The sequence below is a fragment of the Oreochromis niloticus genome, linkage group LG10 (assembly GCF_001858045.2).
Source record: "Oreochromis niloticus isolate F11D_XX linkage group LG10, O_niloticus_UMD_NMBU, whole genome shotgun sequence".
Lineage (NCBI taxonomy): Eukaryota > Metazoa > Chordata > Actinopteri > Cichliformes > Cichlidae > Oreochromis > Oreochromis niloticus.
This window is the reverse complement of record NC_031975.2, coordinates 31,225,283-31,363,512: the sequence shown is the minus strand read 5'-3', so window position 1 is coordinate 31,363,512 and position 138,230 is coordinate 31,225,283. Positions and strand designations below refer to the sequence as shown.

General features: G+C 43.1%; 15 protein-coding genes across 24 annotated transcripts in view; 12 read left to right on the top strand and 3 right to left on the bottom strand.

Annotated features, from left to right (window-relative positions):
* Positions 1–6,673, top strand: part of slc13a5a (solute carrier family 13 member 5a) — a 17,024-nt gene extending 10,351 nt beyond the window's left edge. For all 3 annotated transcript variants that reach the window (XM_025910779.1, XM_005462520.3, XM_013265676.3), the window contains 5 exons: positions 3,523–3,626; positions 3,709–3,830; positions 4,547–4,708; positions 4,994–5,131; positions 5,228–6,673. In XM_025910779.1, coding sequence (XP_025766564.1) covers positions 3,523–3,626; positions 3,709–3,830; positions 4,547–4,708; positions 4,994–5,131; positions 5,228–5,356 — 655 coding nt within the window. In that variant the 3' untranslated portion in view covers positions 5,357–6,673. The remainder of the gene's footprint in view (positions 1–3,522; positions 3,627–3,708; positions 3,831–4,546; positions 4,709–4,993; positions 5,132–5,227) is intronic.
* A 1,609-nt stretch (positions 6,674–8,282) lies between these two features.
* On the top strand, positions 8,283–10,314 carry med31 (mediator complex subunit 31). Its single transcript, XM_003457663.5, has 4 exons — positions 8,283–8,473; positions 9,265–9,339; positions 9,422–9,518; positions 9,633–10,314. The coding sequence occupies exons 1-4, from the start codon at positions 8,464–8,466 to the stop codon at positions 9,847–9,849; spliced, it is 399 nt and encodes a 132-aa protein (XP_003457711.3). The 5' UTR covers positions 8,283–8,463; the 3' UTR covers positions 9,850–10,314.
* A 2,134-nt stretch (positions 10,315–12,448) lies between these two features.
* Positions 12,449–21,305, top strand: LOC100697834 (flavin-containing monooxygenase FMO GS-OX4). 3 transcript variants are annotated; one of them, XM_005462522.3, is made up of 9 exons: positions 12,449–12,745; positions 13,473–13,703; positions 13,989–14,127; positions 16,798–16,943; positions 17,625–17,677; positions 18,417–18,541; positions 18,980–19,087; positions 19,236–19,445; positions 19,593–21,305. In XM_005462522.3, exons 2-9 carry the CDS (start codon positions 13,501–13,503, stop codon positions 19,902–19,904), a joined length of 1,296 nt encoding a protein of 431 aa, XP_005462579.1. In that variant the 5' UTR covers positions 12,449–12,745; positions 13,473–13,500; the 3' UTR covers positions 19,905–21,305. The 3 variants fall into 3 exon arrangements, with proteins under 3 accessions (XP_005462579.1, XP_013121131.1, XP_005462578.1); XM_005462521.4 differs by having other exon boundaries at positions 12,450–12,650; XM_013265677.3 differs by lacking the exon at positions 13,473–13,703 and having other exon boundaries at positions 12,449–12,650.
* A 6,147-nt stretch (positions 21,306–27,452) lies between these two features.
* On the bottom strand, positions 27,453–37,906 carry LOC100698100 (P2Y purinoceptor 3). Of its 2 annotated transcripts, XM_019364046.2 has the most exons (3): positions 37,712–37,906; positions 31,510–32,123; positions 27,453–30,158 (listed from the first exon to the last, which is right to left on the bottom strand). In XM_019364046.2, the coding sequence occupies exons 2-3, from the start codon at positions 31,950–31,952 to the stop codon at positions 29,249–29,251; spliced, it is 1,353 nt and encodes a 450-aa protein (XP_019219591.1). In that variant the 5' UTR covers positions 31,953–32,123; positions 37,712–37,906; the 3' UTR covers positions 27,453–29,248. The 2 variants fall into 2 exon arrangements, with proteins under 2 accessions (XP_019219591.1, XP_003457736.1); XM_003457688.5 differs by lacking the exon at positions 37,712–37,906 and having other exon boundaries at positions 31,510–35,934.
* A 2,785-nt stretch (positions 37,907–40,691) lies between these two features.
* On the bottom strand, positions 40,692–50,368 carry im:7136398 (schwannomin-interacting protein 1). 2 transcript variants are annotated; one of them, XM_005462523.4, is made up of 7 exons: positions 49,931–50,368; positions 48,295–48,493; positions 46,280–46,392; positions 45,284–45,365; positions 44,329–44,439; positions 44,111–44,228; positions 40,692–43,446 (listed from the first exon to the last, which is right to left on the bottom strand). In XM_005462523.4, exons 2-7 carry the CDS (start codon positions 48,487–48,489, stop codon positions 43,352–43,354), a joined length of 714 nt encoding a protein of 237 aa, XP_005462580.1. In that variant the 5' UTR covers positions 48,490–48,493; positions 49,931–50,368; the 3' UTR covers positions 40,692–43,351. The 2 variants fall into 2 exon arrangements, with proteins under 2 accessions (XP_005462580.1, XP_005462581.1); XM_005462524.4 differs by lacking the exon at positions 49,931–50,368 and adding an exon at positions 49,794–49,924.
* Positions 50,369–52,295: 1,927 nt separating this feature from the next.
* Positions 52,296–64,888, top strand: LOC102075861 (protein FAM122A). Of its 2 annotated transcripts, XR_003221807.1 has the most exons (10): positions 52,296–53,166; positions 53,874–53,958; positions 59,000–59,056; positions 59,195–59,241; positions 59,313–59,370; positions 59,617–59,681; positions 59,760–59,815; positions 59,899–59,983; positions 60,058–60,298; positions 60,396–64,888. XR_003221807.1 is itself a non-coding variant. In XM_005462525.4 (9 exons), exons 1-9 carry the CDS (start codon positions 53,078–53,080, stop codon positions 60,179–60,181), a joined length of 666 nt encoding a protein of 221 aa, XP_005462582.1. In that variant the 5' UTR covers positions 52,296–53,077; the 3' UTR covers positions 60,182–64,888. The 2 variants fall into 2 exon arrangements, 1 of the variants encoding a protein (XP_005462582.1); XM_005462525.4 differs by having other exon boundaries at positions 60,058–64,888.
* A 334-nt stretch (positions 64,889–65,222) lies between these two features.
* On the bottom strand, positions 65,223–68,649 carry LOC100691492 (chromatin complexes subunit BAP18). Its single transcript, XM_003457664.5, has 6 exons — positions 68,328–68,649; positions 67,552–67,646; positions 67,173–67,274; positions 66,542–66,771; positions 66,177–66,281; positions 65,223–66,095 (listed from the first exon to the last, which is right to left on the bottom strand). The coding sequence occupies exons 1-6, from the start codon at positions 68,346–68,348 to the stop codon at positions 66,031–66,033; spliced, it is 618 nt and encodes a 205-aa protein (XP_003457712.1). The 5' UTR covers positions 68,349–68,649; the 3' UTR covers positions 65,223–66,030.
* A 49-nt stretch (positions 68,650–68,698) lies between these two features.
* rnasekb (ribonuclease, RNase K b) lies at positions 68,699–70,730 on the top strand. Its single transcript, XM_003457666.5, has 3 exons — positions 68,699–68,917; positions 69,887–69,969; positions 70,105–70,730. The coding sequence occupies exons 1-3, from the start codon at positions 68,840–68,842 to the stop codon at positions 70,247–70,249; spliced, it is 306 nt and encodes a 101-aa protein (XP_003457714.1). The 5' UTR covers positions 68,699–68,839; the 3' UTR covers positions 70,250–70,730.
* Positions 70,731–71,574: 844 nt separating this feature from the next.
* LOC100698367 (uncharacterized) lies at positions 71,575–81,837 on the top strand. 2 transcript variants are annotated; one of them, XM_013265672.3, is made up of 9 exons: positions 71,575–71,692; positions 73,925–74,219; positions 77,953–78,012; positions 78,078–78,140; positions 79,336–79,364; positions 79,622–79,642; positions 79,739–80,179; positions 80,529–80,759; positions 81,228–81,837. In XM_013265672.3, the coding sequence occupies exons 2-9, from the start codon at positions 73,925–73,927 to the stop codon at positions 81,480–81,482; spliced, it is 1,395 nt and encodes a 464-aa protein (XP_013121126.1). In that variant the 5' UTR covers positions 71,575–71,692; the 3' UTR covers positions 81,483–81,837. The 2 variants fall into 2 exon arrangements, with proteins under 2 accessions (XP_013121126.1, XP_003457737.1); XM_003457689.5 differs by lacking the exon at positions 78,078–78,140.
* Positions 81,838–83,983: 2,146 nt separating this feature from the next.
* On the top strand, positions 83,984–87,297 carry LOC112848060 (apoptosis-associated speck-like protein containing a CARD). Its single transcript, XM_025910991.1, has 4 exons — positions 83,984–84,492; positions 84,697–84,796; positions 85,269–85,316; positions 85,970–87,297. The coding sequence occupies exons 2-4, from the start codon at positions 84,751–84,753 to the stop codon at positions 86,239–86,241; spliced, it is 366 nt and encodes a 121-aa protein (XP_025766776.1). The 5' UTR covers positions 83,984–84,492; positions 84,697–84,750; the 3' UTR covers positions 86,242–87,297.
* A 141-nt stretch (positions 87,298–87,438) lies between these two features.
* Positions 87,439–90,671, top strand: LOC106096818 (apoptosis-associated speck-like protein containing a CARD). Its single transcript, XM_019364185.2, has 4 exons — positions 87,439–87,750; positions 88,619–88,916; positions 89,802–89,849; positions 90,278–90,671. The coding sequence occupies exons 2-4, from the start codon at positions 88,619–88,621 to the stop codon at positions 90,532–90,534; spliced, it is 603 nt and encodes a 200-aa protein (XP_019219730.1). The 5' UTR covers positions 87,439–87,750; the 3' UTR covers positions 90,535–90,671.
* Positions 90,672–97,004: 6,333 nt separating this feature from the next.
* Positions 97,005–106,002, top strand: LOC102076307 (uncharacterized). Its single transcript, XM_019364182.2, has 10 exons — positions 97,005–97,099; positions 97,968–98,265; positions 98,663–98,722; positions 100,170–100,246; positions 100,585–100,659; positions 101,178–101,472; positions 102,076–102,101; positions 102,203–102,373; positions 103,438–103,530; positions 103,886–106,002. Exons 2-10 carry the CDS (start codon positions 97,968–97,970, stop codon positions 104,240–104,242), a joined length of 1,452 nt encoding a protein of 483 aa, XP_019219727.1. The 5' UTR covers positions 97,005–97,099; the 3' UTR covers positions 104,243–106,002.
* A 225-nt stretch (positions 106,003–106,227) lies between these two features.
* LOC109203945 (zinc finger BED domain-containing protein 4-like) lies at positions 106,228–109,338 on the top strand. The gene is made up of 5 exons (XM_019364164.2): positions 106,228–106,771; positions 106,903–107,032; positions 107,365–107,912; positions 108,010–108,154; positions 108,234–109,338. The coding sequence occupies exons 3-5, from the start codon at positions 107,579–107,581 to the stop codon at positions 108,496–108,498; spliced, it is 744 nt and encodes a 247-aa protein (XP_019219709.1). The 5' UTR covers positions 106,228–106,771; positions 106,903–107,032; positions 107,365–107,578; the 3' UTR covers positions 108,499–109,338.
* A 15,703-nt stretch (positions 109,339–125,041) lies between these two features.
* On the top strand, positions 125,042–127,244 carry LOC109203946 (zinc finger BED domain-containing protein 1-like). The gene is made up of 4 exons (XM_019364165.2): positions 125,042–126,144; positions 126,251–126,394; positions 126,489–126,557; positions 126,653–127,244. Exons 2-4 carry the CDS (start codon positions 126,287–126,289, stop codon positions 127,058–127,060), a joined length of 585 nt encoding a protein of 194 aa, XP_019219710.1. The 5' UTR covers positions 125,042–126,144; positions 126,251–126,286; the 3' UTR covers positions 127,061–127,244.
* A 3,877-nt stretch (positions 127,245–131,121) lies between these two features.
* LOC109194556 (uncharacterized) overlaps positions 131,122–138,230 on the top strand; it is a 26,470-nt gene continuing 19,361 nt past the window's right edge. For both annotated transcript variants that reach the window (XM_019363467.2, XM_025911085.1), the window contains exon 1: positions 131,122–131,273. The gene's annotated coding sequence lies outside the window, so the exon portion shown is untranslated. The remainder of the gene's footprint in view (positions 131,274–138,230) is intronic.

Here is a 138,230-nt window from a genome sequence, read left to right as displayed (position 1 = left end):
ACTCACTGGTTTCCAGATTAGGTTAACTATGTATTTAATCCATTAGATGATATTAACAGTTAGAAGATTTGCCATGTAGTTTGTAAATGTGACCCAGTCACGTGCTTTGCTTGCACAAACTCAGCTTCTCCAGGATCGAGGCTCGTCTGCAGGCAGATGTTTCACAGCTGGACTGATTTTCTTCAACTTCAAACGTAACAATGTCTGAACTGTTCAGGTTTCGGTTCTTTGCCCCTGCAGCTGTGACTCTCTGACACCTGCACAGTGGTTTTAGCGACTTCGTGGGGCGATCGTGGCTCAAGAGTTGGGAGTTCGTCTTGTAATCGGAAGGTTACCGGTTCGAGCCCCGGCTTGGACAGTCTCGGTCATTGTGTCCTTGGGCAAGACACTTCACCCGTTGCCTACTGGTGGTGGTCAGAGGGCCTGGTGGCGCCAGTGTCCGGCAGCCTCGCCTCTGTCAGTGCGCCCCAGGGCGGCTGTGGCTACAATGTAGCTTGCCATCACCAGTGTGTGAATGGGTGGATGACTGGATGTGTAAAGTGCTTTGGGGTCCTTAGGGACTAGTAAAAGCGCTATACAAATACAGGCCATTTACTTCCGGGTTATGCTTGCTGCAAGATCCTTTTGTACCACAGACTGTATGTAAAAGATGGACTTAACGTCTCTGTCCTGCTCGGCAGCAGGAAATGTGTGAGCCGGTCGTGTTGTTGCACTTTGCTGAGTTTCTGGATTTGAGTCATTCATGAGCAAACTTTCAAAACAAATTCACAGAAACAAAGACTCGATTTCAGACACAGAAGCAGCCTGAGCGTTGTCACATTTGTTTGCTTCACTTCTGCACTAACTGAAATCATATATGTCTGAGTGTATGTGAGTGAGTCACAAACAGGAGCTCATAAATAAAGGCAAACGCTGCCTAAAGAAGCTGAGGCTGTCTGCCTGACTCCTGCTCATAGAGGAAGATTTTAATCTGTAAAATGATGTTTTGTAACTCTGAGACGTTAAAGTTGACTTTAAACCGCCACCAACAGCTAAATACACATGCGTATTTAACCGTGTGGGAAATTGGCAACACATGACATGACCTCCAGTCCCGGCCCCGCCCCCTCACCTATCACCTGCTTACCTTCCCGTTCATTCATAAACTCCCGGCAGGGTCACATGACCAGCGGGAGTAGCGCAGACGTCACGCATCGACCTGTTTGTTTCTGCGCTCGTACCTGTCATGTTGTTGTTAAGGCCGAGACTGGAAATAAAAAAATACTCAGTTTCTGAGAAAAAGAAGAAAAATGTGAATTTTATCACGTAAACAGAAACATTTACAACATCAAATTCAAAAACAGAAGCACTGAAAAGTTCATTCATCTTTCTTTTAATCAGTTTGACCAAGATCTAGGACAGTTTTTGTTTTTTGAACATTTTAATCTTTAAGATAAGATAAGATGACCTTTATTAGTCCCACAGGTGGGAAATTTGTTTTGTTACAGCAAAGTGCAAAGTTATGTAGCAGAAATTAGAAAACACTGGGAAGCAATAAAATAAAATAAAATACCATATACAATAGAATAAAATGGAAATACAAATACGATATACAACTGAATTCACATTTTAGTCTCATCAGAGCGTTTTTCTCTTTGGAGAATGAATGTGGAGAGAAAGTCTCGAAGAAGCTTCCAGAAACAGTAAAAACTGCATCAAATATTCAGTGAACTCGTGTTTTTCTGTGAACAGTATGTTGCCTCAGGTTCAGAGCTTCATCATAAAACACGTTAAAATGAACAAAAACAGCTGATGTCAGATGTTTGCCCTCAGTGGACCGATTCTTTAAGGCTTTGTTGGAAAGCTTTTTCAGACTTTATCAGACCAATAACACGATTGTTCTCAGAGAAGTCACAGTTCTGGATGTTACTGAGCATCAGTTTGCAGGTTGTTGATGAAGCTAAGGAGCATTAGCCTTCAACCTTTCATCAAAGATGAAAAATATCAATATGCTCCAAAAAAACCTGGAAGTCAGCAGGTCTGTGTCCACCAATGAAGGCTGCAGGAAAAGCTCATTATTATTTTTATTATTGTCATTTTTTCTTAGAAATTAGGATTTTTTTAACTCCCTCTTCCTTCTTAAGTGAAAATCCTTCAGCTGTCATTGACTCTGTTCACTTCCCGTCACACGGTCTAATATCGACCGCTGAGTTCGTGAGAAGGAATTTCACCACAGCCGGAGGTTTGGTATTTGCACACACTCAGTGACCATTCAACCACTGGGTTTATGTTTCTACATCCACCTCCTGTGAGCTTTGTACTTTTTGACCTTTTAGGCCTTTCAGTTATTTGAAATATTGATTTGGAGACAGGAAGCAGGCCGTGCCCTGTGCCTGGTAACAGCGTCTCTGTGTGGAAGCAGTCAGAGCAGAACAGCAAAGAGCTGCAGGCAGACTGTGAAAGATTGTCTGTGGGTATCTGTAGACTGAAATCTGAAACAGCTGCTTTAAATGGGCTCTCGGTGGAGAATCTCTGTTTTTACTGAAGGAAAATTCCTTTTTTGCTGCACAGTCGTTGATGATGTAGTTCACCTTAGATATTTTCCAGATGTGTTTAACTCTGGCCAGCTAGTAGGAAGTGATGCATCAATCTGAATGAAATCCTTTTCGGCTGCTTTGAACAGTAATTGCTGCTCGTGGCATCGACAAGGTTGCAGAAAATTCATTTGAGGTGAATGTTGCTGTCAGGGCGTGACATCAGCTGAGATCTGAGGGCGATTGCACGTCAACTGTAAGCCTGTGTAATCAGGAAACATTTCATAATCGTCTGTTTGCACAAACTAAAGGTCCAAGGTAACCAAAACTAGACCCCCCCCCCCCCCCCCCTTCAACACCAGGTCAGGTGAAACAGAAACAGAACTGAATTTAAAGTATTGTTTATAAGTTATTAAATGAGCTGGACCCTGAACACACAGCTGGGATGTTTAATGAATACAACCCTGGTGAATCTTTACGGAGTGAAACTAAACAGAGGGATCAGGCATTCACCTGCTACGCTGTCACATCTTCTCCGACCTCGGCAGATTTGAAAAAGAAGCTGAACAGTGTTGATCTTTCAAAGCCCCGTGACTGACTGTAATGTTTGGAAGGTGCTAGAAAAATGAACTTTCCTTTCCTTTAAGTCTTTAAAGTTTGATGTTGCAGATTCAGGAGGAACCTGCAGCTTCAGTCACAGGAAGCAGCAGGTTCCCCGGAGGCTCCGAGTTTTGTTATTCCTGTTACAGAGAACCTTATCTGCACTTTGACCGTGACACTGGGTAATGAGTCAGTGAATAAGCATAACCATTTTGCAAAAGCTGCCATGGTGATTGCCAGATAACTATACAGCCATCAGAATTCCAGATGGTTGAGACAACATAACTCATTAATACTGTAATCTTCCTGAACCACCTGTGGTCTTTGGAAGTGACAGTATTTAGTTCATTGTTTGATGCTGAGTGGATGACAGTAGATCTAGCACTGAGCTCTCTCTGTGTGTCTGCAGGTTCGTCACAGATGCAACCGTTGCCTTGTTTGTTGCTGTTTTGTTGTTCGTTCTTCCCTCCGAGCCGCCGCGATACCTCTGCTTCTGGAGGCGCTCTGACACAGGTACCACAAAAACACAACATGTGGATGAGACACAAAGGCAATTTCTATTTGTGATTCAAATGGTTTTGTTTGATCCAATCAGAGTCTCGGGTCTCTCAAGGCCCCGCCCCTTCTCTGCTCACCTGGCAGGTGACTCAGAAGAAGATGCCCTGGAATATCGTCCTGCTGCTGGGAGGCGGCTTTGCTTTGGCCAAAGGCAGTGAGGTAAAACCTTTGATTTTATTTATAAAAAGTAGATCTGTCAGCGTTAATCTCGTTAAAATGATGTTAACGCCATAACCGCATTAACGCGCCAAATCTCTGTTAGCAAGTTAACGCGGATCGCCCCGTGCAAAGGCTGCACGGCGTCAACACGTCATTGTGGCTAGCTCGTTAACACCTTAACAACGTACAGCCCCTCGCACGGGCGATCCGCGTTAACTCGCTAACAGAGATTTGGCGCGTTAATGCGGTTATGGCGTTAACATCATTTTAACGAGATTAACGCTGACAGCACTAATAAAAAGAATAAATGAGGACCAAGATGACAAATCACTAGATACCAAGTCCACCACGAGGTTTCTTTTATTACGTCAGCCTTGATTTTTAGTTACAGTTCAAAGACATTTACAGGTTAGATCTGTGGCGGCCTTCTGTTAAATTCTTTTATGCAACCTTAGTTTTGATATTTGTAGAAGGAATAAACTAAAAATACACTTTGATAGCCAAGAGAATAACACAACTAAGACTTTGTGAGTAAATGAAAACGAAACGACTCTTCTGCTCTGTATGGGCACAGTGCAGATGGTTTAATGAGATTAAGTAAATCTTATATAATATGGAAAAGTAAAGACACCAGATCGAGTTTTCATTAATAGTAAAGAGAAACCTTTGCTTTCAGACTCAGACTGAAGTCCTGCTTTTTCTTGTCGGTTTTTCAGGAGTCTGGTTTGTCACGTTGGCTCGGTGATCAGATGACGCCGCTCCACTCAGTCCCTCCGTGGGCCATCGCCATCATCCTCTGCCTGCTCGTTGCCACCTTCACTGAATGTGCAAGCAACGTTGCAACAGCAACTCTCTTCCTGCCCATCCTGGCTTCCATGGTACCAAAAACACAGGCAACACAGACTGTATTTGTACATATGCATAGTGTGATGTAACAGTTCATTATCATCAGCATACAGTAGAAGTACAAGCTGCTGCACTTCCTACAGATGTTTCATATCATAAGGTGACAGAGAACAGAAGGAGCTTCACCCTTTGAGCCACTGACAGACGTTTATTATGATACATCTGAACAGGAAGTGTTGAAATGTAACAGGAAAAAAAGCCATTGAAGCCAGTTTATCGGTAAAGTTGATGACTCTGTTGTCCTTTTCCTGACCCAGTCCCAGTCCATCAGCTTGAACCCTCTGTACGTGATGATCCCCTGCACCCTCAGCGCCTCCTTCGCCTTCATGCTGCCGGTGGCCACCCCACCTAATGCCATTGTGTTTTCCTCCGGTTTCCTCAAAGTGTCCGACATGGTGAGTTCTTCATTTCTTCCAGTTGGAAAGAAATAATCATTCTGATTCATTCTGTCATCATAGCCTCCTCTTCCTCTGCCACTGTGCCCCCTACAGGCTAAAACAGGTGTGGTGATGAACATCATCGGCATCGGCTGCATCAGTCTGGCCATCAACAGCTGGGGTCGGGTCCTGTTTTCTCTGGACACTTTCCCCTCATGGGCCAACGTCACTGCACCCGTATAGGAGCAACATCCTCCCACATCTTTATTTATGCACATAAAAACTTTTTCAGGTTTGATCTTTCAGCTCCAGCATCTGGGCATTTCCCTGCAAGGAGTTTGTTTTTTATATTCGTGCTGCAGCACTTTCTGAGCCACCAGAAACATCATCTTGATTTTGTTGTTTGTGTCATTGTGCATGTGCACGTTCTAGTAAACTGTCTACAGAGTAGCATTAATGGCAATTAATGGACTCCCACATACAAGGAATATAGTCTACGTTACCTTTGGTGGATTGAAAAACTAGATCTACCTTTATATGTTTGTACATGATGGTGTTAAATAAATACACACAAACTGAGGTTACAGTTTAACATAGAGTGCAGGTTTTAGTATTTGTTCATAGTGTCTTTAAAGCAATCTTAGTGCCAAACAACAACAGCTTCATGCACAATTCCAAGTCCACAAGTTTTAAATGGATTCTTAAAATGAGCTGGACTGTGGACTCTAACTACAAACATTCAAATTCTTGTTGCCCCTTTAATTATAAAAAAAAGAACTATTGAATGACATTGATGAACATTTAACAGCTGAAAGAAACCTGAAATTAAAAAAAACATCACAGGCTTTTAATTTGAAACATCTTCAGAAAGCTGTACTGTCAGGAGTGTAATATTATTTTTTTAAAGGCATCAAAAAAGATGAAGAAGCTGAGAAGGATGAAGGATGAAAGCACATTGTGAGTAAACCATGGAAACACGGAGAAAGTTTAACAGAGGGTGAAAACAGGACCTAAACAAGATGATTATAAAACACTTAATAAAGTGTTGTCTGTAATAACAATGTCATATAAAATTGTTCTTTTTGTTTGAAGTAAAATAAGAAAAACTGCTGCTCCTGATATTTATCTGCTCATCATAAATGTGTGAAACTGCTTGTTAGCAGGTGTGCCACAGGGCTCTGTTTCAGTTTATGTTAATGAGATTGTTTCTTCTGCAGAGGATACTGTATTATAATTTTCTTCCTGATTGCTGTGAAGTTTTTTTCTTTGTGATTATTTCGCTGTTCTGTGTTTTTTATTTGGAGGACTGACTCTAGAAGAGCTGCAGCAAAACTTTACTGACTGGGAAAATTCCCAATGAAGAAACCACTATTTTCCCTGTGAACTGGAATTATTTTAGCGTAATTAGTAAATATGCTTCACATTTTATATGGTTTATATTTAAACATAATAACACAGTTTTTATGCGAGCTGATGAGTGTGTTCTGTACATATGTGATGTTTTGTACCATCTTGTTAACAGTTTTATTTCATATTAATAAAGATCGATCTTTAAATGCACTTTTTGTAAATTCTGCTGGGTTTTTTTAAACGAACATCTTCCAAAGTGAACTAAAGTTTGAACAGAAACAAACAGAAGCTTGGATTTTATGTCAAAAACATCTAAGTTTTATATTGAAGTGATATCAGCTGAAGTTCAGCTGATGCCAGGCTGCACTTTCATGCCGTTTGTACCAAAAAATGGTGCAGTGCATCGATGTGGCTGAAGAGCAGGACACTGACATTGAGGATAAGACTAAAAAGAAGAATTTTAAATTAAAACAACACACATCCAGGTGAAACTCTGCCCCCCAGTGGTCAAACTTTTAGCTGCAACTTTTATCTGGGGGAGGAAAAATGTGATTTGGACAAAATGATTTACTTAGATAATTAAATGATTCTTTTGCCACTTCAAATGTCCACTAAACATTAAATTAGCAGTGTCCAATATTAGTGGGCATGCTTTTCACTCTGCACTTGCTTTGAAAGCAGTGACAGGGTCTAGTCTAGGACGTCACTCTTGTTGTCACTCTTGTTGTCACTCTTGTTGTCACTCTTATTGGTTTTGGCAGAACCTCTCAGCTCAGCTATGTTGGCTGCAGAGATTGAGTGACTGCCAGGTGCAGCTCTCTACATAGATGCTTTATCAGGTTCATGTCCAGTCTCTGGCTGGGCCAGTCCAAGCCTTCCTGTGTTCATGATGATGTGCTTTGGGGTATTGTCCTACTGAATGATCCTGCTCTGCGTTTGTTTTTCGCTCTATGTTAAAATACAACATCCCCACATCCCTGCAGTCGGTGCCTGTATTCTTCCACTCATATCACTGTGTGTTGTGTCACAATATTTGAACTTTGGTTTCATCAGACTGGAAGATTTTGGTGCTGACGGTCTGATAAGCATTCGGGTAACTTTCTGCAAACTTCCAGCAGACTTTTATATATCTTTGAGCACCAAACCTGGAGATTCTGCAGGGGTGAAAAGCATTCGGGTAACTTTCTGCAAACTTCCAGCAGACTTTTATATATCTTTGAGCACCAAACCTGGAGATTCTGCAGGGGTGAAAATTAGACTCTGCGTGTGACGGTTTACACAAGGACAACATCCAACATATTTTAGAGGGTAAACAGGAGAGAACCTTTACACTGACAAAGACATATACAGCCAATATGTGTTCAAACTGAAGAAAGCTGTGCTTTGTTTTTTATACTAATACAAAATCTAAAAAGAAAGGTTCTTAGTTTTGTGTATAAGTAGCAAAATGTTTTGAAGGATTGTATAGAACAGAGGTCACCTGTGACCTGAAATAGTACATGATCACAGTCACAGTATTAGCACATTAGTTGGTTTTCTCATCATCTGACTGCACCCTGATCAGTATAGTAAGTACATCTTCAGTGCTTTTCTGTGCATGAAAAAATTGTTACTATTATTATTATTATTATTATTATTATTATTATTATTATTATTATTATTAGTTATCCTGTGAATATTGCGCTCACATAAATTATTATTATTATTACATAAGTGTAATCAAGTTATTTGTGGTAGTTTGAAGGAGCTTTTTTCTTGTCGTCTGTTGCCTCCCTCTGGCGGCCAAACAACGAACAGCAGGCGGCGTAAAGCGACGTAGATGTCGCGAAGACGGCGGAAGTTTTACGTCATTTAGTCTGCACACGTTTGATAGCAGCGATTAAACCTGAAAAGAGCAAAACCCGGCTTTCTTTTCTTATTTTTGCCTTTTAAACATTTTTAGACAGTTTATCTGACATTTAAGTCCTTCATCTACTTACTGGTGCCTTCAGGCTGTAGCCATGGAAACAGGTTTGTAGCAGATTGTTTGATCAATGCTAATCTGCTAGGCTAATATTTCCTGCAAGACAAAACACCAATAAATCCGTAAGTTTTACTTTGTTGGCTTTAAAAGCCTGTCTGTGAGCAGCTGATGGTATTTAGATGTGCTCTATCTTGTTTTTCTACTTTGACAACGAGGCTTTTCCCAAACCGACAAAGCGGCGTTAAATTGTCACTTTTTTAATGGAGTCTGGCGGCGCTGGGATTACTGGTTTTATTTAAGGGAGTTAAAGGGAGCAAAGGTTTGGTTGTTTTTAAATGTGGTTCAATGTGTTGTTAAATACGTTGGTATACTCATGATTAGCTTTAAGTCAGGCTGCAAAGTGTCGGTCTTTTCTGTCCTGTTCACTACGTCGCAAGAAATTATTCAGATTAAGAACAAACTTGATTTATCAGCTTAAGTGAGTGTGTTTGAAGATAACCGGGAATGGACTCTGAAGACTGTACTCTGAGACTCGCGCTTTAATTCGGCTCTCAATAATTCACCGTTACATTAAATTTAATTTCCAAACTGCCTGTTTAAAGTTTTCAGGGTGGATTAAAACAATGTGTCTTTAAATTGCTATTTTTTCTAATGGAGTCTGGTATAAAAACATGCTTTCTCATGGCTGTGTTATGTTGGCGTGTGTGTAGTGTGAATTGAATCCTTTGGGACATTATTACTGTAATTAAACACGTGTGCTCCTGATGATCTCAAGATAATCGGTGTTGTTGGGTTTGAATGTCGTGTTACTGATTAACTCGTGTGCTTCCCGGTGCAGAGGAGCAGGCCAGGAACCGTTTCCAGTTGGAGCTTGAGTTCGTCCAGTGTTTGGCGAATCCCAACTACCTGAACTGTGAGTGATGCTGTGATCAGAAACTCTCGCAGCTTCACGTTTGCCAGAGTTTGACGGAGATTTTGTGTGTTTGTGTTTCCAGTTCTGGCTCAGAGAGGCATCCTGAGGGACAGATCCTTCATCAACTACCTGAAGTACCTGCTGTACTGGAAGGAGCCCGAGTACGCCAAGTTCCTCAAGTACGGCGACATGTTTGATTCTTGGTTTAGACAATTTTCTGTGTGAGAGTAAAGTTGTGATGTTTGTCAACCTTCTGTCAGCTGACCTCTGCTCTGTGACTCCGCCCACTGCAGGTACCCCCACTGCCTGCACATGCTGGAGCTGCTGCAGTACGAGCACTTCAGGAAGGAGCTGGTGAACGCTCAGTGCGCCAAGTTCATTGACGAACAGCAGCTGCTGCACTGGCAGCACTACTCACGCAAACGCATGCGGCTGCAGCAGGCACTCGCCGAGCAGACGCAAGCGCAGCCGCAGACGGCCCCGCCGCACGGCAACGCCGCCGCAAAGTGACGACGGAGTTGGAGCGCTGCTGGGATGCCAAGGTTATTTCTCCATTCACATGAACATTAAAGACTGCAGGGGAGGAACTGAGGTGGGAGCTGATCAGCTGATGGGAAGCATCAGCTTTGACCTTCCTGTTGCAATTTTCAAGTTAAAATTTCTCCTGGATTTATGGATGTGGCTATTTCCTGGAACTTGTCAGTCCAATGGTCTCAGCAGGAAGAGACCGAAACAGATAAGACAGCAGAGGTTATAATTTAAAGTGCTGCTGCTCAGTCAGGTCCTACCAGCTGCAGAGTGAGCTCCTGCCTGATGGGGCATGTTTTTACCTGCGGCGATCACCTGAGTGTCCAGTTGAGGGAGAGGGGTGTGGTTGGACCTTTTTTTCATCCTTTGTTCTAATAAAATGTTTGAAATGTGAAGAGTTTGTTTCTGTTTGCGTGTTGATGAAACCAATAAAGTTATGCAGGCTTCCTTTGTGTTAGTCAGCTCAATAACAACAATGACCTCCTACATCCTTTTCCTAACCTCTTTTCCTTGACCTGAAATATCCTGATGTGAAGGAAAGGTGGGAGGAGACTCTTAGAGGAGGTGGTCTGATGCAGGTCACATGAAGAAGATCTCGCTTCATCACAAAGAGAATTCTATCACGGCCAGTAAAATAAAATAAATCGGATTTTCTTTGCTTTTCTTTTTTCTGTCAGAGCAAAGGTTCACTCCATCATCACTTCTACAGCAGAGCATTAAACAGTGATTCAGTGAGGGTGGCTCATGATGTACATTTTAAAAGGAAACGCAATCCTTCTATTTTTAGATCCAATTTAAAAATTGAACTATTAAAAACAGATCCTGTGGAAAAGAGCAGAGCAACAAGACAAAGCAAAGCATCCCCAGGCTGCAGAGCCTTGAGCACAAGCGACAGACAACGACACAACAGACAAAGAGAGAGAGCCCTCCTGGACCCTCTGTTTATTGGGTGTGTTGTTACCTGCTGCTCTCAGCACACCTGTAAAAGTTTAAGAGCTCTGTTTATGACAGATGAAGGACCGAGGATTAAACGTGCAGCGAGCAGTGCAAACACCATTCACAGAGGTCAGCTGACTGATAAAGCAAACAAACAAATTTTATTATGAAATTCACTTAAAAAGAAAGCCGGACATATAGTTTTAGTCATTTTTGTTAAATACTGACACGCCAAGCAGCCGTAATAGAAAAGCTAAAACCTAAACTAATATCAAACCCAGTTTCCAAATACACATCTGAGTTAAGTAAATCCACTCAGGAAACTAAATGAAGCTAAAATGTATTGAAAATAAAATAAAGTGTTATTTTTTCCGTTTTCTCACGCAAAACGTCATTAACTGGTCACTCTTGGCCTCCCTCCTCTCACATGTGCCTGGATAAAGGATTTCCTCACAAACCGGCCCCAGACTGTAAGACTCCGCCCTCATCTCTCCTCCACTCGCACACTGAGCACCGGCTCCCACAGGGCTGTGTGCTGAGCCCCCTCCTGTATTCTCTCTACACCCACGACTGCAGCTCAACCCACAACAACAATCTCATCATCAAGTTTGCTGATGACATCACAGTAGTCGGACTCATCTCAAAGGGAGACGAGGCAGAGTACAGAGAGGAAGTCCTGAAGCAGCCTGGTGTTCAGAAAACAACCTGGCACTGAACACCAAGAAAACCAAAGAGCTCATTGTTGACTTCAGGAGACACAACACCGACTTGGCCCCCCTCTACATCAACGGGGAGTGTGTGGAGAGGGTCCACACCTTCCAGTTCCTTGGTGTCCTCATCTCTGCTGACATCTCCTGGACAGAAAACATCTCAGCGGTCGTCAAGAAGGCCCAACAGCGGCTGCACTTCCTGAGAGTCCTCAGGAAGTATAAGCTGAACTCCAACCTGCTGCTGACCTTCTACCGCTCGTCCATTGAGAGCCTGCTAACCTACTGCATCACGGTATGGTACGGCAGCTGCACCAAGGCGGATAGAGTGAGGCTTCAGAGTGTGGTCAAGACAGCACAAAAGATCATCGGCTGCCCTCTCCCCTCCCTGGTGGACATTTATTCCTCCCGCTGCCTCAGCAGAGCAGCAAACATTATCAAGGACAGCTCCCACCCTGGCTTCAACATGTTCAGCCTGCTTCCCTCAGGGAAGCGCTACAGGTGCATCAGCACAAAAACCCACAGACTCAAAAACAGTTTCTTCCCTAAAGCCATAACCACCCTGAACTCACACATGCACCGATACCCCCCCCACACACACACACACACACACACACAATTTGTTATTTTTTTCTTCCCATTTCCTCTATGAACCACCACTGTGCAATAACCCAACTGTATATACACGACGCTATTTATTACATATTACTTTTTTAAAACCGGCTTGTATATTTATACATTTTATATATATTTCTCTCTCTCTCTGTTAATACTGTCCATATGTATATAGCGCTGCAGACCTGCCCCCCTCCCCCCCCAGCATGTTTGCACTGAGTAGGAGATGCTCAGTGTCTCATTGTACAACTGTATAGTGACAATAAAGGCATTCTATTCTAGTCTATTCTCTATCTGCTTTTATTGTGAAGGATTCCGGAAGTTACTTTGCTGATGTTAGCGGAAGACCCGGGGCAGTTTTCTCCGTAACACCAGGGCCGTTGCGCGGTAACGGAGCGGTGTTGTGTCGTGAGTCGTGCCTCGGTGCCTGGATGGACGCCCAGCGGTTCAGTTAGCTAACGTTTAAGCGATGCTTTCGCTGATTTCCGCGGACACCGGGACGGGAAACGGCTGAGCGGGACGACGGTAACTCCTCGTTTCTTCATCGTCACTGATCAGTCGGAGTGTTTTGTTTAAAAGTGCCGACTTTAATGTAGAAACGGAGCGATCTACACTGACAGGTAGATTTAAAAAGTTTGTGGCCGCCTGGTGTGGGCATGCGCAGTTTGCAATATTGGGTTGAATAAGTGTGATTTATGAAACTCTGGCTGAGTTAGCTTGTTAGCATTCTGGTAAGAGAGTTGTTCATTTTTGCTCATCTGTGAAGTGTGGAGTGGATCTAATGGCTCAGACTGTAAACTGCCAGCCTGCAGGTCCAAGTCCAGGCTGGGTTAAACTATAAACTGAGTTAGAGTCACAACTTCACCTGTGACCTCACATACCTTTTATTCTTGGAATTCGACAGGGTTCAAAATAATCAGATTATACAGGGCTTCAGATTCACTAGTTTTAACTCCTGCCCCTTTGAGCCAGTTTTCTTCTGATTGGCTGCCCCTCACAAGCATTTAAACAGCAGGTGAGTGGGGCTATTTCACATTAATCAGTTATCACCTAGTCATCCGTCTGTGTAACCTTCTGTGACCTCATAGAACCATAGAAGAGGCAGCCCGAGTCTGTGTGTCAGGCTCACAGGGATCACCTGTGTACACACCGATCTCGGTGCTGTGGCTGTGTTTGATGTGAGCACGTAGCACTGGAACATAGATTTACAACAGGAAATGAGGTGGAGCAGATCAGCACGTACTGTATTCATTAAGCATGTTAATATTTAACCGCACGTTCATTATTAGCTGTTTACTCGCTGTGATAACCAGACCTCATCTCACGCGTGTCTGTCTCTGTGCTCAGTTCGGGTGGAGTCACCAGCACAGACCTGATGTTGCAGCGGGTGGCGGTGGTCGGTGCCGGAGCGGCCGGACTCTGCACGGCCAGGCACATCCTGTCCCGTCCGGGCCACTTTGCTCCTCCAGTGGTGTTCGAGCTCTCTGAAAACGTAGGCGGCACCTGGTGTTATGACGAACGTGTTGGAAAGCTTGATAACGGGCTGCCAGTGCACAGCAGCATGTACAGAGACCTCAGGTAGGCTCACCTGTCTGCACGCCATCGATGAGTTCGCTGCGAGGGCCTGCTCCACGTTTCACTAAAGTAGCTTTGCATAATTTATTTTGTAAAGTCATCCTTAATGCTTCAAACCTGACTCAACTAAAGCCTAAAGCCACAGTTATTTGATTCGGGTCATTTCCTGTGTCTTTGGGGTCATTCTCTCTGCAGTCTCCTACACTGACATGAACACGAGAGAAAGGCTGACCTGCAGTGAAGTTTCCTCTCTGTCCTCACAGTTAATGTTTTCTGATATTCCAACAGGACCAACCTGCCCAAGGAGGTGATGATGTTCCCAGACTTCCCCTTTGACCCCCAGCTGAGCAGCTTCCTGCCCCATCAGGAGGTCCAGAGGTACCTGGAGAGGTACTGCCAGAGCCACGGCATCGAGCCTCACATCCGGGTGAGTCGTCCTGGATTCTTCTGAGTCAGATTTAACATGCTGGCTCTCATAACTCAGTCTGTGATGTCATGTAGGGAATAGTTTTCCCGCAGGGTTCAGGTGGCCGGTTTGTGATACATGTAGACTTTACGATTTAGTTAAAATCTTTATTGATCGCAGCATTTTTTTATTTGATGCCCTTCGAGTGCAGAAAGGAAAATATCGACTCATTAATGTTTTATTCCTTTCTTTGTATTATTGTAGAGTCTTTAAGCACCTGCCTCCAGGTGCTTAATGAAGCACCTGGAGGCAGCTGTTGTTGTGATTTGGCGCTGTATAAATAAAAATTGATTGAATTGAAAAATGAATAATGTCTGCATGTGTAAAAAGTAAGAGTGTGGAGTTCGTGGGAAAGATCACAGTGGCGACCATTGCGATAAGTCTGAGCCCCAGATGTTGACGAACCAGCAACAGTCTGAAACAAGGTTCCAACCAGCTCGACTGCTTCTTGTATTTAACCAAGAAGGTCTTTGAGGGTAAAATCTGCTTCAACAGAGACCTGATCAGGAATAACAGATCAGGAATAAAAAATTCAGGAATCACAGATCAGGAATAAAAAGTTCAGGAATCACAGATCAGGAATAAAAAGTTCAGGAATCACAGATCAGGAATAAAAAGTTCAGGAATCACAGATCAGAAATCAGACATCAGGAATCACAGATTGGGAATAAAAAGTTCAGGAATCATCGATCAGGAATAAAAAGTTCAGGAATCACAGATCAGGAATAAAAAATTCAGGAATCACAGATCAGGAATAAAATGTTCAGGAATCACAGATCAGGAATCAAACATCAGGAATCACAGATCGGGAATAAAAAATTCAGAAATCACAGATCAGGAATAAAAAGTTCAGGAATCACAGATCAGGAATCAAACATCAGGAATCACAGATCGAGAATAAAAAATTCAGGAATCATCGATCGGGAATCAGACATCATGAATAAAAAGTTCAGGAATCACAGATCGGGAATAAAAAGTTCAGGAATCACAGATCAGGAATCACAGAGTGGGAATAAAAAATTCAGGAATCACAGATCAGGAATAAAAAGTTCAGGAATCACAGATCAGGAATCAGACATCAGGAATCACAGATTGGGAATAAAAAATTCAGGAATCATCGATCGGGAATCAGACATGAGGAATAAGAAGTTCAGGAATCACAGATCTGAAATCAGACATCAGGAATCACAGATTGGGAATAAAAAGTTCAGAAATCACAGATCAGGAATAAAAAGTTCAGGAATCACAGATCAGAAATCAGACATCAGGAATCACAGATTGGGAATAAAAAGTTCAGGAATCATCGATCAGGAATAAAAAGTTCAGGAATCACAGATCAGGAATCAGACATCAGGAATCACAGATCGGGAATAAAAAATTCAGGAATCATCGATCGGGAATCAGACATGAGGAATAAGAAGTTCAGGAATCACAGATCTGAAATAAAAAGTTCAGGAATCACAGATCAGGAATCAGACATCAGGAATAAGAAGTTCAGGAATCACAGATCTGGAATAAAAAGTTCAGGAATCACAGATCAGAATCAGACAAGGAATCACAAATCGGGAATCAGACATCAGGAATAAAAAGTTCAGGAATCACAGATTGGGAATCACGATCAGGAATAAGAAGATTGGGAATCATGGATCAGGAATCACAGATCGGGAATCACAGATGCACTCTGCAGTAGAAGAACTCAGGTTTAAAGTTTCCCAGCTGGATAAAAGAAGCTTTGTTCGTTTGAAGGTTCTTTTTTAACTCCTGGTACCAGAAACACGACCAACAATCCTAACAGCTGTTCATAGGCAATAAAGATAATCAAGGCGATTACCCAGCATGCTTTGGACATGAAAATGTACCAGCAGTGTTGCTTCCTCAGGCTTAATGAAACCTGTTCATAAAGGACACAGTGACGGTCATAAAGCATGGTGTGACACACCGATGTCATGTAAACAATGTTGCCATAATCACAACACAGATTAGATGAGCGTTTCTGAACTGCTAAATTACTCCGGGCCGGATTTCCAAAGAAACTCAAAAAAAAGTTTTCATTTCCTTTTTCTTTATTCATCGTCTCATCTCATTTATCTTGGGAGCAGCAGGCACATGCTGCATTAAATAAACCATAAAACCCAAATAAAGATACAGCAGTTATACAAACACTATGTCACAGCACTAAAAACAAACCCAGACAAAAGGAGTTTCCATCCATCCAATAATAATCCTGACCTGGTTAATGTTACATGGCTGGGTCAGTTTTTCAGAATCAGAAGTGTGATTGTGGTTTGTTGTCCCAAATTTTTTAGTTCTTGTTTATAAAGATGTGACAGTGATCTGATTGGCTGTGACAGGGTGTTAAACATAAGAAAACATCGCTCCATCCAGGAACAGCCTGATGCTTCGTCACTAATATGTCGAAACTGCTCTCTAGTATAAAGCCAATACCTGAGTACCTGCCGCAGGTATGGACACCAGGATGATCAGAGATTTGGAGGCGATTTCAGCTCCGTCAATAAAAAGCTGCTCGGGTTGAATTTTCTAATAGATCTGATTTGTCTCAAACATGATACATTACAAAAGTAAACCTCCCGCGGCGCCACCTTCACTCCTCACTGCAACTCTTTTTGTCAGTTCAACACTGTCGTGGAAAGAGTGAAGCCCGTTGTCGTGATGGCAGAGGGCGAGGTGGAGGAGAGGACGACGTGGGAAGTGACGTCATCTGATTCTTCAGGTCATCAGAAAACGGAGACGTTCGACTCCGTCTTCATCTGCTCGGGGTGAGATCACACACTGCGTTCTGTCTAATGACCAGCAGGGGGCGATGACAAATAAATCTAATAGTGCAGAAATCTATGAATCTGAATCTGTGACCAACACTTTGCCGATGAGTTGATGGTCTCAGACGTAGTTTAAAGTTTCATTAAATCAAATGTGATTTTGATTTTGTAAAATATGGTTCCAGTAGAGTCACAAACGAGGTTAAACGACAGCATTCTCTTTGGCTAATGATCTGTAACACCTGGTCAATGTGTGGCTGCGATTCAACATATTTGCATTCACTAATTATTCCAGAGAGCAACTTTAATACAATGTCTTTGGGTTTTTAAAAAGTCTTTAAATGTTGAGATTTACAAATAAAAGTGTGAGTCTTGTGAAGTCTAAGCTGTTGTGTTTTGGAGAAAGAACAGGATTTTATTGAAAGCAGAAAGTTACAAAATGTGGATTAAAGCTCTTAATTTGAAGGTGAGCATTTTGTTTTGAAATGATTCTGTGGGCTGTATAAAAAAACAAACTCTGGCTGCATGTTTATGTTAAAGAGTGAGGCTGATCTGGTCTCTCAGCTTTACTTCAGAATAAAAGTCTCTGCCCCCTGCTGCCACTTGAGGGCACCAAAGCTCTGAGTTCACCGGCTTCAGCGGCTCTTATTATTTTGACTGTTATTTTTGTCTGTTTTACAGGCACTACTCAGACCCTCACTTCCCACACATACCAGGCATCGAGAACTTTAAAGGTAAAACAAACATTTATGCCTTCATAAAAAAAAACAAAAAAAACAAACAAAGCTTTTACAACAAGCAAGAAATTTTAATGAAAAGTTCCTGATATGTTAGAAATTTATTTTTCTGAGGAGATTGAATGAAAGCAGTGGACTACTGATATCTTCATCAGGTTTATTCTTGTGTTTAAGCCTCAGTAACATCTGTGAACACTCAGTCGTAATTAGCATTAATCTTTTAAAGTGTCAGTTTACTAAATCGAGGTTCGCTGGCGCTAGATTGGATCAGCGGAAGGACTGTGCCGCTTTTCCCTGACCATCAGAAAGTTGCAGAGCTCAGTCCTCTCCTTTCCGTCTGCTGCACACTGAAAGTGTGGACAGTTGTGTGAGTTCACAGCAGGTCGTGATACTTCAAACTGAGCCGCATTGGTGTGAAATTTGGGAATGTTTGTGCGGCTGGTTAGACACACCAGCATTGTTTGTTCTCATTTTGTGCTGAATCCTCACAAAGCGTACCTTGGGGTGTGTTCAGACACCTCTGGGAAGCCTTCGTGTTTCAGTCAGTTGGTAAAATCAGAGGTTTAAGAGGCTTCTGGACACCAAAGAAGTTTGAATGAAAGCTCAATGGGCAGCTCAGCCGAGTCCGGAACCTTTATCCGCCACGTCTCCTTTACAACAGTGGAACAACTGACACAGCTGCACAGTGCATCCCTCCCAATGATCCATTCTAGAACCAGTGTGCCTCTGTGTGCAGGGAAAGTGCTCCACAGTCACTCGTATCGATTCGCGGAGCCGTTCACGGGTCAGTCGGTGGTCGTTCTGGGAGCCAAAGCATCAGGTCTGGATATTTCCCTCGAGCTGGCCAATGTGGGTGCCCAGGTAACAACTAACATCTGCATGCAGATGTATTATTTTTATTATTATGATATTTATTTTATTTTATTTTATTTATTTATTTCTTGCATATTTCAGTTTACATACCAAAAAGCCTGAGTTAAAGAGGAGCTTTTAAACATGCAGAGACAAGCTGGGCACCGGTACCGAAGGTGACCCTCTGATAGGAGGAAGGTGCCAGGTGATAGACAGAGGCTGCATGTTCCCACATTTGTATTAACTTTTTGGCAAAGCCATGGGGAGCCTTTGGTTAGAGACCCGGGCCTGGAGGAAGAGGAGCGAGAGCAGAGACCCATAATTCTGTATTTAAATAAAGAAGTTAACAGCAGGTTACGCTGCATAACGCTGCAGCGAGTGCAGAAAGCGTGTGATGGAGCTTTAGACTCGCAGTAATTTGGGTGTTTTTCTTTCTTCTTCTCTCAGGTGACTCTGAGTCACCGCCGTCCTCGTCTCACATTCCCTCTGCCTGCTGGGATTCAACAGTCCAGCTCAGTAGAGGCCGTCGAGGACGACGGCAGAATTCGCTTCCAGGTGACTGGCCTCAACTGTATTAATCCTCCACTACAGGAAGTCCACCTGATATATTTAAATAAAGTTCGAGCAGACACTCCCTGTGATTGGTTATAAATAAAATTGGATTGGATTGGTTGGTGGTATGTGACGCTGTGATCGGTTCCAGGATGGCTCGGTGACGGAGGCGGACGTGCTGATGTTCTGCACCGGCTATAACTTCAGGTTTAAGTTCTTGGACGCAGCCCAGCTGGGTCTGGACATCCAGGACCAGATGATGTCACCCCTGTACCGCTTCATGGTGCCACCCGCCTTCCCCTCGCTCTTTTTCATCGGCATCTGCAAGATCATCTGCCCCTTCCCCAACTTCAACTGCCAGGTGAGTGGGAGTGTACCCTCATACCCACTATTCTCCACTGCAGCAGTTCCAGTGCAGACTTTCTAAGAAACAGAGCGGACTTACTCGGGTTTGAATGCCGTTTGTTAAGTAGCTTCGGTTGCTAATTTCCTTTTTCTATCGCTGCAGGTCCAGTTCGCCCTGGCCGTGTTGGAGGGCTCGGTCACGTTACCCTCTCGAGTTCAGATGGAGGATGAGGTCCGGCGGGAGCTGCAGGAGAAGCTGGAGCGGGGAGTCCAGCATCGCCACCTGCTGATCTTGGACCAGGATCAGTGGGAGTACTGCAACACACTGGCTCGCTCTGCCGGCTTCCCGCTGCTGCCTCCAGTTGTACGCAGCCTGTACGAGGAGGTGTGGCGACAGCGACAGATTCACCCCAAAAACTACCGGAAGCTCAACTACAGGCTGATCAGCGACTTGCAGTGGGAGCTGATCAATTAATTGGTGAATGGCAGGTGTGCTAAGGAAGCTGAGCCTCTAGCGCCACCTCAGGCTGTACCTGAGAGGCCTGCTCCCTCTGCCCCTCTTCACATTTACTACACTTGCTTAGATTGAGGACTTCCACCCTCATCCATAATTATGCTTTAATAAACTGTTTAGCCAATGAAAATCTTTTATATTTAAACTCCCACTGCAGCTAATAAAGGCTAAAAGACATCAAACCAAAATACATAGAAACTTGACTTAAGCAAAGCACCAGCAAGTTTATAGGATGCACAAATCTCGGATGAGCCCCCAATTTAGCTCAGAACACAAAGAGTCGTCTCAAAAAACACTTTAAAAAATTCAATTCAATTCAATTTTATTTATATAGCACCAAATCACAACAAAAGTTGCTTCAAGGCGCTTTATATTGTACAGTAGATAGCACAATACTCGAATGCTTCAACTTTTGTGCTTACTGTGTGATTAATGTTCTCCCCTGCTAAAGCTGCTGTTAAAAACACACCTCAGAATTTTATTGTTTTAAAAATCCAAACTATTTAACACATAACTGGACTTGTGAAGGCTGCTTTTACTCCCTGTGAGTCAGTGATGTAAACTGGTTGGACTCCAGAGCTGTCACTAATATATCTGACTGGCGTTTATAACAATGGCACTTTGCTTTTAGTTTTAATTACTATTATAGAGGACAGTTAATCCTCACAGTTATCCTGTGAAGAAACAGACACAGAAAGGAAAGTGCTAATTATCTGCAGGTTATAGAGACCTCCAGCACTGAGCTGACACTGATGCTGGTACAGAGATGAGACTCCACACCAGATGAGATCACATCCAGAGTCTGTGCAACGAGGCAAAGTGTTGTTAGATTTCAACTTTGGTAAAAACATCACACTTCACACTGGAGTTGTCCCAATGACACCGACAGGCAGAAAGTGAAGGCACCGCAGTAGGTTTTACCTGACAGACTGAAGGTGTGATTAAAGCGCAGACTTTGAGCTTGAAGCGTTTGAACAGAGGGAGTGCAGCAGGATCGCAGGCCCCGTTTCCTCTTAGGAGCAGTCAGGAGTCGATTCAGCTCATTTTAAATGAACTAATCAATCTGATTCTCAGGCCTTCAGAACTCCTCTCACAGCAGGAATCTAAATGTGTTTGCCCACAGCTGGCAGCAGACAGAGTAGTGAGCTCTACACAGTGACATTATCACTAACTGCACTTTATATGCTGAGATTTTGTTGTGATGGAGGTGTTTTGAAGCGAATGCTGGACGATCGCTGTGCTTTTAATGAGCTGATCACTGCAGCTATGTCCTATGGATCAGGCTGACAGGAACTCTCAAAGTGTACTCAGATTACTGTGAAATCATGGTTCCAGCTCCACAGAGGACCAAGCCTTTTAGATTTGAATCACCTTCTAGCACCACCCTCTGGCTGTGATTAGCAGAGCTGCCTCTAATAAACATTGTACACTCAAATCTACCTCAGTCATTACAATAAACCTTCTTTATTTCAAGGATAAAGACATGCTGTGTCAGAGATTAATAATAACTAATGATTAAATGCAGAGAGGTCTATTATGGTAAATGGACTTGTTCTTATGTAGCGCTTTTCTACTCTTCTGAGCACTCAAAGCGCTTTACACCAGGACATTTTTCTAAGTAACATTCACACACTCATACTCCGATGGATGCATCGGAGAGCAATTTTGGGGTTAGTATCTTGCCCAAGAATATTTGGCATGCAGACTAGGGGAAGCCAGGAATCGAACCACCAACTTTCCGATCAGCAGATGACCTGCTCTACCGCCTGAGCTACTATTAACACATAGTGAGTGAAGAAGAAACACCCAGTGCATCATGGGAATCCCCGGCAGCCTACGTCTATTGCAGCATAACTAAGGGAGGATTCAGGGTCACCTGGTCCAGCCCTAACTATATGCTTTAGCAAAAAGGAAAGTTTGAAGCCTAATCTTGAAAGTAGAGATAGTGTCTGTCTCCCGAATCCAAACTGGAAGCTGGTTCCACAGAAGAGGGGCCTGAAAACTGAAGGCTCTGCCTCCCATTCTACTTTTAAATACTCTAGGAACAACAAGTAGGCCTGCAGTGTGAGAGCGAAGTGCTCTAATAGGGTGATATGGTACTACAAGGTCATTAAGGGGGCCTGGACAAGCACAGAGATGAGTCCACTGTCAGAGGCCATAAGAGGATCATTTGTAACCTTCACTAAAACTGTTTCTGTGCTTTGATAAGCTTTAAGTTTTTCTTTGGTAATTTAGTTAAATGAGTTCCTTAATTTTCTGATTTTTGTTGAAGACCTTGGATGTAGTGAGAGAAGTTATGGGGGCACCGCCTCCATAATAAAATACCTTAATGTTGCATCAGCTCTCGTCTTTAGAGGAAAACTCACCATTTTGTCGTCCATCTCGTCATTTTACTTGTTTGCTTTGTTTTTTTGGTTAGTAAGTAATAAGTGTTCACTGTGTAAAACCTGACCTGTAGTTTATCTTGGTGGGATTGAAATCCGTGTTTGTTTTGTGTTAGCTCACCACACATGCCGTAGTCGTGTTGCAGTTTTGTTTCCTTTCTAATCTTAAGGTTTCTTTCTCTCATGTTTATACAGCACAGCTCCTGTAAATAAAGTTAATGAGTCCACACAGACTGTTTTGTGTGTCTCCGAAATAACTGTCTGCAGTTGGTGTAATATTAATTCTGTCAGATTTCCACTACACAGATATGCCCTACGTGCAACTCAGGAAAGCTCGTCCTGCCAGCATATGCCGAAAAAAGAATGTAATTGTTAGCTCTGAGCAAGCCTGGACAATAAGATGTCATTTCTGGTAAAGACGGCCCATCATATTAGTTAAAAATACACACATATCTATCTATCTATCTATCTATCTACATATATACATATATATGTATATGTGTGTGTGTGTGAGTGTGTGTGTGAGTGTGTGTTGGAACACACTAATCATGGCAGCACAGGAACAAGCTCTAAGACCATAGAGGCTGAGGTCTACCACACCAGGCAAGACCCCAGCTGCAGGCTTCACATAACAGCAGGATGCAAGATGCTAGCAGGCAGGGCACACATGGAACGCCAAGTTGCTGACAGAAACATCTGTGCAGAGTATGGCCTGGAAGTCCCAAGGTCAAAATGGGAGACGCCCCCTATGGTGGTGGAGAATGACCGAGCTAAGATCCTGTGGGACTAGACAGAAGAAGACGGCCGTAGTGATAGACATAGCGGTACCATCCTTAAATTCTTACATAAAAGATAGCTCCCACTTCTTTCTTTTCCTCAAAGATCTCCCACCAGTTGATACAGATATAATATTGTGCACCCTGTATACCAATATTAATCAGGAACAAGGCCTAGAGACCCTGGAACATTTCCTTGATACCAGGTCTACGAAATTACCATCTAGTTCCTTTCTAACTAAGCTGGCTGCTTTTGTCCTACAGAGGATTTATTTCTTTTTCAACAACACACCATACCTTCAGATCTCTGGCACTGCAATGTGAACCAAAATGGCCCCCAGTTTTGCCTGCTTTTTTGTTGGTCGCCTGGAAGAACAAATTTTATATAATCACCAAAACAGCCCTTACTTTCCATTCATTATGTCTTGGAAACGGTATATAGATTATATGTTTTTACTCTGGAAAGGACCAGTCTCTATATTACTAGAGTTTGTAGAATTCCTGAATGGACATTTTGCAGGCTTTTGTTTTACCCTAAATTAAAGCAATGAAGAAATTCACTTTCTGGACATAAAAGTAACCACAAAAGCCAGATCTCTGTCCACCTCTTTGTATTCGAAACCCATTGATCGAAATACATTACTTCATGCTGCAAGTTTCCATCCGAACCGCCTCAAAAAAGCCTCCCCTGTAAGCCAATTGATCAGACTCAAACATATCTGTGAAATTCCAGAGAAATACAATGAGAGCAAAGAAGAGATGCTGAACAAATTTAAAGAAAGGGATTACAAAGAGTTAAGATCTGCAGAACAGAAGGGGAATTCAGTAAGGAGGGAAACTAGAAACTAAGAAATCTCCAAAACTTAAACCTAACCCATGTCTTTTGTACAACCTTCACACCAAAAACCAGGAACATTAAAGAAATCATTTTAAAACACTGGTATATCCTTCAAAATGACCCAAACTTATTGGGGACCTTCAAAGAACCCCCAATGATAACCTATAGGAGAGAAAAACTGTTAGAGATCGGCTTGTTAGAGCTTCCCAGGACCCTAATATGCCAGATAAAACCCTGGTAATTCATAACCTACAAGGTAATTTTAAATGTGGGTCATCCATAAATGCGTTTTCATTTGAAAACGCATCATTTTCTCTCTGTTTTGGCCTCCCATCCACACTGAGACGGCGTTTCTCTCAAGGAAAACGCATACATTTGAAAACGGTACTTTTGCGTCGCAATGTGGACAGCGAAAATGGAGACTTTTTGAAAATGATGACAGATTTTGACACATGGAGTCAGTCGGAGGGCATTATACAGCAGTTGTTTTGTTTGCTCTCAGTTTTGACAGCCCTATTAAAAATAATATCAGTTTCTACATGCTCCAGATAGCTTTTCTTCAAATTCTTTAATTCTCACTCGCTTTTGCAACTTTGTGCTTTTGTGTTACTCACAGCAACAACTCCACCTCATTGTTAGTCCATTTAAAAAAACTTGGTGTTTTTCCTCGACATTTTGCCGCAACGTTTCAAAGAGCCGGAAAGTAAATAAACGGCAGTGTGATGGCTGCATTTACAGCCACGCAGTGGTAATATCCACCATATTAGTGTACAGGCTTATAAATAACATTGCATCCACAGTTGTCTTTCTTTAAATATAGGAATTAATTTACAGGATAATAAATAACTGGTTTTGGTTTAGAATTAATTCACATACTTCACATACATGACACTGTAGTCTAAAATAAGTGTGCACATTTTAGTTTACACTGTTATGTATGATTAATCTTTGTTTTCTGAGTTACCTTAGTTGCAGCTGCTCCAGTCCCTTAATTGAGGAGCCAAGAGGTGGAAAAGAGGCGGAGCGAGCCTTGATGGAAGCTGCAAATTGGTTCATTCCATAACTCGGGACCATGGGGGGGAATTGGAGTTCATTATGTTAGTTTCAGTTAGGTTTTGTGTGTTTTACCCCTTTTTGTGTTTTTGTGGTCTGATCAGCCACTATTTAAGTTTCCCCTTTGTCTCGTTTAGTTAGGTCAGTTTGTTTGAGTTATCAGTATGGTTTGTTAACTTTCAGTAGAGTTCTGTTATTTTGACCTCTTTTATGGGCCCAAGATTTTGATTCTTTTTGCATGATTTAACCAATTATGTTTTTGGGTTAAATAAAGAATCCTTTTTTTTTGGACTTTAACCTGTGCCTAAGTTTTCTTCGCTGCTCGGGCCATCACAGGCAGACAGCAATGAGGTAGATTGAATCGTCTTGCGTTTCACGCATGCGCAGTACTGGAACGTAAGCGTTTTCGGCTGTTTGGATGCACAACTCTAGTTTTTGTTTTTGTTTTGTTTTGATGTTTGTTTGTTTGTTTGTTTGTGTTTTGTTTTTGTTTTTTTGCTTTGTGTTATTCTTTGCTTCGAGCCCTGTGTACAGGAGCTGCATGCTAAAAGATCTTTTGTTCAAAGGGTTGGTGTAATAAGCATATGCTTCAGCCAATACCTATTGATTAGCCTTCTCTCGTGTTTCTTGTTTTGTGGTAATCTTTATTCTGTATTCACTGAGATATTTAAATGCTAATCAATAAATCAAAAATATCAAAATAAATCAAACTCTGTGAAAACGACTGAAAACAATGGTGTGTATGCGGAGCGTTTTCAGGCGAAAACGCCATTTTCAAATCTATCCGGGCTAGTGTGGATGTAGCCTCAGAGAGGTTGTTTTCCTTAGCAATGGGCCATCACTCTCCAGCTTCTGCCCCAATTCAAGGATCTGTCCTCGGCCCTGTTCTTTGTACATGCTGCCATTGGGATTAATATTTAAAAAATATAACATTTCGTTTCACTGCTACGCCGATGACATATAAATTTATTTCCCTTTGGCATCAGATGTTTCTACTTCTCTGCCACCCCTATTTAACTGTCTAAATGAGGTCAAAACTTGGCTGTCACATAACTCTCTCACACTGAACGAGGATAAGACAGAAGTTATAGTTTTTGATAGTCACACCCGCTGGAACAACTGATGCCCTAGAGCCCCTTGCTAGCCATCTCTCACTCACTGTTAGAAACCTTGGTGTTTTCCTGGACAGCTCATTCAACCTCGAGAAACAGATCTCCTCTGTGGTAAAAAACAGTTTCTACCAGCTGCATCAGATATCCGAAGCAAAGCCGTACCTCCCTTTGAAGGACCTTGAAAAGCTCATTCACGCTCTTATCACTTTCAAATTAGATTACTTTAATTCCCTCTACTCGGGCCTCCCACCTTCCTCTATTCACCTGCTCCAGTTGCGCATTTCTTAACTGATACTAGAAATGATGCCCACATCACACCAGTTTTAGCCAACCTACATTGGCTCCCTGTTGAATATCGTATCAATTTCAAAATTCTCTTGCTTACCTTTAAAATCTTAAACAATTTGGCTCCCAACTATCTATGCGAACTCCTCCATTTGTATATCCCTAATAAGGCACTTAGATCTTCCAATCAAATGCTCCTGACGCAACCGAGGTCTCGGCTGAAGTCCAGAGGTGATCGGGCCTTTGCTATCGTAGCACCCAGACTCTGGAATAACCTCCCTCCTTATATTCGTTCCTCCGAGTCCATCCAGTCTTTTAAATTGCGACTCAAAACGTATTATTTTAGTCTGGCTTTTGATTCAAACTAGTTTGTTATTTTGTGGCTAGTTATGTTGGTTTTTTTACCCATATTGTTCATATTGTTTCCTGCCCTCCTTTTAACTGTTTCTTTTTTATTCTGGCTTATGCTATTGCTCTGACCGACTGTGAAGCACTTTGGTCAACTTTGTTGTATTATTATGTGCTATAGAAATACATTCTGATTCGATTTGATTTCTTCTGATTTCGGTGATGTAAGGAGGTGTTTGCAGCACTTTTGGAACATGAGTTAAAGATGAACACAGAGAGGGAAACACACTGCCTGGTGTCTGCTACATTCAATCCAGTCTCTGAACTCTGAATAAACCTTTGTTTTTCTGATGGTTGTTTGAGGTTAACATTTGTTTAACAGCAAAAACATAATTGTTTGATTATGATCACATGTTTTGCAGACATGTGTTCCTGTGCACCGACACCATTCTGTCACCAGTTTAGGATTTTTTTATAGCGATGAGTATCCTGTCAGACTCAGCTGGCCTTTGTATGAAATGTGACGTTTCACCCAGAATCTAAAACTGACTGTAATTAATAACAGTGATGACATAAATGCTGCTTAGTATTAGTTATTCTATGATGGTCAGCAGAGTCAGAGGCTGGGCGGATGTGTCTCTAAAACAGCTGATTATCATTTCAGAGGCTGGACAGATCCTCACGTTAACCATGAACAAGGCTGCACAGAGAGCTGAGTTCAATAATACACTTTAATCCAGACAAAGTCCCACAAAAACATCAAAGAAATGAGGTGTGATATCACAGAGTGACCCAGGCTCTGCAACAACATGACAGGAAGCTGCAGCGCGTGCCCCTGAAGGAGTTCCATCCAAACAGCAGGGCCGACACGGCTGCAGTCAGCAGGTACAAAGGTCCACGAGGAACAGCTGAATGACCTCACAGCGGAAAATCATAACGGTCACTTTAAAATTTTAATAACTCGTCAGCGCTGAAAACGCAGTGTATTTATAAACAGGAAGTACTTCAGTGGGTTTGACTAAAGGGGACACAGAGCAGTTTCTACTCTTTTTTTAATAAACATAACATCATAGAAGAAACAACTGATTGGTCAGGACTCCCGTGTCCTTATGATCTGTACCCTTATTGTTTAAAATTCAACATACTTCACAGAAATTTAACATGCAGCTTTAATCAGATTTGACCTTCGGTGGATTCATGCACAAATATTTTTCTTCTCGTCCTTTTTTCTGAGAGATTTGCTTCTACAAATGTTCAGATTTCCCAAAGCACAACAATGAAAAAATTTCACTGTACAGAAGGTAAAGGTAGAGACAGCATCTCCTGTCAGCTGTGATCATCCTGCTGTAGTTTGAAAGAATAGAAGAAAACATTTATTTCATAAAGAAGTACATAAAAAAGGATTCATATTTATTTTCAACATTGTAAACCCATCCATCCAGCAGCATCGCTGTGGTGCACAACCCTGTTCCAGCTGTCAAGGGTGAGGTACACCTGGACAGGTGTAGCACAATGAGACAGCCAGGCATTCTGAACATGCATGTGTTTGGACTGTGGGAGGAAGGCGGAAGGAGAAAGGCGCGAGCCGCCCTCCCTTCAAGCTTTGACAATACAGCTGTGAGTTGATGGAATTCTTGATTTATTCGGTTAAAAGTAAAAAATCGTCCCTCCTTCCTATGTAAAGTGAAATGTTTGTGCTTTGTGAAAGCCACTACAGGGCTCGAGACCGGTTCCCAAAGTCAAAGAAATAAATAGAATAAATAAAAACAGATTTGTGCAGGTAGCTAATCATTTTAAAATCATCCAGCCCGAGAGCATCAACGGGCAAATCAACACGGAAAAGCTTTTACTTTAAGTATATAGCGCTCATCTTAATGCACTTAAGGTACATAGCCTACTATTTTAAAGAGAGAACCTCAACAATCAGATGATCCCATAGAAGCAGCACTTGGCAATAGTGGGGAGGAAAAGACCTCCAGCGGAACCAAGCTCACTTTGCTGCAGCCATTGTCTGCAACTGGTCATGAAATCAACAATTCAGGAGCTCAAATCACAAAATTAAGAAAAAATATATCAGAATTTCTGTTAGAATATTGTGACTTAACAATTTGACAGCTTTGTTTATAATTCAGTTACAGATTATTTGAAATAAACACCATCTCCTCCATCAGTTTGTTGGTCCTTTTTCATTTTAAAAACAATTCCAGTATTCAGACTGACTGCTGCATATATACTGCAAATCCAATCAAACTCTGCCCAAGAAAGAAGTTCCTGTTTCTTTTTAGCAGTTATTGTTTTTTTTAAAAGTTCTATGCTTGAACAAGTTGGAAATGTTTCTCAAGAAATTACCAATGCCATTAATGAGACTTACAGTTGCACTGCAGAAGCAGTCAGTAAATGTGTGGTGCAATGAGGAGTCTGTAGACATCCTCAAATAAAAAACAGCAATCCCACATTTCCAGCCCTTGTCATTCATGTGGCCTTTGACCCACTGAGGATCTATAGCATCCTAGAAGATGACTCTGGAGGACTTGGACTCGTTCTCTATGTGCACTTCCCTTTCAACCCTCTCGGCCACCTCGTTATCGTCTTCTCCCACTCCATCTCTTTTGAGGATCTTCAGCGGCCACCAGAGGGAGCCATTACGGCGGTCTCGATGGATGGTGCGTTCTGCTGGCCAGCAGCTGGGGCCACTTTTATCGCCCGTGAGGAAGTAGAGCAGAGCATTGAGCCATGCGTTGCAGGAGGCCAGAGGTCTGGTGACCTTGTAGCAGATGGAGACGGTCTTCATGGCATTGCAGCCGCCAAGCTGTCCCCGCCGTAGGAGCAAGAAGAGCGTACGAGTCACATGAAAGGGTAGGAAGCAGAGCGCAAACAGCAGTGTGATGGTGACGATGGTTTTAATGGATTTCCGCCGGCGGCGGATGTAGTGTGAGTACTGTGAGCCAGAAATAGAGACGGAGGTTCTCTCGCGCCCTCGAACTCCTTCCACAGACCCATCACCCACCGGTCCATCCTCGCCACCCTCTATTGAACTGGGAGGAGAGCGCAGGGTCTGAAATATTGTCCGGACCACATGGGAGTAGCACCAGGCGATGATGACGAAGGGCACAAAGAAGCCTAAAAGGTGGAGAACAATGCCATATGGGACGTAGTCTGCAAACTCCTTATCTATGGCATCATCCCAGCAGTTTATGTACCCATCGCCAACCTGGTCTCCAGTCCTGTTACCATCATCGCTCCCTTCTCCAGGCTCTACAGCCTCACCAGCTCTACGCCTAACGTATCCGGTCTGGGCGAACCTGAAGATGGGGCAGGTGAGAATGAAGACCACCACCCAAACTAATGCACAGATCCCCTTCACCACCCGCTTACTTTCCAGTGTGATGGTCCTCATCGGATGACAGATCCCCAGATACCTGTGGAGAGACGACAAGTGGTCAGTTCAGTCCATCAGTTTAACCTCTACACATCCAGCATGTTTCACTGAGGTTCATATAAACTGTTATGGAGTTTCCAGCCAGAAATAACAGGAAACTCAGAAAGTCAAAAATCCATAGAAGAGTTGACCTGAAAGGTAACAGCTTCTCATTTCAGTTCAGCACATGATTACTAAAATACAAGATAACCTTGTAGTGTTTTTATGCAAATCCGACTACAACTTATCAGGTGATCCAGCTAACAAACTAACAGATAAACCATACCTACCTTGGAGGTAGTGAGCTAATGAGCAAATGAGAACTAGCCTTTATTTAGTATTGACTGATGACCATAATGGCAGGTTCAGATTATCAGGGGTCAAATTATCAGCTAAAGCTTACCCATTCAAACCTGTTGAACAATTATATGGCTCTTTAACAGAATGGCTTTTGGGTAGGTCAGCAGTTTACTTTGATCACAAGCTTTGAGGTCAAACCCATCAGCTCACCTGTTGCAAACATTTGACCAACTTCCGACGGGCTCAAAGATCAGAAGAATCTGATAGCTTGCTAATTTCCTGTTAGCCAGTCAAAGTTCAAATAGCAAAGATAAGAAATCCATCAAAAATTAACATTACCAGGAAATAATATGAGTAATTATTTGTTTGTAGTGTCGGTGATGTTCCTGAAAGTGTGCTTCTGGTTATGAGCTGGAGACAAAGAGGGGAGGAGTTGGATAGCTGAGTTACTAAACCAGTCTCATAACAGAGACTGTAAAGTTGAACAATTACAAAACCATTTGATAAACAACAAAAAGCAAAAAGATGCCATCAAGCCGACTTTGACTTGAGCTTTAATGGCACCAACTGAAAATCTGTCACAACCAATTCTTGCTAAACTCTAAGAGCTGGTCGTGACAGGAAACTTAAATTAAACTCAATTCAATTCAATTCAGTTTTATTTATATAGCGCCAAATCACAACAACAGTCGCCTCAAGGCGCTTTATATTGTACAGTAGATTCTACAATAATAGATACAGAGAAAAACCCAACAATCATATGACCCCCTATGAGCAAGCACTTTGGCGACAGTGGGAAGGAAAAACTCCCTTTTAACAGGAAGAAACCTCCGGCAGAACCAGGCTCAGGGAGGGGCGGGGCCATCTGCTGCGACCAGTTGGGGTGAGAGAAGGAAGACTCACAAACTCTTACATTAAATCCAAATATTCACAAAACTTTCATTTATTTGTATTTATAGTGCAGGTTAAAGTTGGTTAAAGTTTAGACAACATTTATGCAGAAGATAAACTTTACATTTTCATTTTGCTGCTGTGTTTCTAGGCTGTCCTACCTGTGCACAGAGATGCAGGTGAGGAAGAAGATAGAGCAGTAGAGATTGAAGTAGAACAGGAAGCGTACGAGGCGGCACATGAAGTCCCCAAACACCCAGCAGTCCCTCAGCACATAGCTCGCCACCAGAAAGGGCAGAGACAGGCCGTACATCAAGTCAGTGGTGGCCAAGTTCACCATGTATATCAGTGAAGTGTTCCAACGTCGTCCATGATGCCAGCAGGAGCGCAGGAGCACCACCGAGTTCAGGGTAAGGCTGAAAAGGAAGGTCAGCGAGTAGCAGACGGGTAGGAAGACATATTTGTAGGATTCATCGATGCTGCATGACGGTAGAGGTAGTGAAGAGGTGTGCGAGGCGCCTGATGTGTTGAGATGGTTGCTCGCCACAGCTTCCGCCAGCAAGCTGATGTCTGGGGTGATGCTGGAGGTTTGGCTCAACCCCATGATGAACCGTTGAAGGCTATTTGTGGCAGAAGAGGATCAGTTCAGGTTTGTCTGGCATCATCTCAGCTCCTTCCAGTCTACTCCTTAACTATAGTCTTCTTCGGGATCTATCTATCTATCTATCTATCTATCTATCCTCGGTCTTGGCTCATTGTTGACTGATCCATGTCTCTGTGAGAAGAGAGGGAGAGAGAGCAAAAAAAACAGAGCCTTATTGCCTCATTATCCTCAGGAAAGCTTGTTCAGAATGTACCACCAACGTTATGCTGATGAAGACTCTGTCTCGCTCAATTAGCCCCTCAATCATTAATGAAACTTTCCAGAGACCATTCGTACAGCAGGCTGGTGGTCTGTTCTAGATGTTGGGGTCGGGTTCTTTTAAAGCCTGTATCACAATAACTGAAGAAGTGTGGGTCAAGATCCCCCGTGCAAAGCCGTTCAAACGGCTGAGTCATGTATATTTATGATCGAAGTCAGTATACAGTAGGGTAGAAACTCCACTCTGAGCTCTACTTTGAATTTATATACAGCACATTATAGTGGGTACGTGTAAAAACACAAAGTCTCTGGGAAGAAACAGCTGAAGTACAGGGTGTTATTTTTAGAGTATGTTCCATGTTTATTAGTTGAGCTATTAATGGTTCCACGTGCAGATTGTTCTTTAACCTCTGAACAGCGATCAGAGTGTCAGTACACATCTTAGGGTTAGGTTTTTTTGTTCTGGAATTTTTAACAGTTTAAAATGGTCAAATATAAATCTTATAAGAGAAGAACTGTGAGGCCAAAATAGAAGTAAGGGACTTGATTACAAGCTTTAGTGTGTTGCACCAGCACAAACTTGGTTTTGGTGAGATTGATAAAATTATGTGTTAGAGGTGGGAACTCTGGGATTTTTGCAACTGACTCTTTAAATATGTATTTCTGGGAGTTCCTTTGTCAAGGTCAAAACTATAGAGAGAAGAATATTTCAATCAAGCACACAGTTGGATTTAACTTTCGCGACACCTGTTTTATTGCTAATTGCAGCGATATTCAACACTGGAAAGAAGCTTGATGTGATGGCAGTTATTGCTGTGTGGAGGCATTGCAGAGATTAAAGACTCCGTGTTAGAAAAGTGAGACATTTCTCCATTGAAGTCAATTTAATTGGAAAGCCAGACAACAATGTGATAAAAATGTAAACCATCCCATTCTGAATTTTCTCAGTGAGTCACACAACACCAGCAACAAAACTTCTTCCAGTTCTTCACTTTTTGGTGTCAGTTCTTTCCAAAATACTGTGGCAGGAATTTCAAGGCCTTTATTTTAATTTGCCTGGTCCCAGGTCCTGATGTGACTGACGAGAAGAGCAAGCATTTTAAAAAACTGGGGATGGAAAGTAGTTGGCCTTTAGGTAAGACCAGAGCACAGCATTTCATGTTTTGATTGTTGAGCCACCGATTTTTGCTAAACCAGATGCCACTGCTGCCAGCTCTGTGAACCGGAGGTAACTCCTGTTACCTGTTCAGATCTCAACTGTTTTGGTACTTCACCCACAGGACATCCAACCGTCTCCTCTGCTGATGCCTTGTACACAGTTTTTGGTCTTGTGAGTTGCCTTAATCATTCCACCTGTCTTAATTTCTTCAGTGGAGCTGCATTCACCCTTTCTAAAAACGATTCCCAAATAGTTCCCTGACAGCCAGACTGAATGCTCAGATTTTTCGGTCAACTAGGACCTCCAGTTCAGGTGCAGAACTCCAGGTCCTCTCCTTATTTTCACCATTGTGGTCAACATGAGAGCATCTGTGACCTTTGCTTATGTACTTTTCTGATTCCTTTTAACAAGCCAAATTGTGCAGGTTTTGGCAGATTGGGCACGTCATGCTGAAATTAACTTTAACTGTGTTTAGAAAAAGCAACTTTCGTAAATCATCTGTAAAACCAGGTGCTCCTATTTTTGCCTCACTTAGTAAATCTGGCCCTTGATTCCAAACAGGGGCTATCAGATGGGTTATCATGAAATTTTAAAGAGCATTCATGTTCCCCAGAAAAAAAAAAGATTTTGGTGATCAGTCTGCTTGTAAAAAGAAGTCTGAGTGTATAATGCAAATATTTTTACTGTATTGATCTGGTATTTATTTTACTACAGCAGCTAATATGATTATAAGGAGAAGGAGAAGCAAATGAGCCCACTGTACACCACTCTGATGAATTTATGGTCTCAGTTACCTTTAGATCTTTACCATTGTCCCATTAGAGTCACAGAAGCCAGGGCATGTTTCGGGCTGTGATTGTGATTGAAGTTATTGTTGCATGAAGTTCTACTCTCATCATTTAATTATGGATCATCCACAGAGGAAGCGATTTGATTTCCTGATGGGTGGGCACACCGTCACACTGGACATTCATAGGACATGCTCTGGTTGCCTCGGTAATCCTCTAATATTTGTACTACTCTGTGTAATGACTTATGCGACTCTGGAGAAATTTCTGTGTGCAAGGCACTTCAAGGGCATAATCCTAATTATGGTGGCCACAGTAGGGCAAACTGTTCATCTGTAGTATGTGCCGTTTACCTCACCTCTCAGTATATGGCCACATCTAGCCTGGAACAGGCTGTAAAAGTTGTGAAAGCAGTCTGAAAAGAGCCGAAAAGACAGTAAAGCTCACTTCTGTACAAGGACAGTAATACTGAGGTGAATTGTAGATAATATCCTTTACTTTTTTTATCAGTGTGCTGCTGTTAGCCTCTGTTAGATTCCACTGGCCTTTGTTAGCTGCTGTTAGCCTCTGTTAGTTGCAGTTAATCTCTGTTATCTGCTATAACTGACTCTCTGTTAGCTGCTCTTAGCCAGCATCAGTAAAAATAATAATGAACCATGAACTTTGCAGCTGGTCTTCAGCCACATTCTCCCTGTCTCCGCCCCACCCTTCCACTCATTTGAATACATTGGAGTACAGCTCTTTGGATCTACTCCCACTATTACATGTACCAAATAAGGAGCTTGTTAAGTTTGGGGTTTCTACAATACATAAAATTTTCTACTCATTCTAAAGGTCATATCTGGCGTTACCCCCACATCACAGTAAAGCCAGTCTGTTTCCCAAATCTGATCATAGGTTTATTTCTTTTACTGTAACTACAACAGCTTCCAAAACGTGTACCCTCTGTCACCCTCGTGACATCACATTTAGGAAAATTAGTAATATTAACCCTGCTGATCTTTCATCTGCCATTTACAACCTTCCATTTATTCACAGCTCCTCATCCCCTGATGAACTTGTTTCTTACTATAATGTCAACCTCCATACCCTTCTTAACATATTTGCTCCACTTAAACACCGAACTGTCTCATTTTCCTGTTCAGCACCATGGTTACTCTTATCCTGCGCCATCTCAAAGCTAAAGGACGCCAACTGGAACGTCTGTTCAAGAAAACCGGACTTACCATACACAAAGAAATGTATAACAACCATATCTTGTTGTATTGGACTGCATTGCTTCAGCCAAGTCTGCATACTATTCTGGTTTAATCAGTCCCAGTGAGAGTAACTCCAGGTCTCTCTTTTCATTGTTTAGTAAATTACAAAACCTCTGGACTCATTCCCCTCTCATATGGACTCTGCTGACTTCTGCAACTCTCTTATATCTTTTTTTCACTCATTAAAATCTCTGATATTCACCAACAACTTAACTCTGCAGTAGCCTTTCTGTTTTCCTCACTGTCTTCCTGTCAGTTATTTTCAAGTTTTACTCTTCGCTCCATAGCTGATGTATCAAATCTTATTCAAAAATCAAAATCATCCACTTGTCAGCTTGACCCTCTTCCCACTGTTTTAGTTAAAGCCTGTCTTACCTCATTGGCTCCTCTCATAACTAGTATTACCCACTCTTCCCTTAACGCTTGAATTGTTCCTTCATCTTTGAAAACTGCTTCTCTCATTCCAATTCTCAAAAAGCCTGGTGCAGACCCCAATAATTCTGATAATCTTCGCCCAATATCAAACCTCCCCTTTATTTCAAATATCCTTGAGAAAGTTGTTGCCTCCCAAACAGGCAGGAAAAGGACCCAATATGCAGGTTCACGGAGGCGGAACTTAAACTTAAAAACCACAGCTTTCTTGCTGGCAAAAGACTAAACAAAACCTAAACAGGGACAACTAGAAACAGAGCATGAAAAGAGAACACACAGGCCAGAATGAGGGACGACGCGACAATGAACGGGAACACACGCAGACACTAAATACAGGTGGGAACAGGGCAGAGAGCAAACACCTGGGAAACATGGCTGACACAAAGACGAGATTGGGAGGAAGCAAAACAGAATAAGCTGACCTTCAAAGTAAAACAGGAAACAGACTGGGCACAGAACTAAACCTAAGAACTATAATACATAAACAGAACTCAGAACACTACAAGTCATATACGAAGACGAAATCATAGAATAACAACAATAATACACAAAACAGTGGGTCACCGACCCAGGACTGTCACACCTGTAGCTTAACAAAATCTCACAGTTTCTTCATTAATATTGAAAATTCCCCCATCCGTCCTTCCCCGCAGGTAGTTTGGGTGTCATACATGACACTATGCTCTCATTTCAGTCTCACATTAATTACATGACCCAGTCTGCATACTTTCACTTGCGTAACATTAGCCGACTTCGTCCCTTCCTTACTCCCCATGCTGCTGCCATCCTTGTCCATAGTCTTATTACTTTCCAGATCGATTATTGCAGCTCCATCTTATTTGGTCTCCCCAATAAGTCCCTCCATAAACTTCAACTTCTTCAGAATTCTGCAGCTCGGCTCATAACTCGTACTCCCTTAAGAGACCATATTACCCCAATTCTTCAGCAGCTTCACTGGTTGCCCATAGAAGCCAGGATAAACTTTAAAATCTTAGTTCTCACGTTTAAGTGTATTCATAACCTTGGCCCTCCTTATCTCTGTGATCTGCTTCATATCACCACAGTTTCCTGCTCTCTCAGATCTTCATCTTGTTGTTCCTTCTGCTCGTCTTACCACTGTGGGGCACAGAGTTTTCAGTCGCTCTGCTCCTCGGCTCTGGAACTCTGAACTTCCTTCAGCCTTAAGAAATATAGATTCCCTTCCCTTATTTAAATCACAGCTCCAAACCTACTTGTTTAAACTGGCTTACTCGCTTTAATACAGATTTTACTTGCTGTCAAATCGTGTTTATTTTTTTTTATTTGTTGTTTTTTTGGATTTTAATCTATTTACTGTTTTATTGATATCTTTTTCTCTTTGTAAGGTGACCTTGGGTTTTAGAAAGGCGCCCTCAAATAAAATGTATCATTATTATTATTATTATTATGACATATATTAAAGCATGACCGAGTAGAACAGTGATGTCCATCTTGGCTGTATTCAAGATAGCAGGTCAACATGGCAGCTTCCAAAGTGACGCCTGCTTTTATGTATTTTTAATGGTTTAAAGTTCATGTGAATGCAGTTAAACACTAATCTACATATATTTATCAGTATAACAGTCATTTTTATATTAAATAAACAACACAAAAATTTTGATTGACTGAGTGTAAGCTCTAACACGCAAAGAAGAATAAACTGAAATGTGAACATGATCCAGAACCCAAAGTGAAAAACTGTTCTGGGGTCATATTTACGTGGATTAGAGCGATCCATGTTCCCCTTAAGACGTATTTTCATATTTCAGCATGATGATGCTAAACTGCATGTTGCATTTATTCCAACAGCTTCGTAAGAGAAGTCCGGTTGCTGAACTGGCCTACCTGCAGTCCAGACCTTTGACCAGCTGAGAACATCTGGAGCATCATGAAACCAAAACCAAGACAAAGCAGAGCCAGGACTGCTGAGCAGCTAGAATCCTCCATCAGACCGGAGCAGGACAACGATCCTCTGTGAGTCCAGCAGCTGCTGTCCTCGGCTCTCAGACGTTTACAGACTGATGCACAGTGGAAACATCAGTCTGTCCCAACTTTTTACAGATGTGTTGCTGCCATCACATTTTTCATGAAATAGTCTCAAACTTTTTATATGTTTTCTTTGTTCTGTTGTGTTTACGAGCTTTGCAAATCATTGCATTTGTCTGTTATTTACAAAAAGCCCTCACTGCTTTATTGGAGTTATATTGTTTTTCTTCTTCTTTATAATTAAAAGAAGGAAATGTAAGTTTCTATTTCTTTATCTTGCTCTCTAAACAAGATAATAGCAACAACAGAAGGAGAAAAAATGTAATTATAACTGAATGAAGGGTCTTCATAATTTATCACTTTCATTATGATCAGTTATAGCAATCATTCATTACTCAGTGAGCAAACACAGCATCACATCTGTAGGAGAACAGAGGACAGAAGATTAAATCCAGTCTGTATGTTTGTGGACTCACCTGTGATGGTATTAACTGATAGAAGCTGACAGCAGCTGTCACCTGGTGCCTGATTTTCATGAAGACATTTCTCCCGCAAAGTGTTGCGGACAAACTCGTCCACGCAAATTTAAGGCAGTGTTCGGTCAGATGAGTTTGAAGGATGTGAAGCGAGTCTGGCCTGAAATTGATTCTGTTTCATCTTCAGAGCATCAGCAGATCAGCGTTCCCACCTTCAGCCCCTCCTTGTCCCAGTCGTCCTCCGGGCCTCCACGTCCGGCTTGGGGTTCTGAAGTCTCCGTTTCGGGCCCAAAGGGTCTCTCGGGGCTTCTCCCCTGACCTTCAGCTTCTCTGTAAATAATTGATCAGCGTTCATTCAGCCACAACTGCAGGAATGAAACCCAATACAGGGACTGCAGCGGGCGAGGAGGAAGAGGGGGAGGAGGTGCTCACAGCGCTGATGATTTTACACGAGCAGCCGAGGTTTGAATAATTCAGAGTAGACATAAAACATTTTAATGGCTCAGGTTTAAATGTTGATGTCACCCAATATTTGTTGAATTTATTAGGATGTTTTAATGTCTTTACTTTTTATTGCTGATTGAATGAAGTATTTGGATGCTGGATATACAAATCAGCTCGACGCCAACTCTCCTGTAATCATGATGAACTGTCCTCCACCCGACCCGAGATAAAAACAGTCACACATTTCAACCAATGAGCTCCTCGCTTCTACAAGCAGCCTGAAAGTCAAAGGTTTATGTTCATAAATCCTCAGAGTCTACACGTTCAAAGGAATTCAAATAATTTGATCAAAGTGGGCTTTAAAAAGCTTTTCGTGTTGAAGCAGATGGGATCACTCACCTTCTCCTCTGGATGAGCTCCTGAAGCTTTCAGCTCCTCGCTCTGCCTCCAGTTATCTGAGGCTTTAATTAGAGAGAAAAGTATTAGCCCCTCCTCCTCCTCCTCCTCCTCCAACCCGTCTGCTCTCTTCCCTCCATCATCGCCACCATCAGCTCTGATTCATACAGTAAATACTAAATAAACAGAGCTGAGCGGCAGACCAAACACTTTCAGTGGTGTTGAGTGTGATCAAACACGGCAGCGGGATCAGTGTTCACACAGCCGAGGTCGCCTCATTCCTGTTAAACACGGCCAAAGTTTCTAACACTGAGCTCAGTGTATGACAGTTTATCACAGTTTTTTCTTCTCCCAGATCTCTGTGATGTCATAGCGAGGTAATACTACTACTGTAGTCATCTCGGGGGGTTTAAAGCCACACATGACCATATTTGGACAACAGGGTGGAACTAACCTTCTGTTATGTCACAGAGCGGATATCCTTATATGATCCATTAACTTTGCAGAAAACATGGACAACGTGACGTCGCGTCTGCTAACAGGTAGCAAAACAGACAAACTGATAGAAGGCTGAGCTTCATTCAGGGAATAAATGTCTGCTAAGAAAACAAGCAGTCCTGAGCTCCTGTAGAAACGTTACAGCGGGGCTGCGTGAAAAGTGCTGGGAGTTGTGTGGAGTGGGTGTGTGGGCTGGAGCTTGAAACAGCAGCTCCACATCAACTAACTGATGCACTGATCCTGGATCTGACGATCTGTCGGCTCCCATAACCACCAAGTTCTTGCTTCATTTTTTTACAGTGCGAAGAAATGGAACCAGATCCTCCAGCTTTTATACCTCGCTCGTCTCAAACCTTGTGCTTACGGGTGACAGCCAATCAGGAAAAAGCTGGTGTAAAGGCAGGATAAACATGGACAAGGTAAATAAAGATTATAACCACCTGTGAATCCCAGAACAAAAACAATAATAATACTAATTTTTCTTCTCTTTTTTTTTAACATTACCTGATCCAACCTAACTATAAACTCTATGAATAATAGGAACCAAAAACCAAGATGTTTAGGGCTAAAAACAATAGCCTCAAGTTAAAAATTCAAATTTCTCCTGCAGGTGTTTATGTGTCTAAAGCAGGGGTGTCCAACTCCAGGCCTCGAGGGCCGGTGTCCTGCAGGTTTTAGATGTGTCCTTGATCCAACACAGCTGATTTAAATGGCTAAATCACCTCCTCAGCATGTCTTTAAGTTCCCCAGAGGCTGGCAATGAACTCATCATGTGATTCAGGTGTGTTGACCCAGGGTGAGATCTAAAACCTGCAGGACACCGGCCCTCGAGTTCCCCACTCCTGCTCTAAGACATTAAAAATAATAAAAGAAGTGATTTTGTGTCTTTGCAGATAAACCTGGGTATCATCTGCATAGAAATGCACATATATCAACAACTACAGCAATTCCAACGCACAGCAATATGACATCATCAAGTTTTGTTTTTAAAAATACATTTCAGAATTAATGTTTACATATACAAATATATTTGTAGTTAATTTTATTTACAGTTTCAAATACTTCTCCAAATATTCTTAAAGTCACAGTGAAATGATAAACAGCCTTGTATCAGTGTCATAACCCTCCATAACCTCAAAACAGCACATTTCAGTGTGACTTTAAAGACGTTAAAGTAAACTAAAAGCACATTTCCCTTTACAGTACATCGCTTTCATTGTAAATGACATTCAGCTTCTTATCACAGGCACGAAAGCACAATGCTAAATATCCTCGACTAGTGTATAAATGACTGGTGGGGTCATGAAAACAGATTCAGGGAGTTATTTAAAGCACATAATGTTCACATGATGGATGAGATGCAAAACATTTAGTTTTAAGAAGAAAAATGAAAGTAAGGCATTAATCATGGCACATAGTTGGTGACATTCAGTGGATTCTTCCCTTACATTTAAAGTAAACAACGATAGCGCGATCACAGACGGTACCTGAAGAGTTTAGCATCAGTTAAAGAGGAATTTCACCACTGTGACAGAAACGTAACTTTGTTAGGCTGAAGTTGTTTCAGTTATTTATTTTTTGCTATAATGTGATGATGACACATCAAGTTTGGGTGAAATTCCCCTTTAATTAAAAAAACAACAACTAAGTATAATGTCCAAAAATCAAGATATCATTTGAGCTCTTTAACTCCACATTTGAGCTTTGTATCTGTGTACTGTTCCGCTTTTATAGTAACAGGTAAAAGTAGTTCAGTAATTAACACAATAAAACTAAAATTAGATTAGTTAGATCTGCAACAGTTCAATCCCTTTCGTTGATTACGTTAAATTAGTCTCGCCACAACTCAGAGAACACAGAGTTGGAGAAAATATGTGAAAACAGGATTTTTTAGATGAACTTTGATCCCCAAACTCCCAAATCTGAACGTAATGTTAGGAGTCAGAAAGTTTGACTTCGATGAGGATGATTAAACAGATGACGAGCAGTCACTGAGCTTTCAGCGCGGTGTGAAGTAACACCGTTTTGTCAAAAAGCATCTTCTAAATTAACTGAGTAACATTCGTTGTTTAAGGTCCAAAGTTGGACAGGCATAGAGACCGGTTGGCAACCACCTACCAACCAGCAGGCGCTGTGGAAAAATGTGTTTTAACCAACTGAGAGGTTGCTGGAGGTTGGTAATGAGCTCCGAGGCACAGGCAGACACCGACAAGCCTCTTTGTGGTTGGTTTGGCAGGCTGTCGCTCCCAGCTGGGATGTGACTGCTCTTCCTGCCAACACTCGACCAACAAGCGGTAAAGCAAACGGGAAAGTGCAACACAAACCTGAAACCTTCAGAGTAAAAGTTGCACCTTTTGAAATGTGATGTTTTCAGTAGTAAGGTACAACTTTTACTCTGAAGGAGTTTCCTGTTTGCCTTTCCCGACCACTCTGCTCAGTGTGAATGTTTGCAGACAAGTTGTTGTCTTCAACGCAACCGTGGCAACCAAATCAGTCACAGGGAGGTTTCTGGGTGGAGCCCTCCCTTTGCAACCCATTTTCACCCAGTGATAACCAGCAACCACTCACCACTTGGTGGGAATATACATGTATTGATAGCAACTGCAGGTTTCCAGGGGGTTGCTCACCACAAACATTTGACTCGCGGGTTTATCGAAGTCATTGTTTTTGGTCTGGTGACCATGATTATGTCTCCCAAATTTCATCCTGTAGCTTTAAGACCTGTCTCTCAAAGCAAAAACATGTTTACGGGCTGTTTGACAAAGACAACAGATCCTCTGAGGAACATAAAGTCTCCACAAAAATCATCTTGTAGGACAGAGTGAGGATAATAACACAGCTATGCTGCTACCACGCTGGCTTAAAATGAGCATTTAGAGGAGCACAGTTATCAAAAAAGATTTGAAAAGACCTCCAGCTTTCTCCAAACATCACAGCAAAATATACTAAACTCTCCCAAACTGACTGCCTAGTTTGTAAGTTCGCAGTACGTCACTTTCATTTTCAGGGACCGAGCCTGTAAATCTGTAGTGCAGATGGAAGACCGCTGTCATGCAGTTTTGGAGCAGAACGATTTAGTGAAGCTGGAAACATGCTGAGAAAATGCTGCATGAACATGTCACCTGCTGAAAAACATGAAGAAGATTATCTGAGGTTTCTGTAAAAGGGACACAATAGGTGACCAATCAGAAGAGAGTGTGCTTATAGAGAGGCGGGCGTTAAAGGAATAGCCTCAAACAATGATTGTTTGAGGCTGAGGATAAACTTGGGGCGTCACATACGGAGCTGCTGTGAGATGAATGAGCTGCTCTAACAACAGAAACGTAAGACGTCCGATTGTGAGGAGTCAGAACAACGACAGAGACTTATGCTTTAAAATGTCACAAGCCAGCAGCTGATTGGACGTGAATGAATCTGGCTTCCCCCCAAAAAATCCCCCGACATCTGAGCTCTGTATAAACGTTATTCCTTTCTGTAAATACCGACGTGTGTCCTCCAGTATCATGTCCCTGTCGTTTCTCTGGATGCTGCTGATTGGTCACTTTAGATGAAGCAGCAGGTTGTGGCTGACATGGTAAACGGCTCCGGGGCTGACACGCCTGAGCAGCCAGCCTGGTCCCAGAGAGGCTGAAAGAAGGAGCACCGGGCAGAGACTGTGCGATGCGTCCGCCGTGCCATTCTGGCGTTAGGTGAGGTCCTGGACGTCCAGCAGCATGGCGTCCTGCTTCGTCCTCAGCTGGTCTCGTACCAGGAGGTGGGCCACCAGCTCGGAGCTCAGAGCTGGAAAACAAAAAAAGCAGAGTGAAGGCTAACGCGAGGCTTTTGTCCCCAGAACAAAGTGGAAGAGATTTCTGAGCCCACATCAATTCAAGCTGGTGAAAAATTATTACCTCATCCTGTCGGTCAGGTAGAGGCCACAACAAGGTGAGGCTGAGATCAATCAGGTCTGATTGTTAAAACCAGACAACTGTGATCAAACGCTCCATTTTTCACAGCACAGCTCTGATTTTTTTTCTTGTGTCATAAATGAAATGCACCTGTTTCCTTCACTGCAGCACAAAACAGCCTTCGGTCGGCTCTACAGGAAGTAAAGTCTCAGAACTGTGGAAAGATTACTGACAGCTGCGAGTAGCTTCACATCTTTTCAATTCAAAGTTTTTACGTCTTCACTGACAGACTAAAAGATTTATTACGAGGCCAATGAGGAATGGCATTACTTAGAAAACCAGCCTGGCTTTTCCATTAGAATCCTGCAAATACTTAATAAATAGATAATAAACACAAATATATCAATTTGTTTCTTTATTTTCAAGAACAAATTTGTTGGCTGTAAACCGGGACAGAGACAAAGTTAGTGACCAGTGAAATAAAGATCGACTCTAAATGAAACTGAGATGTGAGGCTGTGAGCAGCACCGTCGTGTTTCCGTTAAAGCTCTGCGTACCGTGAACGTCTCGTTCCAGCGACGCCCTCAAGCTGCCGAGCTGCTGCAGCGAGCGCTCCTGCAGCTCCCAGCGCTCCAGATGTTTCCGCTGGGCCACACAGCTGCTGCCGGCCAGCCGCTGCAGCGCGCACACACACACACACACACACACACACACACACACAGATGAGCTTCAGGTCATCGATCAGCAGGTCAGTCTCAGGTTCATTCTTTCTCACCTCCTCCTTCTGTTCGGCCAGCAGCTTGTCTCTCAGCGTCCTCAGAGCCGTGGCCACTTCCTGTTTCAGCCCGGCTGCATGGCAACCATTGTGCCCTGTTCCCTTTGTGATCTGACAGGGTCAGAGGTCAGAGGTCAGACTGTGGGCAGCACATGTTTGTGACTGTGTTTTAACCTGAGCACCAGGCAGTGGTGAGATAAGGCAACCCTGGGATCAGAAACAGCAACAAGACTCGCTGGGGAAACACTGCCCCCTGCTGGTGACAGCTGTAGTTACGTTCTGCAGCAGGTAATCACAAAAAGTAGCTTTAATGATAGTTAAGAGTTACACTCCTCGTGCAGCTGTGTGTTCAGACATTTATGGAGTGAGAACATGAGTTAGTGCCTGATACTGACTCAGCGCCAAAGGAAAAGATTCCCCCATGGAGCCCAGAGAACTAGTCGTTTAACCCTTGGTGACTTCCAATCAGTGTTTCAGCTTCCTGTTTTAAATTTGGTCTCTCCGTACGATGGACTCTGAAAACTCTAAAGGCCGACCCCATTTTTCTGTGTAATCGAGCTGTTTTTTATTTTTATTGTTGCCTGGCGATGAACTGATGTTCTCGTGCTCTGGCCGGACTCTCCTGCAGATCTCTGGCAGTAACACTCGCTCAGCTGCTGTTCTCAAATGTTTAGAAATGTCTAAATATCCTTTGAGAAAAGCTGCGTCCACACCCAGAGAGCTTTGCTGCCACTCTGCTAGAGGTTCTGTCAAACCTGAGTCACAGATCCCAAAAGCTTATAATGTTCAGCGATTACAAACAGCAACACTGGAAGGTTTCACAAACAGACAAACTCTCCTTTCACTACATGAATCTTCTGAAGCTTAGATTCTGAATCATTTTGTTGCATTTACTGTAAAATGTGTTCCTGATTTTTGTCCTGAAACTCGCTGCAGTGGGCAGAGCAGGAAGCACCTTTTTATTGGCCCCCTCCTCCTCCTCTTCACTGTCGCTGTTGTTGATGAAGCACAGCTGCAGGTTTCTGTGGTTGTGAAATCTGTAAACAGATAAAAACATGCAGTGAGTTTATCTCAGCTGTGTATTTCTCCCATGTCTGCAGGTATTCACTGCACTCGTGCTTTATTTTCCTCACAAATGAGAGGGGAAGAAACGGTCATCGGCTAGCTGTAACTCATGGCCGAGTCCACAGACGGTAACGGCACGGCCACGCTAGAATAAAAGCAGGACGGCAACCTCCCCGTGACTACAGAAACTCGGTGGTTGCCAGGTGACCGAACTTAATTTTTTCACATCCAGGAACCAACTGCAAGTAGTTGTAGTGACTGAGTGGACGAATGGATTGATAAATGTGTAAATAACTTCAGACTGCCAACATGTTGCAGTCAGTCTGTAACAACTGTTATTACAGCATAGCACCACTGGGGGGTGTCGTTCCACTATCATGGTAGGAGGAGAGACCCCTAGAGTCAGTACTGCCCGTAGCCATTACAGACGAGCTAGCTGCTATCTTCTTACCTCTTTGTGAGGAAGACCTTACCCTTGCAACGGGCTGACGCCAGCATCTGCCTCACCCCAATCATTTATGCCACGCCAAACGGTTCTCCTGGTGTGACGGTAACTTTAGATGGAATTTACCGTGATTTGAAAACGTTCCGCTGAGTCATCAGATCATCAGAATTTGGAAGAATTATCCGACCGTATTCATCAATTTGATGCTGAAAACAAAAACATCCCTGCAAGAATCTAATTTCCTGCAAAGACGATGAAAACGCATCTGGAGGCATCACAGCGGGACCTCGCTAACCAGCAGGTGTCGCTCCCTTCATCCTACATGATGGAGCACCGGTGTAGGAGCGAGCTGGCCCGCCTGCGTCACCGACACTTTGACAGATTCAAACCAACAAACACAAACTCAACAAAAAGCAGAGATTATCCACGACGCTTCATTACCGTGACGTGACAACTGCCACTCGACACCTCCTGAAGTCTTCCTCCTTCTCTTCCTCCCAGACGTTGCTCCACACTACATGTGGACTCCCCTCCGTCCTCAGCCCCGCCCCTCTCTGCAGGAAGACAGCATTACCTGAGGATAATTCTCCACCGATCACCTGACGACTAACCGTCAACATCCAGGACTGAAAAATGAAGCACCAAAAGGCGCAGTTCCCCCGATGACCACTAGATGCTCTAAAGGTGCATCCAGGACTTGGACTGGAAGGTTTAGTCTCATTGCTTGCTGTGTTTGGTTGCCTTAGTTGCAGTATTTTGGTTTAGTTACAGAAGTTGACGTTTAGTCGCAGGCATTGCTGTGTTTGCACTGGTTTTGTTGGTTCAGTTGCACAAAAACTTAGCCTAGTATTGTTGCTGTAGTTGCAGCAGTTGGTTTAGTTGCTGAAGCTGAGACTATTGTGTTGCTGGTTGCAGGGGTTGGTTTATTGGAAGACGTTGGTGTGTTTAACTGCAGATGTTGCTGTAGTGTCAGTGGTTGCCATATTTGGAAATTTCCTTGTCTAGTTGTTGTCTTGCTGGATAAGTTGTACAACCAACCGTGCTCAGTCAGAGTTAGTTTAGTTGCATAAGTTGCTAAAGCTGCTGCTGTAATTGCAGATGTTGCCATATTAAGCTGATGGAGCTGTTGTAGTTGCAGCAGTTGTAGGTATTTTGTGAAGGGCTGCCATGTTTAATTGCAAGGTTACAGTATTTTTTTAAGTTGCTGCTGTTTGTTTTTCTTAGTTGCACAAATAGATGTTGCCTTGTCTAGTTGCTGGTGTTGGTTTAGTGCAGTGATGTTTTTTCGGTTTTACTGGTTGGTGTTGTTAATGGCTGTGACTGGTTTCAGTTGCAGACATTGCCATGCATAGTTGCAGGTGTTAGATTGGATTCGCTGCACAAGCAACACTACTTAGTTAATGCTGTTGCTGTAGTTGCAGGAGACTGAGTTACAGTAACTAATACTGTTAGTGAACTAACATTGGCCTTTCAAAACTTAGGAATAAATGAGTGATGCCACAGTGGTCGTGTCCATCTTTTATATACAGTATATATATGCTGACAACAAGCCACTCAGACTGGTTTAAGATGTTTCTGTGCAGCAAAGCGAGGGTGAAAGAAAAAAGTCCTCCAGCAGCAGCAGATTCTCACCAATCAGAGTAAATGTACTAAGAACTACAGTGTGATGAGTATCAGCACAAAGAGCAGCACAGATGAGAGGCTGTCGCCCAGAGCAAGCAGGAAACTGATGTTGGGAAGTTTTGAGTGATCATCCTGTCACCACAGAACGTATAAACATGCAGCTGTGACACCGGGTCGTTAAACCAAATCCTTCTCCTTGTTTTAGCTCGGTGTGGATTACAGCAGCGGCTCTTCAGACACAACAAACACGATCTCATCCTGTTCAGGATCGAATTAAAAACGAGGGCGGCTCACAGCAGGAAACAGAGGAAATGGCAAAGAATATCAGGAACAAGCTCCTCAGAGACCTGAAGTAAAGAGCAGAGGGGGCCAAACATGCTGCATACTACATTTCCCACAATGCAGCTGAACAGCAGAAAACTCCGCTGGTTTAATTCTGCACATATTCCTGCAGATGTTTTTCTAACATTAGAATCTGCTCCCAGGCTCTAACGCTTAGTTCCAGGTTACAGCCTGAAACTATGGAAACCACAGCTGGCTACAGATTGTGTGTGCTGCCCAACCAGTTGCCCAGTGGCTGCTGAAGGTTGCTGGCTGTTGCTAGGTGGTTTTTGGTGCAGCCAAAAACCACCGCCTTGTGATAGCTTTAAAATTGGGGCTGACTAACTGCTTGAGCCTCTAGTGGACATTAGATGAACTGCAGGGTTTGATGCTTCATTTTTCCGCAGTTGCTTTTTTCCTTCTTTGTCCAGCGAAGTGCATCATGGGAAATGTAGTCTTTCCCACTGACTGAGAAACAGAGCCTCAAACCCTGAACATTATCCATAGCTGACCTTTGACCTTTCCCTCCGCTCCTGCTCCTGTTTCTCCAGCTCAGCTATCCGCTTGCTCAGCTCCTCCCAGTGCATGATGGGAAGGTCCTGGTGGTCCACAGAGGATGCCTCCACGGGGTGATTCTGATGAAGCTCCTTCTCCTCCCCCTCCTCTTCCTCCTCCTTCTCCTCAGACGTCTCTTTCTCTCCCTCCATCCTCCTTGAATGAAAGAGAGGAAGATCAACAAAAAGTAAACAATAACATGTGTAAACACAAAAAACAACAAACAGCTTTGTTTTCTTTTAAAAACTCTGAAGACTGAAGTGGAAACTTCAGCCGACCGAACGTCTCAGGCTACGTCCACACTAATGCATTTACGTTTGAAAACGCATTGTTTTCTCTCCGTTTTCGCCTCCCGTTCACACTGAGACGGTGTTTTCCTCAAGGAAAAACGCAGCGTTTTGGAAACGCTCTCGAAAATGCATACATACATACGTTTCAATGTGGACGCACAACACTGTGAAAACGACTGAAAACGCTAGTGTGGACGCAGAGCGCTTTCAGACGAAAACGTCGTTTTCAAATCTATCCGGACTAGTGTGGACGTAGCCTGAGACAATTCATCCACAACACTCATTAACATGTTACAGACCGTTTTTTCTACTCCTGGATCTGTAAGACGTCACACAGAGGAAAAACCTTATATGGTCATCTCAGGCACCGAAGCAGCACCCATCTGCACTCATCTAGCATTCTGTTTATCAGTAGCAGCCATTAAGATGTAAGTGCCATAAAGAGGGAGGGGCTAAAATGCCATGCCACAGTGCATGTTTTTGTATCTATTTGATATTTAGTAATTAGTAGCAGTATTATTAGTAGTATTGGGCCAATATTGCCAATACCAGTACTAATAATATGGCAACCTCTCAGTGTGTCATGACTTATTTGCTAATACTGAACATATTTTAATGATCACTAAATAACAGTGAATTTAACAAAAACATCTTTCAGCGTCTCCTGTAGTTTGAAACTGGTTTTTTAAGCCTGGAATTTAAATGGTCCTGTCTCTGAAGCCCTTTGGCTCAGCTTCTGCTGCTTAAAGGTTTCACATGCTGTTAATACAATATACAGTCAAAACACAAAGGTTAAGATATTTATCGATACAGCATTAGTATCGATGCTATTCTGTACATTTCTATGAAACTGCTTGTTTCAGGCAGATGATGAACTGAAGGCCCAGTTTAAGATAAAGAGGGCTTATTTTGAACTGTAACTCATGTAAAGCTACTGTAGAAGCCCAGGATAAACACCTGGAGCTGGAACTGAGCAGTAGTGTGAGCTAAGGTTATTAATATCATTAATAACCCAGCATTGATCATGTAAAGCTGCACATATGCCAAATAAAATCAATAGAGATCAATAATTAAGGAACAGTTTCAATAATCTGGTAACGTTTAAATAATACGGGAGATGTATTGGTTGTAAATGATCTATCCATGTGGTTGTAGACAGAGCTGACCGATAAGAGTTGCTGACTGCTGCTCTCTGAGCCCTCCCGGCGGCTGTGGCTCCGCAGTGTCCCGCTGCTGTCGCCCTGCTCTGGCCGCATGTTGTTTACCAGCGGCGGGGACACCTCGGAGGGTTTTGCCCACCTACCAGTCACATCCAGGCGGCTCCGGTTCGCTCCGACATGTCGCCGTCCGCCTGCGGTCCCCCCGGCTGCTCCGTGTGCGCTTCCCGCGAAGCTTCGCAGTTTTTCGGGAAACTCGAGAGAAGCAGCTCAAAGTTTCCTGAAACTATTTTAACTCCGTCTGAGGAAGGAGCACCTCCTCCTCTTCCTCCACCTCCCCTTCCGCTCTCCCAGATTTAACCTCTCGTCTTCGCGGAGGGCTGATCGTTAAAGTGACCGACGGCACGAGCGGTAACAGGACGGTACTCAGAGTACTTCTCACTGCCGTTTCTCCGGTGTAAGGGTCCGTGAGCCCCGAGTGTGGACTGTAAGGTGCAGTCAGGAGCGCGGTGTGGGTGCTTTAGTTGCAGGAGTTGCCCCATCTTGTTGCAGCTGCGGTTTAATTGCGGGTGTACACTGTTGTGTCAATGGTTGCTTTGTGAATTTAAGGTTGCAGCTACTGTTACTATGGTTACTTAGTTGCTGCAATTACAGTAAATTTGTTTTGCTTGATTGCTTTAGTTGCTTTTAGTTTTGGAATATTTGCCATCTTAATTTTACTAGTTGGTGAAGTTGCTGTGATTTGGTCAAGTTGCATATGCAGGCATTCTCGCTGTAGTTGCTGAGGCTGGCTACAGGTGTTGCTGTAGTCGTGTATGTTGTCCTTAGATATTTGGTTTCGGAGCAGAAGTCGCCACACGTGGTTGGCCAACTGAGGATGTTGCCGTAGTTTCAGTGGTTGCCTCGATGTGAACCTGAAGGTTTGAGATGTTGAAGTGATCTTTGTTGTTGGATGTGGATCAGAGATGAACGGAGATTAGCTGAAACACATTCTGGGTGCTTTTTCAGTAAAATATTTTAATCTTTTATTAACTTCATGTCTGTGTTGGACTCTGGTCCAGGTTCAGGTCTGGCTGATTCTCTCCTCGTGGGAAACATCTGCACAGTGGCAGTGAAGGGGTTAAGGTTGCCGGTGTCCAGTTTCACCATATTTTGGAGATGACAACTCAGCGCAGATGAAGAATTCACAACAACAGAAGAAACCACAACATTCCTGCCATCGAACCTCCGTCCTGACGCTCCGTGTTACTGAGCTCAGCCATGAGAACTTCCTGTCTGAGCTGATGATCATTTAAACATAAAATACAAAACACTCAGTTTTTATGACTTTAACTGAACCTCTCTGAGTGTAACCATCTGAAGACGCCACCCTGGACATAAATGACGTATGATGACCAAAGACCAGATTATAGATATAATGGTATAAAATGAAGAAATGAATGTCCCTCATTTCTTCTTCATCCATCTGTTAAAGTAAACTCAGGAAAAAAGGAACTAATGATAATAAGAAAAGATAAAAGTGCTTCCTTTAAACAGTTACACCGTTTTTTAAATTAATTTTAAACTTTTTTAAGAGACAAAATTTTAAAAAATTTTTAAGCAAATAAACTTAGCTTAGTTTGGTTTACCTTCATTATATCCTGTTATATCAAAAAGGGATGTAAAGTGTGGTTCTCTGGCTGCACCACGGCACACGCGGCGCTTCAGAGGGTCATTAACATGGCCCAAACAATCATTGGACATCCTCTTCCCTCCCTGAAGGACCTGTGCAGCACTCGCTCTTTCAGTGTACTCAGAGACCAGTTTACCATCAAAAATCTTTATTTTCTGCCGATTGCTTAGCTGTGTCTTCAAATAAAACTTCTGTAACTTTGCTCTGCTTTACTTCAGCAGCATCAGGTAATGTTTAGATGTTGATTCATGGTTTTCTTCTGTGTTTTATCCTCAGTTACTTTGACACAAAGACATGCTGCTTTGATGCTCACACCTCTGACGTCTCACAAGTGTCAGCTTTGTGTTTATACATAGATATAAAAATATGGACTGTACTGATAAATGATCAGGATTATAATATTTTTCACTGTCTGAGTCTGAATTGAATCAGTTATAGAAATTGCTACCCAGCCCTAGCAATAGCCCTAATCAGTGCTAACAGCTGGCCTGATTGGCTACCTCCCTGGACCTTTGGGGGGCAATAATGTGCAATAAACATCCATTCTTGAATTTATTAAGTCATACCTTTTTGCACTTTTTATCCACTTTAAAGTTTACTGTGTTGTGTTTAGTGCTGACATGACAATTTTCTAATATCATTGTACTCTTTTACTAATTATGACTGCAATAACAATAATATCACATGTTGTTCTGTAGATTAGAATTATTAAAAATGATAATAATAATAAAAAATCGGTGTGAGCTGGATTAACCAGTTGGACAATAAAAAAATGACAAATTCTTCACTAAATTAAAGGTATTTATATTTTTTTAAAGTGTATTAAATATTGATGGATCTTGTGTTAACGTGTGGAAATGCTTGTCATGTAGGATCATCTATTGAGTTTTGGAGGAAGAAACAGAGGACAGAACATTTTTTTTAATGTTTGCATGGCAGGCTGCAGTTCCCACTGTAGCCGGCCGGCGGCGCTGTTTCCACAGTTGGTGAACTAGCTGTATTTGGTTGAAGGACTATGTTGTAAAAATCTTTCAAACTGTTAATTTTCGGACTTTTCGCGGCTCCTCCGCAGGAGTGCTCGGTGGGTTCGGGGCCTGCGTGACCGCCTCTTCCCGGGGACAGGCGGACCTTCCCGCCTCGGACCGTGTGGCGCGGGTGCTTAGTGGTTTTCTGATCTCTGGAGGTTTTTGCTGTTAGCTCCGCAGCTAATCCTAAAAGTCGCGTCAGCTGCGCGGATTAAAAGTTTCCCCGCAGAGCCGAGCCCAGGAGGAGGCTCTGCTGGGCACATTTAGGGAACTTTATCGCGGCTGTTTCTGCGTGTTTTTCGTGGTTTTACGCAGTCGTAAAAAATTACGTTAGCGGCACAGCAAGTGAAGCCAGCTGTGGGTCATAAATGTCGCCGTAGCCCGCAGTCACGCGCGGATAATAAGATTTTCGTGAGGAGATGCGGTAAAGAGAGGAGAGCTTCGCTGTACCGCCCGCTGACTCGGCGGCTCTGGGCTTGCTGCTAGCGAGGCCTGCGGGTCGGGCTTCCACCGGGCTCAAGTAGAGCCCGTAACCGCCGTCGAGAGGTTGAAGGCCGGCAGACGGCGCAGCCGCAGTTGGGCCTGTGGACCACAGTATGGAACGGATGGAAGTGGACCAGTGCGCAGGCGCAGGAGGCGGGGCACTTCGCAGGTCGAACAGCGCCCCCATGATCACGAGTGTCAGGTCAGTGGTAGTACACCACACATTGAACTCCGACCAAAAGACCTTAAATTTTAATGTATTGATCACAGAAAGCTCGCAGGTATCAGTTTAGTAGTTAAAGTAAGTCATCTTAATACAACAGTTCTGGGTCTTTTATTCGGCTTCATGCTTGGTGTGATGTAGTAAAATTAAATGTTTATTCTACTTACCTTGTTATCACTTAGAGTTCTACATGATAATTATAGAAATATATATATAAAAAAAGGTAAATATAGTGGCTGCTACTGTTTTTATGTTTGGTAATCTTCTGCTGTCATTAATAATATCTTAGCTTTAAAGTAGCAGCCACTATAGTCTATAATTAGTTTAAACTACAGTTTATTTACACATGACATAATTTGCAAATCTAAAAAATGTAAATATGAGAAATTAAAAAGTTCTGCAGTTGCTTGGATAAAAAAAAACACTCGTGGCATCCTTTTTGATTTTTGTACCTTGAAAACCATTAAAAGGATTTTAAAGTAACATGTACCATGAGGGCAAAAAGAATCAGTTTGAACTCTGAACATATGAGAATAAAATGTTAACATAATTGTTCAGATGTTTAAGATACTGATGCCAATAAATAGAGTTATTTATATATTTAAATATCCAAACCTCGGCTCTGTGACAAATACACGAGAGGTTATTGAGTATCTTATTGATCACGTTATTGGTCTCTCTCTCAGTGACGGGATGACGGTCTTCAGTCCCATGTCTTCAGCTCGGTACAGACGCAGCAGCATCTCCATCAACCCCAGCTGTCCCTCGCAGGTCAGTAGCGCTAATACGGCTCTGCAGAAACTTTATTTATCGGAAGATGTTCATAATCGGCTTCTTCCAGCTCTGTGTCAGAGCTGAGTCTGCTGGACGAACTTGTTGGACTAACCTGTGAATTCTGGATCCTGTCTTATTTACTTCATGGTAAATTTAGCAGCCACCTCCTCTCTTCACCCTGAAGTCGGCCCGTTACCTCGGTAGGATGAGGAGTGGGTTCAGACAGTCACTGTGGTGTGTTATTAAACAGCAGGTGGTGAGGTCACATCGTTTTTTAAATGTTTTTCACCAGAGACCACACGCTGAGGAAAAACAGTCAGCTGAGTCGGGGAGTGAACAGTGAGATAAAACAGTGTTTAAACACACCTGATCCTCTGATCTGAAGAGTCAGGTGTTTCCTTTGAGCTGTAGAGGTCGACCGAAACTGAAACCAGAAGAGACGGAGAGCTGCACAGGAACCAGATGTGACAGGTGCACCAGCTTTCAGAAATACCATCTGATCTGGATATTAAAGTTTTTATCAAGGGCTTAAATTGGAAGGTCTCATTAACCAGGGCTCTAGACTAACTTTTTGCCATGGGCGCACCGGTACACCTAACTTTAAAAATTTAGGCGTACCGGCACAAAAGTTAGGCGCACTCAAATTTTTCAACCGCATCGCTTAACACCGCAGTTTTACATGTGCACTTTCTTTGGGGGGAAGTCCATACAGACAATATTCATTTCTAAATTATTAACTAACAAACTTGTGCTTAAATTGCTTTGTCAATATTGTAGAAAATGTTAAACTTAATCATCATCTCGGCTCCTCTGACGACCTGTTTGCTGCTGCCTGCTGCTGAAAGGCAGTGGGGAGAGGGGACACTTGGGCAGTGCATTTATTGCAGCATATAATGTGTTTTCTGGATACTTTGCTGTTTTTTCAGCATTCAAAGATTGATGGCACCGTGTCAGAGCTGGCTATGAATTTCAGATGGATCAGGCCTTAACTTAACACAAAAGTTATCAATAGTTCTTTTCATCTTTTCTTATTACCCACAGCTACATCCACTCTGTCAGGCCTAGGCTGCTCACTAGGGCTGGGTATCATCACTGATTTCTATAATCCATTCGATTCCGGTTCTCAAAGTCCTGATTTGATTCAATTTAGCCTCAGACAGTCAGAAATATTATAATTCTGGTCATTTATCAGCACTGATACATGTGAGACTTCATCAGAATTGTGAACATCACAGCAGATGCCTTTGTGTCAAAGTAACTGAGAATAAAACACAGAAAAACATGAAGGAGATTTTCCTGGTCTGGCGTTTTATAGCAGATAACCTTAAAAATATTCTGCAATTTTGCATAATTTTAAGAAGTTTAAGTTTCTTCAGTATTGAACAGCAGAAATTAGGCTTTCTTGTCCGAGGTCATTTAAGTGAGAAAAAGAAAAGAAAAAGACAGCGGCCGACAGCGCTGTAAACAACTGTAGACTGGTGGGTAATAAGCCAATGAATAAGAAAACAGAGATTTGAGACGGGAAACTGTTCTTGAAGTACAGAGAGAGAGAGAGAGAGAGAGAGGGAGCTGTGCATGAAGTGTGATTTTTATCCTGGTGGAAGCAAAACAGCAAAAGTCAGAGGGAATTCATGACGATATTGATCAAATGTGAAGCGTAGTTTGCTGCTTCTTTTGCTGCTGGCTCGGCGAATTTTGGTTGGAGAGACAAAACCTGCAGCTCAGAATCAGCGCAAAAAAGACGGAAACACAGCGCGGACCCGACGCATCAGAATCGCTGAGCTCCGACAGCGTGTCTGTGTTCGGGCCGTGGGGTGAGAAAGACGAGAAAGACAAAGCTGATTCTGATGCGTCGGGTCCGCTCTGTGTTTACGTCTTTGTGTGGAATCCGTTAATGAATCGATATCGCTTTATTCAAGCTACTCACCTTTTCTCTTCCACCTGCACTTTCAACTGGACCACGGCCAATCAGAGAGGTCCCGCCCCTGACTATCTCTGATTGGTTTAGTCCACGATAGGGGCATAATGTGTGTCTGTTGTTGACCACACGGAGAGTTGCAGAGATTTTTTTATTTTTTTTTATTTTGTTACCCTTAAATATTTGGTCGCACCGGTGCGACCAAATATTTTTTTTTAGTCGCACCACTGAAAAATTTGGTCGCATTCTAGAGCCCTGTTAACCCATCACAGCTCCCCTAACTGCACCTCATGCCGATGTTTATGACTGCTCGAACGCTTGCAGAAGGAAACGAGGAGCCAACTGCACTCATATTTTACAGTTCAACATACTTTTAACTCAAAATGTTCAAGTACTGAGGAGAAATTATAAGTTAAGCACCACATTTGACTTTTTAATCTGCCGTTGAAACACAGAGCAGAGGCTCACACTAGTCTCTAATCTGATGATCATCATAGACGCTGGGCCAAACACCGCATCTTCCTCCGACTTCTCTGTAACTTTGTTTTTGTACTTTTGTCTTCACCATAAAGATCAGCAGCAAATATCCAGTCACGACTTCCTGTTTGGATCCTCGAAGAACACAGCAGGACTACAAACAGAGATTAAAGTCAGACTAAACTGTGATGAGCACTTTAGCTGCATCTGTTCTGAAGTTAACCCTTTAAAGCCAGTCGGAGCAGGCACGCTCCATTTTGCGTAACTATTTTTAAATCCTGGTAGCACTGCAACCACGTAAGCTAGTGCAATAATGTTTTTTTGCATATGAAACCGGAGAAGTTGTACTTACATCTAGGGCTGCCACAAACGATTATTTTGATAGTCGACTAGTCACCGATTATTTTTGCGATTAGTCGACTAATCAGATCATGCATCCATTGGACGTAAAACGTACAGCTTATTTCACCAGCATGCATCTGCTCTTTTATAACTATCATTAGCTTACAGCTTTAAGTGTTTAAGGTATGTGCTAACTAAAATTAAAGACAAGATGATACGTTTATTAAATTTTAATGACATTTGCAGTTTGTTTGGTGGAGTTTAATAAACTCAGTCGTCTGCTCCTTGCTATCTAAAATATAACAGGACACCGGAGTATATTCTTGAGCATCTCACATTTCTGATAATCAGTTGTCTGCTTGACGTTTATTCAGCTGTGTAAAACTATAACTTTAATCTCAGCCAAACCGATTTACTCAGGAACAAATAAAATACTAAAAAAAGCCAAACAATAACATTTTTAAGTTATCTAAGTGACTTATATATCATGTTTAACCTGAGTAACGAATGACAGCGGTGGGTTTGAAAGTGATTTGCCGGGAGTCTCTAGCGAACTTTGAACCCCAGCTAGCTATCGAGCTGGTGGGTAACAGACGTCTCAGAAAATGTCTTGATAAACTGAGCAGATATTTGAGGTTTACACAGCTACATTCTCGCCTGAAAATATGTTAAACGTTTATTTTGTGACCCAGAAAGAATAATAAGAGTGATATTAAAACTAACTAGCTGCCGCCATTGTTGGAAACTGAGCAGGGCCGCGCTATGAATTCTGGGACACAGCTTCTTCTTCTTCGGGGTTTAATGGCAGCTGGCATCCTTGTACATGCAGTGCTGCCATCTTCTGTTTCAGTCCGTCATTACACTCTTAAATCCTACTACTTATTCCTGCGTCTTTTGGGATCTTACAAAGCTTCAAACGACGCGTCGACTATTAAATTAGTCGTTGACTATTTTAATAGTCGACGTAATCGTGACTAGTCGACTAATCGTGGCAGCCCTACTTACATCTTATGCCATCAGCTTGTCCTAGGTCACGGTTTCCTTCCACATATAGCTTTGCAAAAACTGCATAAAAAGCGCTTGCAGCAACAAAAACATAATATTCCAGAAACACGCTTTGCCGATCAGATCAGCTGTTCATAACACTTCCTGCGTCCATCGGCGTGAACTATCGCATGCCCGCCATGACCTGCCCGAAACCGGAAGTGACGTCATTTTGCGGAAATGTAGTTTTTTACCATCGTGGCCTTATGAGCCTATACTTGTGTTTTTAAAAGTTATGTTTAACTTAATGACTTTCTGTGTCGTTTCTGGGATGCTTAGGACTCATATTGCACTGCTGGAAATAGTTTATTTTGATGCATATGCTGCTTTTTTTTTCAAAATTGCATTATAATATTTATTTTTGGTTTTCCTGCAGTATATGAAAATTGGTGTATTTCAAAAATAGAACTATGAAGACACTTAAAATAAATTTCCTGTGGTGGGAAACTATTTTGTGCAACTTTTTTGTATTTACAGTTTTGAGGGATAAGCCTCTTAAATTTCTCTAACTAGAAATATATGTTAAAAAAACAAAAACGATTTTCAATTTTTTTGTAGTTTATTGCACTTTTTTGCAATTTATGTAATTACTATGCACTTAATGCTTACATATTATTAAAATCTGGGCTATAATGGTTGTATTGATGTATAGCAACTTGAAATGCTCCCAAAAATGGCACTACAGCATGTAAAAATATAATATAAGGTCTGGCGGACTTGGTTCTATGGTAGGTCTTAAAGGGTTAAAGGATAAACTGTGGGGATCACACAGAGTTGGAAAAATCTAGAGACAGTTTTCAGATCAAATAATAAAAGCTTTTATTCATGTCACACCTTTTTAACTTAAGTTCAGACAGAATGCTGGACAGCAGGGCCAGAAATACACCAGGATAAAATTAAAGAACACAAACCGTCAACAGTTGCAAAATAGAATAAAAAGATTAGACAATCAATTACAAAACAATCAGTGATGACAGAATCAAATCAAATGACAGTGTCTGAGCTTTTCAGTCAGGCTTTGGGCGGGTCGACCCAAAGCCTGATGGAAAAGCACAGTTACAGCCTTCAAACACAAGATGGCAGCACAGCTTACAAACTCACAGCTCGTGAGCTCTGACCTGCACAGCGGGTGTCTTCAGTCTGGAAGTTTGTCCTTTAAATGATGCTCTCTTCATTTCAGCTTCACATAAACCTTTCACTCCACTTTTGGATTTTTATCTCTTTGAGCTCCTGTTTTACACATTTTTCCTCTTTCAGCTCGTCCCTCTGTCTCCTTTCTCTCTGACCGGAGACAGACTCGACCACAAGAGGCAGGTGAGGACAGACTTCCTGCTTGGTTTCCCGCCAGCACGCCACTTTCTTTCTGTATTTGCTCAGCATCGTCTACAACGTGTTTAAGCTATTTTTAAATCGAAGAGCAGTGCTTCAGTGTCTGTGTTTGCTTCACCTCAGGAGGAGAACACGGAGATGACGCTCAGAGGGACTCTGCAGAGACTCAGGTAATCCAGAAGCTCTCCTTCTATCTTTGAGGTTTAAACAAGCAGTTAGTAACCCTCTGTCTATCTTCCAGTCCTTCCAGTCTGGTCCCAGTTCCTCCAGTCAGCCAGTGGCACAACCACACATCAGTGGTGAGCGTCTCCACATCAGTTTTCATGCTGCCTCACTCTTATTTTGATGGTTTACAGCAGCACTTCCTGTCAGGATGCTTTATTCTTTTCTAACCTGCTGAGCTTCATAGGTATTGTAGTTTTTAGACCAATAAGAAAGAGCTTTAGTTTTGAATTTAGTTTGAATATTCTGACTTGGGGTCCTGAAACTAAACCCGATCAGATAGTGAATGAAGGTCATTTCAACTGGAGCTTTTTCTTCTTCAGTGGTTTCCGTCACACGACAGCGGCGTCACGCCCAACTCCTCCCCGAGTCCTACCAGGAGGTTCAGGTTTGTCTAATGCCTAAGCCTGATTTATTGTGTATTCATTGCGCCGCTGTGCTGACGATTGTGTCGATTGCCCCGCAGACCTGCGGTCAGCACCACAGTGAGGTGGCCGGCGTTGACTCCGCTGAAGAGGAAAGGTAACCAGCATTTTACTGTTGATCATTCTTATTCTGCAGTCTTGAAATAAAAGTGTGTAAATCTGTGAAAACTCATCTCTCAGGGGGGGTGGAGTCAGATGGACCCCCAAAGAAGCTCTTTGTTGCTGGAGTAACAGACCCCACCCACCGCAGCAGCTACACAGTTAGGTGAGGATCACCTGAGAGATGCGTTGTGTTCAAAACCTAAAACCTGAAAACTGATCTTCCTCCTCTCTTCTCAGCGTCTCTCAGTCAGCGGCAGACTCTCCTCCTGTGGGAGGGTCCATTCCTCAGTCCCACCCTCTGTCTCTCTCGCCCCCACCCTCCTTCACCCCCTTCACCTCCCACCAGCACCCCGGACACTAAAGACCACCTCACCTCCAGTCCCGACCCCGTCACAGTGGGTGCAGACCGACCGTCAGCTGGAGGAACTTCAACCTTCATCACATCATAAATCTGTTCCAGTCATCCGCCAGTGTCCCTGTAAGCCCCGCCTCTGTAGATTTCCAGCTGTCCCCATTGGCTGATTGAAGATTTATCTCCACAATCATGTCACTTTGTGGCTCCACCCCTTATGCAGGCCACAACCACTGCCATCAAACAGTGCAGAGAGGACTCGACATCAGTGTCATCGTGACATCATGAAGTAAACCCGGGAAAACTTGTAAAAGGACTGAAGACACGCTGGTTGTGTAATCAGGCTGAACAGGCACAGCTTGGAGTGAAGGGGATTGTGGGTAATCCTTACGTGAACATCGAGCAGAAATTAGGACTGAAGAGGAAAGCAGAGGATGTCCCGTTCTTTGGCTTCCTTTCTTTAAAAACACGTTGAAGAGTTCTCGGCTCGTGGAAGGGTGAAACATCGGGGCTCCTGTCCAAACGGACCAATCAGCTGATGCTGCTCATGAAGTTCCTGTTTCTCTCCGGTTATTGTTATTATTGGGATAGTTCAAACGAGGTCCTGAGTTGTATTCAGGACTTAAACACAGACCGCTGTCCAGACGGTCTTTGGAGGCACTTCAGGAACATTTGAATTCCTCTTCAATGGACGGGATCGGAATCAAACTCAGAAACTTCTGCAGAACTTTTGTTTCCTGAAGTTGCTTTTGTAAAATCTCAGAAATCTTTCTGTAAGGAAGACATAGAAATTATGAGGTTTATTTAGACACGAGGAAGTCCTGAGTGTTCATGATCATCTGGACTCACAGCACTTCATCAAATCAAGGCTATCATTCCCAATCCCAAAACCACATGAAGGCGGGCTGAAGCTCTGCCTCTGAACAAAACTTCAGCCTTCGAAGACTTTTTGTGTTTTAATGAAAACTTCCAGTTATGGATGAGACTGGATCCTTCTGGGTTTTCCAGAAGAATCCCGACAGCCCGGTCAGATCTCACTTGGAGGTTTTGTCACCGGATACGAGGCTGGTTTTTTTAAGCCAGTCTCCAGTAAGAGCACAGAGGTGGTTTCTTGTTAATAGTGTATCTATATGTGAATACTTGGAGCAGCTGGTGTGCGCTGACCTTCCTTCGGCCTGCAGGGTTTGATTGTACATATTAAATCGGCAGAAAGAAGCCGTGCTCTTCCTCCTCTGAGGTACATTTAGGATTGAACTCGTTGAACCCACTTCAGTCATTTTACCTGAGTCTGCTCTGATTTATCAGCCACACCTGGCCTACAGAGAGTTTAGAGTATTGAGTGCTTCCTGAGGCTGTTTGACTGGGGAAGGTAGACTGTACATGGTAAAGGCCCCCATAAAGTGAGGGGCCGGTCAGTTCTTCAGTGTTAGCAGCATTCAGTTACATGAAAGGATTATTTTATGGAGAAAGCTCACTGAGACCAAAGCAAAGAACAGTTACCAACATCAGTTAACTTGATGTGGTTTTGGATGTATTTGCCGTGTGGTGTTACCATGAAGTATTATCCTCGTGGAGCAGCCATCGTAACGCCGGCCTGTGGTGTGAACAGTTTTATTTGACGTCTTTGGAGCCTCGAAGGGAACGAGACTACAAAACACTCTGAGACTGACCGGAAACCGTCTCACCAGCAACAGTTCAGCGCGCGATTGGTCGCTCTGCACAGATTATTTGGCACAGGGGGTAGAGCGGGACAGCTCGCCCATCATTGGATTGATCCCTGAATACTAAAGTTCATGTGTTGGAAGTACCCTCGGACACGAGCCTGAACCCTGAGTTACCCCTGATATGATTAATAAAAGCAGTGTGTGTGAGGCTTGTAGTAACAAAGTGCTTTCTGCACTTTCTGAGTAGAAACGCGTTACAATCACCAGTCCATGCACCATGTACCATAAAGAACCCCAGCCGCATCGGTCACTTCGCTCGCCAGCGGTGACGTCATCACGCAGCCACATCTGTTATGCTCACCTTTATGGAGCTTTTGTGATAACAGCAAAACGCGCAACGAAAATCAACATGTACGGCTGTCCGAAATGACACCAAAGCACGGCATGTGCCTGCAGAAGTGCAGCGTAGCGCCTGTTGAACGGTACCGTGCAACAAAGTTGACGTCACGACCGCTGTTTCTGCCGGTCGTGCATCTCTCGAATTTTCCACACTGGTGCGCTGTGGCACCGCCATGTTGTAGACCTGCGTTTACAATCATGTCGGTTTTTACCGCTATTTTAAAGCCGCGTGAGTGCAGAAGCTCAGAGTCACCGATGGTACAGAACGAGAAAAGACGAGACTTTGTTGAACAAACTTAAAAAAAAACAAAAAACGTTGCCTTTGCGTCAGGTTTGGACTGTTTCTCCTCCACCAAGCCTGACGTGGAGGTTTTGTCTCAGCGGCGCCCCCTGTCCTTCAGGGAAATACTGCAGCTGCTGCCTGCACTGTAACAGCAAGGTTAAGTGGGCGTGTCTGCGTGATGGCGCTACCTGCGGCATGTAAAGCGACCAAAGTGAAGGGTACACTGGAGCCTTTTGACAGACCACCCATCTGAAAACAAGCCACTGCACCAGCCTGAAGGCTCGCCCTGCTGAAGGACCCGTCGAGGCTCCATAAGGTTCAAAGTTCACGCCACATGTCAGTGAGCAGGTTTGTACTGTAAGAATGTCCAGTCTGGAAGCACCAGTTCACCAGTCTGGATATAATGATGTGAGCACAAAGCTGAGGTCAGGTCATGGGTCAGAGGTCGGTATGTGGACGAGCTGCAGTTCTGCTTCCAGCGTTTGCACAGTGTTGTACAGTTTCCTACGATCACTCATCGTGCCTGAACATGTCTTCATTTGGGAGGAGTGGCAGTCGGGTCAAAGGTCAGGCCTGAGGTTTCAGTGAGACGTGTTTGTAAATAGTCTCTATAAGCTCTTTGATGAAGTGTCTTTATTCCCAGTTAAAGAGAACAACCCGCTGAGCGTCAGTCGCCGCTGGCGACGCAGACACAAAAGCTTTGTAGTTTTTTTTTTAGAGGCAGATTTTTTTTTGCCGTCACCACTTTGCACAGTTTGACCATTTTGATGACATAACCTCGTGGAAGGAATGCTGTCCAGTTCTGCTGCTTTTTCTGTTCTTGCTTTATTGTCACGACTCTGAGTCTGTCCTGTTCCAGACAAACGCGCTCTCACACGGCGGCTCAGGGTTCGTGAGCAGGCCCACACCAAAGTCTTCACCTGCTAAAATGTCTAAAAGGAAAAAAAAAACTATTATTTTAATTTTTAAAAAAGTTAAACGTGTCAAACAAGATTTAAATCAGACATTTAATAATTCTTCTGCAGCGTTTTTCATGCAGTGTGTCTGAATCAGGACTCATTTCCAGTTTGAAGCGTCTGAAGCAGGACAGACTTTCCTCAGAGGTCACGACACGCTGCACAATTCTAGTCGCTGTACAGACAGACCGTAGCTTTAAGACAACTTCCTGTGTATGTGTGAGAAAGATAACCTTTGCACAAACGCCACCCCATGCTGTCGGTAGCTCTGGAGAGGTGTTATGTAGCGGGACAGAAATGTGATGGACTCTGGTTTAAACGTCTTTGGTGTTTCATCGCCGAGACTCTCGTCCTGCAGGTGTCTGAAGTCCAATATCATGTTTTTATTTTTATATGTGATGCACATGTCCAGTGTGATTGGAGGTTTTTGTGTTTGAGATGAAGATTTTATCCGTTACATCCTGACACAGACAGATGTTTATGCAGAGGCGAGGTTGTGAGCGCTGTTCTCAGAGAGGTATTTGCTGAAGGTTTTTCAGTATTAAAGGAGTATTTCACTCTGGCAGAGCGCCGAGAGTCAAACGTCAGAAATGACCCTTGGGGGCCCCGTAGTTCCCCCGCCTCCATCACACTGTAGAGTTTCAGTTTGGCAGCAGCTCAAAGGTCAAGTTCACTCAGGCTTCATCTGAGTCTCCATCAGTGGATGGAGTCCTCTGAGTTCCAACAAACAAAACATCCTGTGTGGGAAATAATGTTTTGGCTCAGCCTGACATCACAGCGCCACCTTGTGGTCATCCAAAGTAAAGACGAGGGAGCACAGGACGGGAACTGGGTTTTCAGACTGCAGAGGCATCGCCTGTGATCATGTGACCAAGACTTCCCCTGTCAGTCACATGGTAACAGCTGGCTGATACCCATGTTTCAGTAAATAGGCTCCGCCTCCATGAACATCACAAGCTGTTTGAAAGCTCAGAGCTGGACCTTCAGCTGGTTTTATTGTTTTTACTCACACGCTCATCAGCAACATGAAATATTTAACTTTTTAATGAAGATAAAAGCCCGTTTTTATTTTTCTGAGATTACGAAAGTCGACGAAGGACCAGAGTGAGATACGACTTTAACAAAAGGGCTGCTAAGAGTTTTATTGTTGAGGACAAAGGGAACTAAAAGCACATTAGTCACACGTTCACATGTAAATACTTGGACTTCTCTACATGAGACGGATGAGACGATGTATTTTTATGCAACTGAAACATTAAAGTCTATATTCTAGTGTTCATTCCCTCGAGACGATCTCACGGCTGTACGAGAAAAAGAACGACTTTAGTGGAAACCGTTCATGTACACACTATAAATATATATAAATATTATATTGTATATGAAAAATACCAATAAAAGAACGTCTGTACCTTCACATCGGCGAGTTTGTTCTCATCATTATTACGAGACTCTGGTGTCAACATGGCAGCGTCACAGAGGGATGATCGCTCAGAGAACCTCTGCTCTGTTCGAGCGACACACAAAATGAATCTTTAAAAACAGATTTACTAAATTTATCAGCTTCGATTTCTTCTTCCAGTTCAGACACACTTTACTTAATATCAGGCTGTCTGAAAATCAAGTTATAAACATTTAATCTTCAGCCTGTCCCAAACAGTCCTGATCAGGTTAATAAGAAACAAACTCTTCAGATTTGTGTCTTTTGTTTTCCGAAGTTTGCCCCAAAGCAAAGTAAGAAAAATACGTTAAACAGTTGTGAGTCGAGTTTATTCAGCATAATTCAAAGGTCACAAAGCTCGCCGTGGATACCGTCATGGTTGCTGTGCACTAGCTAAGACGACTGAAGGAGATTTCCTGTCATTTCGAGCCCCTCTGAGCCTTGAAGCTCCACCCACACCACCTTATCAAAATGCCGGCAGACAGCCGCCGTCTTTGAACAGGAAGTTGTAAAAGAGCAATGATGTCAGCATGATGAGCAGAGCTCAGCAGGACGCCGGGTCAGGGCAACCCAAAGCTTCAGAGCGGTGGTCACCTCTGTGGGGGGTCAGAGTCAGGGTGGAGCTGCTTCACACTGAAATGAGCCAATCATGAAAACATCTGAAAAATCACGACCGCCTTTTTGGTCGGCTTGTTGTCGTAGTGATGATGCTGATAAGCACTCATAATGCTGGTGTGGGAGGAGCCATGCACTGTGTAGTGGCATTCACACGTCCAGGAGAGCGCTGAAGCTCCGACCAATCAAATCATGTTTACTCTGAAGGTGGAGGTTGGCCGCTGGCACCACGTCCTGCAGCAGGATTCAGGTGGGCGGTGTGGGTCAGAGTCAGGGGTGGGGTCATATTTGGAGGCTCAGAGGTGAGTCTGCACATGAGTATCTGCAGGTAAATGTTGTCTTCATGATAACGATGCTCACAAACTGACCTGAAACTAAAACTCACTGAAAATAAAAAAAGATTGCGTCACTACAACAGAAGAAAAGTCTGACTCGAGCTTCATCGGGAGAAAAAATAATAATAAAATAAAACAAAGTGAGAAAGTGAGGTGGCTCTGGAGAGGTCAGCGGGACAGGAGGGGGAGGTCACTGGAGTTCATGATGAGGCTGGAGTCCAGGTTGAGGCTCTCTGAGGAGAGAAGAGGAGTTTATAGACAAACTGAAGTGAGACTGCAGGAGCTCCACGCCTTCAAACCCGCGCCACACTGACCTTGATCAAAGTTCAGCTTCTTATTGGACGAGCCGTCTCCGAGGCCTTCGATGTCCACCAGGTCACTGTTGACGTCCGAGTCGTTCAGAGCGCTGAGCGTCACGTCTGCAGGGAGAAGGACAGCTCGGATTAACAGAGAACCTCTGAGCTAATGAGGATGAGTCTGAGGCCTCGGGGGGTTAAAGGTCACCACACAGTGGCAGGAAGTCCAGAGGTCCACAGTTCTTCATCTCCTCCTGGGCCTCAGTCATCCTGTCTGAAACCAGCTGCTTTAGCTTCTCCCCTTCTTTCTAACCATCATCATAATGGTGGCATCCCCTCTCTGTGACATCACACAGACCAAAGAAAACCGCAGGAGGTCTCACCTGCTGTCTTTTGCTTCTTGATGGGCGGGGCCAGGGAGGGGCTGCTCTGCATTCCTGTGGAAGCCACGACCTGTGAGGTCGGCACGGAGATGATGGCAGACGCGGCGGGCGCCGGGGTGGGCGTCATGGCGACTGGAGTTTTCTTGACACTCTTCTTGGGGGACTCGGAGGAAATGGGCACCCGGCTGTCCTCGTACAGCTTCCTCTTCACCGTGCTCTTTATCTGAGCTCTGCAGAGGAAGAGGAGCGGCCATCAGCCAATCAGAGTTCATTCTGTTTTTTTACATCCTTAAAGGAAATGTTTGAACTTTTTAACATAAAATATTCAACAGTGAAACCTTTAAATGAATCACGTGAGCATTTATTGACATTTCTATAAGTCTTGTGTTTGCAGTCCTACAACAACAACCCGACACCAGAGTCTCACTCGGGTTTCCTACATTCATGTCCTCTGTCCATTTAACACAAACAGCAAACATTAAGTGACCTCCGTGCGTTAGCGGAGCCCTCCTATACTTTTGATTCCTTTTGTGTTGTCACGTTTCCTCTGGTGGTCTCATCTGATTCCTGTTTTTGTTCTAAAACTAAACATCTTCATTAATAAAAGGCAAACTGCTCCTTTAACACTCACACTGTGCGCTCTTTGATCACCGTGCTGATGTTGTTGAGGTCGTCTCCAAACCGACGCACAGCCAATCGCAGCATCTCGATCTCCGTCTCTGTCCACTTGGCCCTGAGGACAGAAACACGACGTCGGTTCACAGAAAAACTCAAACGTCGCCAAACCGCTCACGTCCAAACACGTGAAACCACGCTACTCGTTTACAGCTCTGTGTTTTTATCCTCCAGCTCTGCATGTGTGCGATGTTCACCATTCAGGCTCACATTCACACCAAGAACAAGTTTATAGTTTAAAGTTAAGCCTTTTTGGTCATGTTTGGTCACAACCATCTGACACTGTGTCAGTAATGCAGCCACTTCCTCTGTGTGTTTGTGTGTGTCTCTCTCACCCTGCAGGGCTGGAGTCGGACACTGGGTGGAGCTGCATGGTCAGCTCTCCCAGCTTGGTGAAAGCAGCGCCAGCTGCTGAGAAGATCTCGCCCACCTGCAGGAAACACAGCCATCAATGCGCCGATTTAAACAGTGACCTGTACGCCTGATCTACGCTGCATGCCACCTTTAACTGCACACAGGTGCTACACCACCAGCTGTGTTTCCCTCACTTTAAACATGGAGACCTATCAAAACCTGGATCAGGTGTGCACCACTGCATATACACACGTTCACTGCATTTCTAAACAGATTCTAAACAGTCTGAGGAAAAAGTGAAGCACAAAGCAGGAGATTTACTCTGAGCTGATTTATCAGGACTCTCTCTGCAGTACAGTCAGTGTAATGTGTTCCTGCTTTTGAATGTTGTTTCTGGTTCATCATTTGTCTCTGATAAGAACAACACAGTGTCACTTTTAACACATCTTGCTGTCATGGTGAGGAGATAGTACCGCACTGCTTCTAATCAGAACTGAATTTCTGCGCAAAAATAAAAAGCTCTGGGTGTTCAGTATGTGCTGAATTTGCCTCTACTTTTTATAAATTTAGGGAAAAAAAACATTTAAAGCAGATTTCATGACGCTCTTCTTCATGCTGCAGCAATTGAATTAAACTGACAGATTTGTGAATGGAGTTCTGCGTGCAGCTACATGACCGGTTCTCTAAAAGTTGGCTTTTAAGCTCACTTTTCGCACTTACGTAAAAGAAAAAAAAACATAAGCAGGTGAGACCTTACCTTAGCAGAGGCTGACGTCATTTCTGAGCCTCAGGTGAAAAAATATATTATTTTATTGTTTTGATCTCAAAATAAAACAAATGAAACAAACCGTAGCTAGCTGGTAGCTACAGTTAGCTCTTGTAAGCTTAGCTAGCTGGCTTCCGTTAGCGGGATTCCCGAGATTTAAGATCCTAAACTCGCGAAGCTGTGCAGGACTCGCATCCGATGAGAAGTTGTTTTTTAATTTGGTCATTTATTAATTACATATTCAGAAAGAAAAACTGTAAATATCACAACAAAGACAAACGGGAAACAGAGAATGTTGCGCGACTTTGCAACTTGAACGCCATTGGACAAATTGACAGGAAAAGGCGGGGTGTATGGGCACAGGATCTTTCATTGGTCGCTGGCCTGCGGCTTACGAACAGTACCGACATTCACCGAGAGGCTCGGTTCTTCGATGGGTCTTCTTTCAGTTTAGAGTATAAAAATAATAATAATAATCTTTTGATCGTCAAAGGGACGCGGACATGCCGTCGTTGCTATTCTGCGGGCCGAAGATGGCCGCGTGCGGGATCGTGATCAGCATCTGGGGCGTCATCATGCTGGTAAGATCATGGAGGGACCGACTATTTCCTGGAAGGCTAAGGAACTACCAGTTGGGACTCTGTATTTGGATTAAACATAATTTCATTATGAATAATTTCTTGCTGCTTATTTTATTCCAAGTTCGTAAAACTCTTAACGCATTTCAACGCTGACTGGCTAATCACTGAATTCCAGTACTTCTCGGGTACATAGACGGAGCCCACATAGGCCCATCTGAATGTAGTTCTGCTGGTTTCACCCTCCTTAAACGCTGCAGCAATAATCAATACACAGATAGATTAATCAGGGAGTTCCTGGGGAAGAGCTGTACCCGTCTAATTAAGGTGATGAAGGCGGCTAAAGTCTAGTTTTCCAGTCAAACGAATGATTACGTTTTCATTAATGCAGATTTATTAATGTTGTGGTTTAAAGGTCACGGGGGAACCGACTAATACATGGTACCTAATCAGGTTAAAGCATTTATTGATCACTTGATCAGCGCTGTGTAAATCATAATTATTGGCTCTGGTGTAGATGTTTTTATGACAGTAGACTGATCCAAAACTTTATTTTAACCATTTTTTTCATCTAAAGTAAATTTTAAATGGATAAAATTCTCTGAATTAACATTGTGACTCCTTTTAAACCCTCATGTGATGTCTCACAACAGGAGGTCAGTTTTTCCACTTCCACTCTGTGATGTCTGCTGTTTTCTGCAAAGACTCAGTAAAAAGTGGGAAATGTCCTCAAAAGTCTTTTTTGGTCTGAGGGGGAAAAAAAACTAAAAGTGAAATCTGTTCAGTTCTGAGGTCTCAGGTCTGTCAGTTAAAATATTCAGCAGATCACTTCCTGCTTTTGTTATCAGAAAAAGTCCTCAGTTGAAGCAATGAATAGAAAACATTTAAACTAAGTGACAAGGTTTGATTTGTGGCTGTGGCCCTGACTGGTCCCTGAGCCTCATGTTGACCCCCTGTCTTGCTCTCTTGCAGGCGATGTTGGGAATCTTCTTCAGCGCCAAATCAGCCGTGCTGATCGAGGACGTCCCATTCACTGAGGATGACATCCGTAACGAGTGAGTCGGGGGCTAAAAGCTGCTCGGTCGGTTCGACCCAAGCTTCAGATGCTGCGACGCGTCATGGACGTGACGCAGTCTGACAGATGACAAACAGCAGATAAATTCTTCTTGTCTCTCTTTTTTTTTTCACAGTAAAAGTCCTCCTCAGAACATCTACAGTCTCTACAACCAGGTCGGCATCAACTGCTTCATCGCCGCCGCCGTCTACGTGGTGGTGGGCGCCATCTCGCTCTGCCAGGTCCGACTCAACAAGCGGCAGGAGTACATGGTGACATAAAGACCTGCGGCGACGGCCTGACCTTTGACCTCGAGCACCCAGTTCCTCTCAAAGTTTATTTACGTCTCAACTCTGGGAGATCTGATTGGCTAAGATTAAAAGGGGGCGGGGTCAGGCATCACCTGGATTATTTATTTTGTATTTACATGTTTGTTGTTGTTGTTGTTCTGTTGTTGGGTGAATTGTTGTTTCATTCCTTTCTGTTGGACATGAAAGTGACCAAAAGCGTGAAACACTGACGTCTGCTCGCCACATTTAATCACATTAACAAGGAAACTGGGGGGGGGGGGGCGGAGCCCCGAGGACGCCTTCACCATCTGCTGAGGCAGTTTTATTGTGTCACAAGAGCAAAGATGAAGGCGTCGCTCAGGCGTCCTCCTCTGCTCGAACAGATCGGAGGACACGAGGCTGTGTTGTGTCTCTGATGTGGGTCTGTGTTTGCTGGAACATCGTTTGCAATAAAGTGTGTGAGTGGAAACTACAGGGAGTCGTCTTCATTTCAGTTACTGTGGAAAAATGTTCCTCGTGGATTTAAATGGGTTTTTTCTTTTTTCTTTTTAATTATGAAAGTAAAATTTATTTTAAGAAACCCTCTTCTTTGTTGATCTGTAGTTTAAATTATATATTTTTTACTGGAATATTTGCAAAATTTGCTTCAGAACAATCTTTAATTGCCATTAGTTCACATTTTTTGATGCTAAGATGGAGACTTGATGCTTTAGAAGATACCATAGTGTTAATAGCTCTAGGAATTTAAGCTTTCCTTTAAAAATTGTGTCACCTGTCCAGTGTGTTGAAACGAAATTGCGCACAACTAAAAATCGATATGAGGAAAAAGGATGTCATCAATGTATTCCTCAACAACTATTAAACCTAAATCCAAGTTGGGTTAGTGAGTGTGGAATATAAAGTTGTGCTGTAATAAATCAACTGTTACTCTGTAAACATCTGAAGCTAAAATAAGTCTGTTCTTCAAAAACTTCAGGATAAACCAAAATGAGCCTTGTGAGGTTTTTTTATGTGCGTGTTTTTTTTTTTTTTTTTTTATAAAACCTGACTGTGAGTCATTAATATTCCAAAGTCCAAAATTGAATTTCATCTTTTTACAAAAGTGAATGCTGGAGTTTTATAATAGTTAGTTTCCAGTATTAGAGAAGTTAGACGGTGAGTTCGGGCTGTGGAGAACTGCAGTATCCACACTGTCCATATAAACATGTAATAGAAAGGCAGCTGCTTTACTTTGTGTGTATTTCTACACCGAATAATCTAAGCAGAGCTCTGGTAATAATACTACAATTATTATTATTACTAAGTTTTTTAAAAAGGCAGGCACGCTGACGTTGACTCCGCCCCGGTGCGAAAATCCCGCCAAACACAAATGTACAGGAGACCAGGAAGGAGCGACAGCAACAGGAAACAGGCTGTGGACGAAAACAAAGAAACGTGAGCATTCTTTCACTACTTTATGATTGTTTTACTGCTGGAGAATGAACGAGATGACGGTATGTTAGTGCTCGGTTTCGCGAAAGTCTCTTTTTCTACAGTCGTTGCTTTTTAGCCGCTAAATCACCGTCTTACCCTGAACACGTCGCGTGTTCGGGAGCAGGTCGGAGTGTCCGTGTGCGTTTTCACGGACTCTGTTATTCACAGCATGCTTTGTGTGTGGACTCTCTGTAGGCGAACACGTTTTATATGTGCAGCTGAGTTTACTAAAAGTATCGAGTGTGTGCGCGTGTTAATGCTGTTACTGAAACACAGAGAAAACATGTTCAGTAAAACTAACTTCATTTTATCTGCGATAGAAACTGAAGCAGTTTCCACTTCTCTAAAACCGGGCTGTATGAAAGCAGCAGTGAGGGGTTTTTACGTGGTTAAAGTGTTTAAAACATGTTCAGCGCCATCTTCGGTCAGCGAAGCGTGACGTCATCGGGTCGGCTGGTTGTGGCTGTGTTCACACCAAACGCGATAGACGCGAACAAAACGCGCTAGACTATGGCAAGCCATTAGTGAGAACCTTCACAGACATATCTTCCTGAGATACTGTTAACATTATAAAATGTGAAAGCTATTATCCAGTGGTATTACTTTAAACTGAGTAAAACGGTATTTTGATAAAAGTTAAGGTCTCCGTTTGTTTCAGAAAAAGCATTCTGTCATTTATTTGCTTTTATTATTTATTTATATGCCCTCCGCGGACCATCTCTGCACTGCGTGGGTGATTAGTGGCTCCGTGCACACTAAGGGCTGCACACAGGGACAAGGCGCACTAGGTTACGATCAGATCTTCCCTGGGCGGGGGAGGTGATGAACTGTATGCCACTTTTTCATTGGTATACATTAAGTACAATGTTTTATTGCCTACGGTGGGGCAGGTCACATACTGGATGAAGGTGGGCAGTATGGAGTCCAGCGAGACATGATTAAAGTCCCCTGGTATTAGAAGAAGAGCTCTCGGAGATTGCGTTTGGAGTCTGCGGACCACAGAGAGTCACAGGCTGCCTCCACGGACTCTCAATGTCTCTGCTGCAGAGTTGTTCTTTCACAGCAATGTGCCCAGGGATACCACAACTGTCTTTAACAAACACTGCCAGTCCCCCTCCTTTCCTCTCACCGCTGTCTCTTGTATTGTCCGCCCGCAGCAGCTGGAAGCCGGGCAGCCTACTGACAGAGGGAGTATCGGCCACTGTGACCGGGTTAGCGTCATTAGCTCCTCAATCATATCAGGGAGCGATCTCACATTTAGAGTGATTACAGGAAGGAGAAATGGTGTGTAAGGTGTCCTTCTCGGGAGACATCACCCCCGTCACTTCCCTCACTGGGGATGTCGGGTCTGTCTGCCGGTAGCAAAGCTGCAGGGCGCAGCGCTAACAGCTGATCCCTAACGTAAACAAAGAAGCCATGTGCAGAGTGTCCAAATACGGGTGAAAAAAGTGGAGACAAAAGAAGAGAAAAGTCAACATAACTAGCACGAAGCAGTAATACATGATGGCAGAATCTGAATGCTAAGTTAAAGGTTAAGAGAAGTAAAGAGGAAAATAAGAAAGAAGCTCAGAAATGAGCAGAGCTGCCATAACAGGTACCACAGTTAAGGTTTCAGAAAAAGCATTCTGTCGTTTGCTTGCTTGATCATGCCTTAAACACATCAAAATGCATAGTGGGATTATAATACATGTCAATACTGTGACAAGCACTGGTACTGAATAGGCAATCACTTAGCAGTGAGGAGGGGGAGATACAGGAGAGGTGGAGGAAGATCTCAGCCTGGGCGTCTATTGTCTTGTGTAGTCTGGAAGATGAGTGGATGACGGGGTGGGTGCAGTTTTCTCTGTGGTGGGGTCCGGTGGGCTGTCCCGGGCTCTGTGGGGCGGCGCCTCTGCAACCCGCCAGGGAAAGGCGGGTTGCAGAGTATGGGGGTGCCTACTGGGGTCAGCGGGGGAGCTGGCCCCAGGGAGGGGTCACTTGCTCCTCCCTTCCTTCCCTCCCCATCTCCAGCTGCCTCCCTCTTCCCGCTCCACCAAAATCACCCACACATGCAGGGCCTTGGGGTAAAGGTGTGTCACCAGGGTGCAGGGGAGGCATTGCTAGTCTACATGTTTTTACAAGGTTTTAGAAGTTTTAATTTGCTACATACATCAGTATTAGTATGTTTTTCTTATTATTTTCTCTGTGCCTCAGATGTCATCAATTTCAGAGTCAAAGTGGAAAAAAGCACTGACCTTCATCATTGAGGATTTGGATAAGCCACAGCTCAAAAAGATGCTGGGATTTCTGGATATCCCCAAACAGAAGAAGACTACCAAGTCCAGAGAAACCATTCCTCAGACAATCATCGAGTTCTACGGAGTGGAAAAGTCTATCCAGAAAATCGATGAAGCAATGCTCTGGATACCAAGGAAGGATGGAGCAGTCCAGGATCAGCTGCGCCCCTTTGTTGAAAAACTGAAGAACAAAGAAAACGAAGGAAACAAAAGTGAGTTCACTCATTGATATTTATTTATTTTTTTGGTCAGGCGTCTACAGGTTTTCCAAAAAATCTCATGTGTAAATCATGTTTAAATTTATTAAAATGTGAATCTTAAGTTTTATTATAATTGTCTTTATTACTTTGTCCTACCAAACTATTCATTGTAAAGCAGCAATTGAACAAATTCCAAATTGGCAGAAGTGAATCGAGCATTTGTGAAAGTTTTTTGTGTTATTCTGATCAAAAGTAGTAAAACATAGTACAAAAAAGCAATTGGAGTTAAAAAGAAATCATGGAATCAATTTATAGAATAAAATCTATTCTAAACCTCTGACTCATCAAAGTAGCCGCCTTTGACAGCTTTAACAGCTGAACACACCCGTGGCATTCTTTCTACAGTAGAAATCAAATATTCTCCCATATCTGTTACAGAAGTTCATAAATGTGTGGCACTTGGAGGTTGCATTGCTTTCACTTTCCTGTCTAGTTCATCCCAAAACCTGCAGGGGTGAGAGGGGAATTTAAAAATATATATATATGTAGGGCTGCCACAAACGATTATTTTAATAGTCAACTACTCACCAATTATTTTTGCGATCAGTTGACTGATCAGATCATGCATCCATTGTACGTAAAAAGTACAGCTTATTGCACCAGCATGCATCTGCTCTTATATAACTATCATTAGCTTACAGCTTGAAGTGTTTAATGTATGTGCTAACTAAAAATAAAGACAAGATGGAGTAAATTCTCGACCATCTCACACTTCTGATAATCAGTTGTCTGTCTGACATTTATTCAGCTGTGTAAAAACTGTAACTTTAATCTCAGCCAAACCAATTTACTCATGAACAAATAAAACACTGAAAAAAGTCAAACAATAACATTTTTAAGTTATCTAAGTGACTTATATATCACGTTTAACCTGAGTAGCGAAAGACCGCAGTGGGTTTAAAAACGATTTGCCGGGAATCCGGTGTTCTACACCGGCTCTAGTGACCCTCGAGCTCCCAGCTAGCTATCGAGCTAGTGGGTAACAGACGCCTCCGAAAACGTCGGAGCACTTTTGCAGATATGTGGTGTCTTGATAAACCGAGCAGATATTTGAAGTTTGCACAGCTACTTTCTTGCCTGAAAATATGTTAAAAGTTTATTTTGTGACCCAGAAAGATTAATAAGAGTAATATTAAAACTAACTAGCTGCCGCCATTGTTGGAAACTGAGCAGGGCCGTGCTATGAATTCTGGGATAGGTTGGGCCACGAAGTATACACCCGACCCATCCTTCAAATTTGGGGAAATGAAGGAATTGTCAGGGTCTTCGAATTTGGACAGTCTTCGTTGTGTTGCTTTAACGTAATCGGCCTACAAATGCGGGCACAGGAGGATGCGGTTCCTGAATTTGGAAACAGCTACGATACCAGACACAGCTTCTTCTTCTTCTTCGGGGTTTAACGGCAGCTGGCATCCTTGTACATGCAGTGCTGCCATCTTCTGTTCCAGTCTGTTATTACACTCTTAAATCCTACTACTTATTCCTGCATCTTTTGGGATCTTACAAAGCTTCAAACGACACATCGAATATTAAATTAATCGTCAACGATTTTGAGGCGGTCTATCCCTCAAGCTCGCGTCCTCTACCAGAGGCCTGGGAGCTTGAGGGTCCTGCAGTATCTTAGCTGTTCCTAGGACTGCGCTTTTCTGGACAGAGATCTCCGATGTTGTTCCCGGGATCTGCTGGAGTCATGTCTCTCTCTCTGTCACTCACTCAGACTCTGGGACAACAGTGTTGTTCCTGTGCAGCAATTTTCCTTGTTGCTGGCTTTCAAAAATGAGTTTTGATTTTCAAATGACTCATCAACCAGACCAGCCAATCACAGGCTTGCAGTCTGTTGACATCAAATTTTCCAGATGGCCTTGGATTGCTTAGAAACTGTGGCAGAGTCAGTGCTAAAAAGGTACCTGATACCATAACCTAGCGTGCTGAGCCGAGCCAAGATGGTACTAGTAGAAAAAGGCTTTGAGCGAAGGTGCCTATCAGAGTGTGAACCGTTACCATTAAATCTGATCGGGGCTGAAACTGATTCTGTTTTCTAAGGAGCTGTCTTGTTGTAGTCGTGAAGAGAGAGACCACATCAATGGACACTATGGTTTCATCTGGATCCAGTGCAAGTTTGTGGATCTTGTTGGTGAAGTCATTGGAGGTTTTGATGTGATGGGATGTGGGGGTGGGCGATATAAACGATATACAATAGAAACGATATAAATTTGGCCAACGGTAGAGATTTTGACTATACCGCTCTACCGCGATAGCGCATGTTGATGATGTCATCAAGCTCCGCCTGTTTTGGTCGAAAGCATCGCAGCGACTACAACCATTATCATCTGCAAATTATGCCGGGCGACAGTCATAGCAAAGAGACGAAGCACTTTTGAAATATGGGGAAAGCCAAAAACTGCGCTTCCTCTACTTCCGTATCATTGATTCATTAATGTTGAATTCTCTCGCAGCTGTTCTATTCCCATGTTGTTGCAGTATATTAATGACTATCTCAGTTGTTCTCCTGACTGAAGTTTGGTCCGTTTACAGCATCCTGCCATGCGATTGCATTTGTCCCTAACCATCAGGAACCCTCACGTTAACTTTTATTGAGTGGAAAAGTGTTAGCGTTCATCCTCCAGCTTCACTGTGTTTATATTATGCTAACATAGCTGTGTAGCTAGTGATTAAGTAGCACAACATTATATACCAGATAGTCCAACTTCAGTAACCCTACAAACGTCACTGCTGTTTAGTTTTCTGTCTTCATTTATGTTGGAAGTGATAGCAGAGCTGTACGTTTGAATGTTTCAGAAATCTCTCAGTCAGAACATGCTATATCATGCTTAGGTGGAAGCTAGCGAGCTAACTTCCTGTTAACTTCTAACTCCGTTAAATTTAATAAATCCTGTTTTCATGGATGCCTGGATGTTAAACTTAATTGTTACACCTGGTAAAGCAGCAACGCTGATCATTTTATTAAAGATGAAAGAATTTAGACGTAATGCTCCGACAGTCCATCCACCAGTGCGGCTTCGTAGCTTACCAAAGTTGTATTAAAGCATTTTTTGACAGATTTCTGCACGCCGTGTACCACATAAAATCGGTTCTAGGTCAGTAGACACAACCAGAATTCATACATAAGGCACACTCTCGATTTTTGAGAAAATTAAAGGATTTATAGGGTGGAAAATACGTTATACAGAAAAAAAAGAATATATCGCGATATATATCTTTACCACACATGCTTCAAATCATACCGCGATATGGATTTTAGGTCATATCGCCCAGCCCTAATAGGATGTGTTCCTCACAAATGGAAGTAAAGTGATGATAAGGTGCTGGGAAATTTTGTAGGTGACTGAGTTTATACTGTTAACAGTGGGTCTGAGTGGGACCCCTTCTTTGTGAATCTTTGGAAGTCCATATATACGGGGTGTAACCTCTCTCCTTGTAGTGTTGAAGGCAGATTATGACTTTCTTTGGTAAGATATTCTTACCAAAGTGCTCAAATTATGTATTATTTATAAAGCTGCTGCTGATGCAGAGTTACACGTGAACAGACTGAACAGTAATCGCTGCTAGCGTTTTTATATTTGCTTGGTGTAAGTATGAAAGAAACAGACTTTATGTTGACTGACTCTGCAGTGAAAACCTGACACACACATGCTCTCACAAGTTGGATTCATTTCTCTTTCAGGAAACAAGAGGAAACGCAGTGAAACTGAATCAGAGTCAGCAGAGAAAACGCCTGAAGCTGGTAGGCAAACACACCCTGAAACTGTGGCAGTGATCTTTATATGAGCTACTGAGCTGTGTGTTCAGGCTTTAAGAAGAACAACATTGTGAATGATTCAAGTTCAGATGAAGAGCGAGAGGCTGAAACTGGTAAGTGCTGGAGGAAACAGTGCTACTGGATTTTAGTGCTGCTTTCCATCTCATACATCATGAGCATCATGAAGATTTACTAATAGATGAAGAGCTAACTATCCAACAGACAGTGATGTAGTTTGTTTAAAATGCTCAATATCAATTTTTAGATCCATTTCAGTTCAATTCAGTTTATTTATACAGCACCAAATCACAATGAGTTGTATCAAAGCACTTTATATTGTAGTGTAAAGGCCCTACAATAATACAGAGAAAACCCCAACAATTACATGAAACTCTATGAGCAAGTGGTTGGCAATAGTGGGAACGAAAAACTCCCTTTTAACAGGAAGAAACCTCTGGCTCAGCGGGGGCGGCATCTGCTGAGACCAGTTTGGCTGAGGGGGGAGATTGAGAAACGACACGCTGTGGATGAGAGCCAGAGATTAATAACAACTAATAGTTAAATGCAAAGAGGTCTATTAACACATAGTGAGTGAAGAAAAACACCCAGTGCATCATGGGAATCCCCAGCAGCCTACGTCTATTGCAGCATAACTAAGGGAGGATTCAGGGTCACCTGGTCCAGCCCTAACTATATGCTTTAGCAAAAAGGAAAGTTTGAAGCCTAATCTTGAAAGTAGAGAGGCTATTGCAGCCACAGCAGGATGAATATGGGGATACTGAAGACGCACACCAATAAACACATAAAATGCTCAGCCCACCTTTTCACTCATTAAACAGCAGGTGAGGCGAACAGGTGAATGCAACACCTTTATTGCTTAATACACACAAATGAGTCACGCCCACAACTGCGCACCAACACAGTGTGTGTATTCTCAACCAACCCCCTTAACCGAAAACAGAACTTACACAGGGCTCCTACAGCGAGTGTCTGTCTCCTGAATCCAAACTGGAAGCTGGTCCCACAGAAGAGGGGCCTGAAAACTGAAGGCTCTGCCTCCCATTCTACTTTTACTGTTACAGGAAGTAGAAACAGGCTGCAGCCTGACTGTTTGTTACCTGTTAAAGTTCGGCTCTGGCTGCTGGACTGGAGTCTGCATACGCTCACCTTTGACATGACTCTGGGTTTTTGACTAGCTTAGCATTAGCATGCTGTCTGTGCTTGTAAAGAGCTGAATGCAGCTGTTTCTGTCCTGGATGCATTTTACACTTTACCATTGAGCTTTTGTCATTTTACATTCTTTTACAGATGGACTGAAGAGCCCTCAGCCTGACAAGGTAGAAGATGTGATTTTTTTTTTTTAAGGTTAATGTAATACTGCATATTACATTACACCAAGTTTTAAATAATTTTATTAACTTGTGAACATTTATGCTTTCTGTATGATAGAAGTAATTACACCAAAGAGATCAGCTCTGTGGGCTGGTAGGGATTTGATTCCCACATAACTGTTTGCACATTTCTGAAAACAGTTTCTTGAACATTTACAATATTCAGTCTATGAGTGACTTTCTGTTTAACTGTTTCTTTTCAGGAGATAAAAATCCCTTCATGGGTGAGTGAATCTTTGAGTTTTCATTGGATGATCACAGCATCTGACTTGTTTTGCGATGTATGTTTGTCTGCGAGCTGACTCTCCATCTGCCTCCAGAGGAAATCCATCCATGATGTAAAAATCAGCGGTGACCTTGGAAACAAAGTCATAGCTGGCAAAGTTGTGCAGAAATCTGGTCTGCGTACATATGAAACCAGAAAAAGGGAGAAGAAGTTTTTCTTTTACCTGGGAGTGGCTGATGAAACAGGCTGCATTAAAGTGATGGTGTATGGAAGAGAGCGCTATCAGCGTTTCCAGGAGAAGAGCTGCTACCTGTTCAGAGAGGTCATCATGGAGGAAAATGTCATCAAGGGTGAATCAATCATGAAAGTGACCAAAAAGAGCGTCATTTCAAAGACGGCACCTATTGATGTTCCTGAGAATGTGGAGATGGAAGCTCAGATGCTCGTTTATTCCCAGACTCCAGTTTGCTCCATCGGACAGGCCATCGGATCAGAGGAGAAGACATCAGTGAGTGTTGAAGGAAAAGTAACAGAGGTAAGTGTGAACTGAATATGCTGCAGTGAAGCTGTGAGGGTGCTCCCACAGCTAAACAGTCATGTTTAGCTTAGTGTCCTGCTGAAGGCTGTGCTGTGAAACTCTGATGACATCAACCTTTAAATGAACCTTTAACTGTCTTTGAGTGAAATGGATGGAGGTTCTTGTTATTACATGTGTCAAACTCTGGCGCCGAACAGTGAAGCCATCACAGTGGCAACAGCTAAAGTTCCTCTAACAGCAGCTTGAGGCTGAATTTGTGATTCCAAACTTCACAGCAGAAATAAACATGCACAGAAGAGTTGTTGGTCTCGGAGTTGTTGTCATGTTGTGTTGTTGGTTTGTTCAGATCGGCTCTGTTGAAACCGTCAAACTGAAGAACAAACGGAGAAAGAAAGACAAGCGAGAGTTCCAACTTGAAGATGGCACAGGCTCCATCTGGATCACTTTGTGGGGTGAAGACATGAAACAGCTCAGAGGAACATCACCTGGAGACTCTGTCAGGGTGGTCAATGTAAAGACAAGTCACTACTATGATTCAGTATCGCTGAACTCAACAGATTTCACCAGAATTTTCAAGGTAATTTCTGATGCTGGCTTCAGTTTGAAATGTCTTTTATATTTGGTATTGATTCAAAGCGGAGACTGTCAGCTTTGACCTCCTACTGGAACATTTCCTCACTATTGCTGAGTCTCTGCTCTCTAGTTAATCCAGCTGTACCTGTTCTAAGTGCCTCCACCAGGTGGTTCACTGTGAGGGTCTCCCTGTGGTCCGACAGACTCATCTCCACCATCTTGGACTCCAGCTGGTGACATCAGTCTTTGCTCTGCTCTGTGAGCTGGAGGGTGACTCCAGAATATGTTCATGTGCTGTTACCTGAGCAGAACCAGGACTGTCTGCTGCAGGACAAGATGGTGGATTTGGAGTTCTTCTGCAGGATGAGACTCACTATGAAATCATCATTACTCACTTTTTTTGAATAAAAAGTTCTTCAGTTTTATTTGTTCAACATGTCCTGATCTCGATGGTCAATCTGGTGTTTTGCAGGTTCAAAGTGCCGCAGTCGAGAACGTCACAATCCAGATCATTGGGATCAAAGACGCCAAGAAGACTGAAACAGAGGTGGATGCACTGATCAGCAGCGGAGAGGTGCAGTCCTTTGTGGTGACTTCATCCCTGCTGGCAAAAGCGTTTGGTGTCAGACTGGAGGGCGACTTTGAGGACAGACTGCTGGAGAAAATGCCGTTCTCAGCAGATGTAGAAATAAAGGGAAACAAGATCATGAAGATTAAATACGCTTAAGAGCAATAAAGATGAGCTCCACTGTTCAGGCTGGGCTGCAGCTGCAGAGAATCTGAACTGGATTCATGACATTTGAAAAATTTGAGTAGATTTTGACAGTTTCAATAAAAAATGTAAATCTCTCTTGAATCAGTTTTATATTCCTAATCATTAATGTGTGCTGTTTCTTCTTTCCTAACTGGTTATTCTTGATTTCTCTTGTCATCTTTTTTCCTGTGTGTAAGAACTGTACGTTTATATTCATGTTGTCAGTGCTGTAAAGCAGTAGATTCTCATAATTAATCATAACTAATGGCTCTGATGTTGATGATGATGATGGAATGTTTTTGTTGGAATAAAAAAGGCTCTGATTTAACTGTTTGTTCTGTAAATCTGTTTACAAAATCCTCCTGTGTCTGATTTCCTGTCACAGGAAAAGCAACAATCAGCAGTAAAGTGACACCGATCCTCGTGCAGACAGAAAGCAGGGCCAGCACTCATGGGGCTCACAGGCAGTGAGCTCAGCTCTGCTCTCTGCTTCCATGGAGTTTTCTTATGGTGCCGGCCCACCGTGGCTTTTCCACCATCAATATGAAATATCATTACCATTCTTTATCTCAGTCTTGCTGTGTGTTAAGCTTCCTCCTTTGGTTGTTTTGAGATTAGTCAGGAAGTAAAAACTAAAAAAGACAATATTCAAAATACAAACGTGCAGTTATAACGTAAAACAACTCAGAGCTGCTGTCAGACTGTGGGACAAACAGTAAAGGAGCAAAACTAGAGAGTGAAGCCGTCAGAGAAATATTCAACCTAGAATAAGTTTAGCTTCAACCTTCTGGAGGAGGAGTGAAATGAGATCAGTCGAGTGTCTGACTGCATCACTTCAAGTGTTTTCCACTGAGTCTGCCCAGCAGAAGCAGATCACCTGCAGCTGGGAGCAGTGGTGGTAACAGTGGACAAGCAAACCAAGCTGGTTCGTCCTACTCCAGGACCAGATGGAAACGAGCATCGCTAAGCTGCAGGTTAGAGACGAACTCTGTCCCGGGTCAGTGATTCTTCTTCTGCACCTCACACCTACTCCACAGGAGACAGTTCATCTGGACTCATATTTAATATTTATGATTTTAATTTGACACATTTGTGGGACAAATGTAGAGGCAGCTGTGACAATGCCTTCAGTAAGGGTTGAGTTTATTGGAGATGTTTTTATGGCCCTTCGGTGAATTTTAGTGACTCAATACAAATAAATTAATGCTGTAAATCACTTATCTGTTTAATAATTCATTTAATATTTATCTATATAGCATGTACAGAAACGACAACCTATGTATTAATATAAATCACTTAACATATCTATGCACTCTCCTGCTGTTTATTTCTAATGTGATGGCTCAGGTCTGATTCTGTCCACAGCATAATAAAGGAGATGTAGAAATCACTTTAGTTGTACTTTGTCAAAGTAAAGTTAAACTGGATAATGTAACAAAGGCTAGTGACAGCTTTTCTGTACAGTCACTTTACTCATCCTTTGCTTACTTTCCAGTATTGAAAGATATTTCATAATATAAAATAATAAGAGAATTTCAGCATCACATCATTTGCTGAGTCACTGTTTGATTAATACAAATCTAAAAAGAATAAGCAGGATAGATTTTATGTAAACAGCTGGTGATATTTTTCAGGCTGTCTGAAATGTTGCATTAGACATTAAATGTTTTTTTAAAGAAAAAAGGTAACTCGATGGCTGTAAGCATGAGACAGAAAAAAGGATGCCACTAACATTTACTTGACCACACACTCCTGTGTGTGTGTGTGTGTGTGTGTGTGTGAGTGTGTGTGTGTGTGTGTGTGTGAGAGAGTGCGTGTGTGTGTGACCAGGAGTTAACCCTCAGATGTGGCAGCCAAAACTTCAATGACATGTTCATCAGGAATCCAGACAGCGAACTCATACTTGACACACTTACTCAGGTGATGATAAATCTGTTTGGAGGTGTGAAATTCAAACAGGTCAGTGGTTCTTAGACAATATCACCTGACTATATGAAATGTAATTTTATGTTGTAAAATGCAGTACCGAATAAAACTAAGTTAAATTACATTTTATGTGACATAAGCACAAAATGAAGAGGATCAGAGCAGTTCTGATGTGCAGTATGTGCTTACCTGAATGCTCTGAAACCAAATATACTAAACCTAAAAATCAGGATTCTATATTTTGATTTTCTTTTAATTCCAGATGACCATCCAAAGTCTGGTCATGTGGAAGGTAAGACTCTGCATGTAAAGTTGCATTACACACCAACCGTGTTTGAAAAAATGACACAAAATTAGAAATTTTTCAGATGCAAACATGTCACATCTGAAAAATAAAAGGAAGCCACAGATCCTGGGCTCATCTGATTCTCAGGAAAAGGCAGCAGCAGGGAGAGTTTCCTGATTTAATCCAGGAGTTGAAGCTGTATCACAAATGCACGGGTCTGATTGGTCAGATTTGTTTATTTGCAGGTAAAGAAACAAGAAAAGTGAGCTTGGTCAGAAAAAATAAATTGCCTAAATTCTTCCTGCAAAGTTACACAGTCAAAAACAGTCAAGCAGCAAATTGATCAAAACCAAGACAACCAAAACGAGGATAAACAATTAATTTTTATAAGACTTTATATGTTTGTTTGTTTGTTATAACAGTAGTTTTTCAGAAGTGTGGATGTGGTAAACATTAAAAAAATGTTTTTACAGCTGTATGATGTCGCTTAGACTGACAGGTGGGTTATGAGGAGCAAATGTAACCAAAACTTAAAAAAATGCTGCACAGAGCAAAATATCCAACTACTAAATAGAATAAGAATAAACCAGAGGGAGATGACATGATGGTACTCAGGCACAGGTGAAGTCAATCATGGATTACCAAAAGTAGGAAAAACCCCAAAACAAAGGAGGGAAGTAAACTGAAGCATGGACAAAGGACAAACCCAGACAGGATGACCTGGTGTTGATGGGATCAGCCACCAGGGTCACGTTCACCATAAGCTCTGAGGTGATTAGCTTTGATATCAACAGCTCTGAGTTTTAAAGAGAAAAATCTGGAGAAGCAGATGAGACATAGTTTACCAACAGACATCTGCTATTAGTTACAGCAACAGCCTCTACGTAGCTCTACGCTTAGCTCAGTTTTTCATTAAGTAACTATTTCTGCTACAGTTTATGGCTATTTATTTTGTTAATAATCTCTATTTTATAGAGCATTTTTCTTTCTACTATAACTGAAAAAGAAGCTTCATGAAGTTATGAATGAATGATGTTAGCCCTCCGTCTGGATCAGAAAACCTGGACCATCTCAGGTAAACTCATAGCTAAACCTGCATCCTGGATTAAGGCCCTGATCACTTGCCATAAGCAAAGTTGCATCATGTGATCATAAATGTTTAACTTTCAAAACCATACTTTTGACCGTACACTTGAATGCAATAAGCTAAGAAATTCAGCTCGCAGACGTTGACATTAAATTCTGAAGGCAGCTCATCAAACAATGATATCAAACATCCATATTTCAATTTCTTTCCTTCAACCATCCAAAATCGGTCACGTTATAGAAAATTACAGCCGAGAAGTTTTTAGAGGAAGGTCACTCATAACCTCATATATGTTGGTGTTCTTCAGGTAGAACAGAACTCAGTGGAGTCGTCTTCTACTGTGGTGAAAGCAAACTGAGGGCAAATTTAAAGAAAACCAGAGAACCTGTGTTATATCAGACATTTTACCACTTTTCAGTACATTTGTTACACGATTGGAATTTTCATATATTTTTTACAGCACCAGGACCATCAGCTGGAGCAACTGGTGTCAGAGCTCTGACTGATGGTAGGTACACAGCTGTCCTCAGTAAATGTGTTTGATTAGAAACAAAGAAAAGCATCACAGCGTTTGTCACGTTCATGAAGTTCAAACTGCAGACACCAATGAGACGATGACCTGAGTGAGACTGAACACAGACACCTGAGAGAGGAATAATACAGGACAGATGAATCACTGACCAATAACAGACAATCAAACAGAGAAAACAAAGGATAGAAGCAATAATACAGAAAGTCACACGAGGAGCTAAACAATAAATTTAGAAGCAAGCAGGGAAGCTTATGGTGTCACATTAATGTCATAAATCACACATGAAATAATCTCTGGAAAATATTTTTCAGGCGTTCACGGCAACTCGCACAATTACATTTCTCTCACATAAATTGAAGAACCTGCACACACAGGACTAAACAGCATGACACGCTCAGAGAGGAGTTTGGTGAGCTCTGCAGGAGATTCATTCAGATCTTAAACATGAATCCTGCAGCAGTTTGACTGTTTGAAGGGCGGAGCTCAAGAAAACGATGTGATTGGTCACTTTCTGGATTTTAGTTTGATTTAACAAATTTCTGTGATTTATGTTTTGAAATAAACTTTGTTCTTGCATTTTGAAATAGAAGCAATGCAGCAAGACTCCAATTCTGTCATTTTTCCCTCAGGGCAAAACCACTTTGTGGATGCACATGAAGCCGAGCTGATCCACAGAGTGAGCAACATCGAACCCATTCTGGATGACCTAAAAGGAAAAATCATCCAACAAGAAGCTTACGATAAAATCAGAGCTCTGCAGACCTCTCAGGAGAAGATGAGGAAGCTCTACAGCGGCCCTCTGAAAGCTGGCGATGCCTCCAAAGAAGCCTTCTACCAAATCCTCAAGAAACATGAGAAGATGCTCATTGAGGCCAGGGTCTCCTTTATGATCACAGAGTAACTGAGCTGATGTTTGTAACTTACAGGTCTATCAAACCCGTGGCTGTCAGACTGCATCAACACTGCACCTGTCCCCAGAATAGCTTCCTCACACAGGGTGCAGCCAACATCAGAGCACCACACAGAAGGGTCCGCTAACTGAGGAACTGCGGAGTGCTTCGGAGGCATCTACCAGCGACCCCCGCTCCCACATCTCGCCCACAGTGGAAACGTCTCAGGTGGTGCAAGAGGAAACAGAAGAGGGGTAAGCGTGGAGGCATCAGGAGCAGGCTAGCGGCTGATTTTTTTTCACATTTTTGCGCCTTCTACAGAGGCACCGTTGAGAGCATCCTCACCAGCTGCATCACTGTGTGGTCTGGCTCCTGCACTGGGTCCTGCCAGAAAAAGTTACAATGAGTATTGAGAGCAGCAGAGAGGATCGTGGGTACTTCTCCTCCCTCCCTCCAGGACATCTACTCCACCCGCCTCAGCTCTCTGCATTACAGGTGACTCCACTCATCCGTCCAGCAGCTTCTTCAGTTTGCTGCCATCAGGAAGGAGACTGAAGAGCCTCGGGGCCGCAGACTGAGAGACAACTTCATCCATCAGTCAGGAGACTGAATTCACTCCCTGCTCTCACACACACAAACTCCAGACCTGCATCTCTGAACCCCCCAAACATACAAACTCTGAACCTCCACCATCAGCCTTTCACTGACTGCCCCACCTCCACATGCACATGAACTCTTGCCCACAAACACTGTTGGACTCTGCTGTTTATGTAAGATTGTATTGTATTGAACATAAGACTTTTATTTTATTTTCATCTTTAAGTTGTTCATTGTACACTGAGTGCTGTGGGAGCATTGCAACTTCAAATTCCTGTGTATGACTGTACAGATGGTCTTTGACAATAAAGCTGACTTTGAACTGTGTATTCAACCTGTAGTTAATACGATTCCTGTGTATGGTGTGTGTTGGAGGACTGTGATGTAAGTCTTATCTCCCAGTGTCCACCTCACCTTACAGTATGAAGCACCTGGAGACACCTGTTGTGATTTGGAGTTATATAAATAAAGTTGAACCAAATCCTCACATGTGTAAACCGTAATAACTCAGCTTTAGCTCTGCTCATTTATGTGTGTTACTTTAAGAGAAGACAGGAAGTGTGCTGTACAGTTGGAGGGCCGTGCTGGACCAAACCATTATTTATGAGAGTGGGGGTGGACGGGACCTTTGATTCTGAAACTGCCTGTTAGGAGGATAAAGATTTAACTCTGAACAAACAGTCAGTGCTAAAAATCTCTCTCTCTCTGTGTGTGTGTGTGTGTGTGTGTGTGTGTGTGTGTGTGTGTGTGTGTGTGTGGCAAGCAAATGAGATGAAAGGTAAGTTGTTATGTTCGACCTGCGCGCTGACACCACACAGACCCTGAATAGTGAAATATGATACTGAGCAGCTTTCCCGCCTTCCTCGAACTACTGGCTGCTCTGAAACTCATAAAGAAACTGCTGCGGCTGAAAACCAGCAGGAGTGAGTATCATTTAAATGCTTTTCCCTGAAAGTTAGAAAATAAATGTATTAAAGTTAAGAATTTTACATTCATAAACTATTGTTGATCTTGTGGTTTGAACAAAGAAATGTGAGAGCAGATTATCGCCTGTTATGGTTTCTGTTTCCTGTAAGTGTGTGTCATTAGGACAACAGGACTCTGGAGATTGAAACAGCTTCTCCAGCAGCTCTGTCCTCAGGCAGCATCTCCTCCCATCAGGAAGATGTTTGTTTCAGGGAAGCTTTATTTCAGCAGACCATGAACTAATGACCTCTGCAAAAATCTGTATACAGTGTATGTAGTATGTAGCTGCTCCTTAGTGCAAAGAGGAACAGGATGAGCAGTGCCGGAGCTACAAAATGACCTGCAGCAGGTCAGTGGTGTGAACGTCTGTGACCACACAATCAGAAACAGTAGGTCTGTGCTCACGGCCCGACACCATGTAGACAGACAATACCAGAACTGAACAGTTGACCACTGGCACTCTGACAGACGGGGTCCTCCTGGTGCACAACACCCGGCCTCATGTAGAATAGAAAGGCTCACATTATTGGACAGGTTACAAAGTGCTTGGAAACAGTGACTATAGAGTCTGTGTAAATGTTGTTGTTTGTGATTCTGATCTGCTGAGTCGTTTTCTCACAGCTGGAAACAGAACACACAGATCACTCTGTGTTTACATGACAGCTCTCAGAGGGCGGGGCCTTTAAACTGCGTTTCAATACATATTAAAACAAGGTTCAAAGTAGAAATGAAAACTTCTCTGATGAATGTGAGATGCAGTGAAAACTGCACAGTGTGTTGGGTTTATGGAGCTGGTGTAACAGAGCGTTTCTGTCTGTGTGCCAGATGTCAACGATTTCAGAGGAAGAGTGGAAAACAGCTATGTTCGAGATCCTCGAAGAGCTCGATGTGCCACAGTACAATAAGATGATGTTTTTTCTATCGGATATCCCCAAATATGTAAAGACCACCAAGTCCAGAGAAGAGATGCCCGAAGTAATCATTGAGCGCTACGGAGTGGAAGCATCTGTCCATAAAATCCATGAAATAATGGATCGAATACCTCGGAGGGACGCTGCAGTGCAGGACCGACTGCGCCCCTTTGTGGAAAGACTGAAGAAGAAACAGGAGGATGAGAGAAGAGGTGAGTTCATACTGTGACCTGATGTTTATGTGAAGTTTCTACAGATGGTCTGTGAGTGACAGCAGAAGCTTTAATGGTCAGTTCAGGTGATAATAAAGAGGTTTTTACAGATGTTTGATGTTTAGGTCTTTTTTTCTTTCTTCATGTTAAAATGAGAATCTAAGGTTTTAATTATTCATGTTTATTCATTTTATTGTAATTCCACATTTCTTGAACAGTCAAAAAATGTTTTATGAAAGTGCCACATACACATCACATGTTCCCAGATTAAACCAGGGACCACTGGGAGGGTTTCATGTTTACCTTGTGGAGAAAACTGGTACTGTGTCTGAAAGTGTGTCCAAATTCACAGCTCTCATCATGTTGCTGAAGACTGACCTGCAGCTAACAGTGAGACTGACAGGCAGGCTACAAATATAGAGTCATCAGTTCCACCCTGAGGAAGCAACAAGAAAGTATAATTCCACAAACCAGGAGCAGATTTTAGAATTTAAGGAAGATGAAGCTGAGAAGGAGTGAGCACATGCAGACTACACACACATAGGGATAATAAAGCACTGGTGAACTCAGTCATAAACAACAGCAAATGTAGGGAAATGTTTTCCTTTCAAAAATATTGAACTTTGATTATAATGAAAATGACACTAAATATACTTTGACATGCTCTGAAATCAGATATGCTAAGAAATGTCTGGTACAACATTTATTCAGCTGACAAACCTTTAAATTAGATTCTGCAGGCAGCATGTAAGACCAGGATGTAAAACCTCACATTTGCTGGAGTTCCTTCAGGTAGAGCAGGAGTGGGTGGAACAAACAAAGGAGAGAACTTGAGTCTGTTTACCTGTGTTTTTGTTGTTGCTCATTTGTTTTTTGTTTTTACAGCACCAGGACCATCAACAGGAGCAACTGGTGTCAGAGCTCTGACTGATGGTAGGTACACAGCTGTCCTCAGTAAATGTGTTTGATTAGAAACAAAGAAAAGCATCACAGCGTTTGTCACGTTCATGAAGTTCAAACTGCAGACACCAATGAGACAGTGATCAGGTGAAAAATAAAGAACTTTAATTAAAACTCCTGGGAGGCGAATAATTCAGCACAAATGAATCACTGATCAATCACAGACAGTAATGACAATGGAAAAAGGAACAAAGGATAAAATCAGTAAAACACAGGCAGGCCACTCATATAATAATCCTCTGGTCTCATTACCAGAGAACCCAAACAATGACATCAATATTTCTGGATTTTTCTTTAACAAACTTCAGTGATTTGTGTTTTGAAATAAAAATGTATTCTTGCATTTTGATATAAAAGCAATGCAGCAAGACTCCAATCAGTCGCTGTCATTTTTCACTCAGGGCAAAAACACTTTGTGGATGAACACCGAGTCGAGCTGATCCAGAGAGTGAGCAACATCGAACCGATTCTGGACGACCTCCTACAAGAAGAAATCATCCAACAAGAAGCTTATGATAAAATCAGTGCTCTGCCGACCTCTCAGGCGAAGGTGAGGGAGCTCTTCAGCAGCCCTCTGAAAGCTGGCGATGCCTCCAAAGAAGCTTTCTACCAAATCCTCAAGAAACATGAGAAGATGCTCATTAAAGACCTCAGCTGAAAGAACTTTGTGTTTTTAACAGTTTGAACATAAGATGAAACATTTTTATATTTGTGCATCTAATGTACATCTTTGCCACCTTATGTTGGGATTAAATTCATTAAAATTTGTGTGGTAAATCACACAACAGCATGTCAGCGCTTACCTTTCTTTGGTCACAGAAAACAAGTTTCTTCCAATAAACACAAACTTCTACTCAACCAGGAAGTTACCAGACAGTTTTTCATGAGCCAGTCATCTGTAATGACTGGCTCATGGTGTGTAATGAGGTAATGCACCTTAAACACAAACATTTTATTTGAAATTAACAGAACCAAATAAGACTTTTTTTACTTTTACCAAAGTAAAAATTATGAGAAATGTCAGGCAGTACGTCAGTGGTGTTGGTGTGTCTGTGTGTGTGGTGAGTGAAACAAAAGGTCTCTTGAAGCGGGTACAGTGTGTTTTACAGCTGTTCCTAATCTCCAATGACCTAACCCAGAGGTTCCCAAAGTGTGGGGCCTGCCCCCTAGGGGGGCACAGAGCCATTTCAAGGGGGGCGAGTTGTGAAGAAAAAAAAAAAGAGCGCTTGGACACTGTGGACAGGTTTTTGACGGGGCTCCCACACAAACGCAAAGCAGGAGATGAAGCATAGCTGAATATGTTTCCAAACCAACTTCATTCTAAGCCAAAGACAGGAAAATATGGTGAAGCATATCTTCCCTTTGGCTTCACCTGCACAAGTGCCGAGGTAGGTCTCCCCTGCAGAATTAGTTTCCCTTGCATCGGGAGCAGCGCTGGGCTCTCCAAATCACGGACAAACAGGATCCCACATTCTTGATTTTTAGTTCACAAACACTTCTTGTAATAACTAACTACTCCTGACATTTTGGACATGTTAGCTCTTTATACAGTAAAGTTACAGCGGGATACAAATAATATCAGGCTGATCCTGCCACGATTTGTTCCCCCGGTTCAAATCACGGACAAACAGTATCCCACAGCTGTTTATGTTTTTAAACCCATTTTGCACAGAGAGACAATTTTTGAAAAATGTATTGACAGCAATGTTGAATATTATTACACAGGAAAAAACAACTACAAGTAAAATGATTTTCACACTGCCTCTCTGCCTTTCTAAATGGAGGGACAGTAACTGTGTGTGTATATGTAAGTGTGTAAAACCTGCAGACAGTCAGATTAACAGTATTTTGTCTCTATCTGCCATTCTGCAATTCATCCCATGTAAACAATAACGTGGCGCACAGCGTGACGTGAAAAGAGGCACATACCTTTGACGTTGCGTGATGAACTCTGTAATCCTCGTCCACACGTAAACGCAAAAAACGTCGTTTAAAAAAAAATGTTTTCAGTGATTTGAAACGCCGTTTACGTGTGGACGAAACAGCTGCGTTTTCAAAAATACCCGTTTAAGTGTGGACGCAGTGTAAAAGAGTTAGTAGTGCATCGCATTATCGCTGCCTGTAATTTATTGCAGTTTAGTTGTATTTGCTTAATTGTTTACTAAATGTTTGAGGTGTGAAATAAACCGCAATGGAGTTTGAAAACAAAATATAGGTGTGTGTTGTTGGAGGATGTGTTTGTGCGGTGGGGGTGGGGGCGTGAACATTTTACTTGTAAGACAAAGGAGGGTCCAGGAAAAAAGTTTGGGAACCACTGACCTAACCACACCTAAGAGTCACCAGCAACACACAGGACAAAGATACCCTGACAGGTGCAGAAACCAAAAGGTGGGGTCATCACATCACATCCTATAAAATTAGGATCCCAACAGGATCCACTACATTTAAGGATGAAGTAGACAGTGTAGATGAGGTAAATTGACTCCAATATAACAAGCTTACACACCACCTCAACCTCAGCGGCAGGATCCTGTTTGTACTCTGCTTCCGGAAAGAAAGATGAAGGTCCTCGCTCTACAGGGGCACATCTGCTACTGTGTTTTTGGGCCCCTTGATGTGACATATATCCAAACAGTATGACTGCAACATCAAAGAACACCTCATTAATGCTTGATGGGGACATTTCAGATAAATCAAGTAGGTTACTGAATTGTGGTCAGTAAAAGTAGCAACTGGTACCCCTGAAGTCACATACACAACAAAATGAGGTCCAAAGAAAAGCCAGGGTCTGACGTGATCTTTGTTACACAGAAGGCCCTTGATACTCTGGAAAGCACAGAGAAGACCACACATATGTCACATGTTCCTTCATCAGATCAGTAAGGGGAGTGGCAGTGGAGGAACGCTTCAGACAGAAACTATGGTAACATCTGACCTAAAAATCACATCAGCTCATTGGTTCTTGGCATGGGGAACTATTCTATGACCATCACCTTCACTTATGCTGACTGGACCTGACCCGAACCCAAAGTACATCACTGTTGTACAAGCAAACTGACATTTTATCAAATAAACGCTCAGTCTGGCTGCAGACACTGATTCAAATAGGGAACAAATGTAAAGTCCATGATGGTCCCAAGTGTCACTATATACACAACTGCATCATCCAGATAGCACAGCCCTCCACATCACCAAACACCACACAGATGTTGGAACATTGCTGGCAGATTTTCAAAAGCCTTGACAGCCTCAACACTACATTTAATCTATTATTAGGCTCAATTTGCTTCTCTCAAAATGTAAAAGAACCCAGTCACTGCTTTAATCACACTGGATCTGGTTCTGATATATTGATTTCTGAAAATCATCTTTTTGTCTGATCATTTCTTAATGACATTTACAATAATGGATTACACAGCAGTGGGGAATATGTTTCATTACAGCAGATGTTTTTCTGAAAGTGCTGTAATTAAGTTATGGATATAACTCCTACACTGTTAATATCTTCAGTGACAAAAATTCAGAGTTCTGTTGAGCCAACCATTCCTTTAACAATAAGTAGTAATGACTTCATGAATGTCTTCACAAATAACATTTTAATTTGATCAAGCCACTCCATAGAAACAGCTTTAATCAAAGTGGTAAATGATCTATTGGTAAATGCAGACAGTGATCACACTTCAGTTTTATTACTGCTAGATCTAAGTGCTGCATTTGACACTGTGGATCACTTTATTTTATTGGATAGGCTAGAACATTTTAACAGAGTTACGGGAAATTTAATATCATGGCTGAGATCCTACCTGTCTGGGAGATCTCAGACTGGTATTTTGAAAAATGATCTCTCTGAGACCTGTGCAGTGAGGCATGAGGTCCCTCAGGGCTCTGTTCTCGGCCCATTGCCGTTTTCTCTGCATCTGCTGCCTCTTGGTCTTCTTCTACGTTCTTTTTGTCACAATGGCCAGAGGCTGATAGCTAAACTGGACTCAAACGCAGATAACCATAACAGAGACGACTCGTACGTTTTACAGCGTTTGTTTATTAGGTCAACAGGGGAATTCGTGGCAAAGTGTTGCTAATGGTGTGGCCGTGGGTCAGTGGGGTGAACGGGGAATTAGCAGGTTGCGACGGGGATGGAGCGGGTGTATCTGGGAAGAAAAGAGAACGGGGATAAGAAGGCGGCAGGTGCAGGGTATTAAGCAGAGGTGGTTATGACTGATAATGCTTACGGATACTGGGATAATCCAAGGAGAGCTGGGGTTGAAGGCAGTGGCAAAGAAGGTCCTGGAAAACTATAGCACAGGAACTCAGAGTAAACGACAAAACAAGTAGCAAGAGCATGAAAAAACCTTAGAGCCAATACCAACATGAGGTCGTTGACGAACTGGCAGTGAAGGAGAGTCTCAGTGGAGCTTAAATCCTCAACTTGATTACCCAGAATCAGCCTCAGGTGTGCAGGACTGCAGGAGGGCTGATGGCTCCGGCCAGGGGTGGAGACCATGAACTCAGGTACCTGATGGAACTTTCCAGTCAAACCTCCAGATCCTGACACTTTTGATGTAACCTTTCATTGTTACGCTGACCTGCAGCTTTATGTTCCTTTAACCACTGGAAACTGTGCTGACTTGTCTAAATTAGAAGCTTGTCTATCTGCAGTTAGAGGCTGGCTATCTGATAATTTGCTGCTTCTTAATAGATAGATAGCTAGCTTTATTTGTCATGTGCAGTTTTACAACCTACAGTGAAATTGGACCCCCACCGACCATACATACATAGCACAAGACATCACAGGGGAAGACAGGTTGGTGATCGGTAGTAGTTTAGAAAACAATGAAATGTACAATACAATGGGCAAGTGGAGTATGAAAAAAAAGAGACCTCTTTTCATACTGGGCTCCTGGTGGGAGGTCAGTATGAGAACAGAAAACAAAAAAAGCTCCTTGGCACAGAAAGCACACAAGTCTCCACATCTTAACACCATAGAAACACATGGCAAGCAACAGGGGTGGGTAAGGTTGGAGAGTGAGCCGATGTAGACACAGCCATCCGCATCTGCTGACATTCTACGGCGCTGAGTTGGACCCGCCGTCTGACCTCGGCTTGGAGATAATCAATCAAAGACGGAATCGAGGACAAAGAGTCTGAACACAGTTCTGTTATCAGGGAGAGAATCTCATGTTGTTCAGCTTCAGCCTTGAGACACCGATATAGCCGCATGAAATAATGGTGGTTTTCCTTTAGTGCGAACAACTGCATGTCAAATTTTACAGTTGATCTAAATGTCCGTCACTGGACTCTCAATCTGTGAGCCTCTCCAAGATGTTATCAAATTTGCGTTTCAAAGAGCATAGTCTGAGTACTCACAACAGCTGTGAGCTGCTCCAAGATCTTATCCGTGTTGCATTCAATGAGCATAGAAGTCAAGGCTCGCCCCATCATTTCCATCACAGCCATTGGACCACAAAAATTTAAGTACTTGTCCCAAAAAAATTATACTTTGAGAATTGATGACTATGTCATAAATAGCAGGTTCAAGTAAAGAACTTGGGTGTGTGGTTTGACACGGTGCTCTTCTTTGACTCTCATGTAAAAAAGACAACAAGGACTGCCTTTTATCACCTAAGGAACATAGCTAAAAATCAGACAAGTTTTATCACTGGGCACTGCAGAGGTTCTTGTCCATGGATTTGTGTCTTTGTGCATTGATTGTAATGCTCTTCTTTCTGGGCTACCAAAGAAAAGTTTTAGAGGTTTACAGATGGTGCAAAATGCAGCAGCTCGCTTTTTAACCAAAAGTAGGAAATTTGAGCACATTACCCCCGTACTGAAATCGCTTCACTGGTTGCCTTGTCAGGTTTGAGCAGATTTTAAGGTCCTGTTGCTCACCTACAAAGCTTTAAATGGTTTGGTGCCTTCATATCTGTCTGACCTTTTGCAGCTCTATGTTCCATCTCGTGCTCTCCGATCTCAGGATACTGGCCTTCTAAAAGTTCCTAAAGATGGAAAAAAGACTATTGGTGAGCGTGCTTTTTCTTTATGTGCCTCATATTTGTGGAACAATCTCCCTCAAGATATTAGGCAGGCATGCTCTGTGGAGGTTTTTAAAGCTAAGTTAAAGAGGTTTATCAGTTTTTAAATTGTATTGTTTTTTCTGTATTGTTTTTATTTATTTATCTTTTTTCTTCAAATAGCTGTTCAGCACTTTGTTTGAAAAAGTAACTTAGTTACAAATAAAGTTATTATTATTATTATTGTCTGGGGATGGAGCATTTATGTGAGAGGCTGTATCTTTGTGCTGAGACACCTTGAAACATTCAACATGGCGGCGTGGACAGACGTGTTCCTGTCTTCGTTATGCTCTTTTTTCATACAATCGTAAGCTCCTGCTCAAAATCAACAGACACAAATCCATGAACCTTTCACACATGGAAGAGCTACGAATCACACCCAGGAACTGCGGACTGCTTCGGAGGCATCTACCATCAGCGACCCCCGCTACTAGATCTGGCTCACAGTGGAAACAGAAGAGGGGCAAGCGCGGAGGCATCCGCAGCAGGTTGTTTAGTGTAACACTGAGGGCTGTGGGAGCGCTGCAATTTCAAATTCCTGTGTATGATCTGTACATGTGGTTTTTGACAATAAAGCTGACTTTGACTTTGAACTGTGTATTCAGCCTGTAGTTAATAAGAGTCCTGTGTAGGGTGTGTGTTGGAGGACCGTGTAGTAAGTCTTATCTCCCAGTGTAAAGTCCACCTCACCTTACAGTATGAAGCACCTGGAGACAACTGCTGTTGTGATTTAGAGCTATATAAATAAAGTTGAATTGAACCACATGTGTGAACTGTAATAACCCTGCTTACTTATGTGTGTTGCTTTAAGAGAAGACAGGAAGTGGACAAAACCATTCTATATGAGGATGGGGGTGGATGGGGACTGTGACTCTGAAACTGCCTGTTAGGAGGATCAAAATGTAACTCTGAACAAACACTCAGTGCTAAAAATCTGTGTGTGTGTGTGTGTGTGTGTATCTGTTATTATCAGTGTGTATGTGGCAAGCAAACAAGTTAAAAAGGTTAAGGTGGTATGTCCCACCTCCACTGTCATCACACCTGTAACAGACCCTGAATAGTGAAATATGATACTGAGCAGCTTTCCCGCCTTCCTCGAACTACTGGCTGCTCTGAAACTCATAAAGAAACTGCTGCGGCTGAAAACCAGCAGGAGTGAGTATTATTTAAATGCTTTCCCCTGAAAGTTAGAAAATAAATGTATTAAAGTTAAGAATTTTACATTCATAAACTATTGTTGATCTTGTGGTTTGAACAAAGAAATGTGAGAGCAGATTATCGCCTGTTATGGTTTCTGTTTCCTGTAAGTGCGTGTCATTAGGACAACAGGACTCTGGAGATTGAAACAGCTTCTCCAGCAGCTCTGTCCTCAGGCAGCATCTCCTCCCATCAGGAAGATGTTTGTTTCAAGGAAGCTTTATTTCAGCAGACCATGAACACGCCACCTCTGCAAAAATCTGTATACAGTGTATGTAGTATGTAGCTGCTCCTTAGTGCAAAGAGGAACAGGATGAGCAGTGCCGGAGCTACAAAATGACCTGCAGCAGGTCAGTGGTGTGAACGTCTGTGACCACACAATCAGAAACAGTAGGTCTGTGCTCACGGCCCGACACCATGTAGACAGACAATACCAGAACTGAACAGTTGACCACTGGCACTCTGACAGACGGGGTCCTCCTGGTGCACAACACCCGGCCTCATGTAGAATAGAAAGGCTCACATTATTGGACAGGTTACAAAGTGCTTGGAAACAGTGACTATAGAGTCTGTGTAAATGTTGTTGTTTGTGATTCTGATCTGCTGAGTCGTTTTCTCACAGCTGGAAACAGAACACACAGATCACTCTGTGTTTACATGACAGCTCTCAGAGGGCGGGGCCTTTAAACTGCGTTTCAATACATATTAAAACAAGGTTCAAAGTAGAAATGAAAACTTCTCTGATGAATGTGAGATGCAGTGAAAACTGCACAGTGTGTTGGGTTTATGGAGCTGGTGTAACAGAGCGTTTCTGTCTGTGTGCCAGATGTCAACGATTTCAGAGGAAGAGTGGAAAACAGCTATGTTCGAGATCCTCGAAGAGCTCGATGTGCCACAGTACAATAAGATGATGTTTTTTCTATCGGATATCCCCAAATATGTAAAGACCACCAAGTCCAGAGAAGAGATGCCCGAAGTAATCATTGAGCGCTACGGAGTGGAAGCATCTGTCCATAAAATCCATGAAATAATGGATCGAATACCTCGGAGGGACGCTGCAGTGGAGGACCGACTGCGCCCCTTTGTGGAAAGACTGAAGAAGAAACAGGAGGATGAGAGAAGAGGTGAGTTCATACTGTGACCTGATGTTTATGTGAAGCTTCTACAGATGGTCTGTGAGTGAAAGCAGAAGCTTTAATGGTCAGTTCAGGTGATAATAAAGAGGGGGTTTTTTCTAGATGTTTGATGTTTAGATGTCTTTCTACATGTTCAAATGAGAATCTAAGACTTTACTTGTTCAGGTTTATTCATGTTATTGTAATTCCACATTTTTTGAACAGTCAAAAAATGTATTTTAACATAAACTTGTTCGTTTTTATGAAAGTGCCACATACACATCACACGTTCCCACATTAAACCAGGGAGCACTGGGAGGGTTTCATGTTTACTTTGTGGAGAAAACTGCTGCCTCACACGACTTTAACAACCCGTGTGCTCAACTTTTAAAAATGTCACTTTCAGGGAAGAAGAGGAAACAGAGTGAAACTGTTCTGAGGTCAGCAGACAGAAAGGATGGAGCTGGTGAGTAAACATCTATCTGTATGGAGTCACAGTGGTTCTGCTGAAGGTTAATGTTGTTTTCACACCTATAGTTTGGTTTTTCTGATCACAGAAAAACCCAAGTGAACCAAAATGTTTCTCTAACCATCAAAGAATGTTGAGTCCACTCATTGGTCAGACATGTCTGAAGGCAGGAGCCACAAAAGTAAAACACTGCACTGGTAGATAACATGGTGAGTTTACATAAATGTAACAGCTAGTTACTTGCCTGAACTGACATCTATGGCATCCTGCTGCATCCCAGAATGCAAAGCGTGGCTACAGGAAGGCGCTTTGCTCCAACTTACAGCATTCCTGGTAATTTCTTTGGATCTGGTGTTTGTTTGGAACAGGACCGAGACCGTGTCGTCCAAAGAGTCTTGGTGCACTTGTTTTGGTTACACTCGAGTGTGATTACTGTCGGTTCCTGCATAGCCCTGAGTAACCTGTAACAACGGACCTGACACTCGGTACTCCCAGAGCTCCTCCTACAAGACATCCCACAGGGAGACACCACAAGAGACATAAGAGACGCAAACCTCCACACGCTCTCAGTGAGAGGGTAAATATTGGTCCCATGCTGCATAGCTGGGATGAAAAGTGCATCATCCAGAATGTGAGGATGATCTAACTGCTCCAGTAACCTGGCACAGACCTTCCCAGGGCGACAGAGGAGTGTGAGTCCTGATTACTGCAGGAACCACACTCTGGTGCCCCTCTTTAAAACGTGGGACCACCACGCTAATCCAGAGGCTCTGACCCTGATATCCATGCAGTGTAGCAAAGACCCGTCAATCAAATCAACTCTGGTTGACCAGCTGACGTCTGTGAGCTGACTCAAAAACTCCAAAGGCTAGACAAGCTAATCAAACTCAATAGGAGATGGTTAGCTTGTGGCTTGTTGGCCGTCACGTTGTTGGTGCCACAACAGGAACCACAGCTGCATGTAGCTAAGTCAGTAGTTGAGATCGGTAACTCAGCCCATACTGACTCATCATTGAAGACCAGACCAGAGCTCCCAGCACATCCTCAGTAAACACCAGAGCACAGCAGGGCACCAACTCACGCCCAGGTTATGATCACACAGCTCTGCTCATGGATTCAGCTGAGTCTCCATGTGGCTGCACATCTGATGCTGGGCTGGTGTTTGGCTGTGCATCGAGGTGAGCCTGACTATATCTGGTAATATCTCAGCCTCAAACACAAGCTGAGGCTCACTGGCCACCACAGAGTTGACAGTACAGGCTCCAAAAGCCAGTTTGGATTGGACTTAATCCACAAAGACTGGACCAATGCAGCTCTTCCTCTGGGTGGGGAACTACAGGAGGGTGTATCCATGTGTCCGGCTCCAAACAACTATATTGCATTAAACCGACAGATTTGAGGGTTTTACCTTCAAACCAAAGTAACACAATTTCTTCTCTTATAGGCGAGCAGAAAAGCTGCCAGCCTGACAAAGTAGGAGAGAAGTCATCATCATCAGCACTGAACCACTCCCTCAGTCAGGTATGGTCATTTATTCTGCTGCTTTTATATCTCCTCAAATCAGAGGAAGAGGAGGAAGGTGATGACATGACAAACACAGAGACACTGAGGGAACAGATGAATATAATAATGAGATGAGGAGACAGATTATGGAAAAACAGATTCATAAACTGAACACAAATATAAGTAACTGATAACATTTATTAACACAGAGAAGCTGAATCCATGTTGACAGATTATTCATATTTTCATACAGTGTTTAACACACAGTCCCTGCGTTATATCCACATAACTCTGATTAATTCCTCTGACTTAATGAATGATCGCCTGTTTTAATTTTGAGCTGCTGGTTTCCTCAGACTGATCCTGGGACAGCAGAAAAGTCCAAGAAGAAGAAGAAGATGGAAAACAAAGATGCATCCAAGACTCACAAGGTACCCGCTGCTCTCAGAATACAAGGGAACAGAGGGAACATGTTATTAAAGTGAGGGAACCGATTAACAAGTCAAAGAACCTGATTGGTAAACTGAGGGAGGCTGCAGGATGATCCGGTCTGTGGTTTTAGAGGATTGTTGCATGAAACAGCCTCAATCTTAGTATTTTATTGTTCACTCTGATTTGAATACAGGTACACTAGTCCAACCTGAGGGTCGGGCCCCTGAAAGGGGTCAACAGATAAATGTGAGGTGTCAGCTCATGATTAGAAAGAGATATAACTATTTCCAGATCAACATACAAATACCTGCCTCCAGATTTTGGACTTTCTTCACTTTTATAGTTGCGGTGAAGTTTTGAATGACAATAACAGAGAAATGAAAAAGACTCAGAAGACACTGTCTCTTGATCTCTTCACTGCCGGAGTTACACTGTGATTGATTTTCTAAACTTACTGTTTCAATGTATAATCTAAAATAACACAGCTGTGTGAGTCCAGTATGTCTCTGTGTCTCAGGTGCCAACGATTTCAGAGACAAACTGGAAAAGAGCTCTGACTGCCATCCTCGGGCAGCTGAACAACCCTCAGTACAATGAGATGCTGACATTTCTGAAAATCCTCCAAAAGAAGAAAACCACTAAGTTCAAAGAACACTTGCCCCAAAAGATTATTGAGCGCTTCGGAGTGGAAACTTCCATCCGGAAAGTCAAAGAAGCACTAGATCGGATACCTCGGAGGGACGATGCAGTCCAGAAACACCTGCAGCCCTTTGTGCACAAACTGAAGAGCAAACAGGAAAAGAAGAAGAAGGGTGAGGTCACACTGTGAGGTGTGTTAATGTCAGACTTCTACAGACAGTCTGTGGTAGGACCAAGCTTTTATCACAAAAAACACTGTTTTTATAGCTTAATGTGCAGCATTTAGTCCACTTTGCATTAAAATGAGAATCTAAACCATCATGTCCCTACTGTAACTCCTAAAAACGCAGAGCCTTTAAGGGGGGAAGGATCCTCCTCTCTGTGGAGAGCAGGGGCAAAAGTTCATTAAAGGATTCATTGAATCTGAAATCTCTGCACACACAGAGAAACCTGCAGACCGGTACTGAGGCAACACCTGCTGCCATCCAGACGATGGCTGTTTCAGGGATACTGCTTCTTATTTCAGCATACGATGAACAAACCACCTCTGCACTTACACTGACATGTCTGCAGTCCACACATGAAAACATCCGCAGCAGGTTTTTAAACCAGCTACTAAACTAAGGAGCTGATTGAACATACTGTGATCAGCTTTTCAGGACCTGAAAACTCAGTGTCTGATCTCAGAGTGAATCAGATCACAGTTTGAAGTTAGAGTTTGTTTTCTGCTTCTCGAACAGAAGCCAGATCTTAACAGCATTTTTCTTCTTTTAAAGGTAAACGGATAAACTCCCAGCGTAAGGTAAGAAGAAATAAACCACCATTTTTAACCACATGGCCCCTGCAGTGCATCACAATTAATTTGTGTTTAATTAATGATTGTTGTGAATTTGGTCTCCACAGACTGATCCTGTTGGCATAATGAAGTCCAAAAAGAAGAAGACTGAGAACAAAGATTCATCCCTGAGATCAACTGAAACCATAGAAACTCCCGAGGTAGCTGCTGTTTTCAGCCCATGGCCCATGAATACTGTATCATCCATGAGTTTGAACAGAGCCACCAAAACTCCCGAGGTAGCTGCTGTTTACTGACTGCAGGGTGTAAATGTGTTTGAATTGTTTTTGAGCCCGTTTTCATTCAATTTTTTAGTATAATATAAGGTAACAGCTTAATAAAAGAGGAAATAAACTGAGGGAGCACATTAATAAATGAAGGTAACAGCTTAATAATTTTAGAGAATTGATTAGTAAACTGAGGAACCAGAATTGTGGGAACTGATTAATAAAACGAGGGAAGTAATTAGTAATTAGTAAACATAAGGAACTGAATAATAAACGTAAGTAGTAAAAGAAGGGAATAGATTTATAAACTGAGTTAACAAAGTAATGATTTAAGAGAACCTATTGATAAACTGAGGTAAATTAATAAATTAAAGATAACTAAAAAACTAAAGGAACAGATCAATAAACTTGGAGAACCGATTACTATAGTTATGTTAACAGATGAATTATTCGAGGGAACTTATTCATGAATTTAGGGAACTAATTAATAAATCAAGGTCAGTGAACCAACAAGAGAACTAATTGATAAACAAAGAAAACAGATTAATAAACCAAAGAAACCGAATAGTACTGAGTTAACAAATTAATAAAGTTAGGGAAGTAATTAATAAACCCAGGGAAGTAATTAATAGAGGGACATTATTAATCCATCAAGGGAACCAGACATTAAACTCAATAAATCAAAGGTGTATAATATACTGAGTTGACAAATTAATTAATTAAGGAGACTGATTAATAAACTGGGGGAACTAATGAAGAAAAAAGGCAACAGATTAGTAAACTAACAGATTAATCCACTGAACAAAAAGTTTATTAAATGGCAGTTTACACTCTCACAGTTAACATCCATAACTGACAGGATGTAATAGAGAAACTCAATTAGAGGTCAAAATGTATTCATGTATCTATTAATATTTTTACATATTAATATATAATATTTATTTAAAAATTATCAATAATATTTATTAAATAAATAATTATATTTGGTTTTACCATATGGCCCCTGCATTGCATCACAATTAATTTGTGTTTAATTACACTGTAAATGATTTTCTGTTTTAATTTGGTCTCCACAGACTGATCCTGTCGGCACAATGAAGCCCAAAAAGAAGAAGACGCAGAACAACGATTTATCTATGAAGTCAGCTGAAACCACAAACACTCCCAAGGTAGCTGCTGTTTCCAGACTGCAGAGTGCAAATGTTTTGGATTTTCTTCCTTTTTTAATAAGTCAATTGTTATTCAAATGCTTTGTAAAATACAAGAGAATAGCTTAAAAATAATGGAAATGAACTGAGGGAACATATTAGTAAATCAAGATTACAGATTAATAAAGCAAAGGAACGGATTAGTGAATGGAAGAAACCAGAGAGTGTGTTTAAAAGGAGGAGCTAACATTTTAATACATTAAATGTAAGGATTGGATTAACAGATTTACAAACAAGGGGTAAAGATTAGTACCACATGACCATTAGGGGGCTCTGTAATTTGGAGTTTTTTGGGTAACCTTGTGCTCTTTTTCAGTCTGATTGTTCAGAACCATCAAAGGCTAAACTGGAGGAGCCAGTGAACAGTGATTCATCCCTGAATTTGAATGGAGCCACCAAAACTCCCAAGGTAGCTGTGCAGGTTCAGAGTGCACCTGTCCACACTGGGAGAGTTAAAATCAAAGCAGTCACAGCCTTCAATAAAAGCAACACTCACCTGGTGGTAAACATAAAAACGCAGCTGAAGGAGTGTTTTGTGAGGACTCGTCTCCTGGCAGAGGCACTTGGCTACAAAATGGATGAAGGCGTTGAAGCCAGAATCCGCGAGGCAATGCCGATCTCAGCAGAGGCTGAAATGCAAGGAAAGAAAATTACGTCCATTAAAAAGGTGTAAAAGTGTATTTTTATGATTATTTAATTTTACCCGTCTCACTCTGTTTTTCTAAGCTCATGGTGTAAATGACCATTAAATGGTCACACATACAATGGACACACATATTTCAGTAGTATTTTCAAGTTTTTTGAATGTTTTGTGGTTTTGTTTTGAAGTTCAGCCTTTTATTTTGAAAGATAAAATTATAGTGCAAAACAGGAAAAAGGCTAAGTAGTAAGAAGTAATGTGAGATAAATCTCGCAGTGTTTTCTGGTCTGTTAGGTTTTCAGCATTATTTCCTCTGTTCAGATTGTCGGGTCTGTGGTTGTTGTTGAGTTAGTAGTTTCAGGCACTTTGTGTAGCACTTCTGGAAGTTGCAGATTTTCCCAGTGTTCCAATAACTGATGGATCAGAGGCGCTTTCAGACTCAAGGAACTTTTTCAGAATTTTTAAAAACTTTTTAAGTGACTGCATCTTTTTTTAGCTTCTGCCTCCAAGAAGCTAGGTGCTTGGAGTTCTTCAGTGGTTGAACAAAGAGGAGCACCAAGAACAGGCCCAAACATGGTAATATGCTATGTTGTTCATGTGGAGGTAACACGTTTGGACAGTTACCCTCAGGTAAAGTTCTCCTATATTATATACAGTACTGTGCAAAAGTTTAAGGCAGGTGAGAACAAATGCTGTAAAGAAAGAATGCTTTCAGAAATGGAAGTGTTAGTCATTTATTTTCATCAATCAACAAAATGCAGTGAATGAGCAAAAGAGAAATCTAAATCAACCACCCTTTGCCTTCTTCTAAGTACACTTGCACACAGTTTTTGAAGGACTCGGCTGGTAGGTTGTTCAAATATCTTGGAGAACTAAGCACAGATCTTCTGTGGATGTCGGCTTCCTCACATCCTTCTGTCTCTTCATGTAATCCCAGACACACTCGATGATGTTGAGATCAGGAGTCTGTGGGGGGGAACCATCACTTCCAGGACTTCTTGTTCTTCTTTATGCTGCAGATAGTTCTTCGTGACTTTGGCTGTGTGTTTGGGGTCAATGTCCTGCTGCAGAATACATTTGGGGCCAAAAAACAATCATTTATATTTCTGAAAGCTTTCTTTGTTTACAGAATTTTTTCACACCTGCCTAAAACTTTTGCATAGTACTGTAAATAATAATAATGCTATTACTACTACGAATACATTTGTTGCTGTAAGTATTTTTAAACTCTGTGTAACATTTGAGACATTTTAGATGATAGGGAAACAAATAATGTTTTTATCTTATCTTACATGCATAGTTATGTGTTGTGGATGATGAAGTATCCACTAACATTACACATGAAAGAGCTTTTCTACTTTTTGTTTGTAATTACCAAAAATTATTGAGACAAAAAGGAGAAAATGGAATCTCTCTTCACTTTTTTGCTTCTGTACATACATTTTTAAAATTTTACATACCAAATACAGTCGTCATTGTTCCCTTCTGCCTGACTGATAATGACTTCCTGTTAAATGGTGAATGATAAACGGTGTTACCTTTAATGTTAGATGATTTTCTTCCAGACTTAATCCTTTCTTTTGCTAACTGTAGTGTTCCTTTAAAAGCAGTTCAGTAGACAGTTTGAATGTCAGTAATAAACTAACGAAGCCTTTTTATTTGCTGGTTGTACTTTTTGACCAGGTTTTGATTTTGCTTCCAAACATGGGTTACAGGTCTGTTTGGTGTTCTTGAGGTTTTGTGTTTGAACCATTTCTTTATCATCACACCACATTAAAGCTGTGTTTCCTGTTCCTGTTCTCTTTGGCTTGTTGAATATTCAGTAGAGTTATTTCTGTTTCTGGTGTGTTTAAAAAAATAAATAAATTAAACCCACTTGCCTCCATCATACGATCACACAGGCCTGTGCCCTGCAGTGTTTCAGGCTTATTTGTTCTTGCGGGCAGCAACCTTTTATAAAAGTACAGCTGAACAGTGGAAAATTCATCATCTGCAATAAAATAATTCATACTTAGGGATGGGTACTGGTGTCCGGTGCCATTGTGGAACGGGTTCTGACATAAACGGTAGTAACCAGACCGAAAAGCAGCGCACAATTCGGTGCTTCATTTCGGTGCTTTTTTTCCCTGAGAAATCTAGCCAATCACTTCCTTTCCAAGGATAGTAGGCGGGCCCAGGTACGTATGGGGTTTTTTTTAGAGCAGAGCTAAAATGGCGAAGGTGAAGCGCTCGAGAGTGTGGCTGTACTTCACAGCAAAAGATATAAACTCAGCAGCCTGCAACAAATGCTTAAAGGTAATAATGTGCAAAGGAGGTAACACCTCAAATCTAATGAAACACCTGGCGTCGCATGGCGGTTTTTTTTAAAAGCCGAGAAATGCACCGCATTTGATAACTTGCAGCAAGACATCACACCGAGCACATCTACTGCGGGTGTGGTGCCTGTTCTCGGAGTTAGCAACATCCAAGAACCCGAAGAGGAGAGTCCGGCCCCTAGCCCTGCCAGTGTAGCAGAAATGATAACTGATGATGATGATGGCAGCAGCAGCCGTTCTTCTCTGGGTGAGTATCTTAATGTTGTTCGTGTGCAATTTAAGTTGAGTACGCTAACCACGTTATTAAATTAATGCATGTAAGGTGAACTAGCAAACACCGTCGTAGTTACATGCGGCTGTCTTCTTGTTTGATGGCAGATACTCCCTTCACCCTGGCCAAAAAGGCTAAAATGACCAAAGAAAAAGTGGACGAAATTCATAGGGCAGTGACAAAATTTATAGTCAAAGATCTCCTTCCATTTTCAACGGTGGAGTCACCATCATTCAGGTGAAAAATGTTGTATTACTCTTACATAAAAAGATAGACTGTATAATACTGTAAAGGTTAATATGTTCATAGCTGCTTAGCTTTGTAAGTCTTCTCTAAATATTATAAGTAAACTATATTTGAATAAAAGGTGAGCTATATGTTTTTAGTTTTTATCTGGAAGAAAAAAATTAATGAAAATTCAAATGTATTTTCTGTTTATTTTGGGAACTGGTTTATATGTTTTATTTATTTTATCTGAAAAAAAGAATTAAATTTCAAGTCAAAAACACTTTCTTTTTATAAATTTGTTTTTTGTTTTGTTTTGGTTTGGTTTGGGTTTTTTAATTCAGGGAGATGTCCACTGCCCTTAATCCAAGGTATCAGCCCCCATCGAGGGATGATCTATCCAACACACTTGTACCTGCTTGATATTGCGTGGAGAAAAGCAACCTCATCCAGAATTTGGCACAGGTTAACAAGGTCGCTATCACCTGTGATGGATGGACCAGTATTGCTCAGGACCATTTCCTCACAGTGACTGTTCACTACATCTACAAAGGCAAAATGAAGCAGAATGTGCTTAGCACTGAAGCAGTTTATGAGTCACAAACAGGTCCAGTTGTGGCTAAAGAAATATCAAGTCTTGTGGAGCAATTTCACTTGGGAGGGAAAATAATTGCTGCCACTGTAGACAATGCCTGCAACATGGATGTTGCTTTGAAAAAATTGGACTTTTTAAAAGTGGGATGCTTTGCTCATACCCTCAACCTGGCCGCACAAAAGGTGTATGACATTCCTGCAGTTTCCAGCTGGTGTGCCAAAATCCATTCAGTTGTGGTGTGGCTCAAACGTTCATCCTTGAGCAAAACTGTGCTCAGAGAAAAGCAGCGAATCCTGAGTAAGTAGCGCATGCAGTTACATATCAAGAAGTATTGTTATTCATGTTACCTTTTTTATAGTAATTTAAAATATGTTTGTGTCTATCTGTGCTTTAGATTTGCCAGAGCATAATGTAATTCTTGACGTTAAGACGCGCTGGAATTCTCTCTTCCTAATGGTGGAGAGATTTATGGAGCAGTTTGATGCAATCCAGGCAGCTGCTCTGGATCTACGGCTGAGGAAGCCTATGGAGAAGGACAAGTAAGTGAATGACATGAGCATCACTTGCAAGAGCTAAATTACGTCAGTTACCTTTAACATTGTGAATATTTTTCAACAGGCTAGAAAGGTTCACGCACACCGATTTAATGAAGGCAGAGGAGTTTATTAAGTGCATGCAAGTCCTGTACACGTCAACCATGTGTGTGTCAAGTGACAAGTCACCCACATGCAGCCAAATCATCCCCATCCTGGCCAAGCTGGAAGCACATTTCAGACGATGTGATGAAGACAGTGTTTTCACCTCTTCAATAAAAGGGAAAGTCTGGGGTAGTCTGTGTAACCCAGGTCATTTTTTGAGTATGGGATTTCTGATTATTTGGTAGTCACTGAACGCACCACTGTGCCGTGCGCATAGCCACTCCCTAGTCTAGCCACAGAGTTTTTCCTTCCGTTCGTCCGATGAGGCGCATGCTGCTCTCGTGCCCTCTGCGAGCTGGAAATTCGGGCTGGTTTGTTTGCCTTTTGATACCCTGGATCCTACTGGATGAACTGCCTTGTGGAAGTCCTCATCTGATGACTCAGCTGAATCGTCCTGGCCGGTAGATGGTCGTTGCTGCGGGTGGATGCTTCTGCTTGCTGGATACTATTATTGGACACTACGCCGTTCCAACAGAGCGGTAGGAATAATTCAAAGGGCCCCAACAGCGCACTTTACTTTTCCCTGAGCTCAGGTGATTTTCTTTTGGCCAAAGGACCTTAAAGGATACATATTTGCATTTATTTTTATTTTTTGGGGGGGACGCCGAGTGGAAGGACACTAAAAAAAAGATTATTATTTAAAATTGTGTTTAATAAATGTGTTTATGTCAAGTGAGTGTGGTGTCCATTGTGTGCTGGAAGCCTTACGGTGTGTTCACACCGAACGCGATAGGCGCGAGCGAAAACGCCCCAAACGCCCCTAATTTGACGCGTGCACATTCGCACCTCGAACGCGTGTCCAAGAAAAATCCATCGCGCGTCAAAGCGTGAACCGGAAATGTGGGAGGGATGTGGGAGGAAGTTGTGCCAGACAGTACCTTTGCTAGACGGCAGCTGTCTAGCTAGCGTTTCTATTTACTGTGGAGAGCAGAGCAGCAGCGTTAAGGACGTCCTCGCCGTACCTGGGTCCATCAAGTCCTCCAGACGGGTGAGCAGTTTGGTGAGTTTCACCACTTGCTCCAGGAGCTGCGCCTGGATGACGGCCGATTTCAGCGATATCGCCGTCTTTCCCTCGCCCAGTTTGAGGACCTGCTGTCCCGCGTTGGTCCAAGCATCGCCCGCCTAGACACCAACTACAGGTGCTCAATCCCACCTGCAGAGCGCCTGTCCATCTGCCTGCGGTTAGTAAAAGTGTTTAATACGGTAGTCCTTTATTGATACCTGTGCTAATATGCTAAACTATCATTTATACACTGCTAACATGGATGTGCTATGCTATCAATGAATGCCGTCGGTGTTTACTGATAGCAAACTGTGGTATGGAGACGACTGTTTATAATATTTCTAGTGATGCTTGAAAGGTCTCATCAAGTCCCGATTTAATTCAATTTATGCTGTTATCAGTGTTTGCATTGATAGCATGGCTGTGGTGTCTATCAGTGTATGCTCTCTGTGTTTGCTGATATCAAACTGGTGCAAGGGCCACTGTGGGTTAATCTTTGTAGTGATACTCACTCCTTATTTACACCTGGTTTAATTCTGGTATAGATGAATATTTGTATGTAATCCTGGCAGCTGTCAGACTCTATAACAGGGGTCAGCAGCCTTTCTTTAAACTGAGAGGTAGATAAAATTGTGAACAGTTTGGTTCATCTTTAGTTATATGGTTCTATCTTGATAAGCTATGTCTTATCACAGATTAATTTTTCAAAAATATTAATGATTTAAGCAAGGAAAGGGCTACATGTCAACATACAACTCTTTATTTCTATTAATGTCTTACTTCATTCCTGCCTGATTTACATGTTTAGGAATTATGAGCGATTGGCTCACTGTAGTGGTAAAAGTTGTTACCAATCAAATTATGATGTTAAAGTTAAAACAAAACACAACTGACTGTTTTATATTATATCTAATATATATTATGTAATTATCCTTATAATTAGAAAATGTTTTATGTAAGATTTATGTTTTGTAATTTAAATCTGACATCACAAAAGTATTTTGGAATTTGAATAATGTATTTTGTAACTGCAGTACACATAATACTAATTTTGAACACTTTTGTCCAGGTTCCTTGCCACCGGGGACTCCTTCAGGACCATCGCGTTCAGTTTCAGAGTCGGTGTGTCCACGGTGTGCCAGATCACCCCCCAGGTAGCGACGGCCATCTGGGACTGTCTAGTGGGCGACTTCATGGCTGTGCCTTCACCTGGAGACTGGCGGTCCATCACAGAGGGATTCCAGGAGCGCTGGAACTTCCCTCTCTGCTGTGGAGCTCTGGATGGGAAGCACGTCCAGACAAAGGCCCCCCATATATCACATAGGAGACACACACATTGATATACACTAAATATTTATTTCATTTCTTTTTTTGTGGTGCCCAAATTTATGCTCCTGCTTGATTTTGTTTAAACAATTATTGCACACTTTTTGTAAATCCAGTAAACTTCTTTTCACTTCTCAAATATCACTGTGTGTGTCTCCTGTATGATATATTTAACTGACATTTTTTATTGTAACAACTAACGATTTATACAGGAAAATAATGGCTATTAACAAGGTTGCCCAAACCTTTGCATCCCACTGTATTAGTATATTCTGTCATTAGTGTAATATGAAATAAATTCTACATGTGTCAAGTCGTGTGCCAACATTTGCTGTGTAGTAGAACTGAGACATTAGTCATTATAAAAATTTATTTGAAATAATATTAAAATTCTCACAGAGAAAAACATTAAACATAAATATATAAAATATAAGTATTTACAGAGAGACAGGAATAAAAAGGACCCAGCTGCTCTCCAGAGCAGGAACAAGGCTGAGGAGGAAATGCTCCATTGCAGACTGGCGTGGCCTCTTCAGGGACTCCAGGATGGCCAGCTCCACTGCCGATGGACCGTCCTGGGACCCGTCCCTCATCTGCCTCAGAGCTGTCCTCCTCTCTGGGCGTGTAAAACACAGCACAAAACACAAAGAAATGAGAAGGCTGCTACTAGATTTTAATTTCAACATTGAAAAAACAAAACAGGATATAATCAGATTAGTTGTAGATATTTAGTAAAGGTGATCACAAGGCAATCCCACACCGAGTAAAAAGCTATCAGTGCTTGCTGTACATACCTGTGGGTGCAGCAGCAGGAGCTCAGGGACTGGGGAGCCAGGAGAAGCAACAGGGGATGCTCTGCAGCAGAATCAGTTGGTTCTATCAAGACAATATTAACTGTTAACAGGTTGAATACAATAATCATAGAGAAAGTATATACAGTGGTCCCTGTTTTATTGCAGCAGGGGTTCTCAGAATAACTAGCCCCTCGCCACGCACTCTATACACTTTTTTCCCCACACACATGAACATTAGTCACAGTTCTCACAAGTTGATTCTCAAAGTGCAAACCTTTGTAGATTGCAAAACGTAAAAGTATTTTTATGCCGCGTTTTGTCTTCATCTGCCTGCCACTTTCGTGCGCCTTTTCCTTTTCCTCCCGGTGCAGGTGTCTATTTCCGAATGAGGGTCATAGTTATGAGTGTTTTTGTGCTGTTTTTTCTATTGGACGTGATGGTTATCAAAACCAAACATGATCAATTTGGCAAGCGCAGGAGACACGACACGGAGGAGATTTGTCAATCAGGCTGCAGAATGCAATGCTGTACGGTGCAATGAAAAATCAGCGAAAAAGCGAGGCAGTGACGGATGAGCGGGACCACTGTGTGCTGTTTATTAATAAACAATATATTCCTATATGACAACATGCATAAAACCAGAACGGTATTTGTACATCAGTGGGAAAATAGCGGGACAGTAGGCGGGTCAGTCTGAAAATTAAAAAGAAGAACAAATGAACTTACCAGGTTGCCCGATCTCCTCACTTCTGTGCCTCCAAGCTCGGTCCTTTTTATTCCTGTCCCGGTAGAAGTAGCAGCTAGCATCGTATAGTTCTGGACGATTAGCCACTGCGTTGATGAGTTTTTCCTCCATACTGAATGAAGAATGAAGGGCTTTGGTTTGATCTGCCCCTTTGACCTGGTTACAGCCACGTCACCAGGCTCCTGATTGGTTGACGCGGCGCGACTTGACGCTGGAGTTCAAATTTTTCCAACTTGAGCGGTAGAGGCGAAAGACGCGTATGCACAAAATGCAACACAAAAACTCACGCGCGTGGTTTTTTCCGCGAGTCAAACGCGCCAGACGCGCTACACTGACGCGCGTTTCAGGCGTTTTGGCGTTTTCGCGACGCAAATCTGCTTCAGAATTTTCGCCGGACGCGCAATCGCGTGTCATCAGCCTCTTTCCATTGACTTTACATGTAAACCTGACGCTCTGGCCGCCTCTATCGCGTTCGGTGTGAACGCACCGTTACTGTTCCTGTGGTGGAGCAGCTACTACCAATCTCCTTTATGAAACTAGCCTCTGACAGGATACAGATATTTGGGACACATTTGAATTCTTGTAACCTATTTCTAGAGAAGCTGTGATTCTGGGCCTAGACATCGGGGTGAAATTGATGACACCAACACCTAGTGAACTGCCCAAGGTCAACAGTCCTGATTTCTAAGCATTAAAGCATTGGCGTAAGTACAGATTGCATTACAAGTGGCGAGCCAGCCAGGAGATTGGTGAATAGTAGCACCTTGACTTTCCAGCTCACAACACCTACCTTTCCATTTTTCCTCGACCCTATTGAGTTGGACATGGATCTTTGCAGACGTTTTGATGTAGATGGCCAGTGCTCACTTTTTGTGACTGGCATTGAAGGGATTTACACAGATGATGACATTGCTAGTGTTTTTTCAGTTAATGGTAAAGTTTCTCGGATAGTTCGAATTCCAGATGAACCAAACCAGCCAGAGGGTAGAGTCCTGATAGAATATTTGTCCGATCAAGCCATTTACAAGATCAACCCCCAGATCTTAGGCGACTTGCCGAGCCCCAAGGATCCTGCTATCGGTTGGTCTGTCAAAACCATTCGAGATGGTAGGCAAGGAGTTAGCTCGTAGATACTTAGAAGAACTGAAGGCTGTTGGAGATAGTGGTAAAGCAGGTTTCTTGAGTGTTATTCAGAGTGAGGTCAAAGAAGCTCGACATACAGGGAGTGCAGAATTATTAGGCAAGTTGTATTTTTGAGGAATAATTATTTCTGACATTCCAAAACAAAACAAAAACAAATCAGCGACCAATATAGCCACCTTTCTTTGCAAGGACACTCAAAAGCCTGCCATCCATGGATTCTGTCAGTGTTTTGATCTGTTCACCATCAACATTGCGTGCAGCAGCAACCACAGCCTCCCAGACACTGTTCAGAGAGGTGTACTGTTTTCCCTCCTTGTAAATCTCACATTTGATGATGGACCACAGGTTCTCAATGGGGTTCAGATCAGGTGAACAAGGAGGCCATGTCATTAGTTTTTCTTCTTTTATACCCTTTCTTGCCAGCCACAATGGAGCATTGTCCTGCATGAAAATCATGTTTTTCTTGAAGGATGCAGACTTCTTCCTGTACCACTGCTTGAAGAAGGTGTCTTCCAGAAACTGGCAGTAGGACTGGGAGTTGAGCTTGACTCCATCCTCAACCCGAAAAGGCCCCACAAGCTCATCTTTGATGATACCAGCCCAAACCAGTACTCCACCTCCACCTTGCTGGCGTCTGAGTCGGACTGGAGCTCTCTGCCCTTTACCAATCCAGCCACGGGCCCATCCATCTGGCCCATCAAGATTCACTCTCATTTCATCAGTCCATAAAACCTTAGAAAAATCAGTCTTGAGTTATTTCTTGGCCCAGTCTTGACGTTTCAGCTTGTGTGTCTTGTTCAGTGGTGGTCGTCTTTCAGCCTTTCTTACCTTGGCCATGTCTCTGAGTATTGCACACCTTGTGCTTTTGGGCACTGCAGTGATGTTGCAGCTCTGAAATATGGCCAAACTGGTGGCAAGTGGCATCTTTGCAGCTGCACGCTTGACTTTTCTCAGTTCATGGGCAGTTATTTTGCGCCTTGGTTTTTCCACACGCTTCTTGCGACCCTGTTGACTATTTTGAATGAAACGCTTGATTGTTCGATGATCACGCTTCAGAAGCTTTGCAATTTTAAGACTGCTGCATCCCTCTGCAAGATATCTCACTATTTTTGACTTTTCTGAGCCTGTCAAGTCCTTCTTTTGACCCATTTTGCCAAAGGAAAGGAAGTTGCCTAATAATTATGCACACCTGATATAGGGTGTTGATGTCATTAGACCACAACCCTTCTCATTACAGAGATGCACATCACCTAATATGCTTAATTGGTAGTAGGCTTTCGAGCCTATACAGCTTGGCGTAAGACAACATGCATGAAGAGGATGATGTGGACAAAATACTCATTTGCCTAATAATTCTGCACTCCCTGTAACTCGGAGATTCCTGACACACAGCCACACACAGCTCAGGATGGTGACACATCCCTCCATGACACTGTAGCTAGTGATCATGATGAACCTACACACAGGCCCACAATGCACGTGCTAGTGCTGTGGTGAACCCTGTTAATATGGACCACAGTCTCCTTAACCCACCTCAGATTCAAAAGGTTGTTGTTGAGCACGTCATCAGAAATGACTCAACAGCCCCGTGGTCTACACAAACCAGACTGCGCACCTTTTCTGGCCGTGCTCCTAGGCCCAATGGTGAGGTAGACTATGAAACATGGCGCACACAAGTGGACCTTCTTGTCAGTGATTGCTCCCTTAGTGATGTGCAAAAGGTTAGGAAAATACTTGAAAGTTTGCTAAGTCCAGCAGCCGATGTTGTTAAGTTGCTTGGTGTGAGCTCACCACCCAGGGCTTATATTAGGCAGCTCGATTCCGCTTTCAGTGTTGTAGAGGACGGAGAAGAGTTATTCGTTACCTTTCTCAGCTCCAATCAAAATAGCGGAGAAAAGCCCTCAGCATATTTGAACAGACTCCATAGCCTCCTCACTCGAGCTATTTCTAGAGGGGGAGTCTCTGTTGAAACCTTAAGCGAACACCTACTCAGACAGTTTATTAGAGGCTGCTGGGACCAGAGTCTCATTGTAGCTCTCCAGCTAGAGAACAAAAAGAACAGTCCACCAACATTCCCAGAACTACTCCTTATGTTGAGAACTGAGGAAGGTCGTAGATCTGCAAAGCTAGACAGGATGAAGAAACATCTTGGTGCTACAAAAGCAGCTGTACATGCCCACTCCATTTTTGACGTACCCTCCTATGATGATGAGCCCGTTCCGACACAGACTGCTAAACAGAGCGAAGCATCTAAGCTTGAAAGGAGAGTGGATGAGCTTTCAAAGCAGGTAGAGAAACTGAGTCAAAGGTCCAAGAATCCTCCTTTTGACAGTGAGCTTAGTGCAGCGTTAAAACAGAGACAAGAAGAAACTGTTAAAACTTGAAAGTAAAATAGATGAGTTGTCTAAGCAACTCAGAGAGCTCACCCAGAACCAAAAATGTCCTAAAGAGAATAGTGATGGCAAAGACTTCCTAACGGCAAGAAATAGCAGTGCCAGGAGACCTGTTAAGGTTCCCTCTATGCCAAAAGCGTGGTTCTGCTTTAGATGTGGTGAAGATAACCATATTGCCGCTCGATGCCCAAATGAACCCAACCAGGCACTAGTCCGTCAGAAGAATGCTGAGTTAAAGGAAAAGCAAGGAAGGTTCCAAGCCCAACAGGTTACTGAGCCTTTTGCTTTAAACTTGTAGCGGCTCCTGCTGTGGGACGCCCAGGAGCTGAGACCAGCATTAGTCCCGGCCCAATTGACCAAAGCATTAGTGTTCAGAGCAAAATAAAGACCCAGACAATGGTTCAAGATTTTGGTTCCCAACCCGCTTGCCACCTGGTCTGATAGGTCCTCGTTGTTCAGCTTCTGTTTTGGTTGAGGGTGTGCAATGCGACTCTATCATGGATAGTGGTTCACAAGTCACTACAATCTCCGAATCATTTCACAAGGATAAACTGGCACATCTCCCCATTCAGCCCATTCAAGCATTGCTTGAGATTGAGGGCGCAGGTGGACAGCACGTCCCCTACCTTGGTTATGTTGAGACCCGCGTCACTTTTCCGCAAAACATTACAGGCAAAGAGGAAGATGTCACGGCTGGGGCAGCAGTCGTGTTGTGGAATGAAAGGAGGACCCAAAATGCAGGCAGCCGACTGATGATATGAGTGAGTTTATTTACACAGTGGCAGGGTGACAAAAACGGGCAATAAAGTATGAGCAGCTACTGAAGCAGACCTAAACTGGGATAAACTAAAGAGCAAACCTGAAGTAATACGAAACGGAGAATGCAGAGAGACGCAGATAAACGCAGAGGTATGCAGAGATACACAGAAGAACGTAGAGATATGCAGACAAATGCAGACGAACGCAGACGAGCCGACCACAGGCACAGACTGACACCCACTATATATACACACACACACACACAAACAAGGAGACCAGGTAATGACATACAGGTGGGAGCACAGCTGATTCTAATACACAAGACGACCTGAGGAGACAAGCTGAACACGATGACAACAGACACCGACCTTCAGAATAAGACAGGAAATCTAGAACACGAACCTTCAAAGTAAAACAGGGAACCCACAGGCTGATTTACAACACACAGGGACATGAACAGAGCACCGAGGACAGGCACAGGTAGGTATGACAGAAACACACAACTCAGACCCTAAGAACAAGTACAGAATCAGAATAAACTAGAAAACTGATAATAACAAACTCAAAGCGCTGGGTCACCGACCCAGGACCATGACAGTACCCCCCCTCCAAGGGCTGGCTCCAGACAGCCCAAAACAAAAACAGACGACCCACCCAGGGCGGGCGGCGGGGGGCCCAGGACGGAGGGACCCACACCAAACAAAAGAAGCTCCAGTGAGCTACATGAATCGTCCAAAACACAACACACGCACTGGAGTCCTTGAACAGGGTCCCAAAGCACAGTTCAGGAGGCCGGCCCAGGGGCTGGCAATTCAGGAGCCTAGAGCAGTTCGTCTCCGGAGGCCGACCATGTGGAAGGCAGTGGTGTCGACGTGGAAACAGTTCGGGCGGCCGACCGTGCACACGGCAGCGGCGGCGACGTGGAAACAGTTCGGGCGGCCGACCGTGCACACGGCAGCGGCGGCGACGTGGAAACAGTTCGGGCGGCCGACCGTGCACACGGCAGCGGCGGCGACGGGCAAACAGTTCGGGCGGCCGACCGTGCACACGGCAGCGGCGGCGACGGGCAAAGAGTTCGGGCGGCCGACCGTGCACACGGCAGCGGCGGCGGCGGAGCAGGTCCGGAGGTTGGCCGCGAAGCCAGCGGTAGCGGCGAGTTCTTTCAGGAGGCCGCCCTCGACGGCCATGATGCCAGCTTAGAGGCCTGGAAAGCGGCCAACAAGGATGAGGTGGCACAGGGCGAGCTGGCTCTGACGGCAGTGTTGACGAGGCTGAGGCTGACTCGGAGGCTGCAGCCGGAGCTGGACCAGGCGAGGCAGGAACGGATGCTGAGGCCGGACCAGGCGGCGAGGCAGGAACGGATGCTGAGGCCGGACCAGGCAGCGAGGCAGGAACGGATGCTGAGGCCGGACCAGGCGGCGAGGCAGGAACGGATGTTGAGGCCGGACCAGGCGGCGAGGATGAAGGCGCGGAGGCTGCAGCTGGCGAGGATGAAGGCGTTGCAGGGGCTGGGCCAGGCGACGCTGAAGACGAAGCGGACTCGGAGGCTGGACCAGACGAGGATGAAGCCGGAGCTGGACCAGGCGAGGATGAAGCCGGAGCTGGACCAGACAACGGCGTGGGTGAAGCTGATGAGGATGAAGCTGCTGCTGGAACAGCTGGTGGCTGGACGGGCTCCTCGGGCCCCCAGCAGACGAGGAAGGAGGCTGGAGCGGTCCCTCGGACCCTCCAGCTGACGAGTCAGGAGGCTGGACGGGCTCCTCGGGCCCTCCAGCTGACGAGTCAGGAGGCTGGACGGGCTCCTCGGGCCCTCCAGCAGAGACAGGAGGCCGGAGCGGTCCCTCGGACCCTCCAGCTGACGAGTCAGGAGGCTGGACGGGCTCCTCGGGCCCTCCAGCGGAGACAGGAGGCCGGAGCGGTCCCTCGGACCCTCCAGCTGAGGAGGCAGGTTGCTGGACGGGCTCCTCGGGCCCTTCAGCGGAGACAGGAGGCCGGAGCGGTCCCTCGGACCCTCCAGCTGACGAGTCAGGAGGCTGGACGGGCTCCTCGGGCCCTCCAGCGGAGACGAGAATGGGCTGGCCGGGCTCTCCAGAACCCCCAGCAGACGTGAGGACGGGCTGGCTGGGCTCTCCAGAACCCCCAGCGGAGACGAGAATGGGCTGGCCGGGCTCTCCAGAATCCCCAGCGGACGTGAGGACGGGCTGGCCGGGCTCTCCAGAACCCCCAGCGGAGACTAGAATGGGCTGGCCGGGCTCTCCAGAACCCCCAGCGGACATGGTCACAGAACCAGCGGGCACAGGGGCCCCTGGCACACATCGGGCTGATTGCAGCTGCGCGGAGCACTGGCCCTGCTCAGACAGCGACAGCTGGGTGCAGTCCTCAGCTGGGTTCTTAGCCTTCAGGGGTCCAGAGTGCGCTGAGGGCTGAAACTCAGCCTCTGGGGAGGCCCTGAAGTGCATCACAGTTTCTGAGATGACCAGCTTTAGAGGACTGATTACAATATTGTGTCGTTTGTCTCTCTGCGTAGACTGAACAGATGAAAAACAGTTCTTTTCAGGTTGAAATGACTTGCATTGTTGTACAGGTGGAGCCACAGACTGGAGGCTGGACTGAGGGTGACTGAAATAATGGTTGGGACGACCATGGTGGTGAAGTTGGAGACTGAGCTGATGATAAGGCTGATGATTCTTTTACCAACTGAGCTATAGACTGGGAAATGGACTGTAACATAGTTTGTAATAAGTCTGGCTGTGACTGTAACTGAGGTATGGGTTGTGAGGCTGAATGTGATGGAGATGACGACTGAGCGGCTAAGTGAGCTCCTGGAGGCTGGGCAGCTAAGTGAGCTCCTAGAGGCTGGGCAGCTAAGTGAGCTCCTGGAGGCTGGGCAGCTAAGTGAGCTCCTGGAGGCTGGGCAGCTAAGTGAGCTCCTGGAGGCTGGGCAGCTAAGTGAGCTCCTGGAGGCTGGGCAGCTAAGTGAGCTCCTGGAGGCTGGGTAGCTAAGTGAGCTCCTGGAAACACATTCTTATAATCGACAGTTGCAGGTGAGCCAGGGAAAACACCATAGTCCTTACTGGCGGCACAGAAAACGGCCCCAGAATAAACGGTCCTTAAATTGGAAAACTCGTGATTATTGTCTCTGTTACTCACCACAGCCGGCAACTCAGAACTCTCGGGGTCTGGCTGTGGCGATGGGCGTCGGTGGCGTGAACGTCGCTTCCTTCTTGGGGATAGCACCGACCGGCCGGGTAATTCCACCTCCGGCGGGCCGGGCCGCAGATTCCCCGGCAGGCAGAGCAAAACATTCGCCGCCGGGCTGGGTTGGGAAGTGGTAGCGGTTGAAGGGTGAAGGTGAAGCTCGTTCAGAATGAAGTCCTGTGCGAGCGGATGAAGAGAGTCCAGTAGCCAGTGGTGAGCAGAGAGTAATCGCTGTAGCCTGGCTTCTACAGCGCGGTGCAATTCCTCCCCCTCACGTTCGAGCCAGAGATTAATCAACCTCGAAACAGAGTCAATTACTTCCTCCCGAAACTCCTGGGAGGGTGCGGATGCTGCTGGGTCCATGTTTGGTCGGCTCGTACTGTCACGGCTGGGGCAGCAGTCGTGTTGTGGAATGAAAGGATGACCCAAAATGCAGGCAGCCGACTGATGATATGAGTGAGTTTATTTACACAGTGGCAGGGTGACAAAAACGGGCAATAAAGTATGAGCAGCTACTGAAGCAGACCTAAACTGGGATAAACTAAAGAGCAAACCTGAAGTAATACGAAACGGAGAATGCAGAGAGACGCAGAGGTACGCAGAGATACGCAGAGATACACAGAAGAACGCAGAGATACGCAGACAAATGCAGACGAACGCAGACGAGCCGACCACAGGCACAGACTGACACCCACTATATATACACACACACACACAAACAAGGAGACCAGGTAATGACATACAGGTGGGAGCACAGCTGATTCTAATACACAAGACGACCTGAGGAGACAAGCTGAACACGATGACAACAGACACCGACCTTCAGAATAAGACAGGAAATCTAGAACACGAACCTTCAAAGTAAAACAGGGAACCCACAGGCTGATTTACAACACACAGGGACATGAACAGAGCACCGAGGACAGGCACAGGTAGGTATGACAGAAACACACAACTCAGACCCTAAGAACAAGTACAGAATCAGAATAAACTAGAAAACTGATAATAACAAACTCAAAGCGCTGGGTCACCGACCCAGGACCATGACAGAAGAGTTGGTTGTTTTGGCTCTCGTTGTGCCTGAGTGCCATTTTAACAGCAGAATACCAGTTTTGATTGGTACTAATGCACTGTTAAGACTCCATGATAAGTTATCTGAACGTGACGGTCCAGATTTCCTTCACAGACTGTGTTCCAGAGATGTAGCACTGGTTCTCCAGCACTTGGCTAAACAAATGGATGATTGCCACACATGTCCAGTAAGGTTGCACGGGAAAGTACCGGTCACCATCCCTGCCAACCGGAAGTGCTGTGTAATTGGTGATGTTAGGCTGAGAAAGAACACTCCCAACCTAAGTTTTGTCCTTGAACCAAATGAACACCACAAGTTACCCGGTGGTTTATTTCTTGAGACTGCTTTGATAGACATCCCTTACAAAGCTAAGAGTAAGGTTCCAGTCGTCTTGCAGAACTTGAGTGGGCACAGTATTGTATTGCAACCAGGAAGTACAGTTGCCCAGGTTATGTGTAGCCCAGCACATTTCACCCCTGGCACCTGTTTCAAATGCTTCTTCTCATGACAAGTTTGATAGAGGGAAGCTAAAGTTTAATCTTGATGAGTCACCCATCTCTGAAGAATGGAGAGAGCGCATTACCACCAAGCTCAAGTCCATTTCAGAAGTGTTTGCGGTTGATGACCTGTCTTACGGTCATACCACTGTGGTAAAGCACCACATTTGGCTGAACAATGACACGCCGTTTAAGGAACGGTCGAGGCCCATCCACCCAAGTGACAGAGAAGCTGTCAAGCAACACCTCAAAGAACTGCTTGATGCAGGGGTCATTAGGGAGTCGGAGAGTCCCTACGCATCTCCAATAGTAGTTGTGCGTAAAAAGGACGGTTCAATCAGGTTGTGCGTTGATTACCGGAAGCTGAACGCACGGACCATTAGGGATGCTTATGCCCTCCCAAACATTGACGAGACCTTTACGGCCCTTAGTGGCGCCAAGTGGTTCTCGGTCATGGACCTCAAATCAGGCTATTATCAGGTTGAGATGGCCGAGGAAGATAAAGCTAAAACTGCTTTTGTCTGTCCTCTGGGGTTTTACGAGTTTAATCGCATGCCTCAGGGCGTTACAAATGCTCCAAGTACGTTTCAACGACTGATGGAGAAGTGTGTTGGGGATTTGAACTTGAGTGAAGTACTTGTGGTTTTGGATGATCTGATTGTGTTTTCAGACACCCTGGAGGAACATGAGGTGAGACTCATGAGGGTGCTGAACCGGTTGAGGGACTTTGGGTTGAGACTGTCCCCAGAAAAATGTCATTTCTTTAGGCCCTCGGTGAAATACCTTGGCCATGTGGTTGATGCCCAAGGAGTTCACACAGATCCTGATAAGATCTCAGCTTTGAAAACATGGCCTCGTCCTACAAACAAGAGAGAGCTAAAATGTTTTCTGGGCTTCGCCGGTTATTACCGGAGATTCATTGATGGATACTCAAAAATCGCAAAGCCTTTAAATAGTCTCACGGCCGGTTACTACTCACCCAAAAAGAGGGGTAAAGTGTATCTTGGAGAACGTTTCAGACAACCATCGAACATTAACTTACCTTTTGGAGAGGAGTGGACACTGAATGCGAAAATGCATTTAAGACTTTGATTGAGAGACTGACATCGGCACCTGTCCTTGCTTTTGCCAATCCGCAGCTACCATATGTCCTGCACACTGATGCCAGTCGTGAAGGCTTGGGTGCAGCACTCTACCAAGAGCAGGATGGGAAGCTGAGAGCTGTGGCTTATGCAAGCAGGGGACTTTCCAAAAGTGAGAGAAACTATCCCACTCACAAGCTTGAATTTCTAGCTTTGAAGTGGGCAGTTTGTGAGAAGTTTAACAGCTATCTTTATGGCGCTAACTTCACCATTGTGACGGATAACAATCCTCTCACGTATGTGCTGACATCTGCGAAGTTAGATGCTGCTGGTCATCGCTGGTTAGCTGCGCTGTCTACTTATCAGTTCACTGTTAAGTACGGGCTGGTCATGCCAATCGCGATGCAGACGTGCTGTCCCGACGACCACAAGCTCCTCCTTTTGAAGATGAGGATTTCATCAAAGAAAAGGAGAGAGTTGATGACATGAAAAACCGTCTTCTAGAGGTGAGCAACGAGATGAGTCACGAGGTGGTATCTGCCTTATGTCAGCGCCATCTTGTGGTGTCAAAGATCGAGCACTGTTCAAATCTAGAACAACCTTTGGCTGTAGAGTCTCTTGCTGTTGATCCCTCAACAGTTGCGGATGTATTTGGAGAAGACACATTACCATCTGACAAGCTCTGACTGGTATAAAGCTCAGAGGGATGACCCGGTTGTCTCACGTGTCATCACCTTCATTGAAAGAGCTCAAAAGCCCAGTTTCAGAGAAACAAACTTTGAAGCTCCTGATGTTAGGCTCCTTCTCAAGGAGTGGAGAAGGCTTGAACTGAGAGATGGAGTATTGTACAGGAAATGGACAGATAGAGACAACATTGTATGGCAGTTAGTCCTACCTGAACAGTTCAGAGAGAAAGCATTGCGTGGAGTACATGATGAAATTGGTCATCTTGGGTTTGAACGTGCACTACATCTTGCCCGTGCCAGATTCTATTGGCCAATGATGACAAAGTCTGTAGAAGAGAAGTGCAGACAGTGTCCACGCTGTGTCAGGAGGAAAGCAGTGCCTCAGAGGGCAGTGCCTCTTGAAAATATTATAACAACTTACCCGCTTGAACTCGTTTGTATGGACTATTTGTCACTTGAGCCAGACAACAGAGACACCCGGAACATATTAGTTATCACTGACCATTTTACAAAGTTTGCTGTGGCAGTGCCAACTAAAGATCAGAAGTCAAGGACCATTGCAAAAGCTCTATGGGAGAACTTCATAGTCCATTATGGGTTTCCCAGTCGTCTACTCAGTGATCAGGGTAGAGACTTTGAATCTCACACAATCAAAGAGCTATGTGCGTTGATAGGAGCAGACAAAATCTGCACTACACCTTATCATCCCCGCGGAAACCCAGTGGAAAGGTTTAACCGGACGCTTCTTGATATGTTGGGTACTTTGGAAGAGGAAGACAAATCTCACTGGAGGGACTTTGTTAAACCCTTAGTTCATGATCTCCTCTAAACTTAGAGGAGATCGTGCTTTTGCTGTAGCAGCTCCAAAACTGTGGAACGAGCTTCCTTTAGAGATTAGACAGGCCAGTTCTTTACCTGTTTTTAAGTCACTCTTGAAAACCCACCTCTTTACCCTGGCCTTTGACACCACGTGAGATGTTGGTTTTTATTTTTATTTTATTTTTATTTTTATTTCAGTTGTTTTTAGGTGATTCGATGCTGTTTTATCTTGTTTTTTATTTTAATATAGGGCTGTTTTAATTTTATTTATTATGTGTTTTATTTATTTATCTTTGCTGTTTTCTGTTATTCTATTGTTTTAATGTATTTTCTGTACAGCACTTTGTTCCTGTGCTGGGTATTTTAAAGTGCTCTATAAATAAAACTGGATTGGATTGGATTGGATTGGATGCGTATAACTGCACGAGAAACGACACGACTGGTTACTCTCCATATGAACTGATGTTTGGCAGACAACCCCGACTACCCATTGATCTGGTCTTAGGTATCCAACCTGAAAATGCCAACCATAAGTCTCATTCAGAGTATGTGAACAACCTTCGTCAACGTCTGGAGGAGAGCTACACCCTAGCTGCAAAAAACTCCCAGAAGATCGGAGAAAGGAATAAAGCTAGGTTTGACAAGAGGATTAGAGTGGTCGAGCTCTGTGCAGGAGACAGGGTTTTGGTTAGGAACATGAGTATCAGAGGTAAACACAAAATCTCAGACAGGTGGGAACAGAAAGTACATGTTGTGGTTAAACGCATCAATGATGGCCCTGTCTATGTTGTGGAACCCGAGTTGGGAGATGGGCCAAAACGCACCTTACACAGGGATCTCCTTCTACCGTGTGGGTTCTTACCTGTGGAAGAAATGGCAGGGAGCAGATCTCATGAGCCCACAAAAGGGAAGAAACTGAGAAACAAAGCCGAAAGAGAAGTACAATCTTCTGATAACCCAGATGGTCAGGAAGATGAGGTATACAGTGATGAGGACGAAGTGTATCCAGCTTTTGTGGTTCCAGAAATAATAACCAGAGGTCCTTTTATCCAGACTGAAAGGCAGGTTATCACACCTCAGCTGTCCACCGGGGATGTGCATTCTACCTTGCCCCGTGCAGAGCCACAAGACGAGTTACACGCACAAGAAACACCCAGTCATGTTTCTGAACCTGAACCTTTGTTACACTCAGAAAGCAATGAGGTGACCACATCTCCCATTCCATCTGATGAAGGTCCAGGTTGGGTTGTTATTGACATTCCTGAACAGACAGAACCTGTTGAAATGAATCAAGAGAGCACCAACACTGCTGAGCAGAGTTCAGAGCCAGAGACAGTAGAGTTGCGGCGTTCTGGGAGAGAGAGACGCCAACCTCGTAAACTAACTTATGATGAGTTAGGTGAGCCTTTAATTTTAGCTCTCAATTCCTTTTTGTCAGAGTTTCGCAATTGTATTCTCTCAGAGCACTTTCCTTCACACACCTGTTAAGTCAATTGTGCATGCAGAGACTCATGCACTTTAGAGGGGGAGAGTGTAACCCAGGTCATTTTTTGAGTATGGGATTTCTGATTATTTGGTAGTCACTGAACGCACCACTGTGCCGTGCGCATAGCCACTCCCTAGTCTAGCCACAGAGTTTTTCCTTCCGTTCGTCCGATGACGCGCATGCTGCTCTCGTGCCCTCTGCGAGCTGGAAATTCGGGCTGGTTTGTTTGCCTTTTGATACCCTGGATCCTACTGGATGAACTGCCTTGTGGAAGTCCTCATCTGATGACTCAGCTGAATCGTCCTGGCCGGTAGATGGTCGTTGCTGCGGGTGGATGCTTCTGCTTGCTGGATACTATTATTGGACACTACGCTGTTCCAACAGAGCGGTAGGAATAATTCAAAGGGCCCCAACAGTGCACTTTACTTTTCCCTGAGCTCAGGTGATTTTCTTTTGGCCAAAGGACCTTAAAGGATACATATTTGCATTTATTTTTATTTTTTGGGGGGGACGCCGAGTGGAAGGACACTAAAAAAAAGATTATTATTTAAAATTGTGTTTAATAAATGTGTTTATGTCAAGTGAGTGTGGTGTCCATTGTGTGCTGGAAGGCTTACTGTTCCTGTGGTGGAGCAGCTACTACCAATCTCCTTTACGAAACTAGCCTCTGACGGGATACAGATATTTGGGACACATTTGAATTCTTGTAACCTATTTCTAGAGAAACTGTGATTCTGGGCCTAGACATCGGGGTGAAATTGATGACACTGACACCTAGTGAACTGCCCAAGGTCAACAGTCCTGATTTCCAAGCATTAAAGCATTGGCGTAAGTACAGATTGCGTTACATCTGCAGACAATATCAATGCGCATGAAAAATAGGGTTACCTTTTTTCAGTATCAGCTCCTATGTTATATCTTGTTTTACTTAAAGGATGAAAACCTTCAGAAATTTCTGAAGGAGGCCGCGATGATGGACCCACGTTTTAAAGGCAGGCTAGGTGGTGAGGCAGCTACTGACATCTGGGACAGGTTGGAGAAGGCAGCAGTTGCAAATGCCACAGCAGCAGTTGCACAGGTATTTTCATTGTGTGTGTACAATCTTGTCCTTTTGCATCATGATGTAGTTTCTATGTTGAAGGAATGCTCTTTTACTATCTGTGTGTCCATAGCCTCCCACTGAGGACCCCAAAGCACACAGCGAGGTGGATGATGCTGACATGGACAAGCCAGAAAAATATGTAATTTCAGATTTTTTCTAACACAACCACTACATTCTAAAAGTGATCTTTATTTATTTTACAAACCTCACACATCTTTTTTTGTTGTTTTTCAGCTAAGTAAGGTCCAGAAGTCACCCTTAGAAAAGCTGTTTGAGTATGAAGACAGAGAGCTTCAACAGGCTGCTTCTCAAGCGGGTAGAGTCCCCTCAATCACAGAGCAGGTACAGAAGGAGCTTCAAATATACAAAAGACTGCCAGGAATTACCTCTGGACAAGACCCTGTGGCCTGGTGGTGGAGTATGAGGGATACACTCCCCAATTTATCTGCCCTATCAGAAAAATACTTGTGTGTCCCAGCCTCATCAACGCCTTCTGAAAGAGTTTTCTCTTGTGCTGGGCATGCCATCAGCCAAGAGCGATGCCGTATAGCTCCAGAAAAGGCTAATATGATTATCTTCTTGCAAAAAAAACTGCTAAACATCACAGGTTTCATGACAAAGTTTGTGTTTTCAATTGTTTAAGCACTGGTTCCAACCAAAGAAGTTATGTTTTATTGACAGAAAGGGCTAACTTTGTTATCATTTTGCTTAAAAAAAATTACTGGGAAAAATAAAAACACAAGAGGTTTTTGGACGAAGTTTGTGTTCTTTATTCTTTAAGCACCGGTTCGAGCACCGTTTAAGCACCGGCATCGTTTCAAAAGTACCGTTTTGGCACCGGTATCGGATAAAACCTAAACGATACCCATCCCTATTCATACTCTTCTTGAGGTTTTGTGTCGTGATCTGGCTCAAGAGTTGGCAGTTTGTCTTGTAATCGGAAGGTTGCCGGTTCAAGCCCCAGCTCCGACAGTCTCAGTCGTTGTGGCAAGACACTTCACCCGTTGCCTACTGGTGGTGGTCAGAGGGCCCGGTGGCGCCAGTGTCCGGCAGCCTCGCCTCTGTCAGTGCGCCCCAGGGCAGCTGTGGCTACAATGTAGCTTGTCATCACCAGTGTGTGAATGTGTGGATGACTGGATGTAGTGTAAAGCGCTTTGGGGTCTATCAATGGAAAATTGTACTTAGTAGTCAGTATAATCTTTTAATGATATAAGTTTCCATATATGCTTAGAGGTGTATAATCGATTGTGTAGGATGTGTGATCTTTAGTAGGCTTTGTGTGCATTCCAGGGTGTTCTGGCATTTAAACCCACATCCTGGGAGTATGGGAGAGGTCATACCTTGTCTTATTGTTTTATGATAGGATAAACGTATCTATGTCTGTTTTAGGCTAAGTGCATTTTGTTTAGATGAACTGTTGGACTTCCAGACCAGCAGGTTTAGGGAAGTCGTTTATGGGGTCACACACACACACACACACACACACACACACACACACACACACACACCTAAACATCCACATTCCAATGTAAGGAACAAACACCCACTGATGTATAAATAAAGACCAGGGCCCTGTTTCAGAAAGCCGGTTTAGAAAACTCAGAGTTAAAAATGATACTCAGGGTTGAGTAACCCCGAACTGTCCAACTCGGAATATTCGGTTTCAGAAAGGCTGATAACAATTAGTTCAATCAATGTGGAGTTGCTTTAACCCCAAGTTAAGCACGCGCATAAAGCCCTGATTAGTGGAGCACAGATTAAGCGAGTCACCATGGAGACGGAGGGAAAGAAGGCGCGGCCAATGTATTTTACAGCGCTTGAGGCCGAAATTCTGATGGCAGCATAAGCCGATAACATGCACATTTTGCGGAAAAAAAGTAACACAGCCTCAGCTGCAAAAGAAAGGGAGCATGCATGGCAATACATAGCCGACAGAGTCAATGCGTGAGTGTTAATTTAAACATTGATCTAGGGATTTCCACCCATTTAACACGTTATTTTATTATATTTCATTTTATTTTTTATTTTATACATTTTATTTTGTGATGTGATGTGAGCGCATGTGCAACCCAACAGGCCCCAAACGTTCCTGGCAGCAAGTAAAAATGAAATATAAAAAATGTAGAGGAAGAGGGTCCAGCCACTTCTCCAACAAACCTTTCCTCAGTAAGATGTTCAGCACTGATTTACAACCAACCTAAGTAGGCATGTACTATGAATGTCAATGCTATTTTCTGTGTTTCAATAGCTCCCTGTAAAGCAGCTGTACAAGACCTGTTTGATCAAGAAAATAAAAAAATGCTTTTTGGAAATGGAACACTTCAAGCAGCAGAATGGAATGTGAGTGCCATCTATACAGCCAATCACGCCTGGGAACCCTGAAAATAAATGTAAAATCTAAGTAGTAGTTCAAGTATCACCACATCATGAATTAAGTTTTGTTCATCCTGATACCTGCAATTTTGTGGAATCCCTCTTTGATAAATCTTGTGGGTCTATGACCGGGGAACACCACAAACGAGTACAGGAGACGTTTCAGTGCAACTGTAACATTCCTGACTGCCCGACAGACGGTAGCCTTGGAAACGTGCTCAGCGTCACCAATATTATACAGAAAGCTCCCGTTTGCAAAAAAACGAAGTGCAATACAAATAATATGTACAGAACTGAGAGAATGTCCGCGATGTGTCACATGAGCAATATAAGGCCTGAGGATGTTATTCAAATAAATTATAGATTGTGCTGAAAAACGGTAACGTTCACACAGAAAATCATCAGGAAATGATAAAATGTCCAAACGCGCTCTAATCACTCTCTCCCGGCGGAGAGCTCTGCGGAGGATTTGGGCTTCAACATCTACTGGCTCTTCAAGGAAGGGGCACCATGTCTGACACTTCCTACAGTCAGGTTTCCGACAAAGAGACGGAGAAGTTCAGGGTTAGTTGAAGTAAACCTGCTAGGGGGCAGGTTAGCTTCACGGAGTGTGTCGTCATAGTAACTCACTCAGAATTAATCTAAACTCGCTTTGTGAAACCGAAAACCCAGAGTTTTCGTTAACTCAGGGTATACTTACTCAGAGTTTGCACTAAACCGGCTTTCTGAAACAGGGCCCTGGGCAGTCTCAGAGTGCGTGTCACAGAGCCCTCACTCTCACTGCGGGTGCTCTGTGATGCTCTTGTATACAAGTAAAACTGTGTTTCTCCTCTCTGATTCTCAACTGAAGAAGTGCTTTAGAATACATCTCTTGACAGGGTCCTTAGGGACTAAGTAAAGTGCTATACAAATACAGGCCATTTACCATTTTATTTTTGATGTAAGATGGTGAGGTTAAGTCACTCCATAACACAGCCCGTGTATTTTCACTATAACACCCAAGGTTATTAGATAATTTAAATGCCACTCTTACACAGAAACATTACAGTAAACATTCATTTTAAATCTGGAGGAATTACAGATTTATAAACATCATAAAGTGCTTCCACATTGTTCTGTAAAACATTTATCCGTGTCCTTTACTGATCCATAAGAGAGCTCCAACCTAGTGTGACAGGAAGCATACACATGAAGACGAGAATGAAGCTTTTTTTCATTTCTTTACTAAGACATGATTAAAATCACCTGATATTAAGTGTGATGCTTCATTTTCTCACCAGCAGATGGAGTGGTGGATTGTTTGATGGCTGTGTTAAGTTTGCTGTTGTGTGAGGAGAGGCAACAGGGGGTCCAGTACTGAAATGAAAAACTGATTCAGCTCATTGGCTCGGTCCGCCTTCTCTCTGTATGTATCTTTACACCTTCTCAGCTCCTCCTTGTTCCTAGACCTGAATATCCTCGTCTTTTCATTCAGCAGGCGCTTCAGGTGATGAAGTGGGAGAAACGTACTGAACTCAGAGAGAAACAAGCTAAAGTTAGCAATCCAGCCATGCTAGTATTGATCCAATACCAATAACAACATATCAATATTGCTATTGATTATTTGGATTGATCCACCCCTTACACAACTTTCAGGTGGGCACAACCCCTGAAAACCTCATAAAAAGGAGTCCCTTAAAGTTACGTTGCACATGGGAGGTGACTTAGTTAGATGTATTATGAGTCTCCACAAACTTTCATTCCTTCAGTGTTTCTGTGTTTGAGTATAGAGGTCTGATGTCCTTAACACTGTGCTCTGAATTTAATTAAAAGCATATAAATATAAACTGTAACGAGGACTGATACACCCGAGAGCAGAAAACATCTCTCACATCAAACAGCTTCTGTTTGTGTCAAACTGGCATCAGTAACGAGGATGTGCCATTTGGTTAAATGCCTCGACTGTCTTATCATTTCTTCATGTCCTCTGCTCACATCACCGGTGGGAGGGACATGAGGAGAGGCATGGCAGAGAGTAATCCACGATGTGCAAATTATCAAATGAGGAAGCAGAAAGTGGGGCTCTGCTCTGTGGACAAGAACTAGTGACTGAATCGTTGCTCATGGGGGAGGAAACCTATTATTTCATACTTTGGGAGGCTTGTGCCATCCCATGCCCTCCTTTCAGACACACCCCTGGTATTAAAAGTGAGATCTCTATATAAACGATTTACAGCAATAAAGTTTATTACACTTGCAACACTGACAGCTGCAATCACAACAGCTGATGAGTCATTTGTGTTACACTGCCCAGAAGACCATGCGCATGCGCAACTGTCTCACAGATGAGTCTGGTCGCAAGTTGGCTGTAGAACCTTTTTTAAGGCGGTATCTGCCATTTGTTGGTATAACTCTGGGACGTGCTGGGACTCAAAAGTTGAATATCTCTCCCTGCTGTTGACAATACCTGAAACACAACCACTCCAGAAGAAAACAAGGAAAGGTGAGCATTATTTAAACACTTGTTGCTGTGAGAAAATGAATCTTACAAAAACAAATGCTCTCTCTGCGAGTATCACTTCCTGTTCCTGTTACTACAACACTGTGGTGTTTTTGTGGATCTTATCTGCATAGCCAATTTAATTAAAAACCTATAGATAACTTATTTTATATTGTAATCTTTAAAGTGCTTTATCCAAAGCACACTCTCTGTTGATTCACCTGCTAATTATATTCACAGTATTTACTCACACTGTTCATGTGTCTAACCGTTTTTCCCCACTCGGCGACACACCCGCCGTAGTTCCAGATCAACTGGCGTTGGTCGAACAGATGTGTGGCAGTCTTGCGTTTCAGGAGCTGCTACCGACAAACCAGCAAAAAAACGCCAAATGTGTCATCTGTGACACTTGTGAGGTTATCTCAAACACACTCCGTCAGTCTTGATGCCGTTGAACAACAAAATGTTTAAAAATGTCGCGAGTTTACCTGGTGATATCCTCATGCGCGACGCGATCGCGAAAACGGCAAACAATTAACACCACGCCGGTGTTGTTCACAGGACAGGAAGAGTAAACGATCGGGAGACTCTTGCCGTCGTTATCGTTCCCCTCGCACGTTTTATTTCTCCGGTTTCAGCGTTTTATGCTCAAAACTAAAGCGTGCAGTTTACTTTGTGTGCACTAACATGGACTCGAGTCAACCAGCGCCACCTCTGGCCAAGTGCCACAGCCTACAGCCAGATCAACCTGTGACACACATCTGCACCACGTTTGAATTCGTTTCATGCACATTTGTACCTTTCAATTGTGTCTGTTTGTGCGTCATGCAAAGAAACCTTTGAAATGAATGAAATCATACCATATATTTATTATTGGCCTACATTTGTACAAAATTCCAAATTATATACACAAAGTCATAGAAATCACCACTCCAATTGGTCATCATGATTTTAATATTCTCTTTTTCCATAACAATGAAATACGCCTTGGACAAAAATGACACATCAATAGTTCATTAGTGTTGTCACATCACATCCTGTAAGCATCTTCTGTCTGTGTCTTTTCTCTGGAAATGAATATTTCCAGCCAATATAGGCAATCCATCAACATGGCTGGAGAGTTGGTAGTTACAGTCTGTATAAGTGTGGTTAAACTAATGAACATTTGTAAGGAGATGGCAGTTACTGTGAATGTACAGCAGGTGATTAGTAATAAACAGTCAGACAATGACTCTGACAATCTCATTCAATCTTGCAGATTGAATGCACCTTCTGCGGAAAGTGGTACCACACAGTGTGTGTGGACTTCCCCTGTGCAGAAGGCGACTACAAATGTTGTGGGCGCTAAATAAACAGAAAAAATTGATCCCTGTTGTCTTTGCTTACTGATTGTTTTTAGTGTTGACAATCCACATTGCTGGGATTGCATCTTTCAACATGTTTGTGGGTAGATTTGGATGTACCAGGGGTAAGTGCAGCCACTCAGCCTCTACTCAATGTGATCATAGCAGCAGGTGCAGATGTGTCACAAGTTAATCTAGTAGTAGGCTCTGGTATTTGGCCACAGGTGGCAGCAGTGGACTGATCTCCATTGGAGACTGCTCCAGCCGCTATGTGATAGTGGATCTGCTACACATTGAAGATCATATGCACGTTTTGGAAATTAACCCTTGTATTATGTTGAAAAACAAAAAAATGACATTGATTTTGTTGCAGGTCATTTTGACACGTACTGTGTAAATCCACTCAGAATTGTCAAGAAACTGCAATATGACAATAGCAACTTTATTTTCCATGAGATCAACATGTAGAACACAGACATACAACAGTTAGACTTTCCATAACTATTTTAGGAACAATTATTAAAGGTTTTTCGTTCTTACAAGCACATTTCTTTTGAACTTGCCCAACGTTCTCAGTTTTTCAATGTTCAACATTTTCAATTTTGTCCACATGATGAACAGAATGTAACTGTGTGCTTTCTGCAGATGTACTTCTTGCATTTCTCACAAAAAGTGCTTGTTTTAAAACAGGAATCTTCCCAACTTAGATTTAAAACAAAAGATTTCTACGTCTCCTCCAGTCTCACAAACAGATGACAAACCAATCGACACACCTGAGTCACTGACTTTCTTCAATCCACTCACTCTCACTGGCTCTGTTTATTACTAATCACTGTGTAACTGCTGTACATTCACAGTAACTGCCATCTCCTTACAAATGTTCATTAGATTAACCACACTTATACAGACTGTATATAACTACCAACTCTCCAGCCATGTTGATGGATTGCCTATATTGGCTGGAAATATTCATTTCCAGAGAAAAGACACAGACAGAAGATGCTTACAGGATGTGATGTGACAACACCAATGAACTATTGATGTGTCATATTTGTCCAAGGCGTATTTCATTGTTATGGAAAAAGAGAATATTAAAATCATGATGACCAATTGGAGTGGTGATTTCTATGACTTTGTGTATATAATTTGGAATTTTGTACAAATGTAGGCCACAATAAATATATGATATCATTTCATTCTTTTCAAAGGTTTATTTGCATGACGCACAAACAGACACAATTGAAAGGTACAAATGTGCATGAAACGAATTCAAACGTGGTGCAGATGTGTGTCACAAGTTGATCTGGCTGTAGGCTGTGGCACTTGGCCAGAGGTGGCGCTGGTTGACTCGAGTCCATGTTAGTGCACACAAAGTAAACTGCACGCTTTAGTTTTGAGCATAAAACGCTGAAACCGGAGAAATAAAACGTGCGAGGGGAACGATAACGACGGCAAGAGTCTCCCGATCGTTTACTCTTCCTGTCCTGTGAACAACACCGGCGTGGTGTTAATTGTTTGCCGTTTTCGCGATCGCGTCGCGCATGAGGATATCACCAGGTAAACTCGCGTCATTTTTAAACATTTTGTTGTTCAACGGCATCAAGACTGACGGAGTGTGTTTGAGATAACCTCACAAGTGTCACAGATGACACATTTGGCATTTTGTTTGCTGGTTTGTCGGTAGCAGCTCCTGAAACGCAAGACTGCCACACATCTGTTCGACCAACGCCAGTTGATCTGGAACACCGGGGGTCAAACTCTGGTAATTGGTGATTCTGTTCTCAGACATGTGAAGCTAGAGACACCAGCAACCATAGTCAATTGTCTTCCAGGGGCCAGAGCAGGCGACACTGAAGGAAATTTAAAACTGCTGGCTAAGGGTAAACGTAAATACAGTAAAATCATAATTCACGTCGGCAGTAATGACACCCGGTTACGCCAATCGGAGGTCACTAAAATCAATATTGAATCGGTGTGTAACTTTGCCAAAACAATGTGGGACTCTGTAGTTTTCTCTGGTCCCCTCCCCAATCAGACCAGGAGTGACATGTTTAGCCACATGTTCCACTAATTACTATATCAATACAGTAATACTTAGAGATACCACTTTTTTTTATGTCCGATACTGATATCATAAATTTGGATATGTGCTGATACCAATATGAATCTGATATAGTCTATTTTACAATCAATAAAACTGTTTTTTTTAATGTCAAAGGAGTTTGCAAAGAAAAGCGTCTGGACTTCTTTAAGTTGCTTGAAGACGTTTCACCTCTCATCCGAGAAGCTTCTTCAGTTCTAAGGTCAAATGGCCGAGAGTCCCAGATTTAAACCCAGTGGGAGTATCCCCCCAAGGAGGAGTTTTTTTTAATATTTTGCTGCATTTTGAATAAGTTCATACAAAAAATTTAAAAAACAAAACACTAAAGTTATTCTACTACACTTGTATGCAAAAAATACACTGCGCCCCAAATATTTCGCAGTTCAGCAATACTGATCTTTTTATTTAAACTTTTAGCAGAACTTTAAATTGAAGTATTTAAACTAATATTCAAAAACTAATTTAAAATGCAATTTTATGCAGATTTCAAAAACTCTTTGTTTCTGAAAAAAGGAAGTGCAATTTCAGCACAAAATAATGTTTATATTCAACAACTTAAAAAAACAGGTTGTAGAATGGACCCTTTTATACTTAAAGCTGAATATAAATAAACATGCTGAGTGGAAAGCAGTGCAAATAAATGCAAACACAGCTTTATGACACTCATCTGTTATCAAGATGTCAGTGTAAACTGTTTCTATCACATTTAAGCTGAGACTGAATTTTGTGTCATTTCTATACAAAACTTAACACAAGTATGAAAAAAAGTGTTTTTCATCGGGGGTTTTTTTTTCGAACAATGGAACTGTTTAGCCTGCAGCACAGTTTTTTTCAAAGTAAAATTTGAGTCTATCCATTGTACGGTCAGACTTAGCCATGGCAACGCACAGACGTTCAAGCTCCAGATATCGGCTGTTGAGCTTAACGTGAGAATGCTTTACAAACATTCAGAAATGAACTCACACACATGCTTTATTTCTCTGGTATAGTTTTCTCGGACATGAAATGCCAGTTTGGCAGCACGTAGCGAAGCTCCAGATGCTTTCAGTGTGAAGTAACTCCAGACCGCTGACAGGTCTCGCACACAACAACCGCATGACAATCACATGATGCAAACTGCTCCAGTGTGCTAAGGTCACTACCTGGGTTACGTCATGTCACAAGTTTTGTGAGGTGCAGAGTCATCCAACATGAGGACCACATCTCCAGGAACAAAGTTGTGTTTAATCCTCCCCCATTTCTGGCACTGTTGAAGTTATAGCAAGTGTTCTTTGGTCCATTTTTTACAAAACAGATCAGATGTATATTGGGACTGTCTGCATCTTTTTCGTGCATAGTGAAGCGAGATCAATCAACTGCAGACCAGACAACAAACGACGGAGGCACCAGACGAATGCAATCAAACGATGAGTTTATTAACACAGGAGAGGAACCATCTGCATATGTCTTCCTCTGACAAAAATACATCAAATGCTGGTTTTATAGCATAGAAAATTAACGCCCCCACATACACGTCAATACAGGTCAAAAATACATTGTTTACAGACATGAGCGCATCTCATACATCTTAATAACTATAAACAGTCATTTAACTTCTCTTTTCTATAACACCTGCCTTTTAAGGTAATAAACTTCAAGCTTCGGGATCGTTAAAAGCTAATAATTGACCCTCGTCACCAATCACTAAGTAGACTGAATTGGCGCAGGTCTCAAAAAGAGAGCAGAAGACACTTGGGCCTTCGCTCAGGCCTGCTAGTAAATTAATATGTGTATTGTAAGCATGCATGCAATTAACCTGCTATGTTCTCATCTTCCCTCAACATGTATCACCTGGACACTCTCACCAGTGAAGCTTAAAACCCTCTTGGATAGAACATCAACTCTAAACAAGCACAGATATGCAATGTGTATAGAATGAACTCAACCTGTGAATAGAAAGGTCAATGTAATAACAAACATATTCAATGCAATATGAACCCTATAAGAAATATTACTGATCAAATAATACTGTAAAACATGTTATTAATGCATTTATCATAAGGCAGGTTATATGGTAACAATAAAAAAATCTTTGAATCCCAACAATAGAGATCACTTTTGGAACTGGAACAGACCAGGTGGTAAACATGCATTGGACTTGAGAAGGAGGAGGTGGTTTGGTGTTAAAGCTTCCAAATCATTTGGATCGGTCGATTCCAGTGTATTGGGTCTACTGTTGAGGATTGACTTGACTTCACAAAGAGCAGTTTGGAGTCCTTCTTTGTTAAATGCTCGGTCTACAGGGTGGAATTAAGGACCTTTCTGATGGAACAAATTAACTGTTCCCATGCTGTGCCATGGTGTGATCCAGTTGGAGGATTAAAGATCAATTTCACTCCCTTCAAGATGGAGCATCAGAGATCTTTTCCTGATTTCACTCTCGTCTCAGCTCGCACTCTGCGCCAACAAAGTTGGTCCCATTGTTGGAGCACAGGAATTGAACCTGACCTAGTCTTGCAATGAAACGTTGTAAGTCGTTAATGAAAGAATCCGTGTCGAGATGAGGCGACCTCAATATGTACTCAATAACTCCATAGCACTTCACAAGACTTATCTCACGCTTCACTTCAAATGGACCAAAATAGTCCACTCCAACAAAGCTAAATGGGGGTTTCTCAGGGGTCACTCTGCTTTCGAGCAAGTCAGCCATCTGCTGCTGGCCTGCAGCTCCATGAAGCCTTCTGCAGATCACACATCTCAACATAATGCTTCTAATCAAAGCACCAGGAATCCAATATTTCTGATGCAGCTTTGAAGGCATATGGTTCCTTCCACCATGACCCACCTTTGATGAATATGCTGTAGAATGGGATTCAATTCAATTCACTTTTATTTACACAGCGCCAAATCACAACAGTCGCCTCAAGGTACTTTATATTGTACAGTAGATCCTACAATAATACATACATAGAAAACCCAACAATCATATGACCCCCTATGCGCAAGCACTTTGGCGACAGTGGGAAGGAAAAACTCCCTTTTAACAGGAAGAAACCTCCGGCAGAACCAGGCTCAGGGAGGGGCGGGGCCATCTGCTGTGATTGGTTGGGGTGAGAGAAGGAAGACAGGATAAAGACATGCTGTGGAAGAGAGACAGAGATTAATAACAGGTATGATTCGATGCAGAGAGGTCTGTTAACACATAGTGAGTGAGAAAGGTGACTGGAAAGGAAAAACTCAATGCATCATGGGAATCCCCGGCAGCCTACGTCTATTGCAGCATAACTAAGGGAGGATTCAGGGTCACCTGGTCCAGCCCTAACTATATGCTTTAGCAAAAAGGAAAGTTTGAAGCCTAATCTTAAAAGTAGAGATAGTGTCTGTCTCCTGAATCCAAACTGGAAGCTGGTTCCACAGAAGAGGGGCCTGAAAACTGAAGGCTCTGCCTCCCATTCTACTTTTAAATACTCTAGGAACAACAAGTAGGCCTGCAGTGTGAGAGTGAAGTGCTCTAATAGGGTGATATGGTACTACAAG

Bases quoted from the DNA above. Each gene is read 5' to 3' on its own strand.
- LOC109203945 (XM_019364164.2), top strand. From the start codon at position 107,579: ATGAAGCAGAATGTGCTTAGCACTGAAGCAGTTTATGAGTCACAAACA. The intron at 107,913-108,009 runs GTAAGTAGCGCA...TCTGTGCTTTAG, and splicing joins AGAAAAGCAGCGAATCCTGA to ATTTGCCAGAGCATAATGTA. The intron at 108,155-108,233 runs GTAAGTGAATGA...ATTTTTCAACAG, and splicing joins AAGCCTATGGAGAAGGACAA to GCTAGAAAGGTTCACGCACA.
- im:7136398 (XM_005462523.4), bottom strand. From the start codon at position 48,489: ATGGAGGGAGAGAAAGAGACGTCTGAGGAGAAGGAGGAGGAAGAGGAG. The intron at 46,393-48,294 runs GTCAGCTATGGA...GTCTTCCTGCAG, and splicing joins AGCGGAGGGAAAGGTCAAAG to AGAGGGGCGGGGCTGAGGAC. The intron at 43,447-44,110 runs GTACGCAGAGCT...TTTGTTTTCCAG, and splicing joins GCTGGAACGAGACGTTCACG to CTCTGAGCTCCGAGCTGGTG.
- LOC102076307 (XM_019364182.2), top strand. From the start codon at position 97,968: ATGTCAACGATTTCAGAGGAAGAGTGGAAAACAGCTATGTTCGAGATC. The intron at 98,266-98,662 runs GTGAGTTCATAC...TGTCACTTTCAG, and splicing joins ACAGGAGGATGAGAGAAGAG to GGAAGAAGAGGAAACAGAGT. The intron at 98,723-100,169 runs GTGAGTAAACAT...CTTCTCTTATAG, and splicing joins AGACAGAAAGGATGGAGCTG to GCGAGCAGAAAAGCTGCCAG.
- LOC100698100 (XM_019364046.2), bottom strand. From the start codon at position 31,952: ATGGGGTTGAGCCAAACCTCCAGCATCACCCCAGACATCAGCTTGCTG. The intron at 30,159-31,509 runs GTAGGACAGCCT...GTCTCTCCACAG, and splicing joins ACCTGCATCTCTGTGCACAG to GTATCTGGGGATCTGTCATC.
- LOC106096818 (XM_019364185.2), top strand. From the start codon at position 88,619: ATGTCAACGATTTCAGAGGAAGAGTGGAAAACAGCTATGTTCGAGATC. The intron at 88,917-89,801 runs GTGAGTTCATAC...TTGTTTTTACAG, and splicing joins ACAGGAGGATGAGAGAAGAG to CACCAGGACCATCAACAGGA. The intron at 89,850-90,277 runs GTAGGTACACAG...TTTTTCACTCAG, and splicing joins TGTCAGAGCTCTGACTGATG to GGCAAAAACACTTTGTGGAT.
- LOC100698367 (XM_013265672.3), top strand. From the start codon at position 73,925: ATGTCATCAATTTCAGAGTCAAAGTGGAAAAAAGCACTGACCTTCATC. The intron at 74,220-77,952 runs GTGAGTTCACTC...TTTCTCTTTCAG, and splicing joins AGAAAACGAAGGAAACAAAA to GAAACAAGAGGAAACGCAGT. The intron at 80,180-80,528 runs GTAAGTGTGAAC...TGGTTTGTTCAG, and splicing joins TTGAAGGAAAAGTAACAGAG to ATCGGCTCTGTTGAAACCGT.
- med31 (XM_003457663.5), top strand. The intron at 9,340-9,421 runs GTGAGTGATGCT...TTGTGTTTCCAG, and splicing joins GAATCCCAACTACCTGAACT to TTCTGGCTCAGAGAGGCATC. The intron at 9,519-9,632 runs GTACGGCGACAT...CGCCCACTGCAG, and splicing joins GAGTACGCCAAGTTCCTCAA to GTACCCCCACTGCCTGCACA.
- LOC102075861 (XM_005462525.4), top strand. From the start codon at position 53,078: ATGGAACGGATGGAAGTGGACCAGTGCGCAGGCGCAGGAGGCGGGGCA. The intron at 53,167-53,873 runs GTCAGTGGTAGT...TCTCTCTCTCAG, and splicing joins CCCATGATCACGAGTGTCAG to TGACGGGATGACGGTCTTCA. The intron at 59,242-59,312 runs GTAATCCAGAAG...TCTATCTTCCAG, and splicing joins GGGACTCTGCAGAGACTCAG to TCCTTCCAGTCTGGTCCCAG.
- LOC100691492 (XM_003457664.5), bottom strand. From the start codon at position 68,348: ATGACGTCAGCCTCTGCTAAG. The intron at 67,647-68,327 runs GTAAGGTCTCAC...TGTTTCCTGCAG, and splicing joins TGACGTCAGCCTCTGCTAAG to GTGGGCGAGATCTTCTCAGC. The intron at 66,772-67,172 runs GTGAGTGTTAAA...CTTCCTCTGCAG, and splicing joins GTGATCAAAGAGCGCACAGT to AGCTCAGATAAAGAGCACGG.
- rnasekb (XM_003457666.5), top strand. From the start codon at position 68,840: ATGCCGTCGTTGCTATTCTGCGGGCCGAAGATGGCCGCGTGCGGGATC. The intron at 68,918-69,886 runs GTAAGATCATGG...GCTCTCTTGCAG, and splicing joins TCTGGGGCGTCATCATGCTG to GCGATGTTGGGAATCTTCTT. The intron at 69,970-70,104 runs GTGAGTCGGGGG...TTTTTTTCACAG, and splicing joins GAGGATGACATCCGTAACGA to TAAAAGTCCTCCTCAGAACA.
- LOC100697834 (XM_005462522.3), top strand. From the start codon at position 13,501: ATGTTGCAGCGGGTGGCGGTGGTCGGTGCCGGAGCGGCCGGACTCTGC. The intron at 16,944-17,624 runs GTGAGATCACAC...TCTGTTTTACAG, and splicing joins TCCGTCTTCATCTGCTCGGG to GCACTACTCAGACCCTCACT. The intron at 17,678-18,416 runs GTAAAACAAACA...CTCTGTGTGCAG, and splicing joins AGGCATCGAGAACTTTAAAG to GGAAAGTGCTCCACAGTCAC.
- LOC109203946 (XM_019364165.2), top strand. From the start codon at position 126,287: ATGATGGACCCACGTTTTAAAGGCAGGCTAGGTGGTGAGGCAGCTACT. The intron at 126,395-126,488 runs GTATTTTCATTG...GTGTGTCCATAG, and splicing joins CCACAGCAGCAGTTGCACAG to CCTCCCACTGAGGACCCCAA. The intron at 126,558-126,652 runs GTAATTTCAGAT...GTTGTTTTTCAG, and splicing joins TGGACAAGCCAGAAAAATAT to CTAAGTAAGGTCCAGAAGTC.
- LOC112848060 (XM_025910991.1), top strand. From the start codon at position 84,751: ATGATGTTAGCCCTCCGTCTGGATCAGAAAACCTGGACCATCTCAG. The intron at 84,797-85,268 runs GTAAACTCATAG...TATTTTTTACAG, and splicing joins GAAAACCTGGACCATCTCAG to CACCAGGACCATCAGCTGGA. The intron at 85,317-85,969 runs GTAGGTACACAG...TTTTTCCCTCAG, and splicing joins TGTCAGAGCTCTGACTGATG to GGCAAAACCACTTTGTGGAT.